The sequence below is a fragment of the Paroedura picta genome, chromosome 3 (assembly GCF_049243985.1).
Source record: "Paroedura picta isolate Pp20150507F chromosome 3, Ppicta_v3.0, whole genome shotgun sequence".
NCBI classification, from domain to species: domain Eukaryota; kingdom Metazoa; phylum Chordata; class Lepidosauria; order Squamata; family Gekkonidae; genus Paroedura; species Paroedura picta.
In genome coordinates, this window is record NC_135371.1 from 171,307,819 (window position 1) to 171,444,745 (window position 136,927).

At 51.9% G+C, this 136,927-nt stretch overlaps 6 protein-coding genes, 1 long non-coding RNA gene and 1 other non-coding gene across 25 annotated transcripts; 3 read left to right on the top strand and 5 right to left on the bottom strand.

Annotated features, from left to right (window-relative positions):
* Positions 1 to 709: 709 nt before the first annotated feature.
* On the top strand, positions 710 to 28,600 carry ALAS2 (5'-aminolevulinate synthase 2). 3 transcript variants are annotated; one of them, XM_077329532.1, is made up of 13 exons: positions 710 to 3,060; positions 3,749 to 5,278; positions 9,285 to 9,371; positions 15,912 to 16,127; positions 18,073 to 18,195; positions 18,447 to 18,545; positions 19,981 to 20,203; positions 22,419 to 22,603; positions 23,423 to 23,602; positions 24,763 to 24,927; positions 26,047 to 26,315; positions 27,294 to 27,456; positions 28,310 to 28,600. In XM_077329532.1, exons 4-13 carry the CDS (start codon positions 15,953 to 15,955, stop codon positions 28,471 to 28,473), a joined length of 1,746 nt encoding a protein of 581 aa, XP_077185647.1. In that variant the 5' UTR covers positions 710 to 3,060; positions 3,749 to 5,278; positions 9,285 to 9,371; positions 15,912 to 15,952; the 3' UTR covers positions 28,474 to 28,600. The 3 variants fall into 3 exon arrangements, with proteins under 3 accessions (XP_077185647.1, XP_077185645.1, XP_077185646.1); XM_077329530.1 differs by lacking the exons at positions 710 to 3,060; positions 3,749 to 5,278 and adding an exon at positions 7,881 to 7,979 and having other exon boundaries at positions 9,285 to 9,471; XM_077329531.1 differs by lacking the exons at positions 710 to 3,060; positions 3,749 to 5,278 and adding an exon at positions 8,715 to 8,762 and having other exon boundaries at positions 9,285 to 9,471.
* Positions 28,601 to 31,023: 2,423 nt separating this feature from the next.
* APEX2 (apurinic/apyrimidinic endodeoxyribonuclease 2) lies at positions 31,024 to 36,729 on the bottom strand. Its single transcript, XM_077329533.1, has 6 exons — positions 36,546 to 36,729; positions 35,913 to 35,996; positions 35,094 to 35,274; positions 34,329 to 34,475; positions 33,934 to 34,003; positions 31,024 to 33,243 (listed from the first exon to the last, which is right to left on the bottom strand). The coding sequence occupies exons 1-6, from the start codon at positions 36,655 to 36,657 to the stop codon at positions 32,254 to 32,256; spliced, it is 1,584 nt and encodes a 527-aa protein (XP_077185648.1). The 5' UTR covers positions 36,658 to 36,729; the 3' UTR covers positions 31,024 to 32,253.
* Positions 36,730 to 39,382: 2,653 nt separating this feature from the next.
* LOC143833573 (uncharacterized) lies at positions 39,383 to 41,845 on the bottom strand. Of its 2 annotated transcripts, none has more exons than XR_013229663.1 (2): positions 41,648 to 41,845; positions 39,383 to 41,051 (listed from the first exon to the last, which is right to left on the bottom strand). It is a non-coding gene; the product is annotated as an uncharacterized LOC143833573 (long non-coding RNA). The 2 variants fall into 2 exon arrangements; XR_013229662.1 differs by lacking the exon at positions 41,648 to 41,845 and adding an exon at positions 41,177 to 41,430.
* On the top strand, positions 40,063 to 59,150 carry PFKFB1 (6-phosphofructo-2-kinase/fructose-2,6-biphosphatase 1). Of its 8 annotated transcripts, none has more exons than XM_077329536.1 (15): positions 40,063 to 40,493; positions 42,945 to 43,070; positions 48,025 to 48,121; positions 48,329 to 48,395; positions 48,721 to 48,795; positions 49,711 to 49,767; positions 51,477 to 51,598; positions 52,806 to 53,013; positions 53,965 to 54,111; positions 55,015 to 55,119; positions 55,638 to 55,767; positions 56,287 to 56,349; positions 57,114 to 57,178; positions 57,392 to 57,529; positions 58,752 to 59,150. In XM_077329536.1, the coding sequence occupies exons 1-15, from the start codon at positions 40,466 to 40,468 to the stop codon at positions 58,809 to 58,811; spliced, it is 1,488 nt and encodes a 495-aa protein (XP_077185651.1). In that variant the 5' UTR covers positions 40,063 to 40,465; the 3' UTR covers positions 58,812 to 59,150. The 8 variants fall into 8 exon arrangements, with proteins under 8 accessions (XP_077185651.1, XP_077185657.1, XP_077185649.1 ...); XM_077329534.1 differs by lacking the exon at positions 40,063 to 40,493 and adding an exon at positions 41,590 to 41,921; XM_077329535.1 differs by lacking the exon at positions 40,063 to 40,493 and adding an exon at positions 41,592 to 41,891.
* LOC143833571 (non-structural maintenance of chromosomes element 3 homolog) lies at positions 59,145 to 68,562 on the bottom strand. Of its 2 annotated transcripts, XM_077329543.1 has the most exons (11): positions 68,241 to 68,562; positions 67,913 to 67,970; positions 67,537 to 67,644; positions 66,082 to 66,145; positions 65,301 to 65,377; positions 64,873 to 64,967; positions 63,696 to 63,775; positions 63,567 to 63,609; positions 63,368 to 63,430; positions 62,076 to 62,190; positions 59,145 to 59,643 (listed from the first exon to the last, which is right to left on the bottom strand). In XM_077329543.1, the coding sequence occupies exons 2-11, from the start codon at positions 67,952 to 67,954 to the stop codon at positions 59,563 to 59,565; spliced, it is 768 nt and encodes a 255-aa protein (XP_077185658.1). In that variant the 5' UTR covers positions 67,955 to 67,970; positions 68,241 to 68,562; the 3' UTR covers positions 59,145 to 59,562. The 2 variants fall into 2 exon arrangements, with proteins under 2 accessions (XP_077185658.1, XP_077185659.1); XM_077329544.1 differs by lacking the exons at positions 63,567 to 63,609; positions 63,696 to 63,775.
* A 7,734-nt stretch (positions 68,563 to 76,296) lies between these two features.
* On the top strand, positions 76,297 to 99,501 carry ITIH6 (inter-alpha-trypsin inhibitor heavy chain family member 6). Of its 2 annotated transcripts, XM_077329547.1 has the most exons (15): positions 76,297 to 76,471; positions 81,356 to 81,391; positions 82,472 to 82,626; positions 86,033 to 86,143; positions 86,229 to 86,476; positions 87,185 to 87,354; positions 88,991 to 89,107; positions 89,841 to 90,012; positions 90,655 to 92,418; positions 92,994 to 93,020; positions 94,011 to 94,040; positions 95,447 to 95,494; positions 95,587 to 95,700; positions 97,623 to 98,003; positions 98,738 to 99,501. In XM_077329547.1, the coding sequence occupies exons 1-15, from the start codon at positions 76,370 to 76,372 to the stop codon at positions 98,971 to 98,973; spliced, it is 3,711 nt and encodes a 1,236-aa protein (XP_077185662.1). In that variant the 5' UTR covers positions 76,297 to 76,369; the 3' UTR covers positions 98,974 to 99,501. The 2 variants fall into 2 exon arrangements, with proteins under 2 accessions (XP_077185662.1, XP_077185663.1); XM_077329548.1 differs by lacking the exon at positions 92,994 to 93,020.
* TRNAI-GAU (transfer RNA isoleucine (anticodon GAU)) lies at positions 76,727 to 76,798 on the bottom strand. The gene has a single exon. It is a non-coding gene; the product is annotated as a tRNA-Ile (tRNA).
* Positions 99,502 to 102,045: 2,544 nt separating the features above from the next.
* On the bottom strand, positions 102,046 to 133,404 carry PHF8 (PHD finger protein 8). 6 transcript variants are annotated; one of them, XM_077329553.1, is made up of 21 exons: positions 132,390 to 133,404; positions 129,041 to 129,126; positions 127,078 to 127,198; positions 126,524 to 126,684; positions 124,951 to 125,092; positions 123,390 to 123,576; positions 121,968 to 122,130; positions 120,679 to 120,766; positions 120,105 to 120,211; positions 119,924 to 120,015; positions 117,939 to 118,028; positions 115,031 to 115,240; positions 114,755 to 114,852; positions 113,480 to 113,691; positions 111,453 to 111,538; positions 110,814 to 110,953; positions 109,421 to 109,698; positions 107,774 to 107,869; positions 106,712 to 106,821; positions 105,240 to 105,594; positions 102,046 to 104,242 (listed from the first exon to the last, which is right to left on the bottom strand). In XM_077329553.1, the coding sequence occupies exons 1-21, from the start codon at positions 132,485 to 132,487 to the stop codon at positions 104,154 to 104,156; spliced, it is 3,009 nt and encodes a 1,002-aa protein (XP_077185668.1). In that variant the 5' UTR covers positions 132,488 to 133,404; the 3' UTR covers positions 102,046 to 104,153. The 6 variants fall into 6 exon arrangements, with proteins under 6 accessions (XP_077185668.1, XP_077185667.1, XP_077185665.1 ...); XM_077329552.1 differs by having other exon boundaries at positions 115,031 to 115,252; XM_077329550.1 differs by having other exon boundaries at positions 117,837 to 118,028.
* Between the last annotated feature and the right edge of the window lie 3,523 nt (positions 133,405 to 136,927).

Here is a 136,927-nt window from a genome sequence, read left to right on the forward strand (position 1 = left end):
CAACACTGTTTCGGCAGCTGCCACCCAAACCATGTCGTTTTTAACCTTCACGGCTAATCAGAAGCACCGCAGAGCAAGACCCCAAGGCCTGAGGAAGAAGTCCCTTACATATAAGCATGCCATCCTCCAGGTGGGACCTGGAGATCCCCTGAAATTAGCTCATCTCCATATTCCAGAGGTCAGTTCCCCTAGAAAACATGGCTGCTTTGCAGGGAGAACTCCCTGACACTGCGCCCCACTGAAATCCTTGTCCCTCCCCAAATCTCCAAGAATTTCCCAACCTGGATCTAACAAACCCCCCTTCCTAACACACCTACAAAATATCCAACCTACCCCATTGAAGTCCCGCCCCTCCCCAATCCCCGCCCTCCTCCGGCTCCACCCCCCATGTATGTCCAACCCTAGAGCTGGCAACCCCACTGCCCCTCAGGAGTTAACAGCAGCGCGGGTGGGGCTGAAGCACAACGCGGAACTTGTTACGCGCCGGTAGCGGGAGGAAGCCGGAAGCCTGAGAACGGTGCACCCGCGACCGGAAGTGGTTACGGCCAGGTGGGGAACACGTGGGCGCCGCGCGGAGGAGGAGAACCAAGGACGACCTGCCGAGTGGGGAAGCCAAGCGGGGCGGGGGCGCCTAATCCGGAGTGGATGCTCGAGGGGGGGCTTGGTATAATGGGGAAGGGGGGTTTACACGCCATTTTTTAGCGGGGAAGACAATTTGGCTGAGAGGGGTCCGGTTGGAGAGGCTGTGGTCGGGTGGCAGGGTGCCAGGGAGCCAAGCAAGGGTTTCTCTCACCCCCCAGGTAAAAAATTGGTGGATTGAGTCGTATCCCGCCCCTCACTCAGCGTCTGGGGCGGCTAACAGCGTGGGTAAGGCCCTAAAATAATTAAAAAGCTGCAGTAAGTAAAACTAGGATTAATAACCCCCTCTAATCACCAACTGGCCGCAGTCAAAAATCAGGGCGGTTTATCAGGGCGGTTCCTGATGTAACGGTGAAAAAGGGGAGTGTATTCTGAAGATGTGGTTTTAAGATGGATGTGCAACAAAACCAAGGTTTTGATGGTTTGATTGGTAAAGGTTGACCAAGGTTTTGATTGGTAAAGTGGGACAGCATTGACTGGGGGAGTTCTTGATTAAGAATGTGGTCTATATGGAGCAACAAAAAGTTTATAGAATGCATAGAACACAAAAAATAGTATTGTAATATATTTTAATATCAACATACGTACAGTTTGCCAAGTACCCCCAGATGTCCCTCCTAAAGTGGGACAATCTGGTCACCTTAATCAAAACCCTTTGATAAAGAACCCAGGATTATGTGTCTTGTCCTTGTTTTAAGACCGCAGCAGTATCTTGACTGTGGATCTGTCTCTTTCAGATGCAAAAGAAGAACCAGCCTGAAATATTTTCTGGCAGCAGTTGGATCATTGAGCGTGGCTCATTCTGGGGTTCACAAAAATCTCCACCTGTAACAACTGTGTAAGTGATGTTCCTTCATGCAGACAACAAGCAATCCCAGAATTTAGGCCATTGTGAGTTGGGTCTTTTTCATTGTTTTGTTTGACTCTGATCTCCTGAGAATATGGATTCATTTCTCGGTAGATCTATGCAACTTCTGAAGTTTCTGCCTTTGGGAAACCCTCTACATCAGCATGTCGACTGAGGTGGCCTTTGCCTTGCTAGCGTAAAACATCCAAGTCCGCCTACTTAATTTTGTAATGCTGGGGAATGTGTGCATGGCCTAGGCCAGAGTTTCCTTCCCTTTATGAACCTGTGTGCAACCTTGGAATTATGACATTCATAATTATCATCAATATTATTATTTAGATTTACTGGCCGTCCCTCCATGGCAACAGAATCAGGGCGGCTTACACCAATTTAAAATATGTACCAAGTAAATATAAAAAATTGAAACCACAACTTCAAAATTTGTAGACTAAAAGCTTTGCTGAGTCAGTTCTGGCGTTGATTTTATGTCCAGGTTTTAGACAGAGGGGGAGGGGGGACCTTTCTCTGATGTCGTGTTCTGCTTGTATCTGCCTTAACCATATGCCTGGTGAAAGAGCGCTGTCTTGCAGGCCCTTTGGAACTTTGTCACCGCCGATAGGGCCTGGATCTTGGCTGGTAACTCATTTCACCAGGCTGAAGCCAGTTCCAAAGAGGCCCTGTTTCTGATCAAGGCCAGTCGCACCTCTTTGGGGCAGGGGACTACCTGCAAGTTGGGAGTTCATAGAGCACATTGCTCTCCAAGGGATGTAGTCGCAGAGGCAGTCTGTCATGTTTGCAGAGGTGGTAGGTGCAACCACAAAACGGCTACCTTTGGGACGTGAAACCATAGGCATATCCAGAGGAGTTCCAAGCGTAGGGGAGAAGAGTGGTACTTCTGAAAATACACTGGGAAGGGCACAGAGAGACTAAAACAAGCATTGGAGCCAGCTACCACCAAAGGAATATTATAATCCCAGAGCAAGTCAGTTTTCGAGTGGCCTGTCTGAAGCTGTCCTGGGCAACAACCCCCCCTAGCTCCACCAACTTTCTGAAAACGTTTGCGAGGTGCTAGGAAAGGTGTCGGTGGACACGATCTTGGGGACCCCCGTTCTTGCGTGTGTAATCATTTCATATGAAATCCTAGCCCAAACTCCCTTGCGCACTCCCAAAACACACCCAGTGCCTTGCTTTGCTAGTTCCAGATGCCAGGGCTTCCTTCCCGTATCCCTGCTTGGCGTGAGTTGTCCTCGTGTGCCCAGCTGAATCGTCCCCTTAGCCCCACATCCTGACCCGATGCAAATGATGACTGCACATTTTGCTGAGCTGAGCCAAGCATGTGATTTTTCATGTCAAAGTAAACGCACTGATGCATCTGGGGCAGGTCTCGGCAGCACATCAGAGAATCTGTGGTGGGTCTGCCTGTGTTGAGTGGCAATTGGACGGGCATCTTGGATTCCGTGCCTGCTGCTGCCCTTTTCTTTCTTTCTTAGAAACTGCGTCTCGCTGGTGGACCAGCCATGACCTTCAGAATTGTTCAGGTATCAAGGCGGATGGTGACGTCCTTGACAGGAAAGGTATGAAGGGCAGACAATATTTGTCTAAGTTAGAAACGGGCTAAATCCACATCTTTGGTGGCTTGTTCTTTCTGTTGGGTGTTATGACCCTAGCTAAACCTTTTTTAAAGAATGTGGTTTTGTTTGTGTGTGTTTTTTTTTTCTCCTTTCTTTTTCCTAAACACAAAATTCTTCCTAGGAACGCTAACATTGTGCATTGAGGAATAATAAATCTCATAACTTTTCAGAAAAGAAATAAAGGAAAGGGGGAGGGGACAACTCAAAATATACCTACAGTATTGCAAGAGTCGAGCTACCTTTAACAAGATATTATGAAAAATATATTGATGAAGATTTATATATTTGTATGTTTTTGTGTGCGCATACGTGCGAAGATGAAAAGTAAGGTCTGAGTACATACCATAATCTACAGAATAAATACCACTGGCCTAGCAACAGCCATTAACTGACGATAGCACAGGTGAATTTAAAAACAGGATGAAGCACAGGTATATTTAAGAAGAGCATGAACCATGCTTTTCCCAAGGTTTTGTTAGATTTGTGCTAAATTATCACCGGATTGAGCATGCTTTCCCGGTATTCCAAATTATGTTCTTAATTTTAATAATAATCTTAATCTTAATAATAAAGCCATTCTGCATCAGACCTTCCTAAATGACATTCTCCTTGTCCTGCTCTGCTCTTCTAGATCTGTTCCCACAGACCACCATGAGGAGATGAAACATCAGCTGATCCCAAGAAAAAGGCATAAATTATGTGGCTGTGCAGCGGATGCTCAAGCTCGAAGGGGAAACAGATGAAGACTACCCAGCGTGGACATGGCTGACAGCCAGGAAACCCTAAGAATCCAGCTCAGGAGGTGGGGGAGGTCCTCACAAAGCAGCTAAGGGATATTCTTAAACCCACAAGGCAGCAAGAGAGGGGACAGAACAACCACCAACGGCCAGACTAAGCAGCATCCAGGTTCAAGGCCTCTGGGGGAAGACCAGTGGAAACAGGAGCTAAAGGGCAAAGACACCTCCAGTCAACCAAGATATCTGAATATGCCCAAAGCTGGAGAAATTTGGGTTATATTTGAGTCATCTATTTGTTGTTGTTGTTAGATGCGAAGTCGTGTCCGACCCATCGCGACCCCATGGACAATGATCCTCCAGGTCTTCCTGTCCTCTCCCATTCCCCGGAGTCCTTTTAAGTTTGCACAGACTGCTTCAGTGACTCCATCCAGCCACCTCATTCTCTGTTGTCCCCTTCTTCTTTTGCCCTCGATCGCTCCCAGCATCAGGCTCTTCTCCAGGGAATCCTTCCTTCTCATGAGGTAGCCAAAGTATTTGAGTTTCATCTTCAGGATCTGGCCTTCTAAAGAGCAGTCAGGGCTGATCTCCTCCAGGACTGACCGGTTTGTTCGCCTTGCAGTCCAAGGGACTCGCAAGAGTCTTCTTCAGCACCAGAGTTCAAAAGCCTCAATTCTTTGACGCTCGGCCTTCCTTATGGTCCAACTTTCGCAGCCATACATTGCAACTGGGAAGACCATAGCCTTGACTAGACGCACTTTCGTTGGCAGGGTGATGTCTCTGCTTTTTAGGATGCTGTCTAGATTCATCTATACCAGTAGCCAATGAGATTAAATGACCTGTAATCCCCTTCAATAGTACCCAGGAAATACGGGTAAGGTATTTTTACAGGTTTTTTTTTCCTGACTTGATTTAACCACATGCACACACCTAGAGAGAATAAAATGCTCTCTGGCAGGGGCTAGGGAAGATGGAAGGTGAGCCTTGCTGAGGGTGTTCAGGGAGAACTATTGAGTTACCTGATGCTGGGCCAGGACGATGCTTTTCCAAATGTGAGCATGGCACCTTAGCATCAAGAGCACCCTCCCAATGCCTACTCCCAGCGGAAAAAATTAGACCCTCTGGTTGTACGGGGGGAGAAGGAGGGAGGGTTTTGGAGATGTTGTGTAAGAGGTCGCCATCTAGCTATCAATCTTTTTATTATAAGGGGAGTTTTATGGGTTTTTATTGTGTTTTATTGTTTTATTTTGTGTGAACTGTCACGAGACCCCTGGAAGAGCGGTGGTTTATAAATAAGATGCCAGAGCAGAATTCCATGAGGAAGATTGTGGCAGGATAAATTAAGAAAAGGATTGATAGTCTTCCATAAATATGCATTCCTGTGAGAAGCAGATCGGATTTCTCAGGATGGACGGCTCAGAAGAAAGGTAATTTGAGTTTTATGATAATCCCTAAAAGCAGTGAGACAAAAAAATGAAACCTAATTTTCTTTTTGAAGCCGTTGCTTGATTAAGCAATGCGGGGTGTTTTGATAGATCTTTAGCATTCGTGTTCACGGTAATTGTAGAGTTAACTCTTTCATGCTTGTATCTTCGGTCATGTTCGGCAAAATAAGAATTAACTTGTTTCCTCAATAAAAGATCTGTGTTGCTACAGGCTCGCTGTCTGGTTTGCCAGTTACGTTGCAAAGAATCTAGCTCACCCCCTGACTCTTTTGTACAATCAGGGACCAAGCCCTATGAAGATAGGTTGAGGGACTTGGGAATGTTCAGCCTGGAGAAAAGGAGGTTGAGAGGGGACATGATAGCCCTCTTTAAGTATTTGAAAGGTTGTCACTTGGAGGAGGGCAGGATGCTGTTTCTGCTGGCTGCAGAGGAGAGGACACGCAGTAATGGGTTTAAACTACAAGTACAACGATATAGGCTAGATATCAGGAAAAACAATTTCACAGTCAGAGTAGTTCAGCAGTGGAATAGGCTGCCTAAGGAGGTGGTGAGCTCCCCCTCACTGGCAGTCTTCAAGCAAAGGTTGGATACACACTTTTCTTGGATGCTTTAGGATGCTTAGGGCTGATCCTGCGTTGAGCAGGGGGTTGGACTAGGTGGCCTGTGTGGCCCCTTCCAACTCTGTGATTGTGTGAGAATTCAAGTTTGATCACTGCTCTATGATCAATCCCGGAGATCTCTGCTGCCAATCAGTTCTGCTTTCCTAAGCGTTCCGTTCAGGTCCTCCAGGGACTGGATGCAGGAAAACAGGAGGAGGGGCTGGGCTTTTGAACCCCGCTTTTCACTACCCAAAGCAGCTTACCAACATTTTCCCCTTCTCCCCGCAACAGAAACCTGTCGATGGGGCTAAGAGAGTTCTAAGAGAACTCTTAAGAGAACTGTGATTAGCTCCAGGTTGCCCAGATGGCTGCACGTGGAGGAGGACTGGGGAATCAAGCCAACTTCCCCAGATCAGAACCTAACGCTGTGTAACAGCTGGCTCCCAAATCTTACACCACAGTGAATCTTATACAGAAGAGGTGCTCGGCTTCTGAGTCATCTGCATATTTCAGCATTGTTTTTCTTCTCCACCCTAAATACGATCGGCAGTACAGGTGTGTAGGAGGGTTGAGAGCTACCGGTGGAACAGAAGGAGCCACCCTGGTCTCTGGGACTCCACCCTCTTAGTCCCAGGATGAGTTCTCTACTGGCCGCACCGCTCCCTCCCTCCGCTGTCACTTGAGCACTCACTGCTTTCTCTGCTGCTCCCAAGTATCCTAGCCGCCTGCAACAGGGTGATAAAAGCTCGCTGGGTGATGCCCAGGAGGCTGGCTGGCCCGTCTTGCAACATGCTTTCATTGGACGCTTTTATCGGACGCTTTCTGCCTTGCAGAATTCCAGAGCTTACAAGGCTGGCAAAGAAATGTTCAGGAATGTTCAGCCTGGAGAAAAGGAGGTTGAGAGGGGACATGATAGCCCTCTTTAAGTATTTGAAAGGTTGTCACTTGGAGGAGGGCAGGATGCTGTTTCTGTTGGCTGCAGAGGAGAGGGCACACAATAATGGGTTTAAACTTCAAGTACAACGATATAGGTTAGATATCAGGAAAAAAAAATTCACAGTCAGAGTAGTTCAGCAGTGGAATAGGCTGCCTAAGGAGGTGGTGAGCTCCCCCTCACTGGCAGTCTTCAAGCAAAGGTTGGATACACACTTTTCTTGGATGCTTTAGGATGCTTAGGGCTGATCCTGCGTTGAGCAGGGGGTTCGACTAGATGGCCTGTATGGCCCCTTCCAACTCTATGGTTCTATGATTCTATGAAATATCTTTTTAAAATCCTTCATTGAAAAACCACAGTTTCATTCAAAGGTGAATCCCCAATCCAGAGGAAGTGATACTCTTAACAGGGAATCTCCCCGCAGAAAGGATGTCTTTCTGGCAATGGCTCATGGGAATTGTAGTCCATGGGCAGCTGGAGAACCATAGTTTGGCCAACAAGGGAGTACAGGCATTCCAAGTCAGTGCAGCAAGATGGCAAAGGGCCCAAGAAGGAGAGTTTGGTTTCATACCCCACTTTACCTTAAAGTTTCTCAAAGCGACTTACAATTACCTTCCCAAGATATTGTCCAAAGCTAGCAACTTTCCATCTGCCGTTGATCGAGGTGGATCCCTGGCAGATTAAACAATGATTCTTTTAAAATGCCTATTTAAAAACAGGAGTCAAAGCAGCCAGGATGACCAAACCCCGAGGGTGATAGTCTCTAGCTGGCTTCCAAAAAGATCTCAATTGCTTTCCTGCTGGAAGAACTCTATCTATGGTGACTTCTGGCATCACAGCCTCCGTGGCTGTCCTCAGAAGCGGGGGGGGGGGGGGGGACAGACCTGGTTCACTGGACCAACCCATCCCAATTTTGCAGGGCTCTGAAGGTCATCTCCAGCACTCTGGACCCGAAACCAGCTTGGAGCCAATGGACCTCACACAGTGGTGCAGAGTGTTGTCACGTTGCAACTGGATTAAGGTGACCCAACGGTGGTTCTCCAGAGATCCATGGACTACAATGACCATGAGCCCAGAGGCTCATGGTCATTGTAGCCCATGGACCTCTGGAGAGCCACCGTTGGGCCACCCCCACTGGAGGGATTTCAAGGTGAGAGACAAAACCTGGTTTGCCGCTACCTGCCTGCATAGCAACACAGGACTTTCTTGGTGATCGCTCAACCTGGTCCACCCCTGCATAGCTTCTGAGAGCTGAGGAGATCCTGGCTAGCAAAGCATCCATTTTCCCCAAGGGAACTCATCTCTGTAGATGCAGTATAATTCCAAGGGGGTCTCCAGGTTCCACCTGGAGGCTGGCATCCCTAGCCCGGACCTGCTACTCTTCTGGCAACACATCCAGTAAAGACACTTTTCAAGTAAGCTTCTCTGTTGGACCCTTCAGTATGGGGGGAGAAAGCTGATGCCAGGGCAAGATCTTGTGTTTGTCCCCAAGATGGCCGCCTTCCCAGATTCCCCTATCTCAGCAAGCACATTTACGGGCAGGGCGTGCCCTAGAGAGACATTTGCGTCCCGCTTTCTCTGTGTGTCGCTCGCCGGAATTGCTCCTTGCAGCTAGCTCAGTCAGAGGCATCTATCAAAGATGGACCCTGCCTTAAAAAGGTTTAAGTCAGGGGTAGTCAAACTGTGGCCCTCCAGATGTCCATGGACTACAATTCCCAGGAGCCCCTGCCAGCGAATGCTGGCAGGGGCTCCTGGGAATTGTAGTCCATGGACATCTGGAGGGCCGCAGTTTGACTACCCCTGGTTTAAGTCCTAGGGATGTGTTCAGAGTGGCAGCTTGGCTGTCTGATCATACAAGACCCATCAACGACGCCAGCCGTCAAACGGCCACCTGTTAGGTATGCCAGGGCTTGAAGCAAGCCAGAGATTGAAGGTGCGCAGTTTTATTTTGGTGTTTAGCTAAAAATGATCGTTGTGCATGATCCAAAGCTTCTTTGATTAATGTCCAGACTTCACCCAGAGGCCTCCAGCAAGGGAAAAGCCTGCCGCTCCAGCTACTTAGAGAAGAAGAAAAGTGTGTGTGTGTATTTTTTTTAATACCCTGCTTTTCACTACCCAAAGGAGTACCAAAGCGGCTTACAACCCCCTTTCCTTTCTTCTTCCCAAAGGAGAAACCCTGTGAGGGAGGTGCGGCTGAGAGAGTCAAAACTCACTTCATCAGGTGTATGTGGTGTGAAGCCATAACTTGTGTTTATACCTAGTTACAAACAACACTGTCCACATCAGATACGCTCTCCATGCACCTGATATGGTGCCGTCGGGCCTCCTGTTTTGTTGAACTTTGCCGCAGTTTCTCCACAAATGCGGATCTTACCATGGGAGATGGTTCCCATTTCTCTGGCTCCACCCCCTGCCTTGCCTCCCCACCCCTGACAAGTTTTATCTCTGCCTTCAGCTGTTGGGTGGAGATGATCTGCTCCAAGCCAGCGTCAGAGCACAGGGGAGAGCTCAGAGATTGTTCGGCCTCAGCGCAGGTCAACAGGTAAGGAGAAAGGCTGAATTTGGGAGGGTTTGGAGGCTTCAGGTTGCCTGTTTGACCATCCTGCCTCTCAAAGGATCCTCAGAACAGGCATCGTGTTGGGGTGAGCCCATCTCCTTGTACTGAACTTGTGGCGTGCTGATTTCTTTTCCCTTTGCTTATGTGCGGTTCGCTTCTTCCCTCTCCAGAACCGCCATGGAGTTGTGCTTAAAGAGCAGGGGACTCTAACCTGGAGAGCCAGGTTTGATTCCCCGCTCCTCCACATGCAGCCAGCTGGGTGGCCTTGGGCTAGTCGGCAGGTTTCTTGAAGCTGTTCTTGCAGAGCAGTTCTGCCAGGGCTCTCTCATCCCTTCCAATCCTCCCAGGGGTGTCTACGGTGGGGAGAGGAAGGGAAAGATGTTTGTAAGCTGCTTTGGGGTTCCTTTGAGTAGTGCAAAAGTGTGCTACAAAAAGCAGCTCTTCCTCTTCTCTCTCCTGTATCCGTCCATTTGTCCTGTCCCCTCAAGAGGTCAGGTCTGGAGACCCCCTGTAACAAATCAGGCTTTCCGCCTACTCCCCTTCCTCAGATTCAAGTCCAGTTAGGGCTGCCAACCTCCAGATAGGAATCAGAAAAATTCCTAAAAGGGCTGAATAGTGTACAATAAAAGTAAAGCAGTCTTTTGGTGTACTTTTTTATTGTTGTTATTGTTGTTGTTATGTGCGAAGTCGTGTCCGACCCATCGCGACCCCATGGACAATGATCCTCCAGGCCTTCCTGTCCTCTACCATTCCCCGGAGTCCATTTAAGTTTGCACCGACTGCTTCAGTGACTCCATCCAGCCACCTCATTCTCTGTCGTCCCCTTCTTCTTTTGCCCTCGATCGCTCCCAGCATTAGGCTCTTCTCCAGGGAGTCCTTCCTTCTCATGAGGTGGCCAAAATATTTGAGTTTCATCTTCAGGATCTGGCCTTCTAAAGAGCAGTCAGGGCTGATCTCCTCTAGGACTGACCGGTTTGTTCGCCTTGCAGTCCAAGGGACTCGCAAGAGTCTTCTCCAGCACCAGAGTTCAAAAGCCTCAATTCTTTGACGCTCGGCCTTCCTTATGGTCCAACTTTCGCAGCCATACATTGCAACTGGGAAGACCATAGCCTTGACTAAACGCACTTTTGTTGGCAGGGTGATGTCTCTGCTTTTTAGGATGCTGTCTAGATTTGCCATAGCTTTCCTCCCCAGGAGCAAGCGTCTTTTAATTTCTTTGCTGCAGTCCCCATCTGCAGTGATCTTGGAGCCCAGGAAAATAAAATCTGTCACTGTCTCCATTTCTTCCCCATCTATTTGCCAGGAATTGAGAGGGCCGGATGCCATGATCTTTGTTTTCTTGATGTTGAGTTTCAAGCCAACTTTTGCACTCTCCTCCTTCACCCGCATCAACAGGCTCTTTAGTTCTTCTTCACTTTCTGCCATTAGAGTGGTATCATCTGCGTATCTGAGGTTGTTGATATTTCTCCCTGCAATCTTGATCCCAATTTGTGACTCCTCTAATCCCGCATTTCTCATGATGTGCTCTGCATACAAGTTAAACAGGCAAGGCGACAGTATACAGCCTTGCCGAACTCCTTTCTCAATTTTGAACCAGTCAGTGATCCCATGTTCAGTTCTCACTGTTGCTTCTTGACCTGCATATAAATTTCTCAAGAGACAAATAAGATGCTCTGGTATTCCCATCTCTTTAAGAACTTGCCACAATTTGTTGTGCTCCACACAATCAAAGGCTTTAGCATAGTCAATGAAGCAGAAGTAGATGTTCTTCTGGTACTCCCTAGCTTTCTCCATGATCCAGCGTATGTTGGCAATTTGATCTCTAGTTCCTCTGCCTCTTCGAAATCCTGCCTGTACTTCTGGAAGTTCTCGGTCCACATATTGCTGGAGCCTAGCTTGTAGGATTTTGAGCATAACTTTGCTAGCATGAGAAATTAGTACAATGGTGCGGTAGTTTGAACATTCTTTGGCATTGCCCTTCTTTGGGATTGGAATGTAAACTGACCTTTTCCAATCCTGTGGCCATTGTTGAGTTTTCCAAATTTGCTGGCATATTGAGTGTAGCACTTTTACTGCATCGTCCTTTATGATTTTGAATAGTTCAACTGGAATGCTGTCACTACCACTAGCTTTATTGTTGCTCAGACTTCCTAAGGCCCATTTGACTTCACATTCCAGGATGTCTGGCTCCAGGTCAGTAACTACCCCATTGTGGTCATCAGGGATGTTAAGCTCGCTCTTGTATAGTTCTTCTGTATAATTTTGCCACCTTTGTTTAATCTCTTCTGCTTCTGTGAGGTCCCTACCATTTTGGTCCCTTATCATACCCATCTTTGCATGAAACGTTCTTTGCATGAAACTTTTTTATTATTAATGATAAAATCATAATACAAATAATAATGTTATTATTGTACTATACACTGAGTTATTTTTATTGTTTCTGTTTGATGTAAACCGCCCTGAGCCTTCAAGGAGGGCAGTATATAAACATAATAAATAAATAAACAAATAAATACTGCCATTTAGGCTTTTTGCCGAACTGAAAGTGGTTCTCCCTTGAGAACAGAATCGTGCACAAGTGCAGCTAATAGTTTGAGAAATTTGAGTTTACTGTTGGAAATGTACTCCAGGGCCTGTCTGAATTCTGGCCCGTTCTCTGCCACCGAGGAAAATACTTTGAAGTATTTTCCGCACAGCGCTTTGGCAAAGACTACCAATAAATTTGAGATAAGAACAAAGCGACAAAAATCATCTTCTATCGTCAGTTTGCTTGCTTTACTTTTATGGTACTCTGTTCAGCCCCTGTTCCGGATTTTGTGTGATTTCTGTATCTTTTACTGGAAAAGCTGCTTGATTGTTTCTTTGAGCTTCCAGACAGGGCCTGGACCTCTCATGGAATTACAACTGATCTCCGGACTACAGGGATCAGTTCTTGAACGGCAAAATTGAAGCGGGTGGCATTACATCCCACAGAGGTCCCTCCCCTGCTCAAATGTTGACCCCAAATATCCAGGAATTTGCCAATGGAGATGTGGCAGCCCTCTTCAGGGTTGGGTCTGCTCTAGCTTTGCATATTTCACTACGCTGTAGTAATCTGCTTGCCCCGTGCAGAGTAAGGAGAAGCATCTCCCTGAGGCCGAGGTGATTTCGGCCATTCATGTACGCCTCTTTGGTCTATTCTTTGGAGTCCTTTGAAATGGGGAAGGTCAGCAAAAGCTCTTTAATTCGATAGCGCTGATCAGCTTATTTCGTAGTGTGCTGTCCAGTTGTTTGGACTGTAGTTTTCCTCCAGTTGCTTAAGCCTGTGGTTAAGAGCAGTGGCCTCTAATCTTGGGAACTGGGGTTGATTCTGTGCTCCTCTTCCATGTGTAGCCAGTTGGGTGAACTTGGACTAGTCACAGTCCTGTTAGAGCTGTTCTCCCAGAGCAGTTGTGTCAGAGCACTCTCAGCCCCACCTATCTCACAGGGTCTCTGTAGTGGGGAGATGAAGGGAAAGGCAAAACCCCTTTGAGACACAAGAGGCCTGCTGGGTGTCCTTGGGCCAGTCGCAGTTTCTCAGAGCTCTCTCAGCCTCTTTTCCCCCATGGGGTGGCTGTTGTAGGGAGAAGAAGAGTAGGCAATTGCGCACCACTTTGAGACACATGAGTCCTGCCGGGTGACTTTGGGCCAGGTCACAGTTCTCTCAGAGCTCTCTCCGCCCCACCTACCTCACAGGGTGCCTGTTGTGGCGAGAGGAAGGGGAAGGCATTCATAAGCCTCTGTAGGATTCCTTCGGGTAGTGAGAAGTGGGATATAAAAACTAACTCTCCTCCTCCCTTTCACACAGCCAGTTCTCTTAGAGCTCTCTCAACCTCACTTACCTCCCGGGGTGTCTGTTGTACGGAGAGGAAGGGGGGGAAGGGTGTTTGTAAGCTGCTTTAGCACTCCAGGTAGTAAAAAGCGGGTTATAAAACAGCTCTTCTCTTTTGATCTCCAAGCTTTGTGGACTCTAGGGCCAATTGGCAGGGGCTCATGGGAATTGTAGTCCATGGACATCTGGAGAACCACAGTTTGGCCACCCCTGCCGTACAGCATCGTCCCTTCTTGGAGGTCCTCCCCACTGCAGACCCTGCCTTCCCACGCAGATTCCCCAGGAATTCCCCGACCTAGAGCTGTCAGCCCTATTAAACGTATTCTTGCCAAGCTCTCTGGTGTAATCGTCCAAGCTGGGACAGGGCGTGGGTTCTGCGACCTTATCGGTTCCCAGCAGATGCTCACGCCCACTGCGCTGTGCCGTGCCCGTCTCGCTGCATGAAATATCTCTACCCCCCAAATGCCCTGCCTTTTAATTTTCGACTTTTCCTTCCTGATGAAGCTAACCTCAATCAGCTGGTGCCCGTTCTGATTTGGCACTTGGGGAACCTCCTGGTAGGCAAAACAGCTGACCAGATATGGTGGTGGCAGGACCTTTTAGGGCCGTGTTCTCTCCCAGACGAACTACCCCACAGGGTTGTTGTGAAGATGAAACGGAGGCACGGAGAACGAGTGTGCCACTTGTGTCTCTTTAACAGAAAGGAAAGGCTGTTTTTAATGTACAAAATAATAAATATTTACTTTTGCAAATGTAGTAGCCCTAGCTGTTTTTGGATACCCCACTTTCTGCTACTCGAAGGAAGCCCAAAGCAGTTTACAAATACTTTTCCTTTCCTCTCCCCGAAAACAGACACTCTGTGAGGGAGATGGGGCTGAGAGAGCTCTAAGAGAACTGCTCTGTGAGAACAGCCCTAAAAGAACTGTAACTAGCCCAAGGTCACCCAGCTTGGCTGCATGTAGAGGAGTGGGGAATCAAGCCTGGTTTTCCAGATTAGAGTTCACTGCTCTTTAACCCAGGGGTAGTCAAACTGCATTCGCTGGCAGGGGCTCCTGGGAATTGTAGTCCATGGACATCTGGAGGGCCGCAGTTTGACTGCCCCTGCTTTAACCCCTGCAGTATGCTATCTGTAGCCTTCTAACATTTAGTGTTACGTTAAAAGAACGTGTTGAGAATATTTTGGAGGCTCAAAAAGACAATTCTCAATAATTGCTCTTAAGAACAGTTCTAACAGGACTGTGACTAGCCCAGTTCCCAGTTTTATGGATTCGGGATACTATGGAAGGAATCCTCTATGGGGTAATTATAGGGTGGTATTCCCAGTCTGGGAATTCATGATGTCTTCCAATGCAGAGGGTTTTATAATCTGACTCTGTGACTGTTTACAGCCAAAATCCAAATGTCAACAATGAGAAAGGAGAAATGGACAGTTCCCTTCCAGTTTTGCTTGATCAGATCTTGGGGCATTCACAATCTATCATGCGTCTAAATCAGTGGTTCTCAACCTTCCTATTGCCTTGACCCTTTAATCCAGTTCCTCCTGTTGTGCTGACCCCCAACCATAAAATTATTCAAGTGTTCTTTCACAGAAATTAAACCGAAACAGGCCAGTGGTGTGAAGATCCATTGTTCATGACTGTATATAAATTGGGTTTTTTTATCCGGGGTTTCTCAGTTCAGCTCTTGTCCCACCAGGCTGATCTCGCTCTTTTCAGCTTCTCCAGACAGACGAACGCTCTATCTCGATCTACCCCACAAGGCTGTTGTGTGGATGGCGCCCCCTCTCCAAGCTGCTTACTCTCCCGTGACCCCTGTGAGAGGGTTGTTCGACCCCCAGGTTGAGAACCACTGGCCTAAACAAATTGTGAGCCCTTACCAATATCCCCTGGAACAAATAAAGGATCCATCGTTGGTATCTATATATTATTTGAATGCCACTTTTAACATGGTCACGCACGCAAGGCTGGCTATATAGTGAGGTCAGAACAAAGTCCCAAAACTTTTTGAACTGGCCAGTGCGTTTGAGATTCTGGCACCGCAAGGTGGACACGGCCGCAGTATGGCTGCCTCAGGAGGTGGAGCCAGCCACAAAATGGTCGCCATGGCTTTACTTCAGTTATTCTCCCTCAGACTAACGTGCCACAACTATCTAACAAAAGGAGCTCTGAGTCTCAAAAGCTAACAGGTCAAAAATTGTGTCGGTCCAGTGAGCAACAGATGTAGACGTAAACGTAGCTATTTCTGCCATTTTGTCACGCTGTTACTAACCTGTGGAAAAGAATGCTGAACCTTGCTGGCAAAGTTTGAATACATAGAAAGAGACAATCACTGGCTTGCTTAAAGATTTTTTCTTTAATTCAGAAGAGAAACAACTATCTCAGAAAGAGGAGAGAGAGAGAGAGAGATAACCATCTAGCTAGCTTTGTTTGCAGTCATTCTTCTGGGTAAGAACTGTTCTGGAGGCAAGCAGGAAGGAAGTCTGTTCAAAAAGCAGGAAACCATCGAAGAACCAATCTGGACCCAGGAGGAGATAACTTGAAAATCATCAGGAAGTTTACCACCTATATATGCTAAATCTACATCGTCTACGATGCCCCCTGCAGGACACCCTTTATATTTGGCTCAGTTATTCATATTTCTACAATCCTAACATGTGGATCATGATGCTCTTCCAGATCTCTTCTTCTTTCTTGGCCTGGATAGCAAAATTGGCACAATGGCCTCCTTTCTCCAGCGCTGCCCCTTCCTGAGCCGGGACACGACCGTCTTCCTCCACAAAGTTCGTCCTCTGCTGGTGACCAGTGCACAGCGCTGTCCAGTGATGGTGGCTCGCACCCTAACCCGCTCCGTTTCGGATCTGCAGCGTGGGAAAGCGACCTGCGGGGAGAAAGGTGAGGCCAAAGGTGGATCTGAGAGAGGTCCCCCTCATCATGGTACTTCCAGCAGGACAGGCATGTTAGTCCTTTGCAGGAAAAAGACTCTAGAGCAGGGGAGGCCAAACTGTAGCTCTCCAGATGTCCATGGACTACAATTCCCATGAGTCCCTGCCAACATGCTGGCAGGGGGTCTTGGGAATTGTAGTCCATGGGCATCTGCAGAGTCACAATTTGGCCGCCCCTGCCTTAGGGTAACACGGAAGATTTATAATATTTGTTTTAAGCATGCATTCTGGTGAAAGTTGATCCTGGAGTCAATCTTCCAAAAGACTCCTGTTACTCCTTCCTGATTGGAATTCCATCATGTCTCTCCTTTCCCCACTTGGGGATTATCTATCTATCTATCTATCTATCTATCTATCTATCTATCTATCTATCTATCTATCTATCTATCTATCTATCTATCTATCTATCCATCTATCCATCTATCCATCTATCCATCTATCCATCTATCCATCTATCCATCTATCCATCTATCCATCTATCCATCTATCCATCTATCCATCTATCCATCTATCCATCTATCCATCTATCCATCCATCCATCCATCCATCCATCCATCCATCCATCCATCCATCCATCCATCCATCCATCCATCCATCCATCCATCCCTACTGCTCTGGGCAGTTTACATAAAACATTTTTGAACATTCACATAGAACACTATCAAAATCAAATATAACAGTATAACAATAACAATGCTTTTGAACTCTCCTTAAATATGGAGGCCAATGCAGATCAGTTAACTGTGGTTGTTTTTTTAAATTAGCCACAAAATGCAATGTGTAAACTCACATTTATTGCCTTTGTGGCAGGAAAGGGTTACAGTCTAGTCGCCGAAGTACTTTAAAATCCATGTCTGCAGGGTGTTTCTTTGTTTTTTTTCCTAATCTCCGACATCCAAGCTCAGATTTTAAGGTCCTTAAAATTGCAGAGGTCGGCAACCAAGATGATTAGGAGAATGGAAGAAAGTCTGAAGAGTTTGGGAATTTTCAGCTTAGCAAAAAAGATGACAAAGGGGGAGGGGAACATGATAGAGGTTTATAAAATTAGGCATGGGATGGAGAGAGCTGAGAATCTGAAATGTTTCTCCCCCTCCCCAAATACTAGAACCTGAGGGCATTCAATGAAACGGATAGATGGAGAAAAGGAAATAATTCTTTACATAGCGGAATTCTCTGCCCGATGATGTGATGGCCACCAGAATACACAGCTTTAAAAGAGAGTTAGATGGAAGATGGATACCAGCCCTGGTGATTGAGGGGAACCTGCCCCTTCACAGTCCCTTAGCCTCAGGATCCCAGTGCCATGAGGCAACATCAGAAGAGGACCTTGGCCTCTGTGGTTGAATCTCCAGAGGAACTGGTTGGCCGCTGTGTTAGATGGGATGCTGGACTAGATGGACCCTCACTGGTCTGACCCAGCAGGGCTCTTCTGATGTTCTCATTAAGGCCTTGGCCTCTCTGCCCTGTCATTGCCCCTATAGAGAACCTGGTTGGCCGCTGTGTGAGGCAGGATGGACCCCTGGTCTGTCCCAGCAGGGCTCTTCTGAGATTTCTCTGCCCTGTGGTTGTCCCTCCAGAGGAACTGGCTGGCCCCTGTGTGAGGCAGGATGATGGACTGGATGGACCCCTGGTCTGATCCAGCAGGGCTCTTCTGATGATCTCATGAAGGCCTCAGCCTCCCTGATCCGTTATGGCCCCTTCAGAGGAATTGGTTGGCTCCTGCATGAGGCAAGATGCTGGACTAGATGGACCTCTGGCCTCATCTGGCAGGGCTTTCCTGGCCTAACACCCCTTTTGTCCCCCACTAAAGGGGTCCATCATTAAGGGACAGGTGGCTTTCCAGGCTGTGTGAGAAGACCCCCTGATCCTCTCTCCCCTTCTTTCTTCCTCTCCAGGCTCTGCGCCCCTCCCCACCACCCAGTGCCCCTTCATGGAGTCCGAACGCCAGAGTGGACATCGGGCCTTTGTGCAGGAGGCCAAACCCGAGCTGCAGGAGGATATCCAGGCTGTCAAGTCAGGTACCAAGTAGGGTTGCCAACTGAGTTGGGAAATTCCAGGAGATTGGGTGGGTGGAGCCTGGGATCTAGGGCAGGGAAACCTGCCACAGAGTCCCCCCTCCCAAGGAACCATTTTCTCTGTGGGAACTGGTCTCCAGGCCCCAACTAGCAGTTGGCTTCTAGTACTAAATGCCATGCAAGGTGGGTAACAACAGGAAGGGAAACCATCTCCCAGCCTTGGCTCGTCCCAAACTCTTTTCCTTTGTGCTCAGGGATGCTGAGCTCTCTTCTCCGGGAGGTGCAAACCAGTCTCAGAAGGAATTTGCTAAGCTCCAATGAAGTGACTCACCTCATCCGGGACAACATGCCAGGTAGGCGGGCTCAGAGGGTTGCCAGCTCTGGGTTGGGGGGAAAAGTGGAGGTTTTGGGGGTGGAGCCTGCAGAGGGTGGAGTTTGGGGAGGGGAGGGGCTTCAATGGGGTCTAATAATGCCGCAGAGTCCAGATTAGAGGCTGCCCCTTGCTGAGCTGAATCTCTGTTGCTTGGAGATGAGCTGGAATTCTGGGGGATCCCCAGGGCCCACCTAGAGGCTGGCATCCCTGGAAGGTGGCCAACCATGCCCAGTGGTTGGGGAAACTCCCCATCTTCAAGACTTTCTTCCTGGGGGTGTCGAGGCACGCTTTCCCCTGAATTCAATAAAATAAAATGAAATGCACACAGGGTTCACATGTTGCTCTAAAGCTACTCTGTGTACCAGCTATGGTCATCAGGCCGCCCTTGGTTGGCTGTTGAACCAGACCAGGACTTGAATGCACCAGTCAAGTAGGTCAGAGGCCAAACTGTGGCTCGCCAGATGTCCATGGACTACAATTCCCATGAACCCCTGCCAGCATGTCATCGTACATCTCCCAGAAAGCCACCAGAATGGATACCGTTATCGGACGATCTTGCATTTGTCCCCTCAGATGTTTTGTGAAACGAAGAAAAAATGTAGGTTTCATCCCAGCGGTTCTTGAAAACTGAGATCCTTCCCTTTAGACGTTTTGAACCCATAAGGCAGCCTGGTACTGGACCAGACCCAACTAGAGTCGCAGGGCAAGGCTTTTCATGTCACCTCCTGCCAGATTTTTTTAACTGGAGATGCCAGGGATCAAACCTGGGACTCTTCCTGGCCTCACTTCATAGCTCTCCAAGGTCTCAGGTGGAGGTCTTTCCCATCCCCTCCTGCCTGGTCCTATTAACTGGAGATGCCGGGGATTGAACCTGGGACCTCCTGCCTGCCAAGCAGAGGCTCTGCCACTGAGCCAGGGTCTCAGGCCAAGGTCTTTCCCAGCCCCTCCTGCCTGGTCCTTTTAACTGGAGATGCCGGGGATTGAACCTGGGACCTTCTGCATGCCCAGTAGAGGCTCTGCCACTGAGCCAGGGTCTCAGGCCAAGGTCTTTCCCATCCCCTCCTGCCTGGTCCTTTTCACTGGAGATGCCGGGGATTGAACCTGGGACCTTCTGCATGCCCAGTAGAGGCTCTGCCACTGAGCCAGGGTCTCAGGCCAAGGTCTTTCCCATCCCCTCCTGCCTGGTCCTTTTCACTGGAGATGTCGGGGATTGAACCTGGGACCTCCTGCCTGCTAAGCAGAGGCTCTGCCACTGAGCCAGGGTCTCCGGCCAAGGTCTTTCCCATCCCCTCCTGCCTGGTCCTCTTAACTGGGGACTGAACCGGGGACCTTCTGCCTGCCTTCTGCCTGCCAGTCCATCACCCGTGGTTGGGACACCTATAGAGGTGTAAACCAGCCCTTTTGTACCCTTGCAGGGAGCTCCGTGTTTGACTACGATGAGTTCTTCGAGGCAAAGATCCTGGAGAAGAAGCAGGATCACACCTACCGGATCTTCAAAACCGTGAATCGCCAGGCTGAAGCGTATCCCTTCGCCGAGGACTATTCTTGCGTCGAAACCGAAGCCCAGAAAGTTTCCGTCTGGTGCAGCAACGACTACTTGGGCATGAGCCGCCACCCGCAGGTGCTGGAGGCCATGCGGTGAGAGGCTGCAGCCCTTTCTTCGTGGTTAGCACATTGGACTAACGCTTGGGAGGCTTGAGTTCGAATCCCCACCTGAGTCATGAATGTCCCTGGGTGGTGAGCTTGGTTGATGCACTTTCTCGGGCAAAGCTCATTGACAGAATTGTAGCGTGAGGATGAAAGGGAGGACGGGCAGAGTTTATGTTGGGAGAGTTTAAATATGCAACGGGGCTGAGCACTCGGCTGCTTAAAAGAATGAAATAGTTTTATTATGAAGACGATAACCATCTTCAAGTGCTTGAAGGGCTGTCTTAGATAAGACGCAGCAGAGTTTTTTTCGGTTGCCCCAGGGGGTCGGACCAGAAACAGCGGGTTGAAATTAATTCAAAATAATGTTTGGCTAAACATCCGGAAGAAGTTCCTGACAGTCAGAGCGGTTCCTCAGTGGAACAGGCTTCCTTGGGAGGTGGTGGGTTCTCCTTCTCTGGAAGCTTTTAAGCAGAAGCTTATTCAGAAATGCTGATTTTGTGAACTTAGGCAGATGGCGAGAGGGTGGGCAGGAAGGGATATTCCAGTGCTTGTCTCTTGTGGCCCTTCCTTGCATACCCAGGTGATTTCTGATTGCCACTGTAGGATGGTAGGTGAATTCCCTCCAGGCCAGGCTGGAGTTTTTTGGTGGAGGGGTCACTTGGGCATGAAATTGGGGTCACTGTGTGTGGGCAGGTAGTTGTGAGCTCCTGCATTCCGCAGAGAGCTGGACTAGATGACCCTGGAGGTCCCTTCTATGAAACAACTTTGTATAGAAAGAGGAGAAAGAGAGAGAGAGAGTCCTAACTGTCTAACTGTTCTACTGGCCTCTTCCCGTCCATTTATTCTGCAGACAAGCAGGGAGGAAGGAGCAGGCTGGGGCCAGAGCCAAAAAGGCCCTAGTTCTATATTTGATTTCCCTGGGGCCGAAGACCGTAAACAAATTTTGTTATCTCCACATTAACGCCCATCGGGGTGGGGGGAAAACCGGTCCCACAGACACCTACCTCGAAGGGCTGTTGTGAGGATAACCTGGGGGCACTTGAACAGCAGTGTTTTTTATTTATTTAGATTTCTATACTGCCCATTTCTTTGCAGCTCTGGGCGGTTTACACAGAACATTATAACATGAATGGTGCTGCATTCTGTGATACTTTCGTAGCTCTTGGCATGACTCAGTGAGAGGCTGCATGCATGGTGCACATTTCACTACAGCGAGGTAGAGGGGAGGGAGCAACTGGCTCCATATGCAGTAGGTTTCCTCTGGGCGGGAGACCACTTGTGAAAGAGATCGCCTTCCATCCTGGTACGTGCTCTGCTCAACTAGATTGACAGGTTTGTTGGTGCCGTGCCAAAACTCTGCAAAACCTCTTGGAGGGAACTGCAGGACGGCTGAAAGAATTAAGGGTATAGCCCCTGGGAGGTGAGCTGTTCCCCCAAACCCTCAGAGAATTTCAGCCCCTAATCCCTGGCCCTAAGAAGCCCACCTGGCCTCAACCAGGGCCAGAGCCTTCTCTGTCCTGGCCCACACCCGGTGGAATGAGCTCCCGGAGGAGATCAGGGCTCTGATGGAGCTAAAACAGTTCCGCGGGGCCTGCAAAAGGGAGCTCTTCTGCCAGGCATTTGGTGTGACCAAGCAACCAGCAACATCTACAGGCCCCCTGCTCCCTCCTGAAAAATCCATCCATGTGTTCTTCTCTAAACCTATTGCATTGTTATAGTCCGTTACCTCTTTTATAGTTTAATGTTAATGTTGTTGTTGTTATGAAAAACTAAGATCCATGTCCTGTTTTCTACGTTTTATGTAAAGCACCCTAAGCCTCAGAGGAGGGCGATATAGAATCATAGAATCAAAGAGTTGGAAGGGACCTCCTGGTTCATCTAGTCCAACCCCCTGTACTATTGCAGGACACTCATAACCCTCTCGCTCCTCCACTGTCACCTGCCACCCCCTTGAGCCTTCACAGAATCAGCCTCTCCGTCAGATGGCTCTCCAGCCTCTGTTTAAAAATCTCCAAAGATGGAGAACCCACCACCTCCCGAGGAAGCCTGTTCCCCTGAGAAACAATAAATAAATAAAATAAATAAATAATTTATTGACCACCAGATGTCATTCTCCCCCGTCCTGCTGATTTTTCTCAGTCGGTGATTCCCTCCCTGCTTCATCCCGGTGTCTTATGAGAATCCCGTTCTTTTTTCACCCCAGAGAGACCCTGGATCTTCATGGAGCCGGCGCCGGGGGCACCCGGAATATTTCGGGCACCAGCAAGTTCCACGTGGAGCTGGAGCGGGAACTGGCCACCCTGCACAAGAAAGACGCCGCCCTGCTCTTCTCCTCTTGCTTCGTGGCCAACGACTCCACTCTCTTCACCCTGGCCCGCATGATGCCCGGTAACTAAACCCACGGAAATGCTATAGGTTAGGGCCTTCTCAACCAAGGGTTCGCAAAACCCTGGGATTTCTCAACAGCCCGGGGAGGGTTTTTTGAAAGGGTGGGAGCTCATCCATGTTGAGAGGCAGTAACCTCTGAATGCCAAAGCTCACAGGCGGCATCAAGTCCAGGAGAGGAATGGGAAGGCAACTGTAAGCCGCTTTGAGCCTCCTTCGGGTAGGGAAAAGCGGCATATAAGAACCAACTCTTCTTCTTCTTCTTCTTCTTCTTCTTCTTCTTCTTCTTCTTCTCCTCCTTCTCCTTCTCCTCCTCCTCCTTCTCCTCCTCCTCCTCCTCCTCCTCAAGGGAGGGCCTCGGCCTCTCTGCCCTGTTGTTGGCCCTACAGGGGAACTGGTTGGCCACAGTGTGAGACAGGATGTTGGGCTAGATGGACCTCTGGTGTGATATTCTTCATGATATGCTCATGAAGGCCTTGGCCTGTATGTCCTGTTGCTGGCTCTTCAGAGGAACTGGCTGGCCACTCTGTGTGATGAGATGCTGGACCACATGGACCCCTGGTCTGATCCAGCAGAGGTCTTCTCCTTGGCCTCTCTGCCCTGTTGCTGGCCCTCCAGATGAACTGGTGGACTACAAGTGTGAGGCAGGATGCTGGACTAGATGGACCTTCACTGGTCTGACCCAGCAGGGCTCTTAGGGTGTCCTTATGAAGGCCTCGGCCTCTCTGCCCTGTTCTTTGACCCTCCAGAAGAACTGGTTGGCCCCTGTGTGAGACAGGGTGCTGGACTAGATGGACCCCTGGTGTTCTTTCCATCCCTCAGGGTGTGAGATCTACTCCGACGCGGGAAACCACGCCTCGATGATCCAGGGCATCCGCAACAGTGGTGCACCCAAGTACGTCTTCCGGCACAATGACCCTCAGCACCTGGAGGATCTCCTGAGCCAGGCCAAACCCAGCACCCCCAAGATTGTGGCCTTTGAGACGGTGCACTCCATGGACGGTAGCTGCCGATTCGTGCTTTGCCTGCTCTGTTCTGCTGTCAACTATAGCTCTGTCGCGTGGACGCTTGTTGGCTTGAGCCCCTGGGCTGTTGCACCTGCAGAGGGAAGGGACTGTTCCTCCTTTCCTGAGTCCAGTATTGTGACCCCACAGCAGCTTATGGGGAAAGAAGGGGAGGGTGTAAACAGCATGTCCTGGGGCTGTGCTGGCCTGCAGTGGGACAGCTAGATCCGAGTTCAGTAGGCTTTGATAAGGAAATACTTCTTTGGACAGAGAATGTTGAAAAGGTCAAATTGGCTGGCAGAGGAGGGAGGGGTGGTCCCAGGAGTAAACGGTTTTGAAAGAGGATTAGAGAGAGTCATGGGGGGAGAGGTCTGTTGGGGGCTACTAGCCATGGTGACTGAGGAGAACCTCCATACTCAGAGGCATTAACCTCTGGATCCCAGAGCCAGTTGTTGGCTGTCTAGAGGAACTGGTTGGCCCCTGTGTGAAATAGGATGCTGGACTAGGACTCCTGGTCTGATCCAGCAGGGCTCTTCTGATGTTCTCATGAAGGTCTCGGCCTTTCTGCCATTATTAGATCTTCATAGGAACTGATCGGCCCCTGTGTAAGACAGGATGCAGGACTAGATGGACCCCTGGCCTGATCCAACAGGGCTCTTCTGATGTTCTCATGAAGGTCTCAGCCCCAGGTCCTGTTTTTGGCCCTCCCGAGGACCTGGTTGGCCGCTGTGTGAGACAGGAGGATGGACCGGATGGACTCCTGGTCTGACCCAGCAGGGCTCTTCTGATGTTCTCATGAAGGCCTTGGCCTCTTTAGCCCTCCAGAGGAACTGGTTGGTTCTGCGTGAGACAGGGTGCTGGACTAGAAGGACTACTGGTCTGATCATAGAATCATAGAGTTGGAAGGGTCCATAGAGGCCATCTAGTCCAACCCCCTGCTCAACGCAGGATCAGCCCAGAGCATCCTAAAGCATCCAAGAAAAGTGTGCATCCAACCTTTGCTTGAAGACTGCCAGTGAGGGGGAGCTCACCACCTCCTTAGGCAGCCTATTCCACTGCTGAACTACTCTGACTGTGATCCAGCAGGGCTCTTCTGATGTTCTTAATACCCAGCAAGGCTCTGCGTTCCTCATGCGTTGTCCTGGTGTGTCCCCACAGGTGCCATCTGCCCCCTGGAAGAAATGTGTGACGTGGCACACCGCTATGGAGCCATCACCTTTGTGGACGAGGTCCACGCTGTGGGACTGTACGGGGGCCACGGTGCCGGCATTGGCGAGCGAGACAAAGTCATGGGCAAGATAGACATTGTCTCTGGCACCCTGGGTGAGTTTGGACAAGCCGAGGGCTATTTTCTCTAGCCAATGGTACATGTTTGGGGAAGTGGCAGCAGAAAGCATGGGCCCCATGGTGGGGATCCTGGTCTACTCAGACTACCAGGGGCTCTTCAGGGTCCCAGATAGAGATCTTTCATTTCACCTGCAGCCTGGTTCTTTAGAAACTGGAGGTGCCAAGAATCGAACCTTGGACCTTGTGCGTACCAAGCGGACGCTCTGCCACTGAGCCACAGCCCCCTCTCTACTTATTATTATGAGAGAGGTACCTATGTTGAAGAAAGGGCATACAATGTAGCACTGAAGTGCAGACTTTAACTCCCTGGGGATTTCTGCTCTTTCAAGGTGCTGTTTTCCTTGGTGTTTTTTTTTAAAGAGACATTTCTAGCCCTTGCAGCCGCCATGACACGCTTAGAAAGGCAGGGGCAACGTCTGCCGAAACCTGAGAAGGCTGAAGCAGCTAGTGAGATTTGCAGTGGTTGAAATCACGGCTCCCTCTGCCCTCTTGGCATTTTCTCCATCACTCACAAAAAGCAGAGCTCTTCCGCCAGGTCTGTGGTTGAGGCTGGGGGCGGTGAGGAAGACCGAGGCCCACCCTCTCTGGTGTTAAGCAACAATTTGAGTCATCTCAACCCTCCTTCCTCCCCCCTCTAGAGGTAGGGATGGGTGTGTTGATATTCTGCCATGTTCTCTTTTCTATTGTGATTTTATGTCTTGGGTTTTGTGTCCTTTTAATGGGGGTTTTAATGGGTTTTTATCGGATGTTTGTAACCCGCCGCAAGCCAGCTTCAGGAGTGGCGGGGAATAAATGTAATAATAATAATAATAATAATAATAATAATAATAATAATAATAATAAGAATGAATGAATGAATGAATGAATGAATGAATGAATGGACACCCACTGAGAAGACTTGCCATGCTTTTCTACAGGTTGCGGAGATTAGTTCTTTTTGACAAAGTATTAGGAATGCTTGGGTACAGATGACGATTATTAAATTTTTTGTTTGGTAAGCTAAGGGATTCACCCAGGGGTTCACCTCCGGCACGCAGAGTGGCGTAACCAGAGGCAGAGACACCCCGGAGTAACTCTTTCGTCCCCCTTGCGCAGGGAAAGCTTTCGGCTGCGTGGGGGGATACGTGGCCAGCACGGCCTCCCTGATCGACACGGTGCGCTCCTACGCTGCCGGGTTCATCTTCACCACCGCCCTGCCCCCCATGATGCTGGCGGGGGCCCTGGAGTCGGTCCGGATCCTGAGGAGCCCCGAAGGGCAGATGCTGCGCCGCTCCCACCAGCGCAACGTTAAACACATGCGCCAGCTGCTCATGGACGCAGGGCTGCCCGTCATCAGCTGTCCCAGCCACATCATCCCCATCCGGGTACGGATCGCTGGCCGTGGCCCTTGGGGGGGGGGTCCTTGGGAAAAGCTGCAGTTGACCTTCTACTCTAAGCAATGGGATGCAAGAGGAGACAGAAGCCCGGGGGTGGCCAAACTGTGGCTCTCCAGATGTTATAGAATCATAGAGTTGGAAGGGACCTCCAGGGTCATCTAGTCCAACTCCCTGCACAATGCAGGAAATCGCAGCTACGGTGGCACACTGGCAGGGGCTCATGGGAATTGTAGTCCAGGGACATTTGGTGAGCCACAGTTGGGTCACCCACCCCTTTATGATTCTGTTTGTGGCAAGAGAAAAGAACAAGAATTCAAGAGTGCCTTAAAGACTAACAAAATATCCAGGAGAACCTTAAAGAATTTTTTAAAAAAGTGACGGGCGGCACTTTTGTGAGTCATTGCTCATTTATTCAGAAACTTTCTGATGTCAAGCTTTTATATCCATTGATGATCACAAAATTAAAAAATCAGTGGGGGAACATTTTAACCATCCAGGACTTTCAGTTGCTGACCCAAGAATCGCAATTCTCTGACGAGGGGATTTCAAACAGAAAAAGAGGCTGCTGAATTGCCATTCATAATGAAGTTCAAGTCAAGGCGTCCTCCTGGACTAAATCCAGATCTAGGTTTCCTGTCTCATGACCAATGCTGATATCGTCATGCCGGCCACCCCTCGACATATCACAACTAACCCAATCACAACTGCTACCGCAATTCACCTGCTATTGTCAGTCGGCGTCTGAAATCACGCTGTTTTCCAATTATAAGAACAGATGGACTCACATTCTAGTTGCATCTGAAGAAGTGAGCGGTGACTCACAAAAGCCCATCCCTTGTCTCGGATTTTGTTAGTCCTTAAGTTGCTAAGGGTATTTTCTTGGCCTGAGACGTCAAGCAGGCGTAGCAGGGGAGAGGGGATGAATGGCTTTGTTTTCACCGCAGCATGTGTTTCTCTCCTTGTCAGGTGGCAGACGCAGCCCTGAACACCCGTCTCTGCGACTTCCTTCTCTCCAAACACAACATCTACGTCCAAGCCATCAACTACCCGACCGTACCTCGGGGGGAGGAGCTCCTTCGATTGACCCCTTCTCCTCACCACACCCCAGCCATGATGAACTACTTTGTGGGTGAGTCGGCAACACCGCCCAACCATGTCTCTCACACACACAACCTCAATGGACTACATTTCCCATGAGCTCCTGAACTATAGTCCATGGCTCACAGGGGGTTCATGGGAATTGCAGTCCATGGGCAGCTGGGGAACTACAGCTTGGCCACCCCTGGTGTAGGGGTTAAAACTGGGGTCCCCAACCTTTTGGGAACCTGCAGGCATCGTTCCCACAGAGTACTGGGCGCAATGGTAAAATGGCGGCTGCAGGGGGCGGAGTCAACCACAAAATGTCTGGAAGCAAGATTATATATGACGAACAGGAACATTTCAGGCAGATTCTGTGTTTGACAGGATGCACAGCCAATCAGAAGGACTCCTGGGCCAAAGACCAAATGGCTCCACCCACATTGCAAACAGCACATGGTGGGAACCAGGAAATGTGGGGGGTTGAGGGCTCCTGGGTTAGTGTGCCACATCTAGGATCAGATGTCCACATGGAAACTTGCTTGGGTGGCCTTGGGCCAGTCACCCACTCTCAGCCCAATCTAGTTTAGTGCCTCTGAATGTGGAGATTCCCCTCAGCCACAGTGGCTAGGAGCCATGGACAGACTTTACCCTCCATGAACCTGTCTAATCGCCTTTGAATCCCCCGTGCTATTACCAAATCCTCTGGGAGCAAATTTCACATTTCAATCACTCTGTGTAAAGTAGTATCTCCTTCAGTCTGCCCTGAACCTACTGCCCATCAGTGTCATCAGAGGCCCTCAAGTTTCAGTCTTTTGGGCGAGGGAGAAAAAAACCGCTCAGATATTGCAGCCAAGTCCTGCCTATGCCTTCCTAAGGAGTGCCTCTCTCCCATTCCTCTCCAGAAAAGCTGCTGGCTTCCTGGCGTGAGCTCGGCCTCCCCCTGCAGGACCCGGCCTCCCCCAAGTGCCGCTTCTGCCACCACCCCGTCCATTTCGCCCTCATGAGCGAGTGGGAGCAGGATTACTTCGGCAACATGGGGCCCCAGTACATCTCGCTCTCCGCCTGAGCAGCGGACCGGGACGACCTCGAGAAGGAGAAGGAGAGGGAGACGAGCCGAAATACAAGCTGGTGCCCAAAATGCAATAAAGTTCAGCCAGTCGGGGTGTGACGTCTGTGGCTGCTTGGTGTCTTGATGCAGGAGTATCTGGACAAGAAGCCCCCACCTCACAACACACACACACGCACATCCAAAGAAAAGGGCTGTTTAGGCTACTTGACGTAAACCAGGGGTAGTCAAACTGCGGCCCTCCAGATGTCCATGGACTACAATTCCCAGGAGCCCCTGCCAGCGAATGCTGGCAGGGGCTTCTGGGAATTGTAGTCCATGGACATCTGGAGGGCCACAGTTTGACTACCCCTGACGTAAACAGTCTTATCCTGAATCCCTGAGTCCATCAAGGTCAGTATTGTCTGCTCAGACTGGCAGCAGCTCTCCAGGGTCTCAAGATCTTTCCCATCACCCCCTCCCTGCTCCTTGTCACTGGGGATGCTGGGGATTTAACCTGGGACCTTCTGCCTGCCAAGCAGAGGCTCTGCCACTGAGCCAGGGTCTCAGGCCAAGGTCTTTCCCATCCCCTTCTGCCTGGTCCTTCTAACTGGGGATGCCGGGGATTGAACCTGGGACCTTCTGCCTGCCAAGCAGAGGCTCTGCCCCTGAGCCAGGGTCTCAGGCCAAGGTCTTTCCCATCCCCTCCTGCCTGGTCCTTCTAACTGGAGATGCCGGGGATTGAACCTGGGACCTTCTGCCTGCCAAGCAGAGGCTCTGCCACTGAGCCAGGGTCTCAGGCCAAGGTCTTTCCCATCCCCTCCTGCCTGGTACTTTTAACTGGAGATGCTGGGGACTGAACCTGGGACCTCCTGCCTGCCAAGCAGAGGCTCTGCCACTGAGCCAGGGTCTCAGGCCAAGGTCTTCCCCATCCCCTCCTGCCTGGTCCTTCTAACTGGAGATGCCGGGGATTGAACCTGGAACCTTCTGCCTGCCAAGCAGAGGCTCTGCCACTGAGCCAGGGTCTCAGGCCAAGGTCTGCCCCATCCCCTCCTGCCTGGTCCTTCTAACTGGAGATGCCGGGGATTGAACCTGGGACCTTCTGCCTGCCAAGCAGAGGCTCTGCCACTGAGCCAGGGTCTCAGGCCAAGGTCTTTCCCATCCCCTCCTGCCTGGTACTTTTAACTGGAGATGCTGGGGACTGAACCTGGGACCTCCTGCCTGCCAAGCAGAGGCTTTGCCACTGAGCCAGGGTCTCAGGCCAAGGTCTTCCCCATCCCCTCCTGCCTGGTCCTTCTAACTGGAGATGCCGGGGATTGAACCTGGAACCTTCTGCCTGCCAAGCAGAGGCTCTGCCACTGAGCCAGGGTCTCAGGCCAAGGTCTTTCCCATCCCCTCCTGCCTGGTACTTTTAACTGGAGATGCTGGGGACTGAACCTGGGACCTCCTGCCTGCCAAGCAGAGGCTTTGCCACTGAGCCAGGGTCTCAGGCCAAGGTCTTCCCCATCCCCTCCTGCCTGGTCCTTCTAACTGGAGATGCCGGGGATTGAACCTGGAACCTTCTGCCTGCCAAGCAGAGGCTCTGCCACTGAGCCAGAGTCTCAGGCCAAGGTCTTTCCCATCCCCTCCTGCCTGGTCCTTTTAACTGGAGATGTCGGGGATTGAACCTGGGACCTCCTGCCTGCCAAGCAGGGGCTCTGCCACTGAGCCAGGGTCTCAGGCCAAGGTCTTCCCCATCCCCTCCTGCCTGGTCCTTCTAACTGGAGATGCCGGGGATTGAACCTGGGACCTCCTGCCTGCCAAGCAGGGGCTCTGCCACTGAGCCAGGGTCTCAGGCCAAGGTCTTCCCCATCCCCTCCTGCCTGGTCCTTCTAACTGGAGATGCCGGGGATTGAACCTGGAACCTTCTGCCTGCCAAGCAGAGGCTCTGCCACTGAGCCAGGGTCTCAGGCCAAGGTCTTCCCCATCCCCTCCTGCCTGGTCCTTCTAACTGGAGATGCCGGGGATTGAACCTGGGACCTTCTGCCTGCCAAGCAGGGGCTCTGCCACTGAGCCAGGGTCTCAGGTCAAGGTCTTTCCCATCCCCTCCTGCCTGGTCCTTCTGACTGGAGGTGCTAGGGATTGAACCTGGGACCTCCTGCATGCCTAGCAGTGACTCTACAACTAAACCACACTCCTTATCTCAGTGGTGAGTGGTCCTGCTAAAGTAGGGGGAGAGCACATTGACTATTGCAACATGTGCATGTAAAAGGCCCAAGCCGTACTCAACAAGCCAACAAAACCAAAACTCCCATGTCTGGCGTTGGGCAAAGGAAGATGGAAACATTAGTTTTCTTCTAAAAATCCTAAAACACACAGGACTAGTTATACCATTGCTGACCAGCAGAGGGCAGCAATAATCCAGGTACCTCGATAAGGCAGTGCCTGCTTACTTGTAATCCTAGTAACAGTCAAAAGAGGTCGCTGTTTTCCATGCGTTATTCCCAAGACTTTAAGCAGAATCATTCCTGGACTTTGTGAACACCCTTTGATAGTCCGAGCATCAACAGTGCTACTCAATGTCCCCCCACCTCTTGCAGAAACAGCACGGCCAGTGATCAGCGCTACTGGATTGTGGCCTCAGGATTCCCAATCTTACCTTCAGCCAGACGCTTTTCTTTTCAGCACATACAAGAGAATGCCGCTTTATTCTTCCTCTGCAGGAAACAGGCAGAACCTTTTTTGTTTTTTCTCCGAATTTATTTTATCCAAAGTTCTTTAAAAAAATATTTGGCTCTCTTCTCAAAACAAAGACACCATTATTCACAGTTCCATGTACAGATAAGCTATCGCTTTGCAAAGACTCACAATTTAAAAGAAGAACTGAGTGGGCAGGTGGGTTAGGGGGAAATTAGATGAGTTCCAAGAGGCCTGAACTTCATTCCTACAAACAACCCAGGTGAGGCCAGCAGACTTATGGCTCTTCCGTATTCTCATTTTTGTCTACTGTGTGTCCCTATCGGTTCGTGTTTTCTTCTTTTCCATGCATGGCATCACCCCCTCTAGTGGTCAATTTGATACTACGTTGCTGCATGTCTGGCATAAAAAAACTGCAGCTTCGATCTGCAGGGACGTACGCCAGACATGCACAGCTGTAATACTGAATTGACCACTAGAGGGCACCAAACATGTAGAAAAGGAAAGGAACTAACAGGGACATGGGAGCAACAGAAAAAACGAAGGTGTAAAAAACCACATTCAGGACCCTTCAATGGGCACAGGAGTGGCCGCAACTGCCTGGATTTACTTGTTTACAACAAGCTAGGGTGGCCCGCATACAAATCCCAAGGTTTACACCAAACCTTGACGCTGTGACGGGAGATTCCTGAAGCTGAAATAGAACTCCTCGCCTCTATCTGCCATCAAAGCCTCCAGAGCAGGGGAGACAAAACTGGGGCTCTCCAGCTGTCCTTGGAGTACAAGGACCATGAGCCCCTGCCATGTCAGCAATGGCTCATGGTCCTTGTAGTCCAAGGACAACTGGAGAGCCCCAGTTTGGCCACCCCTGCTTCAGAGCATTCAAGGTGGGCCCAACCCCTTGAGGAACAACGGGTGACTTTCACATGGAGCCACAACACCGGTTCCAAGCTAAAGAGCTCAGCCTACTTAGCCCCAAGCCCTGACCCCACATGGCACCCTCGGGGGCCTCCGCTCCCTACAAAGATGGATCAACCCTGGTCCAAAGTGCCAGGGCGGAAGCTCTTCCTTTCCCTACCGGAAGCTGCCAAGACCATTGACCTCTTGAATTGACCGACCCCGAATTCACAGATTTCCCCGAGCGGCCCAGAGGAAGAAATCGCAGCGAGCGCGGGGATCGGAGGGCTTCCCCTGAGGCCGGGCGCAGACGTAGAAACGGCGCCCGCAGTTCGGCCCCGGCTTCTTCACCGTCCGCAAAACGCAGGGCTCCCCGTGGGCCTTGCAATGGGGAGGGCGAGCAGGACCCGGCAGCAGGGATCTCCATAGGGCGGCAGATTGGCTGGGTCCGGAGGGAGCGGTATTGTCCCCGCAGTTCTTTGTTTCCCCGCTGGTCACATCCATAACAGGCTCTTGTCTCGAGTTCGCAGTGATCTCCTGCGAAACGCCGACCCCTTTCCTCACCGCCGAACCCTCACCCGTCCGTTCATCGCCGCCCACAGGAGACTCTTTCCCAGCCTCCTCTGCTCCCTTCAGCGTTGCCCTCAAACCCGGACAGACCCCGTCCAGGTCCGTTCCCCTGGCAGGGCTCTTATGACTGCTCCGGAAGAAGCAACGCAAGTCCCCTTGTCCCTTCTTCGGTGGGCCGGTCCTTCGCTTTTTCGACAGGCTTGGTCCCGTCCGGCTCTGTTCGGGGCCCTCGTCCCGCAGGCTGGCCTGCTCCACTTTCACCAGGAACCGGCTCAGCTTCTGCTGGGTGCCGGCAAACTCGGGCAGGAAGCGGGTGCAGAGCGGCGGGCAGGCGGGGGCGGCCAGGAAGCTGGCGCTCAGCAGCGCCTGGACGGGGCAGTGGTCTGAGCCCAGGACTTCCGGGAGGAGCTGGGCGTCCTTCAATTCCGAAAAGGCCAGGGCGCGATCGGCGAGGATGTAGTCGATGCGGGTGCCGTAGTTGGTCTGGCGGGCGCCGGTGAGGTTGCACCAGCAGGTGTAGGCGTCCTCTTGCCCAGGGTGGATGAAGCGGAAGGTGTCCACAAAGGGTCTCTCGTCCTGGGAATCCTTCCCCGGCTCCCACAGGAAACTGTCCAGCCAGCGGCGCCCGGGATTCTCCCAGAAGGACTCCTGGGGAAGAGAAGAATGCTTTTGGGAGACTGATTTCCCTACCGGAACTTGAGGTCGTACGCAGCTTGGGTCGTGTGGATCCGTTCCACTGGCAGAAGTTCTCCCTCCGGCAAGAGCGATGTTCCTCAAGGTAAGAAGGCCTCTGCCAGGGGAACAGATTCTAAGGCTACTTGCAGAGGTTGACTTACTCCAGGTTCAGAATCTGATCTATTTATTTATGTTTAAGGACCGAGGAAGAGCCCTGCTAGATTGGACCAATAGTCCAGCATCCTGCCACACAGAGGGGCCAAACCGTTCCTTTGGAGGGCCAAGAATGGTTGAAAAGTTGAGGCCTTCATAAGAACATCCAAAGAGCCCTACTGGATCAGACCAGGGAGGGTCCAGCTAGTCCAGCCTCTTGCCTCACACAGTGGCCAACCAGTTCCTCTGGAGAGCCCACAAAAGGACACAGAGGCCCAGGCCTTTGTAAGAACCTCAGAAGAGCCCTGCTGGATCAGACCAGTGGCCCATCTAGTCCAGCCTCTTGCCTCACACAGGGGCCAACCAGTTCTTCTAGACAGCCGCCAATGGGCCGAGAGGCTGAGGCCTTCCTCTGCTGCTTCTTCCTGGCTCTGGGATCCAGAGACTTATTGCTGGAAGGGACCTCCAGGGTCATCTAGCCCAACCCTCTGATGGAGGTAGCTTACTCACCACATCTCCCGGGTCACAGTGGTCAATGGGCTTGTGAGCCGTGTTGATGTCTCCCAGGATAACCACGTGGCTAGAAGAGAGATCAAGGAAGAAGAGGAAGAAGAGTTGGTTCTTATATGCCGCTTTTCTCTACCCAAAGGAGTCTCAAAGCGGCTTGCAATCTCCTTCAGGTACTGGTGGCCACCATGGCACCCTTGGGTGCCACGTTGGGGACCCTTGTTGTGTTCGATCCGCAACCCTCCCTACAGCAACAGTCAAATAAGGCGAGTCAGTATCACCCCCGCTGTACTGCAGGTCAGGCTGAGGGCTGCAGCTTGCCTAAGACAAGCCACCTAGTCTGTCCAGCTCAACTGGAGATTTCTCATTTTCGCGCCCACAGGAGGAGCAAGACGTACTTGCCAGCTCTCAGGAGAGCCTCTGCCCGCGCTTGCAGGAGGCGGTAGAATCGCAGCTTGAAGTCTCCGCGTTCCGGCTTGTCCGGGTCCGCCCGGGGACAGTACACATTGATGAGTGCCAGGGTGGTCTCCCGCCCATCCGAGGTGCTGCAGTGAGGGGTCGAACACATGGGTGCCAGAAAGATTTACCAAGCCAGACTCTGCCTCTCCTTCATGCAATCTCCAGGACAGAAGAGCCCCTGGGATGACCGGAGCGCAGTGTGGAGTAATCCGGGGGTGGCTGGGCAGGGGGAGGAGGGAGACCTTTCAACTAACGATTAGGCGACCTGGAAATATTCAGTCCAAGGCTTGGACATCCCTCTCTCGCGGCTTAAGAACCTTATGAGGGTCTGTGCCTTACAGCATTTGCAAAACCACTCAGCAGCTAGTCCCTGCAGCCCCCAGCCCCAGAAGGAGACAGGGCTGCCATGGGCCAGCCTGGCATCGAACACTTATTCCGATGGAGGGAGAAACCACCATCAAAATGATTTGCAAATGGTTTGCCCTTGCCGGTCTCTGCATAGCCAGCCTCCCACCCACATACTAACCAGGACGGTCCCTGCTTAGCTTCCAAAATCTGACTCGATCAGGCTAGCCTAAAGCCGCCTATTCAGTCCGTGACCGCCGCAACATCTAAGAAGGAAGTGATGTCATAATCAAGCGACTCCCACTGCCGACCACCAATAAGAGGGGTTCTTTGCCTAGCACTTCCTGCCTCATCCTCACCGGATACGGTGCCGGGTGACCACAGCTCGGCCCTCGCTGTCCAGCGCCTGCAGCTCCTCAGCCGTGAAGTCGCCCGTGTTTCCGTAGCAGCTGACCGCCCCGCCATGCTTGGTGAACACCCCTGACAGACCTTCCTCGGCCGCCTCGGGGGTAGCCCCAGTCTTACAGAAGGTTGCAACACCTGGAGAAGAACAGGAGGACGCAGAGTCTTAGCTGGGCCACAAGCTATGGAAGACACCAGACATTCCACCTGAAGCAGACCGGAAGAGAGATGGACATCTAGCTGAACTCTTAAGGCCAGTCTGATAAGAACATGAAAGAAGCCACGTTGGCTCAGGCCAAAGGCCCGTCCAGTCCAACCCAGGGGCTAAAACCCAGGGGCCATCAGGAGATCCACCAGAAGAAAAAGAAGAGTTGGTTTTTATAGCCCTCTTTTCACTGCCTGAAGGAGTCTCAAAGCGGCTGACAGTCACCTTCCCTTCCTCTCCCCACAACAGACACCCTGTGAGGGAGGTGGGGCTGAGAGAGCCCTGAGATTACTGAAGGAGAAGAAGAGTTGGCTCTTATATGCTGTTTTTCTCTACCCGAAGGAGGCTCAAAACGGCTTACAGTCACCTTCCCTTTCCTCTCCCCACAACAGACACCCTGTGAGGGAGGTGGGGCTGAGAGATCTCTGGCGGGATCTTTTACAGCATCCAGGGCAGTGCTGACCTCCTGCCTGCTGCCCCAGAGCAAACTGCAGAGCAAGATGCAGCAAGCCAGTTCAGTTGCAACGTTGGCAGCCGTGCAGGGTCAGTTTCCTCCGCCAGGCCCTCTCACCTGAGTAGCCGCTGCGGGTGCGGCTGAAGCTGAAATAGGAGCTGTAGCCCTCGACTATAGCCAAGGGCTCCTCCAGAAGGTCCCCTGCAAAGGAAGAACAAGTCAGAACGGGCCAAGCAGAGGGCAGGAGGGAGGAACAGGCAGCCCCCAACCACTCATTCGCCCCTCCTTCTCTTTAAAACCAGCCCCTCCAGCTCCTTAACTGCTATCACACTTTCTGTGTTGTCTCTGCAAATTGTTTTGCAAATAAGACAGTTCTTGTCACCTTACAAAGTGGTCCCAGAAGGCATGCCAACTGCAGGAAAAGGATTCCCTTTATAGTAGCCTTGGCTTATCCCATCGTACTGCAAAGGCGAAGAGATCCGCTCTAGTCCTTTATCTCAGGCACGGCCAGCCAAACTGTAGCTCTCCAGATGTCCATGGACTACAATAACCATGCGCCCCTGCCAGCGTGCTGCAAAATGCTAGCAGGGGCTCATGGTTATTGTAGTCCATGGGCCGCTGGAGAGCCACAGCTTGGCCACCCGGGGCTTAAGGCAAACAAGCGGACTCTATGTTGTTGGACACCTGCCTTTCCCCAGGCTCCACCCCCGAAATCTCCAGGAATCTCCCGGCCGGGAGTTGGCAACTCACGGGTGACCTTGGTCTCCTGCAGGCAGACCACATCCGCGTCCAGCGCCGCCAGGAGCCGCTTCGGCCCCGCCCCGGCCCGCAGCCCGTTCACGTTCCAGCTCACCAGCCGCATCCCCGCCAGGAGCGAAGGCGCCGGAAGACGTCACTTCCGCCCGCCCCTTCCCGCTCTCTGCAAACAGTAGAGGCTGAGTAAGGAGCCAGCTCTGTGCACATGAGCACTTCGGGTTCCGGTCCGACATCGCTGTGAGGGGCGGAAGGAAAGAGGGGGAGCGTCACGAGTGAAAAAGGAAAGTTGCTAATGTCGTGGATAAGAGCGGCTTAATTCTCCAGTCCTCCACATGCAGCTGGACGGGCCAGTCACAGTTCTTTCAGAGCAGTTCTCTTAGAGCTCTCTCAATTTCATCTACTCACAAGGTGTCTGTAGTGGGGAGAGACAGTGTTTGTAAGCTGCTTGGGGGATTCCTTCGGGAAGTGAAAACCCAGTTTTTTCTTCTCCCCAGCTGCAACTGAGCGGATTGAAAATTTAGACAGTATTTAGGGGCCTTGCCCAATCTGTCTCCATAACCATAAAGGGAAGGTGTTTGTAAGCTGCTTTTGGAAGAGGAAAGCGAAGTATAAAACTCCAACTCTTCTTTCTTTTGTGTGTAAAATGTTATAGTGTCCTCCCTTCAAAGCATCCGTTTTCTCCGGGGAATTTTAACTGTAGTCTGTAGATGAGCAACAATTCCAGGGGCTCTTCAGATCTCACCTGGAGGTTGGCACCCCCAAAACTCAGTGGAGTGCAATCCCATGAAGTCCCCCCTCCCAAGCAGCCCTTTTCTCCAGGGGAACTGATCTCTGCAGTCTGGAGATTAGATGAACACCTGTCAGGAGCTAGTGAGTTTTGAGTCCCCAATAAGGGCTGTATGGGGGCTGGACTGGATAGCCCTTTGGTGTCTCTTCCAGCTCTGATTCTGATTCCGCCATCAGCTGGTGTGGCCTCTCTTCCAAATGCTAACCAGACCCAACCCAGTTTAGCTTCCAAGATCTGATGCAGACAGGCTGCCTCTGCAAGACGTAAAAAGACAAGCAGACACCCTGGCAGAGTTTAAAAACTTAAAACACACACATTGAGTAGAAAATAAAATCAGAAAGGGGGTTAAAAGCTTGCTGTCTATCCTGGAAAGCTGCTCTCAACTTTGGTCCCCTCCTGAAAATAACCCCTCGGATGAATGCAATACAAGGAAACCAAAAAAGAAAAAATCATGAGTAAGATTTCCTGGTGCAACCACTTTCCCTTAGCCTCTATTTTTCTTGATCCTGCATGAGGGCCATTAATGACAGCTGTGCATGAAATCATGAAGCCACCTGAGCTTGCATCAGAACTTTTGCCTCCACACAATGCTCCTTCCCACACCTTTGCTTTAAAGAGACAGGACTTATTTTCCCCCAGGTAGTTGGCAGTCCTGCTAATACAGCAAGTAGAAGAAGAAGAAGAGTTGGTTCTTATATGCCGCTTTTCCCTACCCGAAGGAGGCTCAAAGTGGCTTCCAGTCGCCTTCCCATTCCTCTCCCCACAACAGACACCCTGTGGGGTGGGTGAGGCTGAGAGAGCCCTGAGATTCCTGCTCGGTCAGAACAGCTTTATCAGTGCCGTGGTGAGCCCAAGGTCACCCAGCTGGTTGCATGTGGGGGAATGCAGAATCGAACCTGGCATGCCAGATTAGAAGTCCGCACTCCTAACCACTACACCAAACTGGCTTTGTAAGGACTACAAAGCTGGGTGTCATCTGTTGATTGATCACAACTGGCTGGCTGTGGAACTCCAAATAATTTCTGCCTGCGAGCTTCACAGCAAAATTCAGCCATGTGGTAAAGAGAACAGAGCCCTGGGAAAGAGCTGTCCACAGTCCTGGAGGGGGGAAAATCCTGTCCCTTTAAGGAGAGGCTTAATAAGATGCTGTCCAGGTGATGCCATTTAACTCCCTGACTTGAACATGTATTTAGCCTCTCTTAAAGGGGCATACTTGTTTTTTTGCAAGGTTGTGGGCAGCCCTGTTTTTCAGGGGCTGCAGTATGTGTCTGATGCACAGATTAGAGTGTTAAACAATTTCTGGGGGAGACCCGAGTTCAAATCCCTGCGCAGCTGTGAAGCTGACTGGGTGACTGTGGACCAGTCTTTTCTCTCCCTCATAAGATATGAGCTCCCTGGAGGAAAAGCGGGATAAAATTGTCTGAGATGACTTAAACTGTGTTGCACACAGTTTAATTGTAATTTGGAGAAAAAAACGGAATTATTTTTATTCAGTTTTGTAGAGGGGGATATACCTAGAGACAGGAGGTCCCCCCTTCTCTGTGCAGTAGCAGCAGCAAGACTGGTGCATACAGCTAAATGGAGAAGTTCAGAAACTGCTACCATAGAAGACTGGCTAAAGGAGATGTTGAGCTTGTGGACTCAGCTAGATTAATGGCACCACCAAAGGGCAATAACCTGGAGAAATATTATGAACAGCGGACACTTTTCTGGAACTACATGAAGAAAATCTTTTCGGACTCTGCAAAATTTTACAAAACATAAAGAAAGTGAAGCAGCAGATAACTCTAATTTTTCTTAGCACAGGAGGAGGGTTTGTTTGTCCAGGAAGGTGACCTGGGTGGGAAGTCAAATTTTAAGTTGTGATTGTGATGTTTGTGTTATTTTTGTATGTGTTTTATGTTGTTGTTGGGGTTTTTTTTTGTTCAGTGATGATGTTGTTACTTATAGATTTATTTATTTATTTTATTATATTTATATACCGCCCTCCCCGGGGGCTCAGAGCGGTTTACATAATAACATAAGAACAATACATGGAACAGTCTATAAAACATTTGAACAACCCTGCAATAATAACAAATAATTGTAAACATATAACATTATAATTGTATAACCAATAAACATGTTTATAAGCATAATAAAATGTAAAAAAAAAAAAAAAAGAACCAGAAGTTGGGTAGTGATTTCTCACTTCTCCCGCAATGGGATGGGACCTGAGTAGCAGGGAACAGTTCCCTCCCCACACCCTTTTCTCTGGACCCTTCATTTCCTAATTTGTGCCGATAGAATAGACCTACCCTCCATGAATCCATAATACAACCCCCTTTCAAAGCTATCCATTCCTGTGGCCATCACCACGTCCTCTGGCCGCAAATTCCACATTTTAATCACTCCCAGTGTAAAGTGGCATTTCCTTTCCTCCGTCCTGAACCTACTGCCCACCGGCTCGATTGGACACCCTCGAGTTGGAGTCCTTGGCAAGTGGGAGAAGAAGCTCTCTCGGTCAGCTCTCTCCACCCGGTGCAGTGCGTTCACGCCCTCGATTTCCCAAGGTCGGACTGGCGAACAAGCATTTCCATGGTTGCGAAATAGCGAAGAGAAGGAATGCTCCCTTGCACGTGCTTCTGTGGACTTCCTTGGCTCCTGCTCCAGCACTCGCTTCTGAAAATAAACAACATCTGGCCATGCTCATAACAAGCCCAGTTTGGGGAGAGTTGTCTTTTTGGAGAAGAGCAGGCCTCCCCCAGAGAGGGTCGCATATCTGTCCTGCCTGGGGAAGGCTCTCTGGTTGCTCAAATCCCCTAAATGAGCGACAACACATTTGGACCCTAGACCCTCGGCCCCACGGCACTTTTGTCAGCTGAGCAAAAGTCTTTTCCCGACTCCCCAATCCGAGGGCTGCTTCCGGCTCCTTCCTCCTGCAGGGGGTAATATGAGAGCTGACCTTTCTCTCACGCCACATGATGGCTGTTTTGGGAAAGGATCTCGGAGGCCTCCGGCTCAGCGGCCGCTGCGAATGACCCCTCAGCCTGAAATTTGACCTCCAGGGAGATCCTCCTGGTCCTGGTGACGCACGGACGGACCCCCAGTCGTATGGTTCTGGGAAGTTAGGGAAGATTGATCAGCCATGGAGGACAAACCTGCCAAAATCCCAGGTAGGGCCAGTCTCCGCAGGGGACCACATCCAGGAAGACCTCTGGGAGAGTCCGGAGGGGCCGTCCTGGGTTAAAGACGGGAGAGGGCATTCCCAAACCATTCATTTGGAAGAGCTGTAAGGTTGAGAAAAAGCTGCGTTGGTAAAAGTCTGGTCCCTTTGCCTTCTGGGATGGAAAGCAGAGGAGTTCTCATCTTGTGGTGGGAGATTGTTTTATGCGCTGATATGCAGGCTGCTTATCTGTCCTTTCCCCTCTGGCCGGTCACTGTTATCAAAGTTCCCGGTATTTGTCATTGAACTTTGTGAGGTAGATTTGCATTTCCAGGCAGGCTATGGCAGACCTTGGATCCAAAACGCTGGCTGTTGATGCGCCAAAAGTTCCCCCAGCTGTGTGGGATGAGGCACAGGTTTTCTAGGAATGCTGATGCGCCAGTGCCTAAGTTAATGCTGGCTGTTGATGCACCAAAAGTTCCCCCAGCTGTGTGGAATGAGGCGCAGGTTTTCTAGGAATGCTGATGCGCCAGTGCCTAAGTTAATGTGCTGATATGACCCTAAAGGACTGGAAGAGAAGAATGAGAATGCAATTAAAATGTAGCTAAGTTTTTTAAAAACATGCTTTAAAATACAACATAGCCCCCCACCACCACCACCACCATTGGCTTACTCAGACTGTGGAAAGCCTACCCGAGGTTCCACGCCCAGTCTCGGCCTCCAGGCGGTAGTCACTTGGGTGAGAGTCTGCCTTAGCTTTGCCAATTTCACTGTGGTCAGGTAGCCCCTTAGGGGAAATTAGTTATTTGCACTGCTTCAAACAGGGTTGCCAATTCTGAGTCTTGGAAGCACCTAGAGAGGTTCCAGGCAGCCCTCAGGGGCCACTAGCCCAGTGGGGGTCCTCCGCCTTTTTGAGCCCGCCTGCACCGTTGGAATGCTGACACACTGGTGGCTGCAAACACAAAAATGGCCGCTGCAGGAGGCGGAGCCACGCATACAGAAGAAGCCCAAGGCAGGGGAGAGGGGGGCAATTAAAAAAAAATACCCCCTGTTCCCACCCACTTTCCAAAAAGCTCTTGTTGAGCAACAGTGCTGGGCAGTGTAGTGCCCAGGACACCGTGCTGGAGTCCCCTGCAGCTCAAGACCGAGGAACTTTTGACTTACCAGCAAGCGAACCTGGCCAGCGGTTATCTTTAGTGTACACAGAAGTGGGAGTTCATCGGCCACCCCGGCTTGCCCTGAACCTATTTGCCTGGCGTACACACACACGAGCCACGCGCCTGACAGGCTCATCCTGTTCCGCGAGGGGAGGAAGACGGGATGTCCGCAGAGTTTGGGGAGCTGACTCAGACTCCCCTGCAGAAAGTATGGATCCCCCGGGCCAGCAAGCGCCTGCAGCGAAGGGGGTGTGAGTTGGAATCTCTTCTCCTCCCTGGAGGTTTGCCAGTCTCTCCCCACCCCGGGGGGGTGTCTTTCATTCCCCGCTAGGCCTCAGGGGCTGGGTCCTTGGGGGAAGAACCTCGGGAAAAGGTGGATCTGGCGCTAGGCCGGCAGTGGGGTGAGCCCTCTGGGTCTCAGCACAAACCCTTCGGTGGGGAGGGTAATGACGCCCACGGAGTTCACGAAGCTACTCTGCAGGTGCCTGGGGGCCACGGCTGTGGGCCCACGATTGCAGCCAGACCAGGAGAGGAGAGGGAACTGAGGCAGGTACCCTTGGCGGCTCTCCCATTTTGCAAGAACTCTTCCTTTTAAAAATTAATTTATTAGATTAATTAAAGAGCCCTAGACACCTGTAGGGCGCTTACGGGCCGCGAACGTTTGGCTCCTATTGCTGGATGCTGCGGATTTGATATTTCTGCTTCTGTTGGTTTTATATTTTGGATGATGCATTCTGCTGGGTTTTAATTAGGGTTCATTTCACCTTATTTTGTACACCGCCCGGAGCTGTACGGGGAAGGCGGTATATCCATTGAATAGATAATCATCGTGTTTGTTAATAATTATATTTATTAGCCGGCCTAAGCTCAGCTCAGGGCGGTTTGCAATTAAATTTGTACGGCAAATAAATGCTTTAAGTTGTAATGGGGAACAGGCATTACAAATGGATTGCCTGCTATTCTATCATGGCCCAGAGGGGTTCGTAGGGATGATCTTTGAGTGAGTCAGTGGGTTCTGGCAGGGAGGCCGAAAGATCGTAAATCTGTGGGTGTTTTCTTAGGCCTCAGCCTAGGCCCGGCAGAATAGGCTCTGTCTTACAGGCCCTGCGGAACTGCAAGAACTCCCGTCAGGCTCCGATCTTAGTTGGCTAACAGCGTTCCGCCAGCCTGGGGCCAAGGTGGAAAAGGTGCTGGATCTGGTTGAAGCCAATCTAATCTCTTTAGGACGGACGGGAGATCCTGAGCAAGCTGGCAAGGTCTTGATGCTCGTAACCCCATGTCTCCGTCCACCCCCCTCTCTGCAGCTTCTGTGCCCCAGTTCACCAATTCGCCCAGCATGGTCATCATGGTGGGGCTGCCGGCTCGAGGGAAAACCTACATCTCGAAAAAGCTGACCCGCTACCTCAACTGGATCGGGATTCCCACGAAAGGTAACAGGGAGGAAGTGGGAGGGGGACCTTCTCCGGCACACACACACACCTGGGTGGTAAGGATGCCAGCCTCCAGGTGGGAACTGGAGATCCCCTGGAATTATAGCTCACCTCCAGACTGCAGAGATCAGTTCCCCTGGAGGAAAGGGCTGCTTGGGAGGGGGACTCTGTGGCCTTGGACCCCACGGAGGGTCAGGGATGCCAGCCTCCAGGTGGGGCCTGGGGATCCCCTGGAATTCCAGCTCCTCTCCAGACTGCAGAGATCAGTTCCCCTGGAGGAAAGGGCTGCTTGGGAGGGGGGACTCTGTGGCCTTGGACCCCACTGAGGGTCAGGGATGCCAGCCTCCAGGTGGGGCCTGGGGATCCCCTGGAATTCCAGCTCCTCTCCAGACTGCAGAGATCAGTTCCCCTGGAGAAAAGGGCTGCTTGGGAGGGGGCCTCTGTGGCCTTGGACCCCACTGAGGGTCAGGGATGCCAGCCTCCAGGTGGGGCCTGGGGATCCCCTGGAATTATAGCTCCGCTCCAGACTGCAGAGATCAGTTCCCCTGGAGGAAAGGGCTGCTTGGGAGGGGGACTCTGTGGCCTTGGACCCCACTGAGGGTCAGGGATGCCAGCCTCCAGGTGGGGCCCGGGGATCCCCTGGAATTCCAGCTCCTCTCCAGACTGCAGAGATCAGTTCCCCTGGAGAAAAGGGCTGCTTGGGAGGGGGCCTCTGTGGCCTTGGACCCCACTGAGGGTCAGGGATGCCAGCCTCCAGGTGGGGCCTGGGGATCCCCTGGAATTATAGCTCCGCTCCAGACTGCAGAGATCAGTTCCCCTGGAGGAAAGGGCTGCTTGGGAGGGGGACTCTGTGGCCTTGGACCCCACTGAGGGTCAGGGATGCCAGCCTCCAGGTGGGGCCTGGGGATTCCCTGGAATTCCAGCTCCTCTCCAGACTGCAGAGATCAGTTCCCCTGCAGAAAAGGGCTGCTTGGGAGGGGGCCTCTGTGGCCTTGGACCCCACTGAGGGTCAGGGATGCCAGCCTCCAGGTGGGGCCTGGGGATCCCCTGGAATTATAGCTCCGCTCCAGACTGCAGAGATCAGTTCCCCTGGAGGATAGGGCTGCTTGGGAAGGGGACTCTGTGGCCTTGGACCCCACTGAGGGTCAGGGATGCCAGCCTCCAGGTGGGGCCTGGGGATTCCCTGGAATTCCAGCTCCTCTCCAGACTGCAGAGATCAGTTCCCCTGCAGAAAAGGGCTGCTTGGGAGGGGGCCTCTGTGGCCTTGGACCCCACTGAGGGTCAGGGATGCCAGCCTCCAGGTGGGGCCTGGGGATCCCCTGGAATTATAGCTCCGCTCCAGACTGCAGAGATCAGTTCCCCTGGAGGATAGGGCTGCTTGGGAAGGGGACTCTGTGGCCTTGGAACCCACTGAGGGTCAGGGATGCCAGCCTCCAGGTGGGGCCTGGGGATCCCCTGGAATTCCAGCTCCTCTCCAGACTGCAGAGATCAGTTCCCCTGGAGGAAAGGGCTGCTTGGGAGGGGGGACTCTGTGGCCTTGGACCCCACTGAGGGTCAGGGATGCCAGCCTCCAGGTGCGGCCTGGGGATCCCCTGGAATTCCAGCTCCTCTCCAGACTGCAGAGATCAGTTCCCCTGGAGAAAAGGGCTGCTTGGGAGGGGGCCTCTGTGGCCTTGGACCCCACTGAGGGTCAGGGATGTCAGCCTCCAGGTGGGGCCTGGGGATCCCCTGGAATTATAGCTCCGCTCCAGACTGCAGAGATCAGTTCCCCTGGAGGAAAGGGCTGCTTGGGAGGGGGACTCTGTGGCCTTGGACCCCACTGAGGGATGCCAGCCTCCAGGTGGGGCCTGGGGATCCCCTGGAATTCCAGCTCCTCTCCAGACTGCAGAGATCAGTTCCCCTGGAGAAAAGGGCTGCTTGGGAGGGGGCCTCTGTGGCCTTGGACCCCACTGAGGGTCAGGGATGCCAGCCTCCAAGTGGGGCCTGGGGATCCCCTGGAATTATAGCTCCGCTCCAGACTGCAGAGATCAGTTCCCCTGGAGGAAAGGGCTGCTTGGGAGGGGGACTCTGTGGCCTTGGACCCCACTGAGGGTCAGGGATGCCAGCCTCCAGGTGGGGCCTGGGGATCCCCTGGAATTCCAGCTCCTCTCCAGACTGCAGAGATCAGTTCCCCTGGAGGAAAGGGCTTCTTGGGAGGGGGGACTCTGTGGCCTTGGACCCCACTGAGGGTCAGGGATGCCAGCCTCCAGGTGGGACCTGGGGATCCCCTGGAATTCCAGCTCCTCTCCAGACTGCAGAGATCAGTTCCCCTGGAGGAAAGGGCTTCTTGGGAGGGGGGACTCTGTGGCCTTGGACCCCACTGAGGGTCAGGGATGCCAGCCTCCAGGTGGGGCCTGGGGATCCCCCAGAATTCCAGCTCCTCTCCAGACTGCAGAGATCAGTTCCCCTGGAGGAAAGGGCTGCTTGGGAGGGGGGACTCTGTGGCCTTGGACCCCACTGAGGGTCAGGGATGCCAGCCTCCAGGTGGGGCCTGGGGATCCCCTGGAATTCCAGCTCCTCTCCAGACTGCAGAGATCAGTTCCCCTGGAGAAAAGGGCTGCTTGGGAGGGGGCCTCTGTGGCCTTGGACCCCACTGAGGGTCAGGGATGCCAGCCTCCAGGTGGGGCCTGGGGATCCCCTGGAATTATAGCTCCGCTCCAGACTGCAGAGATCAGTTCCCCTGGAGGAAAGGGCTGCTTGGGAGGGGGACTCTGTGGCCTTGGACCCCACTGAGGGTCAGGGATGCCAGCCTCCAGGTGGGGCCCGGGGATCCCCTGGAATTCCAGCTCCTCTCCAGACTGCAGAGATCAGTTCCCCTGGAGAAAAGGGCTGCTTGGGAGGGGGCCTCTGTGGCCTTGGACCCCACTGAGGGTCAGGGATGCCAGCCTCCAGGTGGGGCCTGGGGATCCCCTGGAATTATAGCTCCGCTCCAGACTGCAGAGATCAGTTCCCCTGGAGGAAAGGGCTGCTTGGGAGGGGGACTCTGTGGCCTTGGACCCCACTGAGGGTCAGGGATGCCAGCCTCCAGGTGGGGCCTGGGGATTCCCTGGAATTCCAGCTCCTCTCCAGACTGCAGAGATCAGTTCCCCTGCAGAAAAGGGCTGCTTGGGAGGGGGCCTCTGTGGCCTTGGACCCCACTGAGGGTCAGGGATGCCAGCCTCCAGGTGGGGCCTGGGGATCCCCTGGAATTATAGCTCCGCTCCAGACTGCAGAGATCAGTTCCCCTGGAGGAAAGGGCTGCTTGGGAAGGGGACTCTGTGGCCTTGGACCCCACTGAGGGTCAGGGATGCCAGCCTCCAGGTGGGGCCTGGGGATCCCCTGGAATTCCAGCTCCTCTCCAGACTGCAGAGATCAGTTCCCCTGGAGGAAAGGGCTGCTTGGGAGGGGGGACTCTGTGGCCTTGGACCCCACTGAGGGTCAGGGATGCCAGCCTCCAGGTGGGGCCTGGGGATCCCCTGGAATTCCAGCTCCTCTCCAGACTGCAGAGATCAGTTCCCCTGGAGAAAAGGGCTGCTTGGGAGGGGGCCTCTGTGGCCTTGGACCCCACTGAGGGTCAGGGATGTCAGCCTCCAGGTGGGGCCTGGGGATCCCCTGGAATTATAGCTCCGCTCCAGACTGCAGAGATCAGTTCCCCTGGAGGAAAGGGCTGCTTGGGAGGGGGACTCTGTGGCCTTGGACCCCACTGAGGGATGCCAGCCTCCAGGTGGGGCCTGGGGATCCCCTGGAATTCCAGCTCCTCTCCAGACTGCAGAGATCAGTTCCCCTGGAGAAAAGGGCTGCTTGGGAGGGGGCCTCTGTGGCCTTGGACCCCACTGAGGGTCAGGGATGCCAGCCTCCAAGTGGGGCCTGGGGATCCCCTGGAATTATAGCTCCGCTCCAGACTGCAGAGATCAGTTCCCCTGGAGGAAAGGGCTGCTTGGGAGGGGGACTCTGTGGCCTTGGACCCCACTGAGGGTCAGGGATGCCAGCCTCCAGGTGGGGCCTGGGGATCCCCTGGAATTCCAGCTCCTCTCCAGACTGCAGAGATCAGTTCCCCTGGAGGAAAGGGCTTCTTGGGAGGGGGGACTCTGTGGCCTTGGACCCCACTGAGGGTCAGGGATGCCAGCCTCCAGGTGGGACCTGGAGATACCCTGGAATTCCAGCTCCTCTCCAGACTGCAGAGATCAGTTCCCCTGGAGGAAAGGGCTGCTTGGGAGGGGGGACTCTGTGGCCTTGGACCCCACTGAGGGTCAGGGATGCCAGCCTCCAGGTGGGGCCTGGGGATCCCCCAGAATTCCAGCTCCTCTCCAGACTGCAGAGATCAGTTCCCCTGGAGGAAAGGGCTGCTTGGGAGGGGGGACTCTGTGGCCTTGGACCCCTCTGAGGGTCAGGGATGCCAGCCTCCAGGTGGGGCCTGGGGATCCCCTGGAATTCCAGCTCCTCTCCAGACTGCAGAGATCAGTTCCCCTGGAGGAAAGGGCTGCTTGGGAGGGGGGACTCTGTGGCCTTGGACCCCACGGAGGGTCAGGGATGCCAGCCTCCAGGTGGGACCTGGAGATCCCCTGGAATTCCAGCTCCTCTCCAGACTGCAGAGATCAGTTCCCCTGGAGGAAAGGGCTGCTTGGGAGGGGGGACTCTGTGGCCTTGGACCCCACTGAGGGTCAGGGATGCCAGCCTCCAGGTGGGGCCTGGGGATCCCCTGGAATTCCAGCTCCTCTCCAGAGTATGGAGATTTCCCTAGAGGAAGTGGCTCCTTTGGGGGTGGCCTCTAGGGCCCCAGTAAGATCCCTGGCCTCCCCAAGCTCCGTCTCCAATTCTCCAAGAATGTCTCAGCCTGGATCTGGCATCCCGGGCCCCCCTCCCGTGCCAGTGGCCAGGGGGCTTTGGAGACCCTAACCAGAGTCTCCTTGAAGACCCCCGTCTCCATTTCTCCCAGTGTTCAATGTCGGGCAGTATCGCCGGGAAGCCGTGCAGACCTACAAGAACTATGAGTTTTTCCGACCGGACAATGAAGAGGCCATGCAGATCCGGAGGTAAGGCAACGACCCCAGACAAAATCCATATCAAATCCATATCTGGGATGCTTGAGGCTGATCCTGCACTGAGCAGGGGGGGGGAGACTTGGTGGCCTGTCTGGCCCTTTCCGACTCTATGGTTCTAAATATAAATAAGCTAAATATGACTATGATGATGCAAGACTTGCAGGTGCATCCCAGCCGCTCCCCTTCTTCTCCCCCCAGGCAGTGTGCTCAGGCAGCACTTCGGGACGTCCACACGTACCTGGGCTGTGAGGAAGGTCAAGTAGCGGTAAGAGGCCCACATGGACCAGGGGTCCCACCGAGGGTTGCCAAGTCCAGGGTGGAAATTTCCTGGCACTTTTGGGGGCAGGGCCTAGGAGAAGGCGGAATTCGGGGAGGGGGAGGGCCGCAGAGGTCCCTCTGCAGCGTCACACAGCCTGCCTTCCAAAGACATGGTTATTTCCGGGGGAAAGGATGGCTGTAATTTGGAAGTCGATTGTTATTCCGGGAGATCTCCAGTTTTCCCCAGGGGGTTGGCCACCCTGGCCCGCCTCTGATCGCCTCCTTGTTCGGCCACGGCCACTTCTCACCCCGTCCTCTGGCGCCTCACCCAGGTCTTCGATGCCACGAATACCACGCGGGAACGACGGGCCCTCATCCTGCAGTTTGCCAAGGAACACGGCTACAAGGTCAGCAAGGGGGCACAGAGCCCGTGAGGTCAAGGTTTGGAGCAAGACTCAGGCCAGAACGACACTGTTCAGTGGACCGGTGCTCTCTTCATGGGTTGCTGTTGGCTTCCGTGCCATAGGCTTGCTCTCTCAGCCTTGCAAATTTCTTGGCGATGCCCAGAGAGGGCAGAATTTGGAGAGAGGAGGGAGCTCCCCATAGAATCCATTCACCCTTGTGGGTTCTTTCCTCGAGGGCAGTGGGGGGGGGCAAACTCTAGAGGTCCATAGACTACAATAACCATGAGCCTCTGCCAGTATGCCAAGGGTTATCCCGCTGTCCACAACAAACTCCTCTGCTCACACTGCCCTCCCAAATGCCCCCCACCTGCCTCTGCACCCTCCCACCCTCCGTGTGCACGGCTCCCTTAGCCGTCTGCTGCAGTCACAGGTGAGAAGGAAGGCCCATGGTGAGTGAAAAGAAATCTCCCATTCTCCAGTGGTTCCCCTGTGGGGCAGTCTTGGGCCTGGGGCTTACAAAAGCAGTGCGTCTGGGTGGGCACGGGGTGAGGGGAGCCTTGACAGCTGTCCTACATCCCCATATGCTGATGCCGGTGTTGGAGGATACACTTTCTTTCGGGGGAGATGGTATGGATGCCAGCCTCCAGGTGGGGCCTGGGGAATCCCCTGGAATTAGAACTCACCTCCAGGTGATGCAAATCAGTTGCCCTGGGAGAAACAGCAGCTTTGGAGGGGGGACTCCATCGCATGACATTCCACTGAGGCCCCTCCCCGTCCCACAGCCCACCCATTCCCGGCTCCACCCCCAAAATCTCCATGATTTCCCAACTCAGGACTGGTAAACGTAGGAAATGATTGGATGTTAGCCTGTCCAGTCCCAGGCTGTGCTGCCGTGACCATGTCCCTCTTCTGCCTCAGGTTTTCTTCATTGAGTCTATCTGCGATGACCCGGACATTATCCAGGAGAATATCACGGTGAGGCGTGACTCTGCCCTTCCCTCTTGTGCCCCACATCACACACCTTGGCGGGAGGGCTGGCTCTCCCCCTACACCACCCAAACTAGTGGCACCGTGTGAAGGGGCACTGCGGGACCCCAAGGGTTCACTGCCTCCTTGTTAGCACAAGGGGACGACCAACGTCTCCACGGGTGGCCAGCTTCAAGCTTGGGTCTGGTGTGGCCTGGGAGGAGGTGGCCATCCCTGGTGTGAGGCAGCAGACTGCTCTGAATCAGACGTTGTGGGAATTGCTTAATCTCTGCAGAGGTCCTGGAAATGAGTATTCTCTCTTGAGCCAACAGGGAGCGAGCGACCCCTCATTTTAAAACCAGCCTGACCTGGAAGGCCCCTGTTCCTGTGCCCTTGCCAGATCTCAGAAGCTAAGCAGGGTCGGTCCTGGTGAGTCCTTGGAGGGGAGACCACCAAGGAATACCAGAGTTCCTAAGCAGACGGCAAACCACCTTGTTGGCCTCTGCCTTGACCTGGTCCCATTCCGCACACGTAGGATAATGCACTTTCAATGTGCTTTGGCAGCTGGATTTTCCTGTGCGGAACAGGAAACTCTACTTTGAAAGTGCATTATCTGTTGTGTGCAGAATAGGCCCTGGATGGTCCAGGCTAGCCTGATCGTGTCAGATTTTAGAACAAGCAGGATCGCCACTGGTTAGTCCTTGGAGCGGAGATCAAGAAAGCCCAAGGTCTCTATGCAGAGGCAGGGAAGGGCAAAACCACCTCTGAATGTCTCTTCCCTTGGAAACCCTACAGCGTTGTCCAAAGCTGCGGTTTGATGGAGGCTTCCCTCACCTCCCGTATTTTGATCCTAATAACGTATGCAAGCAGATGAGGGGTGGCTTCTTCCTGTAAGGATGACGTAAGGAAGGGCCATTTTCTTTCTTGATAATAATAATATTTAACTTCTCTACTGCCTCTCCCCAGATGGACCCAGGATGGTTCGCAGCAATACAACATGAAATAAAATCAGTGACAATGATAAAAGTACAATGAAGTACAATTTGAAACCCCACCGCCACCCTCACCCCCTATGCCAGCTACCTGAGACCGATGACATCCAAATAGGGGGTTCCAAGGAGGAGGAGGTGGAGGGAGGCCAATAGAATTTCAGGCTGCCCTGGCCTCAGCCGTAGGCCTGGCGGAAGAGCGCCATCTCACAGGCCCGGCGGAACTCTGGCAGCTCCGTCAGGGCCCAGATCTCAACAGGCGACTCGTTCCACCAGGTTGGAGCCAGGACCAAAAAGGGTCAGGTTGGGGCCAGGCGCACATCCTTGGGGCAAGGGATCACCTGCAGATTGTTGTTTTGCTAAGCGCAGTGCCCTCTGGGGGAACATATTGGGAGAGGCGGTCCTTCAGATACGCAGTGCCCAGACGGCATAGGGCCTTAAAGTCACCCTCCTTGGTTCACTTTGCACAATAAAAGAACGGTCACTAGAGTCCAGCTCTAGTAGAGGAGGGAATTACACTCTGCACATGCTCCATCAAATGTTTCGGGAGTGAATTCTGGCACAGGAATCCATTGCTGAGGCCCAGCCCCTGAGATTTGCCTGTAGCCCACAGGTGATATCTTGTCTGGGGAATCCCACCCACTCCTCCTTCCCTGGCTTGTCTTTGCGGGGAATCCCACACACTCTCTTTGCCCCCTTCTGACTCAGTTCTCTCATTTGCTCCCCCAGCAAGTCAAGCTGACCAGCCCCGACTATAAAGACTGCAACCGGGACGAAGTGGTCGACGACTTTCTGAAACGGATCGAGTGCTACCAGAAGACCTACCAGCCCATCGACGATGAGCTGGACAGGTAAGGAGCCAGCGCACCTGCAGAGGCGTGACACTTCTTTGCAGAGATGGGGAGAGGTGTGTGGGTTTGCCCGGAGCTTAAGCTGAATTTACACCGAAGGCCAACTTTCAGAAGGGAAAAGCAAATCTGAGTCCTTTAGGACTGCTGTTGACTGCCTAATTTCCTTAGTGGTTACCCCATCTAAGTTCTAACCAGGACCAATCCTGTTTAGCTTCCAAGATGTGATGAGATCGGACTAAGCTGGGCCTAGTCTGCACACATAGGATAATGCACTTTCAATGTGCTTTGGCAGCTGGATTTTCCTGTGCGGAACAGGAAACTCTACTTCTAAAGTGCATTGAAAGTGCATTATCCTATGTGTGCGGAATAGGCCTTGGGCTATCCAGAAGATGTTCAGAGGTGGTTCACCATTGCCTTCCTCTGCGTACTGACCCTTCTCTTCTTTGGTGTTTTCCCATCCAAGTTCTAACCAGGCTGAACCCTGCCTAGCTTCCAAGATATGATGTGATCAGGCTATGTAACATGCAGTTAGCTCTGACGTAGCCTTCATGTAGTCCATTAGGAGTAATCCAAGTGTTTCACACCCATTACCTATAGCGAGTTCACAAAATACTGACTCAATGTCATATTTCAAGAAGGACGTAGATAAAATTGAAAGGGTACAGAGGAGAGCGAAGAGGATGATCTGGGGCCAAGGGACCAAGCCCTATGAAGATAGGTTGAGGGACTTGGGAATGTTCAGCCTGGAGAAAAGGAGGTTGAGAGGGGACATGATAGCCCTCTTTAAGTATTTGAAAGGTTGTCATTTGGAGGAGGGCAGGATGCTGTTTCCGTTGGGTTTAAACTACAAGTACAACGATATAGGCTAGATATCAAGAAAAAGTTTTTCACAGTCAGAGTACTTCAGCAGTGGAATAGGCTGCCTAAGGAGGTGGTGAGCTCCCCCTCACTGGCAGTCTTCAAGCAAAGGCTGGAGACACACTTTTCTTGGATGCTTTAGGATGCTTAGGGCTGATCCTGCGTTGAGCCGGGGGTTGGACTAGATGGCCTGTATGGCCCCTTCCAACTCTATGATTCTCTGATTTCATCCCAATTATCACTTTGAGTTTTTTGGGAACAATCTCAGAGCACCCCAAACAACGGCTAGCGAGTGTGCCCCCCCCCCCCCGGCCCAAGCATATGTTCCTTCTCTCTTTCTTCCCTACAGTTCTCTGTCCTACATCAAGATCTTCAACGTCGGGAGTCGCTACCTGGTGAACCGGGTTCAGGATCACGTGCAGAGCCGCACCGTTTATTACTTGATGAACATCCACGTGACGCCTCGCTCCATCTACCTCAGCCGGCACGGGGAGAGCGAACTCAACCTGAAGGGGCGCATCGGGGGTGATTCTGGGCTCTCTGCGCGTGGGAAACAGGTAAGGGGGAAAGAAAGCAACTCGCTAACTGGCCCACTAATCCTGTTTCTCAGCAGCCATTTTAATCTTAGGCTTCCAGAGATTGCCAAAATGTTGTTCATTAAAGAATTAAAGGAATCCATGTTTAAAAATTTTTAGGCTTTCCATCCCAGTGTCTCTCTGCATCTCGTGTCAATTTCACTCTGCATCTCATGTCAATTTCACTCTGCATCTCATGAAAATTTCATTCTGCATCTCATGTCAATTTCACTCTGCATCTCATGTCAATTTCACTCTGCATCTCATGTCAATTTCACTCTGCATCTCGTGTCAATTTCATTCTGCATCTCATGTCTATTTCATTCTGCATCATCTCATGTCAATTTCATTCTGCATCTCATGTCAATTTCACTCTGCATCTCATATCAATTTCATTTAATTTTGTTAGCATGAAACACTGAAATATTCTTTTTTTTTTTGCACTTAGGGACACTGCTGCTTGCCTCCTCTCTGATCTGCCCTTCACGTCAATACCAGTAGCAAACTAAACTTCGTGCAGCTCCTTTTAAACTCCCCCTCATTGTTTTAATTTTTTAAAATCAGCTATCCAAGACTAGCGATAGTGTCATATCGATAGACTCATGGTGCTTGTAAAAAAAATTAAACATTTAAAAACAAGGGGAAAATGGAGCCCCCTGATGAAGGGGGGAGGATGGCGGGAGGTGTATAGAGGGCGGAAAAACCTCAATTAAGAGTGACCTTCAAGGGACAGCAAACGGGCGAGGGGAGTATCAAGGAAATCTATGCGCTTCTGAATTTGTTGTCATTCATTTCAACATGCAGCTGATAATGATTTTTTTTCTTCCTTTGCCTTGTTCTACAACCAACTCGGATGCACAGAAATAAAGTTAAACCATCTCGCATTAAATCTTTATCCCTCTTCTCTCTCCCTACCCTTTCTCTGTCTGCCAGTATGCCCGTGCCTTGGCCTCCTTCATCCGTTCCCAGTGCATCCATGACCTCAAAGTGTGGACGAGCCACATGAAGCGCACAATTCAGACGGCGGAAGCGTTACATGTCCCCTACGAGCAGTGGAAGGCACTGAATGAGATTGACGCGGTAAGAACTATTCTAAGCCCATCAACCCAACGACTCCCCCCATCAATGAGAGACAAACTTCAGATCCTGTTCCTTCACCCCTCCAAGCAGACCTTAAACCACTCTCTTAGCATCCTAATCTTGAGGGTGGAATTAATTTAGGTCTTTCTTAAGTATTACACTATTCATGTGTTATCTCTTAAGTTTTGTCTCTGTTTTGGCCCTATGATTGGAGAGAAGGGGAGAGTCACATTATACAGATGAAGGGACTTACAAGATAGGTCTAGCAAGGCCCCAGCTCACATTTCCCACTGGAGCCACTGACATATTTGTCCTCCACGAATGTTTCACTCCCTGCATACATTGTAGGGAGTAGGGTACTAGACTCCCCCTTTGCAAGACCCAGTTTGGTGGAGTGGTTGGGAGTGCGGACTTCTAATCTGGCATGCCGGGTTTGATTCTGCAGTCCCCACATGCAGCCAGCTGGGTGACCTTGGGCTCGCCACAGCACTGATAAAATTGTTCTGACCGAGCAGTGATATCAGGGCTCTCTCAGCCTCACCCACCTCACAGGGTGTCTGTTGTGGGGAGAGGAAAGGGAAGGTGAATGGAAGCCACTTTGAGACTCCTTTGGGTACAGAAAAGTGGCATTTAAGAACCAACTCTTCTTCAGTAATGTCAGGGCTCTCTCAGCCTCATCTCCCTCACAGGGTGTCTGTTGTGGGGAGAGAGGAAAGGGAAGGAGAATGTAAGCCACTTTGAGACTCCTTCGGGTTGAGAAAAGTGGCATATAAGAACCAACTCTTCTTCTCCTTCTAATGCGATTGAATACACCCTCTATTCAAGAAGCTGCACGCAGAATCAGGTGCCCTAACCCCTCTTGTGTATTCCTTCCCTAAATTGCCCATCTCTTCCCTATTTCAGGGTGTCTGTGAAGAAATGACCTACGAAGAAATCCAGGACAGTTTTCCAGAAGAATTCGCCCTGAGAGACCAAGACAAGTATCGGTACCGGTATCCTAAGGGGGAGGTAAGACACGAGATGTTTCATTAGAACAAACTTTATCATTCTTGACGGCCCTGGAAAGGTTTCCTGAACAGGTGGGAGTTAATTTATTGTGTACATATTTTTTTAATATGTTAAACATTTCAGGTGATGTGACCATATATGGTCATGTCGACCTGCCCCCCCCCTCCCAAAATGGCCAATTATAGTCCTGGAAGGGGAGGGGCTTTGGGTGGGCGTGAACACAACTCTGATTCCTAACCCTATTCTGCACGATCGCGCCACTTCTGGGGTTTCTCAAAGCCCGAAGAATGTTTTAGGGAGTTCTCAACAGGAAATTGAGAATTGCTGGGTTAGCGTGCCTCAAGCCAACGGGATAAAACTGTGGAACCTCCTGCCACAGGGCGAAGCAGTCACTGAACTGGTTGGGAAGAGGCAACGGGGAGGACGGTTAAAAAGGGACAGTATGCACGCTTTCAAAGGAAAGGCATTAGGACAGAAGCCGGACCCCTCTGAATCTGTTCCTCCCTCCACCCGCTCAGTCCTACGAGGATTTGGTGCAGCGCTTGGAACCCGTCATCATGGAGCTGGAACGGCAAGAGAACGTCCTGGTCATTTGCCACCAAGCGGTCATGCGCTGCCTCCTTGCCTACTTCCTAGACAAAAGTGCAGGTAACCTGTTTTCGTCCTCTGCATTCAGACTGGCAAAACTCTCTAGATGAACTATTGGTCTGACCCAGCAGGGCTCTTAGGAAGACCTCGGCCTCTCTGCCCCGTTGTTGGCCCTCCAGAGGAACTGGTTGGCCCCTGTGTGAGGCAGGAGGCTGGACTGGATGGACCCTGGTCTGACCCAGCAGGGCTCTTCTGAGGGTCTCATGAAGGCCTCGGCCTCTCTGCCCCGTTGTTGGCCCTCCAGAGGAACTGGCTGGCCCCTGTGTGAGACAGGATGCTGGACTGGATGGGCCCTGGTCTGATCCAGCAGGGCTCTCCTGAGGTCCTTAAGAAGGCCTCGGCCTCTCTGCCCTGTTGTTCACCCTTCAGAATAACTTGTTGGCCACTGTGTGAGACAGGATCTAGATGAACTATTGACCTGATCCAGCAGGACTCTCCTGAAGTTCTTAAAGAGGACCAGGGGCCTGGATCCTTAGCCTGATGCTGTCTTACCTGATTGACTCTTCTCTGTCCATCTAGAGGAACTGCCATACCTGAAGTGCCCACTACACACAGTTCTGAAGCTAACGCCTGTGGCCTACGGTAAGTAGCTACACCCGTGATTGGAACTCAGCACCCTTTCGCCAAAGGCAGGGCTCACTGTGGGTTTCAGAAAACCCAGTTGTCTGCTTCCAGCCGCTGAGTGGAAAGTCCAAAATTAAATCCTGACTCCTTTCTTCCCCATCAAGTCACAGCTGACTTATCCCTTGAGCACAGAAAGCGTTGAGGGTTTTGTTTTATCAGCATCCCGTTTTAACCCGGCCTCTAAGAGGGGAGAGAGGAAGCAAGCAGCCATCGATGGGTCAGCTTCCCACATGGTTCTGCTCACTTCAGCCATTCACCTCAGATCCAACATTACTTGTCATTTTCTGTCAGCTGCACACCAGAGCCTGGTCACCATTCCTTTCAGACCAGGAGATTCTTAGATCCACTGTGTGACTGATGGTGTGGCAGCCATTTTGTGGCTTGCTCCTCCTCATGTAAGCAACCATTCCCTGGCTGCCTCTTATTGCTCTGGCAGCCATTTTGGGGCAGGCTCTGCCTCCTGTGGCAGCCATTTTGCATTTGGCTCCTCATGTGACCTTTTGTAGCTGGCTCTGCCTCCTCTGGCAGCCATTTTCTGGCTGGCTCCTCCTCCTTTGGCGGCCATTTTGTGGCCACACTCACCACTCTGTTCTCTAATTCCAAAGGTACCCGCAAGCTCAAAAAGGTTAGGGACCCCTGTGCCGGAGCCACTTGGTGGACTTTTCTTTAGTATTCTCTTTCAAGCATATCCAGTAAGGCTGGAATTTGTCTTTCACGGACAGGCTGTGAGGTGGAATCCATTTTCCTGAACATCGAGGCTGTGAACACGCACCGGGAGCGTCCGCAGGTAAGGCGTTTCCACGGACAGCAAAAAATCTCCAGTGCAATTCTCTATGGAGAGACAACCGGAGGTCTTGAGAGATCTTGGGAGCGGTTTCGGATAACCTGGCTTGGCTATGACCTCTGAAGGGTACCTGTGAGAGCAAACGGCTGTGCGTCTCCTGAACCTGCCTCTCCCCCCTGTAATATTTTCCTCTTATCTCCCCTCCATCCCTCCCAGCATCTTTACTACAAAACTAACCAGACCCCCTTGTGCCGGCACTACCGCTCCGTGCCCATGGCCAGCCCCGAGCCAACCAAACAGCCCTCCTGGAAAGATCTGGGCCGGTCCCCTCCCCCCTGCCTGTTTGACCCTCAGGTAAAGACCCTCCTCCTCACCTGATCTAACCTGCAGATCTGAATCATCTCGTCTTGCTGTATATATTAGTTAACCTAACCTAGTTGTGTTAGCAACAGGGACCTGAGAGCCAGCTTGGTGCCATGGTTAAGATTAAAGGTCTCTAATCTGGAGAACTGGGTTGAATTCCCCACTCTTCTTCCATATGCAGCCGGCTGGTTGACCCTGGGCTGGTCACAGTTCTCTCAGGGCTCTCTCAGACCCAGCTACCTCATGGGATGTCTGTTGAGTGGAGAAGAAAGGAAAGCGATTGTAAGCCACTTTGAGACACATGAGGCCTGCTGGGTGACCCTGGGCCTGTCACAGTTCTATCAGAGCTCTCCCAGACCCACCTACCTCACAGGGTGTCTGTTGTGGGAAATAGAAGGGAAAGTGATTGTAAGCCTCTCTGAGACACATGAGGCCTTCTGGGTAATCCTGGGTCACAGTTCTCTCAGAGCTCTCTCAGCCCCACCTGCCTCTCAAGCATACCCATTGTGGGGAGAGGAAGGGTAGGCGATTGTAATCCACTTTCCTTTGGGTAGTCAAAAGCAGGGTACAAAACAGCTCTTCTTTTATATTTGAGGGAGCTGTCCAGGATTTCTCTTTCTGCTTGAGAAGGAGAGATGATTTCAGAGACATTCACAAGCCACGGCCACATGAATGGGGGCAGGAAGGAGCAGAGAGGGAAGGATCCACCAAAGGTCATGCAACAGGTCCATAGTCAAGTGAGGGACAGCGGCCAAACTTGGTGGCAGAGCTAAGGAGAGAGCCCTGGGTGTTCCAGCTGTCCTGCGAGGGCTGATAGGGTGGCTGAGTTTAATTACGTTAAAACTCAGACCTGTTGAAGAGGGGGCCGACTTGTTTACTGCAGCTTTAGAGACGAGGCCTAGGAGCAACGGGTTCAAATTATGAGAAAGGAGGTGCCACTTAAATATTAGAGAGCATTTTCTGATGGAGAGGGGACGTTCGCAGAAGGAACAGGGCGGTGGAGTCTCCTTCGTTGGACGTTTTTAGGAGGGGACTGAATGAGCACCTGGCAAGAGTGGGTGATTTTGACGTCCCCGAGAAGGTGGTGGTGGTGGGGGAGGGCTGGACTGGATGCTGGTCTCTCCCCGCTCTCTATGTGGTCCTGATTCAGCTCCACTATTTAGTGGACCCTTCGAACGAGCTGCCCTAAACCTTGTTCTCTCTCTCCCCGCAGAACGTTGACGTCACAAGAGATCCGGAGGAGGCCCTGGACACGGTGCCTGACCATTACTGATCCTGCTGGGCCTTTGAGGAATTCCAGTTTCTGCTCCGCCGTGGAATTTGCATTGCTGCTGTGGGCACAAGGCCCAACCTGGGGGAATGAGGGTGGGAGCGGGGAGGCCCCGAGCTGCCTCGCTCACATCACCTACCAACGGCCTTCTCGAGGGAAAAACCTGCGGGACAGCTCAAAGCCCCTGGGCTGCATTGCCCACCGTGAAAGGAGGAAACTGTAAAGCAATCTGTTCAAAGGGGAGGGGGGCGAGGGGAAAACCCAGGAAAAGTTACGCATTTTTTATATGAATTTCAGAGAAAGGTTTTTTTAACTCTCAATAAAGTCAGTGCACTGTTAAAAGTCTTCCTTTTTTTATTGCTTTCAATGGAGCAACCATATTCAACATATTCAATACTTATATTGCAGTGGTAAGTCAATACAGAACGGTCCCTCTTTTGAACAGCATCTCTACCCTGGGCTGAGGTTCTCCTTACCTAACCCGAACGAACGAACCGGGAAGGGAGAAGCGTAAAGACCTTTGCAGCTAGGGTCACACGGCCTTAACATTTCGGTGCCGGGTGGACGACCTCAGTCCGTTCTCCTTGGCTAGGGGGAATCTGACACACGGACCACTTCATCCCAAACCCGTCTCCGATACGACAAAAGCTGAGGGCCGTCGCTCAGCATCGTCCAAGTCAAACTGCAGGTGATGATACATCGGATTTCCCGCCGCCGTTTCGACGGCTCCTTCTGCAATCCAGCCCTTGGCCGGCTAGTGTCTCCTCGCAGGATTAGCCTCTGTTTCGGCTTCGTTATACTGACTCGTCCAAAACGTGGGGTCCTTGCCTTGTATCTGACGAGAGAAACGGGGAAAGCCAATTAGGAAAACACCAAGGCGGGAAGCTATTTTATTTATTTATTTATTTTATTTATTTAGATTTATACACTGCCCTCCCCGAAGCTAGACAAGATAACACGACTCTCTTCTATTTCTAGCTTCCGTGGTTGCAGAGAGAAAAACCAGAACGCCCTCTCTTTGAAATATTTCTCCCCCACGCTCTTAAGAAGAAATATTTTGGAGACAGCTACATAGGGCAGGTTATCCAGTACAGAACCCTGATGGGGAAGAAGAAGAGAACTGTTTTTTTATACTCTGCTATTCACTACCTGTAAGCATCCCACAGTGGCATACTGCAGCCCCTTCCCTTCCTCTCCCCACAACAGACACCCTGAGACATAGATGGGGCTGAGAGAGCTTGGAGAACTGCTCTGTGAGAACAGCTCCAAGAGAACTGACCAGCCCAAGGTCACCCAGCTGTCTGCATGTGGAGGAGTGGGGACTCAAACCCGGTTCTCCAGATTAGAGTCTGCCACTGTTAACCACTACACTATGCTAGCAGGGGCCTGTTTGGTACTTAGCGGCCTCTCCTTTTGACCCCTGTATCAACCTTGTGAGGGGAGTTAGGCTGAGAAGAAGTAATTGCACCAGGTCATCCAGTACATTTTATGGCAGCCAGTTTCCGCCGGTATTACTGGCTTTCATATTTCAGCGTCTTCCTATTTCCTAAGTTTTGACTTTTTTCCATCCTCCCACCCTGCCTGATTCTTTTTAATCTTGAAGCATCTCGACGGAAGTTTTGCGAAATGTGGAAACACATATGCCACTCACCCCAGACCCAGAAACTGAACTGCCCAATGCATAATTGGTTTTTTCTTCCCAGGGACCAGCCATACTGTACCAAATGGGATTCTGAGTACAGGCACATGGGAAAATTTCACTGCTGTCTTGTGGGATGCCACATGCCTACGGGCGTGACCATCCCCTCCCACTACCTGTGCTGTGCTTAATGTCAAACACAAATACTCCAAACCGGCTTGCAAAACAGGTAATGCAGACCTTACTTAAAACAATGGCTGAATTTATAGGACCAACTAGAAGGTATACGCTATTTTATGCTGCTGCACATCAATCATCAGAGCAATTTTTCCTGAAAGGCAGAGGACCGCATGTTGTCTTATAAGTACTTTAATGTGTCAGCCAAAAAAGGGAATGGCTCCAATTGAAATTTCAGAAATATGAATGAAGGACTTGGAGACACCTTGCTGAAGAAGTCCCAGAGGGCAAAATGAGTAATTTAAATCCAGATACTCATATTTTTCCAGCTTTCTTCTCTGTCTTAGCTTCAAGCAATTTGTGTGATTTCCAACTCTCTAGCCTTAATTATTTACAATGCAAACCATCACAACAGAGATCAGGATTTGTGACTTAATCCATTGTCAACTGATGTATGATACATGGAAATGTGTTTTTGTATGTACAATAGTACAACAAATAGCCATCTTTTAATGTGTTTGGGATTTTAAGGGTTCTGTGTTTTTACTATTTTACTGTAAACCGCTGCGAGTCTTTGAGAGCAGCAGTATATAAATCAAAGAACAAGCAAACAAACAAACAAATATTGATGCGCAGTAGTGTAGAATCATGGAGTTGGAAGGGGCCACACAGGGCATTTAGCCAAGCCCCCTGTGCAATGCAGGATCTGCCAAAAGCATCTGTAAAATTTATAGATTTCTGTTCAATTTATTCCTTAGATGTTTAGCTCACCACTCTCCGGGGACTCGTGGCAGGGTACAATATAACCCCCCCCCTCATAAAACATGATAAAACCCCATCCCATCCCAAACAACAAAAGAAAGATAAAAGAGGCTAAAACAAGATTGGCGGAATAATCCCTCCCCCCATCCCTGCAGCCGTCCACCCCCCCAGGATGGGGTATGCTGGATGTTATTGCATAACCATGTAAAATAGTGTATACCTTCTATTGGGTTCTATAAATTCAGGCTCTAAGGACGGTCTTGTGGCGCAGAGTGGTAAGGCACCAGAAATGCTGTCTGAAAGCTTTGCCCATGAGCCTGGGAGTTAGATCCCAGCAGCCGGCTCAAGGTTGACTCAGCCTTCCATCCTTCCGAGGTCGGTAAAACGAGGACCCAGCTTGCTGGGGGGTAAACGGTAACGACTGGGGAAGGCACTGGCAAACCACCCTGTATTGAGTCTGCCAAGAAAACGCTAGAGGGCGTCACCCCAAGGGTCAGACAAGACCCGGTGCTTGCACAGGGGATACCTTTACCTTTAAGGAATGTCTGCATTCTTCTACGAGACTTTTCACAGGGTGTTTATAATCAGGGGGCTTCCTACCCTACGATTCCCATTTCTTTTGGAAGCGTTTAATCTCAAGGCTCAGATCCTTCTCCCGGTTTGACCACACCCCCGATGGTTCACGGTACCTTTGCCACAAACTGAAGGATCTGCTTCTTGGAGGTCTCTTTGGCGGCCCGCGGTCCCCACCTGAATTCAAACTCCGGGGGCTCTGTGTGGGGCAGGCGATTGACCTCCAAGTACCTGGCAAACAAGGAACCGTGCAGTCAGCGTCATGAGCCGCGCCCCTGCACAGCGGCAGAAAGATTAAGGAACAATTTCCGGTGCTCCGTAAACCACCCCCAGAGCAGGAAAAACAAATCCACCAGCTTGCGGTCTGCATGTGAAGAGGCAACTTGGACTCTCCACAAGGGGGTACCCTGAGCTGAGAGAAGGCCCTGGTTATGGGTGTGCAAAAAATCAAAACCAGTATTTTTTGGGCTGAGATATATGGAACCCGGGAGATGTCAGGATTTCCCAAGATTTCCAAATCTCAATACTGGTATGGTATTTGGATTTGGTAAAACTGAAATCTCCCCACTCCATTATACATCATGGAGGAGACCCTAAAATAATTTTCCAGACTTTGAGAAGTCCCAGAAATGATGTCAGTTGGCCAAGCCCCCCACCCCGGAAGTGACATCACTCCTTGTACCCTTTGCCCTCCCTTTGCTCCCTCCCCTCCCCTGGCCTTGACTATGGCAACTCTGCTTCATGTAAACTGGAAAGAAGAGTAGGAGCTGAGTTGACACCCTGGACTCCTCCACCACGCCATTTCAGAGTATCTACGGACCTCCTTCAGAGCTCCTGTAGACCCCGAGGGGTCCATAGACTCCAGGGTGGGAATTCCTGCCCTAAGGCGACCATTAAAGTCAATGGTCTCCATAGAGTATAATGGAGAATCAATCCGGGGGTATCAATGGAGTATAATGGAGAATCAATCCGGAGCTTGAGGTTGAAAATTTGGACCAGATGTCCAATTCTATAGGCCCCCAAAGAGAGTGCCCCCATCCTCCATTATTTCTAAAGGAAGGAGGGGAGGTGTTTAAAGTCATCCAGGTTCTTTTAAATGCCTTCTCCAAGCCACAGCTTCTGCTTGGAGAGAAGTCCGAAGGCATTTAAAGGGCCTGCAGTCCCTTTAAATGCCTTGTCCAAGTTCAACGTTCACTCAGAAGGCATTTCAAGGGACTGCAATCTCTTGAAATGTCTTTGGCTATTTGGCAGCCTGAAAAATCCTGAACATTTTTGGGATTTTATGGGCTTGGCCATTTTGGATATATCTTGCTGAAAGAATATCTGAAAATTACCGATAGGGTATTTTTGGTATATTTTTTCAGATTAGCTGAATGCAGACCCCAAGCTTTGCCTGTCTGCCACTCACTTCTGCTTTACAAATTCGTCTGTCACGAGTTTCTTCACGTCGCCAAAGATCTTGTGCTTTTCCCTAAAAGGAAAAAGGGGACAGGATTCCTTTCAGGGAGCATAACCATCAGAAGGACAAGGAGCGATCCGTTCCCACCCCTCTGGTCCCCAATTCTGTTCCATCTGCCCTACTCTGTGGCTCCCAGCTTCCCTCGTACCCAGGGTCAACTCGCAGCCTCCTCAGCACCTCCCAAACCGCAGCTGGAGGGAGAGAAAGCAAAAAAGGAGGGTTGGTGACTGAGGCGAGGAGGGAAATGGAGCAAGCAGGGGAAAGGTGTGGCACCCACCCTCTTTGACCACGTTGCCCTTCATGAAGATCAGGCTGAGAATGATGGTGAGGAGACCCATCTTGGGGATGTTCTCATCCCTGCAACAGAGAAAAGACTGTTGTACGCCTTATCCAAAAGTAAGAAGAGCAGAAGAAGAAGAGGTTTTTACACTCTCCTTTTCTGTTACCCTAAGGCAGTGGTTCTCAACCTGGAGGTTAGGACCCCTTTGGGGGTCGAACGACCCTTTCACAGGGCTTACGGCAGGGTGAGCAGCTTGGTCGGGGGGGGGGGGGAATGTGCCATCCAGACAACGGCCTTGCAGGGTAGATCGAGATAGAGCATTCATCGGTCTGGAGCAGCAGAAAAGAGCGAGATCGGCAGGGTGGGACAAGAGGCAGAACTGAACTGAGAAACCCCGGGGGAAAAAACAATTTATATACAATCATGAACAAGAAGAAGAAGAAGAAGAGTTGGTTCTTATATGCCGCTTTTCCCTACCCGAAGGAGGCTCAAAGCGGCTTACAGTCGCCTTCCCATTCCTCTCCCCACAACAGACACCCTGTGAGGTGGGTGAGGCTGAGAGAGCCCTGATATCACTGCTCGGTCAGAACAGTTTTATCAGTGCCGTGGCGAGCCCAAGGTCACCCAGCTGGTTGCATGTGGGGGAGCGCAGAATCGAACCCGGCATGCCAGATTAGAAGTCCGCACTCCTAACCACTACACCAAACTGGCTCTCAATGGATCTTCACGCCATTGGTCAGTTTTGGTTTAATTTCTGTGAAAGAACACTGGCATCGTTTTATGGCTGGGGGTCACCAACACATGAGGAACTGGATTAAAGGGTCGCGGCATTAGGAAGGTTGAGAGCCACTGTGGTGGGGGAAGGGATTTGGGGAGCTACACCTCAATTCTTCATATAGATGGGACACAAGCGGGAAACTGAGGCACAGAGCTAATGCTCCTTGTAGGGCTTTTGAGGAGATGCCCCTGCACCTGCATCAATCCCCTGAAGGACACAAGTATGCTGTTGATTCAGCATATGGGAAGCAGCAAATCTGAGCACAAGGCGCCCCAGATCAGAGTGCGCCGTTTCACTCCCATGCCCAAACCTTGCAGGAAATTCTCGAATGCTGCAAAAAGCCCTGGTTAGTGTTCAGGATTGCCAAAGACGAACCACTTTCCCTCGTCTCCTTACTCTTTACAGTTCTCTCTCTCCAGCGGAGCCAACTTGTTCACGAGGATGAAGGCGTGGGACTTGGGGTCGATTTCTACCAGTTCCAGCCCAAACACCTGCCGAAATCAGGGGAGGAAAACAGAATTATTTTCAGCCAATCAAATCTCTGATGGCCCTTGCTGGGGAAAGCCACATCTGCCCCGCCCACTTGATCAAAAAACGCTTAATGGAAATCGCGGAAGGTATTGGTGGGCACGCTACCGGGAACCCCCAGCATGGGGTCAAGCAATTCTCGTGTGTGTGTGTGTGTGGAGGGGATTGTTTTGGACTCATCCCATTCTGCAGCGGCTTTCTGCACCCAGCCACACTTGGAACCATCTCTGCTCAGGAGTAGAAAGGAATGGATCGCTGATGCTACCGCCCAAGCCAATGAGGGGCTCCCTCTTTACCTGCTGAAGTGTCTGGTTGGCTCGGTTGAGGAGTTCAGGGCAGACATCTCTGTAGTCCTTGAGGTGTTTCAGAATATCTGCAAGGAGACAAGAGAGCTTTGCGTGTCACGGTTATCTTCAGGCCTCCTCATCCAAACCTGAACAGCTCTGCCCTCAGAATAAAACAGACCAAGGTCAAAATGGAGAGGGGGCAGAGACGAGGATGATTCAGGGCCTGGGGAGGAAAGGCTGAGGGACTTGGGAAGGTTCAGCCTGGAGGAGGCTGAGAGGGGACAGGATGGCTCTCTTGAAGCATTTGAAAGGCTGTCCCTTGGAGGAGGGTACGAATGGTTCCTGTTGGCATCAGAGGGCAGGACCTGCGGTACTGGGCTTAAATTATGTGTAGAACATTACTGGCTAGATATCAGGGGGGGAAATTTCCACGGTCAGAGTAATTGAGCAGTGGAATGGGCTGCTTAAGGAGGTGGTGAGCTCCCCCTCACTGATGGTGGTCTTCAAGCAGTGGCTGGACGGATCCTTATCCTGGATGCTTGAGGCTGATCCTGCATTGATCAGGGGGTGGGACTAAATGCCTTTCCAACTCTATGGTTCTATGATTCTAATCCCCACGCCTTTCTGCCCCTCCATTCTGTCCTTGACCAAAGGTCTCAAGAGCTTCCCCAAACCAAATACTGGAAGAAGAATCATGCAAACACATTTGCTTAACCCAACTCTACCAGCTGAACGTTAGTAGTTCTAAAGGAATTCTTCAAAGGGGTCAAAATGGCATCTCTGACCTCACCTGCTCTTTTGATTGGGATTTTCTTTTGGTCTTTGACAAGCAGAAACCGTACAAGTTCGTTCACCTGAAAAGAGAACACAACACAAGCAGGCTTCAGGGTTTGTGTATGTGGCTGTTCTGTAGGAGTAAGGAAAAAGCGCAGAAATGGGAGAGAAGAAGGGCAACACGTTCCCAGCCCTAGGGAAGCATGCCTGGCCTCGACCAGGGCCAGGGCCTTTTCAGTCCTGGCCCCCGCCTGGTGGAACGAGCTCCCGGGAGAGCTGCGGGCCCTGCAGGCCCTTCCATCGTTCCGCAGGGCCTGCAAGACGGAGCTCTTTCGCCAGGTTTACGGTTGAGGCCAAGGCTAACATCTATGCCCCCCCCCGGGACCTGGGGATTGGGATTAGAGACGGGTACCACCAATATCCCCTCTCCACCTGCTAGTAGGGGAAAGGGTAGTTGACTAGCTGCTCTTGCCAGGTTAGCTTGCTAACTAAAAATTGTTGGGCTGTAGATGTGTTAATTGGATTTTTAATGGATTTTATGGGGTTTTAGAATGTTGTAACCCGCCATGAGCCGCAAGGGAGTGGCGGGCAATAAATCGAATAATAATAATAATAATAATAATAATAATAATAATAATAATAATAATAATAATGGAGGTATTGTAGGTCAATGAACTGAAGTTTACAGAACGTTAAAGGTCAAAAGAAAAGTAATATAAAATGTTCTATAGATGGTACACAGTCCCAAGAGATACAGTAAAGGTCAATAAGAGCTATCATGGGAAATATTGGAAATGCTGTGAAATGAATTCATCATTTTATCGCATATGGTGGACCTGCCAGAGTGGAAAGAAATATTGGATTATAAGTGAAGATGAAATCTAAAAGTTATTGAAAATAGGATTTACAATAGACCCAAAATATTTATTATTAAATATGGAACTAAACAGTATTAAAATATATAGTGAAGTTAAATATTAAATATGTGGTAACTGCAGCCATATGCATCCAAAAGGAAAAAAAAAGAATCTTCACCAGATCTTACAGAACGGTCTAATAAAACGACGGAATATGCACCAATGGCAAAACTTACATATTTGATACAAAACAGATCAATGTCAAATATTAACAGAAAATGGAGATCAATATCAGAATACATTGAATGAAAAAGCGGAATGGGGAGAAATAATGGGTTGATGTGGGTATATTGCAAACAATTTAAATACAAACTCACCTGGAAAAAAGATGTATTTTTGAAAAATGTCAAAGGTATATTGTGGCATATCAGCTTAATATTCACAGTTCTTATGGAACCTTATCCCCAGAAGAAGACAGGGCCCGGAGCCCGATGGAATAAGCACACCATTTGCTTTTGTTTCGGGATGCAAAGGACCTCGAAGCCGGGATACAGCCAGGCAGAACAGGGCGATTCCAAGGAGGGGCTGGGGAATGTCAGTTCAGGCTCTCTTACCCTGGCCTCCATTTGACTGGGCGGGCGCCGCTGGACATTGCGCTGCAGCTGACTGGAAGACGGCGTTTGGGTCAGAGTGTACTCCTCATCCACGTCCATGGGCTCCACCTGGGAAAGGGCAGGGAGCAGAATTCAGAAGAGCTCTCCGCTCTGATCCCGGACCAGTTCTGTATTGCTGTCCGGGTTGGAGACGTTCATTTCCAAATAAGATGATCAGGCATTTCTGTACTTAAAAGTTAGGGGCGGCCGTGCTAAGGCGTTATGTTTGAGTACATTTTGAAAGAGTGAATTCAGACCTAGGTGTTCTTCCCCCTTTCCTCTTTCCCCACATAGTCCCGCCACGTCAACACGTACAAAAATAAAGAAATTCACATACTTGGGAAGGCCCAGGTCTTTTGGTCCGCTTTTTCTGGGACATCTCTCCTTTCGGAAGCCTGTAAGGAGCAGGAAAAGTAAGCTTCAGCAGAGATCCTCAAGCAGGAAGACTGATTCACATCTATGTCCTTGTACACCTCCCCACCTCCCCCCTGCCAAGAACAACATCTCCTTGCAGAGCCTAAATCAGAGGACACTTTTTCGATTACAATCCCCCAGCTTCTCTGCCTGCCACCCCTTTTTCCCATTGACAGGCTCCTTGGCTTTTTAACATCCACGGGTCAGGCAAACATCGCTTATTACAGCATGGCAATGTGGGAAAGCTGTACCTGTTGAACGTCTGTCCAGCAGTTCTGCCTGACAAATACACTAACTCCACCTATTTCCAGAATTCCTAGGGCACCCAAAAACTCAGACTGGCACCCCAACAGCAGCAGCAGCAGCAGCACCAGCAAGGGATCCTAGGCCTTTAACGAAAACAGGAAGAAGTCCAACAGGTGCTACTTCTCCCAGCATGCTGATGGGAGGAAGATGAACCCGCTGGATTTCCGCCCAAGAGCTCTGCTTAGGTTCCTCTCGCTCCCCACATGCTTCTGGGGACAGCACTGGTGGTCTTAAAGAGCGACTCACGCCCCCCCCCCAACCCCCCAAAAATACCCGCGTCTTCACTAAACTCGAATCAACCCCTTCGACCGTTCAGGATCCCCAGACAATTCTACGCATGCGCCTGTTCTTCCGCCCGGTTCGCCTGGCCTAGGCTTCCATGTACGCATGCGCCCTTTGGTGGGCGCGCCATTTTGTCCGGGGACGGTCGGCTGTTGCTCGGCAACAGCGGCCTGCCGCGTGCGCCCTCTGCAGTCTCGCGCGCTCCCCGCGGCTGCTTTGATCTCGCCGGTTTCTCTGTAGAGTCGCTGATGGGGAGTTGGAGAAGCGAAAGCCCGGGAGTGGGGAGGGGGAGCGGAGTGCCGTAAAAGACCCGTGTCTCCTGGTTCTGACGTGCCCCGTTCACGAAGCAGGTGGAGACCCTCCAAACAGCAGCATTGCAGCCCTGAGAACAAGGCGGGCGGATGGGAGGATGCGCAGGTCTCCCGTGCAGGAGGGGAAAGGAGCAGGGCTCTCCGCTTGCCGTGCACGTGCACATGGAATCTTAGCCCCAGAATGAAACTTGTAGTTCTTCAAGATGCCACCGGACTCAAACTGTGTTCTGCTGCTTCAGACCTTCAAATTTGCATCTGCAGTGTGGAAAAGTGATGTGCAGATGTCTGAACGGATGCTCTGCTGCTGTATGAAGGTTATTGCAAAACAGGGATAGAATCATAGAATCATAGAGTTGGGAGGGGCCACAGAGGCCATCTAGTCCAACCCCCTGCTCAACGCAGGATCAGCCCTAAGCATCCTAAAGCATCCGAGAAAAGTGTGTATCCAACCTTTGCTTGAAGACTGCCAGTGAGGGGGAGCTCACCACCTCCTTAGGCAGCCTATTCCACTGCTGAACTTCTCTGACTGAGAAATTTTTTTTCCTGATATCAAGCCTATATCGTTGTACTTGTAGTTTAAACCCATTACTGCGTGTCCTCTCCTCTGCAGCCAACGGAAACAGCATCCTGCCCTCCTCCAAGTGACAACCTTTCAAATACTTAAAGAGGGCTATCATGTCCCCTCTCAACCTCCTTTTCTCCAGGCTGAGAAAGCAGGGAAAGCATGCTTGATCCGGTGATAATTTAGCACAAATCTAACAAAACCTTGGGAAAAGTGTGGTTCATGCTCTTCTTAAATCTACCTGTGCTTCATCCTGTTTTTAAATTCACCCGTGAATGTTCCTGATATCTAGCCTATATCGTTGTACCTGTAGTTTAAACCTGTAGTTTAACAAACCTGGGAGCCTGCTTGGATGAATTTATATCTCACAGCTTACCCAGGTTGCTTGTGAAGAATGGTGGAATGGAAATCAGAAGAATGGTGGAAGAAGAATGGTGGAATGGAAATCGGGCCAAATTGTTGGCACTTGATTTGTGACACATACGCACATTACACTTTCTTCAATTTTGTATACCATTGCACTGTGTTTTGGTTTTGCCGTCAGCATGTTACAGTTAAATGCATGTTTTCAGCATGTTTGTGTCGTTATTGTTCTTCTGTTATGGCTGTATTGCTATTGTTAATTTATCATTTTATTTGTACTGTTTTTCCTTCCAGTTCCATGAGCCTCAGGGAAGGGCGGTATATAAACATAAAAAATAAACATAAATAAAATAGAGCAATGTTGGGAGGAAACATTAGGGAAGTCCCTTGCCCTCAATGGGACTTTGTTGGCTTGCCAGAACTGCTTGGCTGCAGGGTGAGGCAGGATGCTGGACTAGAGGGACCACTGGCCTCATCCAGCAGGGCTGATGTTCTTATGAAGGCCTCGGCCTCTCTGCCCCATTCTTGGCCCTCCAGAGGAACTGGCTGGTCCCTGTGTGAGACGGGATGCTGGACTAGATGGACCCCTGGTCTGATCCAGCAGGGCTCTTCTGTTCCTATAAAATCCTCGGTCTCTCTGCCCTGTTGCTGGCCCTCCAGAGGGACTGGCTGGCCCCTGTGTGAGACGGGATGCTGGACTAGATGGACCCCTGGTCTGATCCAGCAGGGCTCTTCTGTTCCTATAAAATCCTCGGTCTCTCTGCCCTGTTGCTGGCCCTCCAGAGGAACTGGCTGGCCCGTGTGTGAGACGGGATGCTGGACTAGATGGACCCCTGGTCTGATCCAGCAGGGCTCTTCTGTTCCTATAAAATCCTCAGTCTCTCTGCCCTGTTGCTGGCCCTCCAGAGGAACTGGCTGGCCCCTGTGTGAGACGGGATGCTGGACTAGATGGACCCCTGGTCTGATCCAGCAGGGCTCTTCTGATGTTCCTATAAAGGCCTCAGCCTCTGTGTCCTGTTGCTGGCCCTCCAGAGGAACTGGCTGGCCCCTGTGTGAGACGGGATGCTGGACTAGATGGACCCCTGGTCCGATCCAGCAGGGCTCTTCTGAGGTTCTTACTGGCACTTTTGTCTGGAATGGTTTAAGTCGGGGGTCGTTTTATTTTATCACGACTATACTGACTTTGGGTGGAATCGTTCAGGCTGCACGTTGAGCGTTTGAACTTAAAACTGGCAGCCCCGTCCGTCCCACGCTCCTTCCAGTGAGAGGTAGGCATTGACAGTTTCAGAGCAGAGAAAGACATGGCCCTTGGCAGGCAGGCTGCAAGGCGGTGGCTCCGGAATAAAGAGCCACTGTTGGACGTGTGGAAACCAAAACACTTTCGAGGGAACGGAAGGGCTGTTGAACAAACCCATCCTTAAAGAGTCCCTTGCCTCTGCATCCCAGGACACAGAGTGCAAATCCCCTGCTTGATGCTTTTTTCAGTCTTGGTCCCTCCGTTTTATAACAAATCCTGGAGGTTTCACATCACAGTCTAGGGCTCACTGCACTTCCCGGACATGATAAAGTTGTTGACAATGAAGTTACTTTCATGTGGGTTTGCTTTCAGGTCAGCCCCTTTCCACATGAAGCTAGAGCCAGTGCTACGTTTACCAGTTCTAGGGGAGTGGAGGGGGTCAGGTTGCCAGATGAAGAGGAGATGGTTTTTATACCCTGCTTTCTTTCCACTAGAGCCTCTTGTGGCACAGAGTGATAAGGCAGCAGAAATGCTGTCTGAAAGCTCTGCCCATGAGGCTGGGAGTTCGATCCCAGCAGCCGGCTCAAGGTTGACTCAGCCTTCCATCCTCCCGAGGTCGGTAAAATGAGTACCCAGCTTCCTGGGGGGTAAACGGTAATGAGTGGGGAAGGCACTGGCAAACCACCCCGTATTGAGTTTGCCATGAAAACGCTAGAGGGCGTCACCCCAAGGGTCAGACATGACCCGGTGCTTGCACAGGGGATACCTTTACCTTTACCTTTCTTTCCACTAGTCAAGAGTATCAAAGTGGCTTACAGTTGCCTACCCTTCCACTCCCTGCAACAGACATCAGGTGAGATTGGTGGGGCTGAGAGAGCTCTGAGAGAACTGCTCCATGAGAACAGCTGCTCGGTCAGCTGCAACTTGGCAGCCATTCAACGCACACGTCCTGTTTGTTCGAACCACCTGAAGGCATCTCAAGGTGGCCTACGATTGCCTTCCCTTCCTCCCTCCCTCCTCCCTGTGAGGTAGGTCCGGAAATGCGCTGTACTTCCAGGGGATCCCCAGGCCCCACATGGAAGCTGGCATCCCTTAGCAGTACAGTTCCCATAAAAGACATTGTAATTTCTGTGGGTTTTTTAAATTAGTGCTAAATAGGTTTTAATTCAGGGGAAGGGTGCGAATTTTACAATTCTTTCAAGTCTGCAGAAGCAATACCATCTCAATTACGACTTCAGGCAAGAGATGTTGAGGTTTAGGAATGTTATTTTCAACCCGGGCAATGATCAGTTGTAAACCAAAAAAACAAGAGATGCTCCTATAAATAGCCAGGACTTATGAATTTGTTTTGCAAACCTCTCTCTCTACTTTCCTAAGGTTATTTCAGGCTGGTCTTTCTTGTGGCTTTTTACTTTATTTAGAGACTCGTCCTCAAAGCTGGGGGCGGGGAGGGAAGCCCCACCTTCTGGCCTTTTGTCCTTAAAAAAGAGAGAACCATCCCAGCAAACATCAGGATGCTTTTATTTTTAAAATTGTTTTTCTTCTACTCCAGCCCTAGACCACACCGCTGCCAAGGAAACGGACAACAACATCGGGCAAGGGAGATTGTAATGTTTGGGAAATCTCCCGCCTTGGTAGACCACATGGTAAAAATCACCACGGTATTCACCCACTCCCAAATATCCCTTTACCGTGTCGTTGAGCTGCCAACCAGAAATGGAAGCGGTTTCTCGTCTTCATCTTGAGATGGCCCCTTTCCAGTTTCCGTCCTGTTCCCAGGGTGGAGGCAGAGAGCTTGCTGGAACCCAAATCACCCAGCATCTGTTTTAAGCTGCTGGAAATACCAGCTGAACTCTTTCCCCACCCTGCAGGCTGGAAGATTACTCCCTCCATCCGTTAAGCGTGAATTGCATCTTGCCCTTGAAGTAATATTAGCAATGCTATCTCATAAAAAAGCAAAAATAATAAAAATGTCCCAGACTGTGGCTCTCCAGATGTCCCCTAGGGGCTCATGGGAATTGTAGTCCATGGACATCTGGAGAGCCACAGTTTGGCTAACCCTGCATAGAACTTCTGCCCTGCAGAAACCTGAGATTTGAGCTTTGCCTGTTAACAAATCCACCACATGCTGCCATGTGCCTTAAAAACATGCCACGGAACATTTACCCACTTTTTTCGTTTATTTGGAACATCGGGCCTGATGCATAATTCTGGTGCACTCAAAAGCTTGCCCAGTTGTCTATAACACGATCGGTCCTCATAAAAACCGTATTCTTTGGACTGTGTTCTTGGCGGTTTGGAGAAGTTCTAAAATCATTTCCTCACTGGTTAAATACGACTCCTTTCATCCACAGCCTGGCGAATGTGTATTCTGCCAAGCAAATTGAGACGGCCTACTGAGGATTTGTCAAATTTAACTATATTTCTTCCCGAGTCAAAAGAGTTTTTTTGTGTATACCGCTTTTTACTACCCAAGGGAGTCTCAAAGCGGCTTACAATGGCCTACCCTTCCTCTCCCCGCAACAGACAACCTTGTGAAATATTGGGGGCGGAGAGCTCTGGAAGAACTGTCCATCAGCAGAACTATTTTGCATCAACATGTTGGAGACATCAACATATACAATACTCTATAGTAGAATTTGCTTCATAGTTTTGCCCAAAACAAGAGCATCGCCACCACCATTCTGACATCGCTTCCGCATGACATCACCATGTTGCATTCCAAGTAAAGGTAAGTTTGGGGGGACCAAGAGGCATCCAGAAGGCAGGGGACCTCCACTTCTAGCCATGGACCTTGCAACCCTAGGTCCGTATTTTCGGTGCTGCTCCACTGTTATAGGTTGTACCTCTACGTCTGGGGTCCCCAACCTTTTTAAGCCTACAGGCATTTTTGGAATTTTGACAGTGCAGGGCACAGATGCAGAACGGCTGTCCTGGGGGGTCAGAGCCAGATACAAAATGAGTGCCACTGGATGGGGGATACGCTTCTAGGTAACACTGTGTGTGAACGAGACCTTGGGGTACTTGTGGACTGTAAACTAAACATGAGCAGGCAGTGTGATGCAGCGGTAAAAAAGGCTAATGCCATTTTGGGCTGTATCAACAGGGGCATCACATCAAAATCACAAGATGTCATAGTCCCATTGTATACGGCGCTGCTCAGACCACACCTGGAGTACTGTGTGCAGTTCTGGAGGCCTCACTTCAAGAAGGACGTAGATAAAATTGAAAGGGTACAGAGGAGAGTGACAAGGATGATCTGGGGCCAAGGGACCAAGCCCTATGAAGGTTGAGGGACTTGGGAATGTTCAGCCTGGAGAAAAGGAGGTTGAGAGGGGACATGATAGCCCTCTTTAAGTATTTGAAAGGTTGTCATTTGGAGGAGGGCAGGATGCTGTTCCCATTGGCTGCAGAGGAGAGGATACGCAGTAATGGGTTTAAACTTCAAGTACAACGATATAGGCTAGATATCAGGAAAAAATTCTTCATAGTCAGAGTAGTTCAGCAGTGGAATAGGCTGCCTAAGGAGGTGGTGAGCTCCCCCTCACTGGCAGTCTTCAAGCAAAGGTTGGATGCACACTTTTCTTGGATGCTTTAGGATGCTTAGGGCTGATCCTGTGTTGAGCAGGGGGTTGGACTAGATGGCCTGTATGGCCCCAACTCTATGATTCTATGATTCTAAGACCCTTGGCTGCCAAAACAATATTTTTTTAAAAACTGGAAGCCTTGGTGGGGACACCTGAACCCACCCACTCTCTAGAATTCATTTGGTAGGCGTCAGAAAAGGTGCCGGTGGCATTACAGCACCCTTAGGTGCCACGTTAGGGACTCCCGCTTCAGGAACTAGGACAGAAATTGGCCAGCCTGCATGGGATGTGGCCAGATTTCCGAGTGTTTATAATGCAGATTTCTCCCACCCACCTCCCACAGGAGCAGCAAAAACCTACACTTTCCCCAGCGCATTTCAGTTTGTTGACGGTGGGTGGAGATGAAACCCTTGCCTGGCTGTTTCCAGGAGTTCACTCACACTGTTGCTCTTGGAAAGGAAATTCCCAAAAGGAGCTGGGGAGGGTGATGTCGATAATAAATGTGCCCGCAGCCCGGGAGATCAAAGAGCGGCTTGTTTTGGGAACCCGTGCAAACAGGAGGTCTGTTTTTATCCAGTTGTCCAAATGCAAAAACATCTGGGTTGGATAGTTTGGTAGAAAACTCTGCCACGCTGCCGTCTGTTCAAGGGCAAAGTCACCCCCTGGGTAACGCCGTTCATTTCAGCAGGGCCCACCGTGGATGGAGACTGGCTACGATGGCTTTTTTAGAATCACACCATGAGAAGTCAGGGAAGAGATCTGCTTATGTACATCCATTAGCTATGATAGCTTAAAGAAAAAAAAAACTACAGATCTTATTAAGCACTCCTATACAGCTAAATCGAACCTCTGTGTGCAGAGGAAGTCTATCTGATTCTTTGAAGGAAGGGGAAAACGCCACAAAGAAAAGTCAAATGCTGCACTAAGTTGGACTTGGCCCAATCCAGCAGGGGTATTCATGCGCCGTGAATGCATCACTCTCTCGGTTTGTGGGCACATAATGCAAAATGCTCAGTTACTGGTAAAGGATGATGCGCCAGAATAAGTGAAGGAAATAAATAGCCGGAAGAAGAAACAGAGAGGGCCTGAAAGCTTTCCCCGTCCAACGAGAACTGCAGGTAAATTCGTTTCTTTACCTCTTGGGCGGTAGAAATGGCAATATTTTTGCCGTGCCATAAGCAGAGAGGTTTGCTTTTCGTGGAGTGGAAGAGCTTGGATTAGGAGCAAAAGCAGCCGGGTAAATTCAGTCATGGTCTGAATCAGAGCGCTTGTATTTCTCTCTCTCTGTTCCTAAGTCAGCCAAGCAGGTATTTTGGCCTCTTCTGCCAAAGACCCCTGCAGGTATTCCAAGGGATTGGCACGGTGGATTGGCCCTGACCTTCTCCTGTCCCCGGCTACCTGGCCCCACCGTCTGTTTACGAAGCGTGTTTGCGGGCTGCTTATTTTTCCCCCCCCTCCAAACCCTCATCAAGTGCCGAAAACAGGACACGGACTCTTCGGATATTTTGTTTTCATTTCATCTTATGGAGTAGCGGGAGAAGCTGGCCGCTCTCCAGTTGGGGAGACACGGACAATCACGGCTTGTATCGGGATGAATGCTACATTTATAGGTTCTTAAAAAAAAAAATTAAAGACACGCAATTCGCCCCGAAAAAAGTAACCGAAGGTTTTAAAAAGTGCGAATGAACGGGATCCCAGGGAGGAGCGTTCTCATCCGCAGAGCGACGTTTTCATGCCAGCTATGGGTCGGCTCCTGAGATATTCCGCCTGCCTCTTCTTGTTCCTGGCTCCTCTAAGCGCCGTGGGGCGCCCCACACATGCACCTTCCCAGGAGGTAAGTCCCGTTGGGGAACCAGCCAGGCACCAGGTCGGGTGTTATTCTGTGCTGTTTGCTTGTCTTGGGAGCGTTTTTGTAAGGGCCGTGAAGAACTCGAATCCTAAGAACTTCTGCATTCTCCTTGGAGGTCTTCTACTGAGTCAGACCTTTGGTCTGTCAACTCAAGGCCAGAATTGTTGACTCAGACAGGCAGCTGCTCTCCAGGGTCTCAGGCAGAGGTCTTTCACACCACCGATCAACCAGCCCTTTAACTGGAGATGCCGGGAATTGAACCCGGGACCTTCTGCGTATCGGGCAGATGCTCTACCACTGAGCCAATGGCCCTGCCCTATGAATGAACACACATGAATCTGCCTTGCACTATGACAGGACAATGGTCCATCACGGTCAGTGCTGTCTACTCAGATGGGTGACAGCTCCCCGGGGGTCTCAGGACGAGGTCTTTCCCATCCCCTCTTGCCTGGGCCTTTTGGCTGGAGATGCCAGGGATGGAACCTGGGACCTTCTGTATGCCAAGCAGACGCTCTGTCACAGAGACAGGGTCAAGGTCCTTCCCATCCTGTTCCCATCCAAGACATAGGAGGAAAGGTTGGGGGACTCGGTCTGTTTAGCCTGGAAAGGGGATCTGATAAACATCAAGTATTTAAAAGGGGGCCATGTAGACGATGGAGCAGAGTTGGTCTCTCTTGCCCCAGAGGGACGGACCAGAACCAATGGGATGAAGTTAATTCAAAAGAAATTCCGTCTAAACATCCGGAAGAAGTTCCGGAGCGGTTCCTCAGTGGAACAGGCTTCCTCAGGTGGTGGTGGGTTCTTCATCTTTGGAGATTTTTAAGCAGAGGCTGTAGAGCCATCTGACAGAGAGGCTGGGGGTGAAGGCTCAGGGGTTGACAGGTGACACTGAGTGAGCGATTGGGATGTGAGTGTCCTGCATAGTGCAGCGGGTGGGACTAGATGACCCAGGAGATCCCTTCCAACTCTTTGATTCTATGTTATGTGCTGTCTGGCAAATCCTTCTGCCTCTGTGGCACCGGCTCTTCCTTGTCGCTGGCAGGAGTGATGGTTCCATTCTCTGCACGGCCCCAGTCAGTCCCCACTGGGATAATTTGGGTCAAGTCCAGTCCCAGCAGCTGCCACTTGCTCCCATCCAAACTTGGACGGTCTAGCAATGATGGCAGGTGCAATCCATGAATGGAGAGATTTGAGGCCAGACATTTTTTAATGAAAAAAAGGTCTGTGTCCTAGAGTCACCCTTACTGTATAAAGCAACGTGTAGTAAAAAACAACAGCCGTAGTACAGTATGAGTAGAAAGACAAGAAAGGCGTTGTAACCCTATCGTCTCATGTCATCTTCTTTGCGATCCGCTTTTTTCTTTTTTTGCTGGGCTAATTAATGACATCCCATGATTCATTATGCAATTTTTGTCTGCAGTTTTCCTGACAGTAGAAGAAAGCTTCAAAGTGGGATCTATATTTTTGGGTGGCAAGATCTTTATTATTTGCCCCGGATTGCTCTGCAGCCTGGAAGTCAAAATATGAGCAACATTTAAAACCGGCCAGAGCTGCAAAGAAATGGGCGATGTAGAAATATAAATAGATAGATAGATAGATAGATAGATAGATAGATAGATAGATAGATAGATAGATAGATAGATAGATAGATAGATAAAGGTAAAGGTAAAGGTAAAGGTAAAGGTAAAGGTATCCCCTGTGCAAGCACCGAGTCATGTCTGACCCTTGGGGTGACGCCCTCCAGCGTTTTCATGGCAGACTCAATACGGGGTGGTTTGCCAGTGCCTTCCCCAGTCATGACCGTTTACCCCCCAGCAAGCTGGGTCCTCATTTGACCGACCTCGGAAGGATGGAAGGCTGAGTCAACCTTGAGCCGGCTGCTGGGATCGAACTCCCAGCCTCATGGGCAAAGCTTTCAGATGGCTGCCTTACCACTCTGCGCCACAAGAGGCTCTAGATAGATAGATAGATAGATAGATAGATAGATAGATAGATAGATAGATAGATAGATAGATAGATAGATAGATAGATAGATAAATAAAAAGCTTTTGAGTTCTAAATGCATTCAAGGAAGAACTTTGTGGCTCGTTTGAATAACAGAAAAATAAGATGAGAGCCACTGTGGTGTATTGGTTAAGATGAGTATCGGACTATGCTATGGAAGTTCTCTGGGTGACCGTGAGCCAGTCAAACTTTCTCAGCCTAGCCTACCTCGTAGGGGTGTCGTAAGGATAAAAGGGAGGACAGAATGATTGAAGTTGCTTTCAGTCCTCCATGGGTGGAAAAGGGAGATATAAAAAGAAATAAAATCCACATAGATAATAGAGCAGGGGAAAAGTGGCATATTTCCCACCGAATAAAATGTCTTCTGCTGCTGAGGCTTGAATTATTTTAGAAATCTGTCTTTTTCCCCAAATGGATTCCCAGTGCTTTCGAAATGTGATTTGATTTGAACTGGAATTGAAAGCATTCATTTTAGGGGGGGTTGACGGTTAGGAAAGGGATTCTGGGTTTGTTTTTTTTTGAGGGGTATCATCTGGGTGTGGAACTGAGGTCCCTACGGGTGGGCAGGTAATTGTGAGCTCTCTGTATTCCGCAGGGGGTTGGACTAGATGACCCTGGAGGTCTCTAGGATACATATTTCTCCCCAGCAGTCGAGACATTTTTTTTGAGAGGGGGGTTGTTTTTGTTGTCCCATTGCAGAAGCTTGAGAAAGAAGAACTGTACACAGAGACAAGTCTAAAAAAAAAAACAACTGAAATTGATATTCCCGAGTCTGTTCTGATCGATATGAGATTGAACTGCTAATGATATTCCATTTATTAAAAAAATCAAAAACAAACAAACAAATAAATAAGCATTATAACCAGTTTTCTACTTTCCGTTTCCTAGCGGAGTCATTGGCTACCGTGTCTTTCTCTTCTCCCGGTGAAGGAAAAGCCCATAATTAGGGGCAGATCCTGCCCATGAAGCATTTTGGCTGGCTTAACATTTGGGGAAGGCAGATCCAGTGGAAGGTCTGGGGATTAGGGCTACCAGATCCCCCCTAGGGACCAGTAAGGGGTTGGGGAGTAGTGTTGCCAGGTCCAGTTCGGGAAACTCCTGCAGATTTGGAGATCTGGGGAGGACAGGGAGATCTTTGGAGCGCAGTGCTATCCACCCTCTTGTGTAGCGGTTAAGAGTGGTGGCCCAGTCCTCCTTCACGTGCAGCCAGCTGGGTGGCCTTGGGCTAGTCACAGTCCTGTTAGAGCCGGTCTCAAAGAGCAGTTCTATCAGAAATCTCTCAGCCCCTCCTACCTCACAGGGTGTCTGTTGTGGGCAGAAGGGAAGGTGAATGTAAGCAGCTTTGAGACTCCTTTAGGCAGTGAAATGTGAGGTATAAAAAACAACTCGTCTTCAAAACATCTACTTTCTCCCAGGAAACTGTCATTAGAAGAGCTGTAATTCCAGGGGATCACTACGTCATAACTGGAAGCTAGCATCCTTAGAGGGAATGCTTGTTGTTACTGTGTTGTAGACCTTGAAGAAGAAGAAGAAGAGTTGATTCTTATATGCCGCTTTTCCCTACCCACGGAGGCTCAAAGCGGCTTACAATCGCCTTCCCATTCCTCTCCCCACAACAGACACCCTGTGGGGTGGGTGAGGCTGAGAGAGCCCTGATATCACTGCTTGGTCAGAACAGTTTTATCAGTGCTGTGACTAGCCCAAGGTCACCCAGCTGGCTGCATGTGGGGGAGTGCAGAATCGAACCCGGCATGCCAGATTAGAAGTCCGCACTCCTAACCACTACACCAAACTGGCTTGAGCAGGATGGAAGACAAGTGAAATTTTGTTGAAGGGAGGAACGTTCTGGGATCTATTTGGGGCATCTACCCCGTGGAAATAGTTTTCTGTCACAAACCGGCACTGAGCTTCAAAGGGAAGGGCATCGGTTTATTTGGAAAGATTTGGCCCAGTGAGCAACCAAAAGCTAAGTTGACAGAGGTGGAAATCTGGAGCGGGGATGGAATGGCAGGAGCTGAAAGGAAGAGCGGGTGAGATCCCTGGCTTCTCTGAGGTAAAGCTTGCCTGACCGTCTTCAGGAGCTTAGGAAAATAACTTTTACGGCCTCTTTGAAGGCACCTGGCAAGTTGGGGGAGGGGGGGTGGCGGATATGCAGAAGGCGGGATGAAGGAAGCGGTTGATTACCCGATGAGTCAAAACACACACGCGTGGGCCACGGAGGCCGCATCCCCAACACAGAACTGAAGAATTTCGTTGAGCAAATATGGGGGGGGGGGCTGGACGTGGGTTCCCATGTCAGTGATGGGATTTCAGCAGGTGTCTAATTAGATCACAGGGTTGCCAGCTCCAGGTGGGGGAATCTTCCAGGAGATTCATGGGGTGGAGCCTAAAAAGGACACGGAAGGACTTCAATAGGGCACAATAACGTAGAGTCCATCCTCCACCTAAAGCATCTATTTTCCCTGGGGAAGCCGATACCTGTAGTCTGGCGATGTGATGTCATTCTGGAGCATCCCCAGGTCCCACCTGGAGACTGGCATCTCTAGAGGGGAGGGGGCTGTTGTTGCCCCTGGAGAGGGCCAGGAAAAAAAAATACTTACCTGTCTTCGGGCTCCAGGCGGGCCCCGAACCGGCGCCACACGGGTTCCCTCCCGCTGTCTCCAGGCCGGGCGGAACTGTGAGCTTCTGTCGCCAGGCCATGCAGCCAGGCCCGAGTTCGAGGGCTCAGCGGGAGCCTTTCAAGCGATCTCCTGCTAACTGGAATGTCCTCAGTTCCCTGTTGTTAAACTTGCTTTCCCTCTTTCCTTTATTTTTTAGAATAATTGTGATGAAGAAAATAACTCTTTTTTTTTGTTTCCTCCACAGAGGTTTAGGCGACAAGCCAAAGCCCCCAAAACAGAGGTAGGCAAGACGTTCAATTACTAATGGACATTAAATTACTGCCTGTTTATTCAGTTTCAGCAAGAAACATTCTGACCTTTGTATCGCTTCTTAATAAATAGCTTTCGCTACAATTTATTTATTCATATTTATACAATGACAAGCTTATTTCCTTGAGAAGTCGACAGAGGTTTGACAACTAGCTGCCTTAGGGTCTGGAGTTCCCCCAGAATTACAACTGATCCCATAAGAACATCCAAAGAGCCCTGCTGGGTCAGACCAGGCGCCCATCTAGTCCAGCATCCTGCCTCACACTGTGGCCAACCTGTTCCTCTGGAAGGACAACAACAAGGTAGAGAGGCCGAGGCCTTCCTAAGAATATCAGGAGAGCCCTGCTGGGTCAGACCAGGGAGGGTCCATCCAGTCCAGCCTCCCGACTCACACAGGAGCCAGCCAGTTCCTCTGGAGGGCCAACAACAAGGCAGAGAGGCCGAGGCCTTCCTAAGAGCCTCAGAAGAGCCCTGCTGGGTCAGACTGGGAGGGTCCATCCAGTCCAGCCTCCCGTCTCACACAGGGGCCAGCCAGTTCCTCTGGAGGGCCAACAACAAGGCAGAGAGGCTGAGTGAGGCCTTCATGAGAACATTGGAAGAGTCCTGCTGGATGAGACCAACCAGTTCCTCTGGAGGGCCAGCAACAAAGATTCTGAGGCCTTCCTAAGAACATCAGAAGATTCTTCTGGGTCAGACAAGTGGGAGTCCATCTAGTCCAGCATCCCGTCTCACATGGGCCAACCAGTTCCCCTGGATGGCCAACAATAGGGGAGAGAGGCCGAGACCTTCAGAAGAACATCAAAAGAGCCCCTGCTGGATCAGACCAGTGGTCCACCTAGTCCAGCATCCCGGTGGGCCATATCAGCCTGTCTGTCCCCAAACAACCAGTTATGGGCCTGGAGAGGGTGGGAGGTGGAGGGCCCTGGGTGGGCAACATACACAGCTCTGCTTCCCCATCCTTTCCAACCTCCCTAAATCTCCAGGTTTCTCACAACCCAGAGTTGGCATGCCTGTACTCTGCTTTGAATGCCTCTTTGGTTTTTCTCTCCAGCTCACCATTTCCAGCTTCTTGGTGCGCTCAGCAATCGTGTCCCATTACGCTTCCACCCGGGTGTGGACGCTCATGAGCAACCCTCACGCCGAGGCCAAGGAAGCCATCTTTGACCTGGACCTGCCGAGTTCCGCGTTCATCTCCAACTTCACCATGTGAGTCCGGGCTACCGAAGGAGAGGCAGTAGGTTCCCCTAGGCCAGGGGTGGCCGAACAGTGGCTCTCTGGCTGCCCATGGGCTACAGTTGCCACAAGCCTGGAAGCTTTCACAAATCTAGTTTGTTTTGTTCATGGCACCTTCCAACGCCTGCCAATCAAGCTGCAGCAGGCAGCCTCCAAGCTGGCCGCTTCCCAAATCCCGGGGCTGTGAGATTTAGCCAGAGATGGCACGGGAGCTTTGAGGAGTTGGGGAGGCCCAAACAGTGCCCAGAAGAGTATGGGCATGCTTTCAGCCAGCCCCCCCCCCACACACCTCCCTGTCCTCAAAGTTGTCTTCAGTTCCCCTCCCCACGCCGCCCTCTCCGATCCAGCGCCGGACTGAGCCTTTTCGCCGAACCGGCCCCCACGTTCCAGTTCGATTTGGAGGAGCAGCGGTCTTGAGTGGGCCGGATCCGTGGGGACAAGGCAAGGGATTGTCCCTGCAGCCAAAGAAAACTTGGCCTCCGAGGCTGTTGGGTTGGCCTCCTCTCGGCTCACCTGCTCCGAGGGCCGGGAAGACAGGCCTGGCTTGTTAACGCTTCTCCGGGAAGTTTATTTTCCTTCATTGCCCGAGGGTGCAAAGCGGATTGTTAATCCCCCAGAGAACAGGGGTCTTTCTGGGGGGGGGGGTGTCGTGAATGCTCCTTCGGGGCAGCCAAGGGGCAGTGTTTCCACGGCTCCTTAATGTCATCCGTCTGGGGCAGGGGTAGTCAAACTGCGGCCCTCCAGATGTCCGTGGACTACAATTCCCAGGAGCCCCTGCCAGCATTTGCTGGTAGGGGCTCATGGGAATTGTAATCCACGGACATCTGGAGGGCCACAGTTTGACTACCTTGGAGGATTCTGATGGCTGGTTTATCTCATGAACTTCCCTGCCAGGGTGGAGGGACTGACAGTCAGGAGGCAGAGAAGGAAAAGACGGGGCTGGAGGGTGGCTGGAGAATTCTCTGGCGCTCTGCAGAGGGAGCCCTGAACTGAAGGTTGCCAACTTCCAGGGAGTGGCTGGAGATCTGGAATGATGAAAGAGATCAGGAAAAAAAAATTCACAGTCAGAGTAGTTATCAGGAAAAGATTTTCACAGTCAGAGTAGTTCAGCAGTGGAATAGGCTGCCTAAGGAGGTGGTGAGCTCCCCCTCACTGGCAGTCTTCAAGCAAAGGTTGGATACACACTTTTCTTGGATGCTTTAGGATGCTTTGGGCTGATCCTGCGTTGAGCAGGGGGTTGGACTAGATGGCCTGTATGGCCCCTCCCAACTCTATGATTCTATGATTCAAACTTCCATGGCAGAGCAGGATTTGAACTCTCAAGTCCTAATCAGGCCTTCTAACCACTACCATGCAGAGGGGAAGGCAGCAAGGGATGGAGGGGAGGGGAAAGGGGAGGAAGAAAAGGAGAGGGGAGGAAGGAAGAAAAGAAAGGAGGGGAGGAAAGGAAGGAGAAGGGAAAAGGAAAGGAGGGGAGGAAAAGAGAGGAGGGGAAGGGTGGAAGGGAAAAGGAAAGGAGGGGAGGAAAAGAAGGAAAGGGAGGAAGGGAAAAGGAAAGGAGGGGAGGGGAGGAAAGGAGAGAGGAGGGGAGGGGAGGAAAGGAAAGGAAGGAGGAAAAGGAAAGGAGGGGAGGAAAGTAGAGAAGGGGAGGGGAGGAAAGGAAGGAGAAGGGAAAAGGAAAGGAGAGGGGAGAGGAGGAAAGGAAAAAGAAAAGGATGGGAAGATAAAAGGAAAGGGAGAATATAAACACTGTTCTTCTTTTATTGCTGCAGCTATGCCTTTCTGCTGCTAACCCTGCAATGAAGAGACCGGGATATTTATTCCAAAGGAAAAAACAACAACCCTGAAAGTTGGAGATTCAGTAAATCAATGGTTGATGTTGAAAATGAGCCTCTGAAAATGCCCAGTGGCATGGAGCGGGCACATAACCAGGCAAACGGGGGCCACGAGAAATGCCACGGGTCAGCTACCACAGCAGTATTTAGGAAACCTCACGAGCCCCCTCCATGACACTGTCCCGAATCAACTGCGGTTCAGTGTGAACCGCTGGAAAATATCCCATCCTAGCCAGGGCGTAAGCCTGCCAGTGGCTCAGCCAAACCTAGGTTGGGTCCCAGACATTCAAGAGGTTGATCTCAAGCAGTAGATTGGGTGGTTGGGCATTTTGCAAGCTTTTACAGGACCGAGGAGAGCTCCCAGGGCCCACACATGATGGTCGAATGGTATTAAAAAACTCAGCTGCACTCTGATGTCCCATCAAAGCCCTGTTCCTCCCATGCTGCTGCTGGGGATGCAGAGGCCTAGAGTCCTCTCTGCTGCCTACAGGGCTAGTAGTGACTGAGAGACCCATCCTCCGTATTGACAGCTGCTGTTCCTTTAACTCAGGGGTCTGCAACAAGAGACCCCTGACCGGCTTCCTGGTGCTGACCAAGTGTTTTAAGAAAGTGGGGCCTGGGGATCCCCTGGAATTCCAGCTCCTCTCCAGACTGCAGAGATCAGTTCCCCTGGAGAAAAGGGCTGCTTGGGAGGGGGGCCTCTGTGGCCTTGGACCCCACTGAGGGTCAGGGATGCCAGCCTCCAGGTGGGGCCTGGGGATCCCCCGGAATTCCAGCTCCTCTCCAGACTGCAGAGATCAGTTCCCCTGGAGGAAAGGGCTGCTTGGGAGGGGGACTCTGTGGCCTTGGACCCCACTGAGGGTCAGGGATGCCAGCCTCCAGGTGGGGCCTGGGGATCCCCCTGAATTCCAGCTCCTCTCCAGACTGCAGAGATCAGTTCCCCTGGAGGAAAGGGCAGCTTGGGAGGGGGACTCTGTGGCCTTGGACCCCACGGAGGGTCAGGGATGCCAGCCTCCAGGTGGGGCCTGGGGATCCCCTGGAATTCCAGCTCCTCTCCAGACGGCAGAGATCAGTTCCCCTGGAGGAAAGGGCTGCTTGGGAGGGGGACTCTGTGGCCTTGGACCCCAATGAGGGTCAGGAATGCCAGTCTCCAGGTGGGGCCTGGGGATCCCCTGGAATTCCAGCTCCTCTCCAGACTGCAGAGATCAGTTCCCCTGGAGGAAAGGGCTGTTTGGGAGGGGGACTCTGTGGCCTTGGACCCCACTGAGGGTCAGGGATGCCAGCCTCCAGGTGGGGCCTGGGGATCCCCTGGAATTCCAGCTCCTCTCCAGACTGCAGAGATCAGTTCCCCTGTGGAAAATAACAAAAGGCGAACTATATGGCCTTGCACCCCACTATAATCCCTCCCTTCCCCAACTCCCACCCTCTCTGGGTCCACCCCCAAAATCACCAGGATTTCCACCAACCCTGCGCTGGCAGCCCCAGCCATTCAGAGACTCCCGGCAGCTTTGGTGTGAGCAGACCTGTTTCTCCTTTTCTTCCAGAACTGTTAACGAGAAGACCTACGTGGCCGAGGTCAAGGAGAAGCACCAGGCAAAGAAGATGTACAACGAAGCCCTCCTGCAGGGCAAGACAGCGGCCCACGTCGGCACCAAGTAAGAGCCCCTCCCTGTCCCGCTTGGCCTCCCTCGGAGAGAGCCCTCCCCCCGCGACACGACTGCTAGCGCAAGGTTTTTCCAGGGACCGCGAGACCGCGAAGTTCAGGGTGTCGGCCAACGTGGAAGCCGGAGGGAAGGTGGCCTTTGAGTTGACCTACGAGGAACTTCTGCAGCGTCACCTGGGCAGGTACCAGCACGCCATCAGCATCCGGCCCCAACAGGTGGTCAGGAACCTCAGCGTGGAAATCAGCATATCCGAGCGCACCGGAATTGACTACGTGACCGTCTTGCCCCTCCGCACGAGCCGGCTGCTGACCAACACCCTCCGAGGTACGGGCTCCTTGTCTGCCCATTGGTAGACATCTTCCAGCTCCCCAGTTAATCTCTGGGACAGTACTGCGCTAGCTTTATTTTCGGCTCTGCGTGACCATCACACATGGGCCTGCATTCTACCATTCTGGTTGGCTGAGGATGAAAGGCAATTTGGTGGAGCCTGAGGGGGTGGAGTCTGGTGAGGGGAGGGACTTCAGTGGGGCATGAAGCCACAGGGACCGCCCCCTGGAGCGGCCATTTTCTCCAGGGGAACTGATCTCTGTCTCCGGGAGATTGCCTGCTCAGGGCTGGGAAATACCTGGAAATTAGGGGGGTGGAGCCTGAGGGGGCGGAGTTTGGTCAGGGGAGGGACTTCAATGGGCTGTGAAGTCTACCTTCTGAAGCGGCCATTTTCTCCAGGGAAATTGATTTCTGTTCCCAGGAGATGAGTTGTAAAAGGAGATTTCCAGCCAGGCAACTGGATACAGAAGCCACGGTTTGTGGCTGGTTCCCACGTGGCTGTCCATCCCTTATTTTTTCTCAATGATTTCCTACTGAACAAGTAGAATGGGTCTCCGTGTCTCCAGTAGAACTGAAATGTCTCCAAGGTACTGCCTGTGTTGTTCGATCCGCAATGGCCCTTTGCCACTTATCCTGTGAACTCTGCGGTCATCAGAGGTCGGCCTGCCCTCGATCCTGCCGATCAAATTTACCTTTGCTCAGCAGGGGACTCCAAGGCGCCTCCGTCCACCCGCGTGGAGAAAGGATCGCACTGCGCTTGGATAGTCTTCGCCCCGACGCCCCAGGAGCAGACCGCCTACTCCAACGCGGGAATCGTGGCAGATTTCGTAGTTCAGTATGATGTGGCCATGCCAGACGTTGCAGGTGACGTACAGGTAAAGGTGGAGTCGATGCATCCAGAGCCTGCGTTTTTGCTGCTGCGCGGAACTGGATGGGCCATCGGCCTGATTGAACATGGCTTCTCTAGGATTCTTCTAACCCAGGATATCTAGGGCATGTAGACTTCCTTCAAAATGGATGAGGAGGGAAGGAAGGGGGCCCACCTCCAGGTGGTTACACAAAATAAGGAGATACTGGAAGAAAGAGCTACAACCAGCACATTTCTTCCTATCCTCTTCAACTTTATCTACAGACATGCTGGAGCATTCCCCGGTTCATGAAATGCTTTCACATAATAATTTTCTTCAGTGACAAGCAATCCTTTTATGTTGATCATAATAGCCCCCTATTGTTTAAATTCAATTAATTGAATTAGATTGTATTCATTAACAGCCTTATAGAGGGAGCCCAGTTTTGTTGGACAGTTGGTAGTTTTTTGTCAACATGTTAGTTGCAAAGTCATGTCCGACCCATCGCGACCCCATGGACAATGATCCTCCAGGCTTTCCTATCCTCTACCATTCCCCATTTAAGCTCGCACCGACTGCTTCAGTGACTCCATCCAGCCACCTCATTCTCTGTCGTCCCCTTCTTTCTCAACATATCCATGTTTCCTCTATATATTTGTGAAACAGCCTGGGGGGTGGAATGTTTCTGGCTGTCCAAGTTGGAATAGGGCCAATCAGGGTGTCCCTGCCCCTGCAGCTCCTGCCCTCCATCCCTGGACTCTAGCCTCTTTGTTCTCAGACCTGCCTCAGTGCCTGGAGCCAGTAGCAGAGAGGGCCTTGGGCAAAGGGTCGTGGTGGAGGGCCTGCTAACGAGGCCCTCCTGGCCTGCTAATGAGGGCCTCCTGGCCTGCTAATGAAGGCCTCCTGACTGCCTGGTAAGGAGCTCTGCTAACGAGCTGGCCAGCCCCCACCTGCCCCACTTGATTCAGGTGAGAGCTGCGGCCCAAAGCCACCTTAAGCTGCCTGGCCAGGGGCCAGGGGAGGGGACCTTTTCAAGGCCCATTCTTAGGAACAGGCTTTGAAGGTAGTAATCAACATAAAAGGATTACTTGTCACCGGAGAAAATTATCACGTGAAAGTGTTTATTGAATTGGGGAACGCTCTGGCATGTCTTCCACCTGTAAATAAAGTCGAAGAAGGTAAGAAAGAAATATGTTGCTTGCAGCTCCATTATTTTCTTATGTTGTTTAACCTTTGTACAGGACAGACTCTCTTTTTGAACCTCCGGGTGATGGTTAGACATCGCCTTGGATGACAACTGCTGGTCTTCCAGGCGGCAGAGATCAAGTCCCCGGGAGAAAATGGCCACGTTGGAAGGGGGATTCCGTAGCATGAGAAACTCCGCCCACCTCAGGCTCCACCCCCAACATCTCCAGCTATTTCCCAACCTGGGACTGTCTACCCTACAGGGTCACCCTGCGTCTATTTTAGAGAGGGAAGACAATACATGAAAGGGACTGTTGATGTGGGTGATTTGGGAGACAGGTGACTCCCCGTCAAGGCAGACAGGTGGGGCCCATAGGGTCGCTTCCATTCCTTTCCTAATAAAACAACAGCAGCCCAGGACCTTCTAGCAGCTTCTTATTTTTAGCCCCCCCCCCTCCATTTCTCTCTCCCCTTTTAGATCTACAATGGCTACTTCGTGCACTACTTTGCCCCGAGGGGGCTGCCCCCCATCCAGAAGGACGTGGTGTTTGTGATCGACGTCAGCGGCTCTATGTACGGCACAAAAATGAAACAGGTGAGCTGAGCAGACATGGGAAGGGTACGTTGCTCACATTTTTTGGCCTAGGAGAGGTGGAATCCTGTGTAAGCAGAACTGAGGGTTGTAGCACAGCTAGGGAAGTCCGTGAACTACAATTCCCATAAGCCCCTGCCAGTGTGTGCTGAGCAGCCGACCACAAGGAATTAGCCTCTTGGAGTTGGTGGAACAGGCTTCCTCGGGAGGTGGTGCGTTCTCCAACTTTGGAGATCTTTAAGCAGAGGCTGGAGAGCCATCTGATGGAGAGGCTGATTCTGTGAAGGATCAAGGGGGTGGCAGGTGACAGTGGATGGGCGATAGGGTTGGGAGTGTCCTGCAAAGTGCAGGGGGTTGGACTAGATGACCCAGGAGACCCCTTCCAACTCTATGATTCTATGATCCAATTTTTAAAAACTGTATTCTTAATGCACACAGAGGTTTATAAATAAGGTGAACGCCTCGGCCCTATAGAAGTTTTAACAGCAAAACCTAGGAACAGATGAAGATAATCTGTCTCTTGAATGAAAGAGAAAGACAATATTTATGGCCTGCCTTTTGCAAACTTTTCTGGGTACCCTCTAGGAAGGAACGCCATCGTACCTGCTTCCCAGTTCCCTTCTGCCCTGCCAATTTTGCAGGACACAAGAGTCATTAACCCTTCCAACAGGCATCATTCCTTGAGTGATAATGAGTAAACCGGGTCTTTCCCCCGTCTCTTGCTGACTCTCCCCAGACCAAGAAGGCCATGCAGGTGATACTGAGCGACCTACACCAAGAAGACTATTTCAACATCATCACTTTCTCCGACGCAGTGAATGTCTGGAAGCTCGGCCAGTCCCTCCAAGCCACTGCACAGAATATCCGGAAGGCCAAGGACTACATCAACAAGATGGAAGCAGATGGCTGTAAGTAACAGCCAGGGGTAGGGGGGGCTGTGGTGAGGGTGGGGAGATCCAGAGACAGCCATTGACCCCTCTGAAGGAATTCCCCCAGTTTTGCTCTAGGTAGATGGAGGCTACGAATTCCCATCTTCTCGAACTTGAGGGCTCCCCCCTTAGAGATGTCAATGAGGAATCTGATCCTTAGCTGTACGAGTCTATCTCTTCCCGTAGAGTAGTGGTTCTCAACCTGGGGTCGAACGGCCCTTTCACAGGGGTCGCAGCAGGGCAACCGGCTTGGCCAGGGGTGGGGGTGCCATCCACACGACAGCCTTGCGGGGTAGATAGAGACAGAGCGTTCGTCTGTCTGGAGCAGCAGAAAAGAGCGAGATTGGCATGACGGGACAAGAGGCAGAACTGAACTGAGAAACCCTGGGGAAAAAAACAATTTATATACAATCATGAACCAGGGATCTTCACACCATAGGTCAGTTTCGGTTTCATTTCGGTGAAATAATTGCATCGTTTTATGGTTTGGGGTCACCCCAACATGAGGAACTGGATTAAAGGGTCGCGGCATCAGGAACGCTGAGAGCCACTGCTGTAGAGATTCTTTCCCGAGGGAAGCCCGGAATCCAACTTGACTTCCCCTGCCTTTCTGATCCCCAGGGACAGATATCAACGCGGCTCTGCTCGCGGCTGCCGCTGTCTTCAACCGGAGCGCCACCTCGACCGGGAAGGCGATTAGGGAGCAGAGAATCCCCCTGATCATTTTCCTGACAGACGGAGAGCCCACCTCCGGCGTGACGTCCGGCAGCCGCATCCTCGCCAACGCCCAGCAGGCCTTGAGGGGCACCATCTCTCTCTTCGGCCTGGCCTTCGGCGACGACGCAGACTACGGACTGATGAGGCGCCTGTCGCTGGAGAACAGAGGTGTGGCCCGGCGTATCTACGAGGATGCCGACGCCACCTTGCAGCTGAAGGGCTTCTACGACGAGATCGCCAGCCCTTTGCTGTACGACGTGGAGCTGGCCTACCTCGACGGGGTAGCGCAAGACCTCACCCGGAGCCTCTTCCCCAACTATTTCCAGGGCTCGGAGCTGGTCGTGGCCGGGCGGGTGAAATCCGGGGTGTCAGAACTGCGGGTACGCACCACAGGGAACGGCCACGAGGGCCCCCTGAACTTGGAAAACGACATTTCGGCCAACGTCACGGAAGCTGCCCCCTTTGGCTGCCTCGGGGACGCCGGTCAGATCGGCCACTTCGTGCAAAGGCTCTGGGCCTACTTCACCATCCAGGACCTTCTTCAGGCTCGTTTTCGCGCCAACGACACGGCGGCCCGGCGCCTGCTGACCGAGAAGGCCACCAACCTGTCTCTCAAGTACAACTTTGTCACGCCGGTCACCTCGCTGATCGTGGTGAGGCCGGAAGAGAAGAGAGAGAAGGGGCGACCGGCCAAAGCCACCGCCCCTCCTGGCGTGACCAGACCACCGAAAGCTGCACCAGCGTCAAGAACAACTGGATCGCCGCAGCACTCCAAAGTGGCTAAAACCCCTCTTGGCGTGACCCCTGCCATTGTCACAAAATCCGTCAAAAGCACATTGCGGCCCGGAGCCGTTCCCGTGACAGCAACGGGGATCACCAAACCAGTCCGGCCCACCTCTTTTCCAGTCGCTGCCGCCGCGACCACCACCATCCCCAGCAGCCCCACGTCCCCACTACCGACTGCCACCCGCGCCAAAACCATTAAATTCCCCCCAGTTCCAGGGGCTACGGCCCCCTCTCCAACTCCCGCTGTAATCCGGGGCTCTGCCAAGCCACCTAGAGCTAACCCTTCCATCCGGGCCACTAAGGGACCCGTCAAAAACCTCAAACCCATTCCGACCCGACCTGGTAGGCTGAGGATAACAGTTCAGCCCCACTCGGCTCAGGAGACGAGAGGAACGTCCATGACCAAAGTCCTGGGAGGAGCCAGCAGCACGATCATCGACGTACCGATGACCGTGGACCCGCTCAGCAACATGAAGGTTCTTGGGAACCATTCCAGCAGCGGAGGGCAGCACGAGGCCACGCCGCTGCCAGCCACCAAACGCCAGCCACACGCACACTGGCAGGGGGGTGACACCAGGATGGAGAACATCCCTCGGAATAAGACGATGGCCAAGGGCGGGACCGGGGCGGAAGGGGGCACCGAGAGGCCTCCGCAGAACAGAACTGATCCGTGGGGCGCAGTTCCCACGGCTACATCGCCGCCCGCCCTGGGAACAGAATTATCCAGCAGGGCTCCTAACGCGACCTCTGCCGGAAACATCAGCCTCTTCCTCTTACCTGGCGAGTCGGAACTGCTCACGAACACCGGCCTGGACGTGGAATTCGTGGAGTCGCTGAACCCCCCTGCGGTGTATAGTTTTGTGACGGCGGAGCAGCAGCCAGGTAGGGGCCTGGGCGTAGGGCGGGCTTTACCGTTTTGTGGGCTGGGGGACCTTGGACCTCCTACTTAGCGAGAGGTTGCTCCAGTTGCTTGATTTGCATTGTGCAGGGGGGTTGGGCTAGATGGTGGATCCTTCCAACTCTATGATTCTGTGATATCCGTGTTGCTAGTCTCTTATGAGCTGGAAGTATGGTGGTCCTGAGGCCTAAGATCTGATATACCACTGATAACTTCCCCGGTGCCTGCCAAATGTTCATAGCCAGTGGGTAGGGCTTTTACCCAACAAGGCTTCTGATTGGCCATTTGAGATTTGATTGGTGGGGTAGAATTTCTTTTAACGTTGGTCTTCATTGGCAAGTATGACCAGAACACAAGGAGGTTCACTGACTGACTGAAGGTAAAATGTGGCAGCCATTTTGTGACTGGCCCCGCCTCCTTTGGCAGCCATTTTGTGACTGCGCTTTCCACTCTGTGTCGGAATCCCACAGGGGACCATGGTTACAAAATGTTGGGGACCCCTCTTGCCTTACCACGCCCGAATAATTTAAGTTCTCGTCTCTGCTTGTCTCCTCCTCAGTTAGCATGGATTATGAAGACTATACAGGTAATGTATAATTAGATATTGCTAATTTTGGGGAGCTAATGAGGTCATCATATTCCCTTTTTTTTGGGAAAACAGTGCAGTGTAATGTTTAGTCGGAGTAAGATCTGGGAGAATGGAGTTCAAACCCCCACTCTGCTGTCAGGCTGATTGAGTCCCTCTTAGCCTTCACTGCCTCAAAGGGTTGTTGGGAAAGGGGGAAGAGAAAACCGCATATTGTGCCCTGAGGTGCATTGAGGGAGGGCGGAATTAAACCTTTAGGGCTTTCTCACGGTCTTCTTGGTGTGGTGGTTAAGAGCGACGGCTTCAAATCTGGTGAGCCGGGTTTGATTCTCCGCTTCCCCACACGTAGCCAGCTGGGTGACTTGGGGCTAGTCACAGTCCTGATAGTGCTGTTCTCAGAGAACAGTTCTCTTAGAGCTCCCTCAGCCCCACCTACCTCACAGGGTGCCTCCTGTTGGGAGAGGAAGGATAGGCGACAGTAAGCCGCTTTGAGACTCCGTCGGGTAGAGAAAAGCAGGGTATGAAAACCAACTCTTTTTCTTCTTTGCTCTCTGGCTTAAGGAACCAGGGATGAAAAAGGTCACTGAAGCAACCTGAAAAAAAAAAAAACCTACCATTTAGAAGTGCTTGGGTTTTAACTCACTCCCTTATCCAGGTGCCCTGTCAGCTTTGACACTCTGATGAATACACAGGAGGGCCAAGCTGTGGCTCTCTAAATGGCCATAGACTACAATTACCATGAGCCCCTGCCAGCTCTGAAAATGGGTTATTGACCCTAGGAGGAAATACGCTTTGTTGTCCTTTGAACTAGTGTGCTAGAAGGATAGAACTTGGCCCACAATCCGATGGCTAGAGAGGGGCAGCATTTTTAACATCGCTCCTGCGTCTCTGTCGCCTGGAGTTGGCAACCCTGCTGTGCTGACCACGGAAGCTGAGGGCTAGAGAGGTTTGGCTTCCAAACTATGCTAACTGCTGAAATTTTTTTTGCAGATTTCTTAGAAGAGCGGGAGGGCGATTCAGGTACGTCCTCGCATGCTGGAGGCCCCCAGAGCTGACACCAGCTCTGGTTTTACTGGTTGGAACAGGAAAACAGTGTCCCCGTGGCCCCGAGGAGCCAGCAGACATGGACTTTGCCCAGGGACCTTACAGCTTCGACTCAGAATGGGCGGGGGGACACCCCACACTGGCATCTCACCCAACCCAAGAGGAGCTGGCATGTTTTGAACCACGAGGCCCATGAAGAGTTTTCAGGAAGGGGTGCTTTTATTTAGCAAGGCCTTTGATTACCCACTGATTGAAGGGATGCCAGCCTCCAGGTGGGGCCTGGGGATCCCCCAGAATTATGGCTCATCTCCAGGCGACAGAGACCAGTTCCCCTGGAGAAAAGGGCTGGTTTGGAGTGTGCAAAACCAAAAAAAGGAAACCGAAACCCCACCCTGAACAGAAAGGAACCCCAAGGCTGAGCTGTAACAACAATATCAAAAAATCTTTACAAATATTTATTAAGCAAAGGGCACTGATTCAGTGTTTTTAAAACGTAGTAAAAGCAACACGTGTCTAACGGCACATGACAGAATAGACCGAATGTGTTGGAACCCAGGGGGGTCTTCCTCGGGGATCGAATTATTGCGTGGAATGCTCTTTTGTACAAGATCAACATCTAAAGGCTTGCTGGGCAGCCAAGAAAAATCTGTTCTGTGTTGCTCCAAGTAGTCTTTCAAAAGTATCTGGTTATAAAATATGTCTTATCTGCGGCCACCACTCACAGCTTTTGCCTAGCTGTCCGTCAAGAGTGCATTCCCGTGTGTGCCGGAAAAAAGTCGAGTTAGAGCAACAGAATAGGCTGCCCAAGGAGGTGGGGAGCTCCCCCTCACTGGCAGTCTTCAAGCAAAGGTTGGATACACACTTTTCTTGGATGCTTTAGGATGCTTAGGGCTGATCATGCGTAGAGCAGGGGGTTGGACTAGATGGCCTGTCTGGCCCCTTCCAACTCTAGGATTCTAGGATTCTAATACCTAATAGATTGGTTGGGGCCAGTGATTCTATAACCTCCCCCCAAACAAACACGTCTCCAAATAGAAATTATGCTGGAAACGATATTTCTATTGATGCTGCTGCCGGCTATGGAACGTGGCTTGAAACTTAAAAAAAAAATGTTATTAATTTTTAACTTACATTATTCTTATTGTTGTACACTGCCCTCAGCCAGTTTCCTGGAGGGCGGTTTACAAATCAAATCAAATCCATAAAAATATAGAATTTTCATTCTATATTTTCACCTTGTTGTAACCTGCCCTGAGATGCCAGGGAGAGGGCGGATCATAAATACAATGCAATGATAACAATGACAATTATTATTATAATAAAAAGATTAGAAGGGTTCATTTGCACTTGGCACCACTAACATGGCCTCCCCCTTTCCGCAGACCAACTGATTGATGCCTCTGGTGGCCCCTTCATGTTCTCCTCTTGGGGTAAGTCCCTCCCCTTTCAGCCCACCAAGGACTCCTCCGGGATCGCGGCCATCCACCCGGCCTGAACCCTCTGCTTTCTGATTGGTTTGCAGTGGATGGAGACCCCCACTTTGTGATACGGTTACCGCGGTCACTTGGGAACCTGTGCTTTACCCTGGACGGGAACCCAGGAGATGTGTTGAACTTGGTGAGCGACCCGCAGGCAGGTAAGGAGAGGAGAATCCTGGCACCAGGATGGCCACTGGGGGGTTGGGGGGGGAGGTGGGGTTGCAACATACAGAATGAGAAACTCCTGGAGATTTGGGGGTGGAGCCTGGGGAGGACACGGGCCTCAGTGGGGTCCAAGGCAAGAGTGTCCCCCCAGGCCCCACCTGGAGGCTGGCATCCCTGACCTTCAGTGGGGTCCAAGGCCACAGAGTCCCCCCTCCCAAGCAGCCCTTTCCTCCAGGGGAACTGATCTCTGCAGTCTGGAGAGGAGCTGGAATTCCAGGGGATCCCCAGGCCCCACCTGGAGGCTGGCATCCCTGACCCTCAGAGGGGTCCAAGGCCACAGAGTCCCCCCTCCCAAGCAGCCCTTTCCTCCAGGGGAACTGATCTCTGCAGTCTGGAGAGGAGCTGGAATTCCAGGGGATCCCCAGGCCCCACCTGGAGGCTGGCATCCCTGACCCTCCGTGGGGTCCAAGGCCACAGAGTCCCCCCTCCCAAGCAGCCCTTTTCTCCAGGGAAACTGATCTCTGCAGTCTGGAGAGGAGCTGGAATTCCAGGGGATCCCCAGGCCCCACCTGGAGGCTGGCATCCCTGACCCTCCATGGGGTCCAAGGCCACAGAGTCCCCCCTCCCAAGCAGCCCTTTTCTCCAGGGAAACTGATCTCTGCAGTCTGGAGAGGAGCTGGAATTCCAGGGGATCCCCAGTCCCCACCTGGAGGCTGGCATCCCTGACGCTCAGTGGGGTCCAAGGCCACAGTCCCCCCTCCCAAGCAGCCCTTCTCTCCAGGGGAACTGATCTCTGCAGTCTGGAGAGGAGCTGGAATTCCAGGGGATCCCCAGGCCCAACCGGGAGGCTGGCATCCCTGACCGTCAGTGGGGTCCAAGGCCACAGAGTCCCCCCTCCCAAGCAGCCCTTTTCTCCAGGGAAACTGATCTCTGCAGTCTGGAGATGAGCTGGAATTCCAGGGGATCCCCAGGCCCCACCTGGAGGCTGGCATCCCTGACCCTCAGTGGGGTCCAAGGCCACAGTCCCCCCTCCCAAGCAGCCCTTTCCTCAAGGGGAGTGACCTCTGCAGTCTGGAGAGGAGCTGTAATTTAGGGGGATCCTCAGGCCTTACCCCAATTCCATGCCCAAATCCCCCCCCCCCCCGAAAATAAAAATCCAGGATCCCTGGCCAGTCTGGTCCGGAAGAAATTCGCTTCGTGATCCCTGAGCATGCAAGAAAGGGCCCCAAGAGCCAATCTGCCTGTTTACTCACAATCTTCTACTACTTCTACTTTTGGGGACAAATGGTGAAATAAAAAATAACACGCTAGACAGCTCAATGAATTTCTGCCGGGGGCTTGAAGCGTAAAATGGGAGACGCCGCTCTCTTACCTTAGATCCAGCCAGACTGTTCTAGGGAAAGAGGGATTTCTCCTGCTGGAGCCCAACTTTGAGAGCCAAGAGCAGCGGCCTGTAATACGGAGAACCAGGTTTGATTCCCACTCTTCCACATGAAGCTGGATGATTGACCTTGGGCTAATTACAGTTCTCTCCAAGCTCTCTCAGCACCACCTACCGCACAGGATGTCTGTTGCGGGGAGAGGAAGGGAAAGGTGATCGTAAGCCGGTTTGGGCCTCCTTCAGTGAGTGAAAAGCACGGTACAAGAAGCAACTGAAACAAATTGATGTACAGGCAGGGGAGAACAAGAAACAAACGCCACTCAGTTCCCCTTCTACTCCAGCAGCTAGACAAGAAAATTATATTCTGGGCCTTCGGCAAGTATGCCCCGATCATCTGGTGCAGGAAGCTATAGCCGAGCAGGTGTGATTGAGCCAGTGTGGCTTCTACACCTGTCCTCCAGGTGAGAAGCATAGGAAGAATGAGAATGGCTTTCCCACAGCAAGCTGATGCCCTCTTGATATTCTCCCTTCCAGGGCTGGAGGTCAAAGGCCACTTAATGGGAGCCCCCCTCAGGCCGGGCCACGAAGAACGTCCCCGCACCTACCTCGATGCCATTAGCATGGGGGTAGACCATCCCCGGGCCGCCTACGTGGTCAAGGTGACGCGGAAGGGGGTGACGCTACACGGGGAAGATACGCTGGTGGTGCCTTTCACCCAGCGGGCTGTCATCCGGAGGTCAACGCTGGTGATTTCCGTCTGGCCCGAGGCCAACGTCACCGTCTGGATCGGGCAGGGGGTGGAGTTCGTCATCTTGCTCCATCGCTACAGCCACCCCACGGCCCTGCAGCTGGACCACCTGGGCTTCTACGTGATCAATGGGACAGGGCTCTCTGCTTCAGCGCATGGCCTGCTAGGTGAGCAGCTCCTTCTCCAAACATGGGGCACAGGAGGGGGAATTGTGTGTGTGTGTGGGGGGGGGGGAGGCAGGTTATCCAGCTCCGTTCTTGCTGTGTGTGGCTTAATCCAGTCTGGCCTCTTCTGTGGCAGGAGTCTGGAGGGCTAAGTCAGGGTCTCTGTATTTTAGGACAGGGGATTCTTTAAGAGAGCCAGTTTGGTGTCGTGGTTAGGAGTGCAGACTTCTAATCTGGCATGCCGGGTTCGATTCTGCGCTCCCCCACATGCAGCCAGCTGGGTGACCTTGGGCTCACCACAGCACTGATAAAACTGTTCTGACCGGGCAGTGATATCGGGGCTCTCTCAGCCTCACCCACCCCACAGGATGTCTGTTGTGGGGAGAGGAAAGGGAAGGCGACTGTAAGCCGCTTTGAGCCTCCTTCGGGTAGGGAAAAGCGGCATATAAGAACCAACTCTTCTTCTTCTTCTTCTTCTTCTTCTTCTTCTTCTTCTTCTTCTTCTTCTTCTTCTTCTTCTTCTTCTTCTTCTTCTTCTTCTTCTTCTTCTTCTTCTTCTTCTTCTTCTTCTTCTTCTTCTTCTTCTTCTTCTTCTTCTTCTTCTTCTTCTTCTTCTTCTTCTTCTTCATCATCATCATCATCATCATCATCATCATCATCTGGAGGGCCACGGTTGGGCCTCTCCGACTGTATATTATGTGCAGCGCTTACCCCAAGGTCTATCTGTTGTTCCGCAGGCCAGTTCCAGAACGGAGACTTCCGGTTTTCCCCAGATCCTGCTCAGGGAGCCAAAGACGCCTGGTTCCGGTGGGCCGCCCGCAAGGTGCCGGTGGCGGAAGTCACCAAGGTGCTCAAGGATTCTTCTCAAAGGGCTCACGAGACCCCCTGCTGGCTGGTGAAGCGGAAGGACGTGGAGGGGCTTTTGGGGGCCCCTTACAGCTCCTTCCTGGCCACCCACATGCCGGAAATGTGAGCCGGTCACCCTTCCCGTGGGTGATGACCTCCAGCCTGCAGCCGTTGCACCAGGGAGCCACAGAATTCTAGCGCTATTCCGCCTCCGTGGTCTTCTCCCCACGCCCGGTACGTTTGCTATGGGGAGACGGAAGAGGGGGTGTCCGTCCTCTCCCTTTGGGGTGGAGTCCAGGAAGCAGAGGAAGAGATGGAGCTCCGACTGAAGACAAGATCTGACAGCTCTTCCCATTGCACTTAGAACAAACCATCTCCCCTTCCTGAAATTTGGCTGACTTAACATAGAACAGGGTATCAGGGTATGACATTTAACAGCACTGAGGGGCACTTAATGGCTTTTAAACGGCACACACAGCTGCCTTTCTTCTGATTTTGGGGAGCCATCGTCCTCCTTCAGCTGTGGCATTAAAGCTACGGGGTTTGTGTACTTTTCCTTAGAGCTTCTGCAGACAAATGAAAGCCCCGATGAGGCAACAGACTGACAGATCTGCTTAATTTTTGAATTAAATTGGGAGATGAGACTTTGCTCTAATAGCTGAGAATATTTACTATCTTTTTTTTTCTTGGATGTTGAGTCGCAGCCAGATTATCAGATATCAGGAAAAAAATTCTTCACAGTCAGAGTAGTTCAGCAGTGGAATAGGCTGCCTAAGGAGGTGGTGAGCTCCCCCTCACTGGCAGTCTTCAAGCAAAGATTGGATACACACTTTTCTTGGGTGCTTTAGGATGCTTAGGGCTGATCCTGCGTTGAGCAGGGGGTTGGACTAGATGGCCTCTATGGCCCCTTCCAACTCTATGATTCTATGCTTTAGGATGCTTTGGGCTGATCCTGCGTTGAGCAGGGGGTTGGACTAGATGGACTGTGTGGCCCCTTCCAACTCTATGATTCTGTGGTGAGCCCATGCAGGTTTCAAGGCAAGAGACGAACGGAAGAGCTTTGCCGTTCTGCCTCTGAATAGCACCCTAAATTCCTTCCATGTACTCATCTGCTTGGCTCCTAACATCAGGTTGGCCTGGGCTGTCCAGGCCGAGGCATTTCCTTCTATAGAGGATAAGAATTCTGCAGAGGACTCCAAGTTATGCTTTTGCAGGGGGTCACTTTTTCGGAGCCAGCACAGTGATTCATTCAGGTACACAACAGCCAGCCTCCTCTGAAAAAAACAGTAAATTCTGGTTGCGTGACTGGCCGGTTCAGTCACACCCAATGCAGACCCTGTAGTCTTCCCTCAAATTGTCCGTTGCCTGTTCAAGTTTCATCAGCAACCCTGAAGAGGGACTAAATGCATATGGGAAAAGGGGTGGGCAGCACCCTTGCTGGGGATACGGATTCAAAGTACGTTGTTGTTGTTGTTAGGTGCGAAGTCGTGTCCGACCCATCGCAACCCCATGGACAACGGTCCTCTAGAGCAGGGGTAGTCAACCTGTGGTCCTTCAGATGTCCATGGACTACAATTCCCATGAGCCCCTGCCAGCATTTGCTGGCAGGGGCTCATGGGAATTGTAGTCCATGGACATCTGGAGGACCACAGGTTGACAATCCCTGCTCTAGACCTTCCTGTCCTCTACCATTCCCCAGAGTCCATTTAAGCTCACACCGACTGCTTCAGGGACTCCATCCATCCACCTCATTCTCTGTTGTCCCCTTCTTCTTTTGCCCTCAATTGCCCCCAGCATTAGGCTTTTCGCCAGGGAGTCCTTCCTGCTCATGAGGTGGCCAAAGTAGGTTAGTCCCCTTAAACTCACGTCACTGACTGACCCACACTGAATCTCCAGCCATTTCTGTTGCCTGCCGGCTGAGTTGGGTTTGCCATAGCGCAACCTTCACAACGACCAGTGATCCCAGCTTCCTCCAGTTTTTTTGCACTAAAACAGGGGTCTCCAACATGGCGCCCGGGGGCACCTGCTGGTAATTTTTCCAGTGGCTTTTAGAAAGTGAGCAGGGCCAGGTGGGGCTCCTGACTGTGTGGCTTTTTAAAAACATAGCTTTGGCAGCAGCTGCCACCACTGCATGGGGCTCTGCACCGTGCCACTCAAGTTATGCCGCGGCAAAGATTTTGGGGCCGGCTCCGCCTCCTGCAGCAGCCATTGGTTACTGGGCCCACCGCGCCACGGCGGAAGTCCAAACACGGCTGGCAGTCTCGAACAATATCAGGGACCCCTGCGCTAAACGGACCCAGCGAGGAGGATCCTGCTGGAGTGAGCCAGAAATTTGGTGCTGGGGGTTCCAGGAATGTGAAGTACACCCGCACACAAGATCTGCTAGCCTCCCCCCCCCGCAAAGAACTCACAAATTTTGGGATGGTCCACAGCAGGACTCTGACAGTTCATCTGAGGCCAGGCAAAACTCCTTCCAGGGCCTGGGGCATCTCTCTCTCCAGCTGCAGGCCTGGTGCCTCTTCGCCATGTTGGCTGCACGGCAGCTTTATTTATTGTGGTTTTCTGCAGTAATGTTGACCCCCCCCCCCGTTTTTGCAGGAGAATTGTGAATTCCTGGTTGTGGCGAAGAACGGCTCCCTCCTCTTTGTGTCTTTACAGCTCTTACAATAAAAAATGAAGCGCTGTTGAGGTTGACACCTTGAGTTGCCGCTTAAACAGAGCGAGCGTCCAGCCTAGTCACAGTTCTCTCAGAGCTCTCTCAGCCTCACTTACCTCACAGGGTGTCTGTTGTGGGGAGAGGAAGTCAACTGAGAGGCCCTCAGGCAGTAGGAAATGGGGGATAAAAACCAACTTGTCTTCCTTTTCATAACTGCCATATGGGAGAAATCCTGCTATGGTTTTGAAGGACCAAACTATTTCCCCAAATCAAAGACATTCACTTTGAATCCCTTGTTACAGCCCCATAGCTCAGGGGTAGTCAACCTGTGGTCCTCCAGATGTTCATGGACTACAGTTCCTATGAGCCCCTGCCAGCGTTTGCTGGCAGGGGCTCATGGGAATTGTAGTCCATGGACATCTGGAAGGCCGCAGGTTGACTACCCCTGCATTAACCGCTGCATGCAAAGCACCCCCCCCCCAATATTATAGAAGTCGACCCTTCCATTCATTCCAGGAAGAAGAGACTCAGAAAAGCCACCTGTACTAAACCAACAAAGGTTTTTTTTTTATTCTAATCCTGAATATATAAAAAAAGTCTCAGCCTCGTTTTTGTATCTTTTTTTTTTTTTTTAAACACACGTTTCTAGAGAGATGCCTAAAAAATAGAATTCAAACATTTACACAAAGCCTGCTGGAGCCCGGCATAAAAATATGGGATACAGCCAGAGGAACTGAGCCGTGCGGCTGGGTAAAAAGGCCATGAAATCTTTTCGGGGGGTGGGGTGGGTGGGATGGGGGGGCAGTGTCTTTCTGTGCCGCATACAGTCCCCTTCTGCTACGGGGAAGGGATGAGGGGGGGGGGGGGAGCGAAGAGAAGACAGAGAAGATGGCCTGATGGCAAAACTGTTTTAAAAAAGAAACAGGTTTGGAGAGGAAAATATTCACAGGAGACCTTTGCAACAGGAGCCGCTGTTGAAGCCCCACAGGCGCCTGGCACGTCCTAGTGGGAAGCCGGCTGGATCCACCCCAGGGGCGGCAGCCGGAGCCTGCTCTGAGCAGCCCCAGGACGGAAGGCGTCAGAGGACGGACTGCTCCTCCGATGTAAGACGAGACACAGGTGAGCCGTGGAGGGGATCCTGACCTCGCCGCCTCCCCGAGACGCTGGCTCCGAATGTTCAAGGGGGCTGCCTGTGCCAGCAGACATTTGACCATTCCGCCCTCCTCCGGCCACGCACTCTGAAGTAGTACAGTCCAGTATAACAGTGGGAATTCAACATCCCCCCCCCCCCCGCATTCTGAAATGGTCCTGGCCAGGGCCAGATCCATCTGGTAAAACTGTGCGTAGAGTCGACTTGATCCTGCCCATTCCGACAGACCGAAGGTCTAAAAAGTCAAGGCAGGGCTGCTCCCCACCCCTCTGGCTCAGTCCTTCCCCTCGCCTGCCCTCTCCACGTTAGAGTGCTACACAAACAGGACAAAGTAAACACCGTTGCATTTTCTAGTGGGGGGAGCCGATTTCGGCTTCCTTGGAGTCTGCCCAGCAAGCGGGTGAGGTTGCAGGTTGCACAGAACTAGAGGCCCCGCCAAAGAAGAAGGTGCCTCAAGGGGAGAGGGAGGAAAGGAGAGTGGAAATGGTGAGAAGGAAGGAAGGAAGGAAGAAGTGGAATGAGGGGAGGGAGGGAGGGAGGGAGGGAGGAAGGAAGGAAGGAGGGAAGGAAGAAGTGGAATGAGAGGAGGGAAGGAGGGAGGGAGGGAGGGAGGAAGGATGGAGGAATGGATAGAAGGAAGGAGGGATGGATAAAAGGAAGGAAGGAAGGAAGGAAGGAAGGAAGGAAGGAAGGAAGGAAGGAAGGAAGGAAGGAAGGAAAGAAAAGCTCAAGGAGTTGGGAAGGAAGAAGGGAGGGAGGGAGGGAGGGAGGGAGGAAGGAAGGAAGGGAGGGAGGAAGGGAGGGAGGAAGGAAGGAAGAAAGGAAGGAAGGAAGGAGGGATGGATAAAAGGAAGGGAGGGAGGAAGGGAGGGAGGGAGGCAAGGCAGGAAGGCAGGCCAGGTTACCTGTTTCAGTGAAGGCATTGAGAAATTGCTTCCCGGAGGGGGGGAGGGGACCCGTTAAAGAAACAAACAAACGAATCAACAAACAAAAAAGCCACGCTGAGATGCCAGGATGTCGTGTGCAACAGCCAAAATCCAAAAGGTGATGAAGCAGTCTTTTTTTTGGGGGGGGGGGGGGACGAGGGGACGACCGATGCCTCCTCGCGCCATTTGGCAGGGGGGTGGGGTGGGGAGAGGAGAATCCTCCCGAGGTATCAGCCCCAGAATGAAAGGAAGTGCGGTGGGTCGAGGTCGGGCCCGAGAGTCCGTGGGTCTGGGGGAGCCCTTGGCCGGCCACTCAGCCGGCCTCTCCGGGAAAGCGGGGGGCGGTTCAGCCCGATGTCGGAGCCGTCGCTGGTCTTGCCCGGCGCTCCCTGCGGCGGGGGGGGGGGGGGCAGCTCCATGCTGGCTCCAATCCGTGTGGGGAGAAGGAGGCCGCGTGGGCCGGGTCCGTACCCCAGCGTCCTGGCAGTGGGCCTCCGAAGACATCTGCAACCCCCCGCCCCTCCTCGAGCGTCCCGGGGGGGTGAGGTCCGGAGCTGACCGGGGGGGGGCAGCGTTCAGAGCAGGAGTTTGCCGTTGCGGTGGATCTTCAGGATGCGGCCGAGCCGTTGCTTCGCCGTCGCTAATCCCTTCTTGGGGCGCTTCCCTGGGAGGAGGGGAGAAGGGGAGTGAGGCTGGCAGAGGGAACAGCCCCTGCATGCAAGGCGTCCCACGACGACGGAACACCCCAAAGGAGAGAGAATTGGAACAGGACAGCGTGCTGCACAGCGATCAGTGCCTGCGTGCTTGGATGCAGTTCCTGAGTGTGGGTTTCACATTCTGGGGGGGGATCGTGCCTACGAGGGCTTCGATCTCCCTCGCTTCCCCTCCGCCCCGCCCCTCGGCCGTCAACGTGGCCCCAGAGCAGCCATGCAGGGATGGCTGCCTCTTCTGGAATCACCACCGCGTCTCCCTTGCAAGCATCTCACTGAAAACCTACACGGACGATGTTCCGGGATACTGTTAGGGCCTGCGTTCCGGGAGGAGGGAGGGAGGGAGGGATGGACGAGCCAGGGGCCGACTTTCTTAGGGACTCGTAAACTCAGACATATGCTTGGATACATGCTCCCCGCCCTCCCCCCTCCCAATCAAGTCACAGTCGACTTCCGGTGACTGTGCAGGGCAGGGGTGGTCACATGGTAGCTCTCCAGATGTCCACGGACTACCGTGACCATAAGCCCCTGCCATAGGTCCAGCATGAACAAATTAGCGATCCCTGACCCCCAGGTTGAGAACCACTGCTCTATACAGACACACCCCCTCCCCCAGAAAACCGAGATGCTCTTAAATGTTTTGCCTACACAGCTGGAATGATTGTCTTAAGGTGACGTTCTTAAAGGCTATAACGCTGCATGCGTTTTTCCGTATTATATATGTTTTTATGTAATAATGTTGGAAGGGTCCCTGAGCTGGCATGCCAGGGGGGGCGGGGCACACAGAGGAATAAATAAAATAAGCAAATAAACAAGCCTAGCCTTTCCGCCTCCCGCCAGGCAGAACGGTTTCACGAATGCCCCTGTGACTTTTGGAACCATTCTGGGGCCCCCTCCCCCCTTGCTCCTGCGGCCCCGCCCGGTTCCGAAAGGCCAGGCATGCAGGCTTACCCTGTGCGGATTGGGGACCCGGCGAGCCGGCCGAAGGGCGCCGCTGGGACAGGAAGACGCCCGGCGCCATGGGCGTGGAGCCGCGGTTCAGCTGGGCCATCCCGAAGACGCTGGGCCGGGCCGTGTACTCGTGATCCACGAGGCTGCCTGCGAAGGGCTCCTGCTTGGGCTCGGGCGTGGGAGGGGTGGGCACCAGCGTCACCGCGGGGTCCGGTTCCTGCTGGGGCGGCAGGTCGAGTTCCACTTCCTCCTCCACGGGTTCCGGCTCCGGCTCCGGCTCCGGGCTGGGCGCCTTCGGAGAGGGCGGAGGCTTCCTTTTCGCCACGAGCCTCCTCCGCTGCAGCTTCTGGTGCTCCTGAGGACCGAGGGGGGCACATAGAATCATAGAGTTGGAAGGGGCCATACGGGCCATCTAGTCCCACCCCCTGCTCAATGCAGGATCATAGAATCATAGAGTTGGAAGGGGCCATACGGGCCATCTAGTCCCACCCCCTGCTCAACACAGAATCATAGAATCATAGAGTTGGAAGGGGCCATACAGGCCATTTAGTCCAACCCCCTGCTCAACACAGGATCAGCCCTAAGCATCCTAAAGCATCGTTAAGGACATGAAGGGGTCCCTGATCTGGCACCGAGGGGTCCATCCCCATAGGCCTTCCATGAGGTTGGGGGGACTTTACTGACCTAAGGCCTCAACCCCCCTCTTGCTTAGAGCAAGCATGGCACCTGCAGCTTAGTAGGAAAAGCGACACATCTCTGGAGACTCTTGGAGAGAAAATGCACATCTTGAACTCCTGAAGAGTCAGAACCTGGGTCTGCTAAAGTTGGTGTTGTCTTTCCAATCCCCTCCTGCCCGGTCCTTTTGACTGGAGGTGCTGGGGATTTGAACTCTGTGTGACACAGAGTGTTGGTCTGGATGGGCCATGGTCCTGGTTGTTTTTATGCTCTGTATTTTTTGGTGCTTGGGGGAAACCGAGGGAGGGCTTGTTGAGTTCTGGACCTTCTCATGGACTTCCTTGATGGACAGAGTGACGGACAGGATGGGCCAGCAGGCCTTCTTTTCTATTCTGATGTGGGCCCACCAATTTGCTGCAGAGCCCCAGTCCTACCCACTGAACTACCGCACTGCTTGCCCCACAAAGAAGGCCGATCCAACTCAAAGAGGGAGGCCGTTCTCCTGGAGGCCCAGCCCGTATCTGGCACCCCTCCTGGCCAGCTAGCCCTGTTCTTACCTAGGGTTGTGCGATTCGGCCGCCGAAGCGGCCGTTCCGTCCGGGCGCAGCCAGTGCCGCGCCGCGGGGGGGGGAGGGCGGTGCCGGCAGCGGCGTGACAGCGGGCGCAACCACGCAGGCGCGGAACTCCCGCTGTCACGCCGCTGCCGGCACCGCCTTCCCCCCCCCCGCGGCGCGGCACTGGCTGCGCCCGGACGGAACGGCTGCTTCGGCGGCCGAATCGCACAACCCTATTCTTACCTGTTGAGCCAGCTTGGCCGCCGCAGCTGCTAGACCCGTCTCGACGGAAGCGACGCGGGTGCCCTCACGCACGGGGCGGTCCTGCTTGGGCAGCGATGGGGTGACTCGGGCTGCAAAGAGAAGGAGAGAGTGACAGAGGCCCACCCTCTTGCCTCTTCATCACGGTCCCCTGGCTGCAAAGGAAGGAAAGAGGTCCTTCCCTGGTTCCTTCCATGCCCAGAGATACGTTCCTTCAGAGCAGGCTTTCTCAAGCACGGTTTCGAGAGTTAAATTATTATTATTTATATATTTTAAAATAGTTAAAACATTTATTGGGTGATATGACCATATATAAGAGCCTCTTGTGGCGCAGGGTGGCAAGGCAGCAGACATGCAGTCTGAAGCTCTGCCCATGAGGCTGGGAGTTCGATCCCAGCCGCCGGCTCAAGGTTGACTCAGCCTTCCATCCTTCCGAGGTCGGTAAAATGAGGACCCAGCTTGCTGGGGGGTAAACGGTAATGACTGGGGAAGGCACTGGCAAACCACCCCGTATTGAGTCTGCCATGAAAACGCTGGAGGGCGTCACCCCAAGGGTCAGACATGACCCGGTGCTTGCACAGGGGATAAAGGTATCCCCTGTGCAAGCACCGAGTCATGTCTGACCCTTGGGGTGACGCCCTCCAGCGTTTTCATGGCAGACTCAATACGGGGTGGTTTGCCAGTGCCTTCCCCAGTCATGACCGTTTACCCCCCAGCAAGCTGGGTACTCATTTTACCGACCTCGGAAGGATGGAAGGCTGAGTCAACCTTGAGCTGGCTGCTGGGATTGAACTCCCAGCCTTATGGGCAAAGCTTTCAGACGGCTGCCTTACCACTCTGCGCCACAAGAGGCTCTTGCACAGGGGATACCTTTACCTTTATGACCATATATGCCCGTGTTGACCCGCCCACCCCTCCCCAAATGGCCTGGAGGGGGTAGGAAGGGCCTGGAGGGGGTAGAAAGGAGAGGGGTCCTGGATGGGCATTGAGCGTGGTAGATTCGCATGGAACTGCGTCCCATGCAAAAATCCTGAGGACAATTACCCTTGGGGCTCCATGGAGCATCATCTGTGCATTTCTTTTTCTTTGGTAGCGACTTCAATGCTGGGTCGTCTTCATCGGATTCCAAGGAAGGGTAAACTAGAGGCAGAGAGAGAGGGGCAGAGAGATTGAGAGAGAGAGAGAGAGAGAGAGAGAGAGAGATAGAGAGAGAGAGAGGAGGGCCTGGATATTGTACAGATGGTTTCATCCCATATTTTCATAGAAGAATCTGGCCTTCACTTTAATGGTTAAGTGGAAAAAACACAAGCCTCTAGAAAGGCCAGGTGTCCTGGGGTGGCATTCTCAGCGCCTGTGTCCTGCTCAGCGACAGGCAGGACATCAAAGAAACATAAACTAGAAAGGGCAGCCCAGCCCAATCTCATTCCCGCGATGGGGCAAATTATCTATTAGTCTTTGCCCCGCACCAACCCACAAAAGTGCCGTGGTAGGCTGGTGGCTCAAGTAAATGAGTCAAGCTGCATGCACAAGAGAAAGCAGCTGCTACCCAGGCTCATCTAACAAACTGGCTTAAGAGGAAGGAATCCACTTCCTGACTGCGAAGCTGGCCATTTCTAAAATTATTATTCCCAGCCCCAGGGAAGAGCGCCTAGCCTCAACCATGGCCAGGGCCTTTTCGGTCCTGGCCCCAACCTGGTGGAATGAGCTCCTAGAGGAGCTGCGGGCCCTGCGGGAGATTTCAGCGTTCCACAGGGCCTGCAAAAGAGAGTTCTTCCGCCAGGTCTGTGGTTGAGGCTGGTGGGGCAAGGAAGATCTGCATATGAAGAAGAAGAAGAAGTTGGTTCTTATGTGCCGCTTTTCCTTAACCGAAGGAGTCTCAAAGCAGCTTACAGTCACTTTCCCTTTCCTCTCCCCACAACAGACACCCTGTGGGGTGGGTGAGGCTGAGAGAGCCCTGATATTCCTGCTCGGTCAGACCATCTTTATCACTGCTGTGGCGAGCCCAAGGTCACCCAGCTGGCTGCATGTGTGGGAAGCGGGAAATCGAACCCGGCATGCCAGATTAGAAGTCCGCACTCCTAACCACTACACCGAACTGGCTCTCTACACCAAATATGGCCCTCCTTTCCAGGAGAGCAGCATGAGTAGCAGTTTGCGAGTTCCACCTGCACCCCTCTTCCCACCCACCCCAGTAGGAGATGTTTATTGGGGGGATTGAGATCAGTGAGTGAGATTTTCCGCCATATCTCTTCCTTTGGATTAATGAAATGTGTTGTTTTTATATCTGGAGATTTAATGGTGGTTTCATGGGGATTTCATCTGGATACATGTAACCCACCATGAGCCGTCTGGGAGTGACAGGTAATAAATCAAATTATTATTAATACTAATAATTATTAATAATTAACAATAATTATTATTAATAATTAACAATAACATTAATAATTATAATTAATATTATTAGTAATTATTAAATAAAATATTATTATTATTAATAATTAATAATAATAATTAATAATAATAATAAAATTCCAACACAGTGTGGCAAGCGTAGCCACAAGACAGCAGCAGCTGGTGGGGCCACAAATGCTCTGTCCCTGGTCATGGTCAGATGCACATCTTTGGGGCCGGGGGAGGTACATGTCTGAATCCCCCCCCCTCCCCGACCCCTACGAGAGGGACGAGGCTTACTGTACTCGGCGTCCTTGAAGCAGGTGCCCAGGCTCTCCTGCTCGTCCATGCTGGCCTCCTCTTCCTCGCTCTCGGTGCTGTGGTGGGCGGGGCGCTTGACGGCCCTCTTCCCTGAGCGCTGTGCCCCGGAGGCTCCTGCCGACCCTCGCTCGTGCCCGCCGGCCGCCAGCCAGGCCTGCAGCGCCGAGGCGCCTGGCGAGGACGACGAGGACTGGAGGTTGGCCATGCACAGCATGCCCTGGATGGCTTCCTGAGTGCTGGGGGAGGTGGGGGCATCGCTGCAGGCGGGGAGACAAACACTAGATCAGACGGGGCGCTTGGGGGGAAGACCTGCCAGGGACAGCCGCCACCCTGCGGTGTGGGTGCCCCTCCCCCCCCCCGACAAAAATAGGCCTATCACTAACAGAAAAGCTGTTAGATCAGTGGTTCTCAACCTGCCTAAAGCCTTTAATACAGGTCCTCATGTGGTGACCCCCAACCTTAAAACTATGCAAGTGTTCTTTCACTGAAATTGAACCGAAACTGACCCATGGCGTGAAGATCCATGGTTCAGGATTGGATATAAATTGGGTTTTTCCCGGGTTTTCTCAGTTCAGTTCTGCCTCTTCTTCCACCATGCCGATCTCGCTCTTCTCCGCATGCAGGAGAAATGGCAACAGTGGCCGCGCCCCCCTGGCCAACCTGCCGTGACCCCTGTGAAAGGGTCATTTGAACCTCCAAAGGGGTCCCGAACCCCAGGTTGAGAACCACCGAGTTAAATGAAAAGAACGCCAACCTCTGAAGGAGGTCGGTCGAGGTGGATGGGCGCTTTAGTCTGTCTGTAGCTGCCGAAAAAAGCGGGAGCGGCAGGGGAGGAGTTTTGTGCATCACGGCTCCCTTCTTCAGATATATCAAGCCCATCTGTCCTTCTACCTTGGAGAGGGGAGTGATTTCAGGCGCCAAATGACAACAGTGCGTGGATTCACTGCCTTTGTCACTCGCCTACTGTTGGAAATCACTCCGCTCTCCGGGACAGAAAGACGGATGGAGCCACATTCTGGACTCGCATATCAGGTGAGCCTTCCTTCTGAAATTTAAGGCGCTCCTGGACTCCCAGCTCTTTTCTGGGCAGCATTTTCCTCCATGAAGTTGCACAAAGGGCCCTTCGGAGGCTTCAAACTGTACTTAGCATCAGGCCTGTGACTCCTTTCAACAGAGAAAACATGCATCGTATTTCTCTGATCGGAAGGAATGAGCATCCTCCACTAGCAAAGACGGAGTCCGGTATGCCCTCCCAAAATCCGAGGTCTCGCCTACACAAGGCCCGAGCCAGGCATGAAATAGCATCATAGCTGCAGGGCAACAAAAGCTCTCTGAGGACGGCCGGGAGACCTGCCGGGCAGCTGCTTCTCACCTGAGCTCATCGTAGTCTGCGCCGCCCACCTGCCGACTGGCCTTCAGCAGGTCCAGGATCCCGCCGGCGCTGCTGCTGCCCTCCAGCTGCTCGTCGCCAGACGCCTCCTCTTCCTCCTCCTCTTCTGTGGTGTAGTCCTCCTGGAATGGACATACGAGAAGCCCTGTCGGATCAGCCCGATGGCCCGTCCAGTCCAATGCTCTGGGTCACTCAGTGGCCAAAACGCAGGGTCCTTCGGGAGGTCCCCCAGCAGGTCCAGAACTCCAGAAGCCCTCCCACTGCGGTCCCCCAAGTGCCAAGAAGACAGGGCATAATCACCCCAGACAAAACAGTGCAAAAGGAGAAAAAGAGTTGGTTTTTGTAACCTGCTTTTCACTACCCAAGAGTCTCAAAGCGGCTTACAATCACCGTTCTCTCAGAGCTCTCTCGGCACCACCAACCTCACAGGGTGTCCATTGTGGGAAGAGGAAGGGAAAGGGGTTTATCAGCCGCTTTGAGGCTCTTTTGGGGTGTGAAAAGCGGGATATAAAAAAACCAGCTGCTTCTTCTCTCAGGCATTCCTGCACAAAACCCAGACGGACCTGGACTCCGATCGAAGCCCTCCTCTCAGCTGAGCTCCCTGCCGCCCCCACAACTGACCTCAATGTCGAAGTCCACTTCTCCAGGCTCTCGCACTCGGTTTGGGTCGGAACAGGGCTTGGCTCGGGGCAGCTTCCGGGGAAATTCTGGAATCAAAAATTTTACAGAGAGAGAGAACGTAACTGACTGGTGGCTAGGCGCTTAGGAGGAAGCAGGTCATGAGCTCAGGGCACCCGCCCATATCTTCTTGCACTAAAAAGCCATACAAAGTCTGGGCAGGAATTCTGAATGGGCTGCTTAAGGCCTGCGTCCCCATGGATCTTCTTCCCGGTGTCAGGATCAGTCCCTGCTCTTTGCCATGATTACTGTTCAGTGAACCTGTCTGACTCCATCTTGTGTGCTGTGTCTTTGCTAAAACTTTCCCATGTAACCGAAACCCATGCCTGTAGTTATCCTTTGATTCCCCCTTCTTTGATCCTTGCATTTTCACACCGCATATTCTCCCCGCTGTGAAACAATGTTGCCTAGTTCCTGTAAACATCTTATCTGCTAGCCTGAGGCGCCGGCCTGACCAGGGCCGCACTAACTTCAACACCTTGGCAGGACGCCTGGGATGGCACCTGGGTGAGGGGCTTCCCCCCTCCCTTGGGAACCTTCAAGTTTTGGGTGGGAGAAAAGTATTGATAAGTGCTTACTGTTCTTGTATCGAATAGGCTTGACTTCGAATGTTATAGTGAACTGAACTGCTGCCAATTAAAGCTTTCTTCTTATAGAAGTTTTGGTTGTGAGTTTTGTCAGCGCTTGACACCCAGGGCTTAGCAGGCATGAGGACCAGGCTCCCAAAATTAGCGAGGTGAGCCACCTGGGCAGGGATTGACTTCGGATGGGAACGACTGAAGACTGGTCTCCTCTGGAGCAAAGCGCTTTGTAGCAGCAGCTGAAGGTTTATTTTTGGGAGGGTGGGGGAATCATCTCACCAACTAAATCCATCTCACACTGATGACCTCCTCGGTGAGATTTCAAATCAGAAGAGGCGGCTCACATTCAATTAATTTGAAAACTTAAATGTCATTGAATGAATGCGTTGTACATGTAATATATTTTTGTACTTATTGTCTTAAACCGGACGTTGAGCTGACCAGGGAAGGGCAGGATTTACAAACAAAATTATTGCGATTATTGCGATTATTATGTTATAATAAAACATACAGCGTCTCTCAAGAGGCGCACGGGGGAAGTAAGTGAAAAAGCTGGACGGAACTTGGGAAGCCGGGCCTGAGGCAAGATAAAGAAAAAGACAGTTCGCATTTTCTGGGAGGAATGAAAAAGAAACGGTGGGGCGTTTCATTCGACTTATGTTGTGAATCGCCACAAAATCCCTGCTTTTGCAGAGAGCAGCGGCATATAAATGTAACTATAAATAAAAAAAAATTAAAAATTCCCAAATATTTTTAGGAAAACAACCAAGTTCCGAGAGGCTGCAAAATTGAATAATAATAATAATAAATCGAATAATAATAATAATAATATGCATGAAGGCAAGCAGGCGCCTGGAGAAATTAAAAAAACCAGAGGGATATCCGATTTTGTGCGGAGATGTCCGATTCTACTGCTCTCAGGAGCTCCTTCCCGCCTCCTAGCAGAAGCAGGACCTCAAATAAGAGAAATCTCCAGTTTTAACAACTTGTGCAATGTACGGAGGGTGCGAGAGATGACCGACTGCGGACTTGCAGCTCTGACTTTAGCGAACAGAGAAAGGCTTTGCCAAAAAGTCAAGTTCTAAAGAAGGAGCGGAGTTGACCCGATAGTTAACAAACAGGGAGACCGAAGAGGAAGAGAGGAGCAGAAACATGGCATGCATTTGCCCAACCTGGGAAAGCTGCACACTCAGGAGATGGGTCTAGACCAGGGGTAGTCAAACTGGGGCCCTCCAGATGTGCATGGAATACAATTCCCATGAGCCCCTGCCAGCAAATGCTGGCAGGGGCTCATGGGAATTGTAGTCCATGCACATCTGGAGGGCCCCGGTTTGACTACCCCTGGTCTAGACTGAGGACACGGGGGGAGGGGGGGAGACCGACACGTACTGGGCAGTCTCTTGCGTAGCACCAGGCTCCGCCTTTCCCGACGCGGCGTCTCGTCAATCTGCAGGTCTTCTTCGGAGTCGACGTCCAGGGCCTCGGCGTCGGACGGGCTGGGCGGTGTTTCCGTTCCTTTGCGGCTCCGGGCCCGATCGGAAGCCTTGATTTTCCTGCCGAGAGAAGATCTGGCTAGCTCGAGATGCGGATCGGGCGCCGTCCTATGAAGGGTGAGGTCCGTGGAAAAGGGTTCTATGCAGATACCCACTTGTGTAAATGAAGGCCACCCCCCTGTGTGTTTGCAAATGGCACATGTCACAGAGGCAGGCATACGAGGAACCTAGGAGAGGGCTTGGCTCTCGGGAGAAGTGAACGTGGAGGCCTTGCGTGTACGACTGCAGCAGCCTGTGCGCAACAGCCCTGCAGGCGGATTTTATGTTGCAGCAGGAACATTGTACAGGAGCTCACTGAATGCTTACATTAGAAGAGCCTTGCTGGATGTGACCAATGGAACATCTAGTCCAGCATCCCATCTCACACAGGGGCCAGCCAGTTCCTCTGGAGGGCCAGCAACAGGGCAGAGAGGCCCAGGCCTTCCTAAGAACATCAGAAGAGCCCTGTTGGATCAGACCAGGGGTCCCTCTAGTCCAGCCTCCTGTCTCACACAGAGGCCGGCCAGTTCCTCTGGAGGGCCAACAACAGGGTAGAGATGCTAAGGCCTTCATAAGAACTTCAAAAGATCCCTGGTGGATCAGACCAGTGGTCCATGTAGTTCAGCATCTCATCTCACAAAGAGGCCAGCCAGTTCCTCTGGAGGGCAAGCAACAGGGCAGAGAGGACGAGGCCTTCCCCTGCTGTTGCCTCCTGGTGCTGGGATTCCAAGGCTCAGTGCCTCTGAATGTGGAGGTTCCCCTCAGCCACCATGGCCGGCAGTGATTGACAGACCTGTCTTCCATGAATCTATTTACTCTCCTTGCCAAACTATGCATCCCTGTGCCCATCACTACCTCCTCTGGCAGGGAACCTCGCCTTCTAATCACCCTCTGCGTAGAGTGGTATTTCCTTGTCTGGCCTGACCCTACTGCCCTTCAGCTCCACGGGAGACTAATCTGGAAACAAAAGTGGACCATGTGTGAAGGGGAGGCTGACAATCTGAGGACCGGGAATGCCAGCTGGTTTCTGCACCTCTGGAAAGCCAGAGGTGCCAGTGCATTGCAGCATGGCTCTGTGGAACTGGCCTACCCTCTTTCCTCCCAACGCAACCGGCGTGCCCCTGCAGCTTACCGGGTGCCCCGGACATTGGCCACCACCAAGGACAGCTCCTCCTCCGTCAGGTCAGGCTCTCCGTCTGAGTCTTCCATGCTGGAACTTGGCAAATCAAACTGCCACGGGAAAAGAGGGAGGCGTTATACCGGGGAACCGGGAAAGAGCTGCCCAAAGAGGCCGGCAGGAGCCAGGCAATGGAAGAAGGCTGCAGAGGCGCCCCCTCCTGAAGGACCCGGTCCCCAGCCCAGATCCCCTACCCTGCCCAAGAGAGCCCCGTTTGTGTCGCTGCCTCACCTCCTCTTGGCAGGGGCTCTCCATGCCCTTCAGGGCCTGCCGCGTGTATTTGTTCAGCAGCTCCAGCTCCAGGGTTTTGACCACGGCCGCGTCTCGCCGGCTGCCTTTCCTGCCCGACTCCTTGGGACTCTGGTCTCCCTTCTTGGCGGCGGTGCCAGACTGCGTGCCCCTCTGCAGGCCGAACGGGCTGCCCGTCTTCCCGATGTTCTGCTGGAATATGTCCTGGGAGAGCGTGAGCGGCAGGGCCACCAAAGGAGGCGGCGCTCACCCCTTAACGTTCTGCCGTAAACAGCATTCCCTCCCCTGCACCCCGTGACTTGGCTGTTCCATCCACCCTCCCCAGACAAAGTCCCAATTCCTGTCCTGGTCCTCAAAGTGAACGGCAGGCAGGCCTCCCTGGAGCAGCACGCTTTGGCTCGCGTCCTGCTTTATGATCGGCCGAAAACCACTTGGGGAACGCGAAAACCGTACAGCAAAGCAAAAAAAAAAAAAACCGGTGAATCGACCGGACAAGGCATGAATCTATGTCCTTAGGAGCACGATGAAGAAAGGGTGAAGAAAACGTCTCTTTATGATATTAAGAAATCTTCATCCTAAAAAAAAAAGCATCCCAGAGGAAATAATCCATAGACAAGCATGTCTCCTTTAAGCCAGGGTAGTCAACCTGTGGTCCTCCAGATGTGCATGGACTACAATTCCCATGAGCCCCTGCCAGCAAATGCTGGCAGGGGCTCATGGGAATTGTAGTCCATGGACATCTGGAAGACCACAGGTTGACTCCCCCTGCTTTAAGTGATGCAGAAAGCTGAACAAGGTTCTGGTAAACCTTAGTTTCAAAGAGCTTTCTTCAGCAGGCCTAGAATGTCTCAGAGATGGAGCCGAGCTCAAAAGGGGCGTTTTAATTTTTCTCGCTAGACCGATCTGTTTGCGGATCTCCTGCCTCCTGTGAGCGCCTTTGCCCTCTGAGCTGTTTTCTAGGCCTCACAGGCTTTGCAGCTGAGGAAAACTCCCTGAAACAAGGATCTACCCAAACCTGGTTCAGCTTTCAGCATCGCTTAAAGGAGACACGCTGGGGCGGGAATTCCTTCCTCCCGGTTAATTGGGTTTGGGATGAAGATCTGTTCACATGAGGAGGACGCTTTTTCCTTACTCCTTTCTTCCATCGTGGTTACGACCTTCTGTGGCGGCCTACTCCCGAGTCACACTGCCGGCCCTTCTAGTTCAGAGCCCTGACCGCCAAAGGTCTTCCCAGGTTCCCTCTGAGATCCTTTGATAGAAGGATTCAGGGACCAGATTTTGCAGTGCTGCCATCACCCAAAGCGACGAGGAAAAATAAAAAATTCCCCTCGGAACGCTACATGCAAAAGCTGTCTGGCGTCCCGGAGACAGAGGAGACGGAGCCTGCGGGCCCTCTGATTCTCTGTGGGGTGCCAGGGGTTTTGTTCTGCGGTGTGGTATAAACAGCCAGGCAACGGTCTCTACCTTGGCTGCTCTGTGCACACCGCTCAATTCTGACACCTCTGGAACTATTCGGCAAGGGACAAATGCAACAAACTGTCATTACCCCCAAGTCTGGCCAGCTGAAGGCCCGTCCCCTTTATAGATCAGGCAAAATCTGAAATGTCCGGATCCCTCTTGTGGCTGTTACGCCGTGCTGGCCACCCACATGTTCATTCCACCCATAAGGAAGGAAGGATCCTGGCTTCCCTCTTGAGATGAAGCGGACGGCACGCAAACCTGTTGACTAGTTCAAGGGGCTGGCTGGGGCCCTGATTTAGGAGCAAATCTGTGTTGGGATGGGCTTTGTTTGCAGCAGCCCAGGCCTTCTCTTTCAAACAGGGGAAAAAAACACACAGAGGGCAGCTTGAATGGAGGATTCCCTGACTTGTAAGTGGCGATTTTGACCTCGCAAAGTTCATCTAGGTTAGGGGTGGCTAAATCCTGACCCAGCCAGGGGTTCATGGGAATTGTAGTCCATGGACATCTGGAGAGCCACAGTGGGCTCATGGGAATTGTAGTCCATGGACATCTGGAGAGCCACAGTGGGCTCATGGGGATTGTAGACCATGGACATCTGGAGAGCCACAGTGGGCTCATGGGAATTGTAGTCCATGGACATCTGGAGAGCCACAGTGGGCTCATGGGGATTGTAGACCATGGACATCTGGAGAGCCACAGTGGGCTCATGGGAATTGTAGTCCACGGACATCTGGAGAGCCACAGTGGGCTCATGGGAATTGTAGTCCATGGACATCTGGTGAGCCACAGTGGGCTCATGGGAACTGTAGACCATGGACATCTGGAGAGACATAGTTTGGGCACCCCTCACCTAGATGTGGCTGACAAACAATGCCAGGAATTTGTGACATGTTAAAGAGGCATCTGGGATCTGCAGGAAACCTACTTGGGGTTAGAAGAAGAAGAGGAAGAAGAGGAAGAAGGAGGAGGAGGAGGAGGAAGAGGAGGAGGAGTTGGTTCTTATATGTCGCTTTTCTCTAACCGAAGGAGGCTCAAAGCGGCTTGCAATCGTCTTCCCTTTCCTCTCCCCACAACAGACCCCCTGTGAGGGCGGTGAGGCTGAGAGAGCGCTGATATCACTACTCGGTCAGAACAGCTTTATCAGTGCTTTATCAGTCACCCAGCTGGCTGCATGTGGGGGAGCAGGGAGTCAAACCCGGCTCGCCAGATTAGAAGTCCGCACTGCTCACCACTACACCAAAGTGGCTGGACTTGGAAAGGGCCAGGCGATTCTTATCTCGACCCGGGGAAGGCTGACCGACCACGCTGGGAGAAGCGCCTGACCTACCCATCCGTTCCTCTCTCCGGAAGCTGCCCCCTTTAGCACTGCCGCCCTTGACACTTTGGCAGCCACGCTGGCAGGATTGAGCCCCGCGCTCTGCGCACTCACTTCCACCAGCCGGATCTCCTTGGCCAGGTCTTTGATGAGCTGAGCGGGACGCACGGTGCCGGGGATTTCCTCCTCGTGCTCAGCCAGGGCCTGGGAAAACAGAATTGGGTTGCTGCAGGATTTCCCCCTCCATGCAGGATCGAAATGCCAGAAGGAGGGGAGGAGAGATGGGAAGACCCCCTTTGCCCCCAAATATCAGGAGTCCGGGCCTCATTCCCAATGAAGCAGTACACCTGTGCAATAATTATTCAAGGTGTTTGCCTGGTTGAGCCAGGAAAATAACTCCTAAAATACTGGCCTCCCTACCTGAGAATCTATCCCTCCCATCCAACCCTCTAAACCAGGGGTAGTCAACCTGTGGTCCTCTAGATGTCCATAGACTACCATTCCCATGAGCCCCTGCCATCAAACACTGGCAGGGGCTCATGGGAATTGTAGTCCATGAACATCTGGAGGACCACAGGTTGACTACCCTTGCTCTAAACCCCTAACGTTGGGTAGCCCTCTTCTGTAAACACTGGAAACAGAAGAGGCGTCTTGTAAATTGTTCTTCTTTAACTGCTGAACTGAGATTTTATCATATGCATATTAATGGATTGTTTTAACATTTGTCGTGGGCCACCTTGAGCGGGATGGGGAGGGGCAGCATGCAAGAATAAAAATAATTATTATTTATTGTTATTTCATACGGGGGCTCAGCACGGTTGGGGTTTCCCATTTCAGTGAGAGCAAGGCATCTGAAATCCCCTTTTCTGCATCCCATGATCCATCCTAGAGATATCTGAAGAATTGTCTTCTTCCGTACATTCCTGCCCGGGAACTGTAATCATAGAGAAAAGCCCCCTTGGCTGTCCTATTGAGAAGCCTGTCTGGTGAGTGCACAAGACAGAGCCTTTTTAGTGGCAGCCCCACAACTACACAACGACCTCAGCAAGGAGGTGCTTCCGGCTCCCTCACTTTCAGTCTTCAAAAGGCAGCCAAAGAGAATTTTATTCATGATGGCGTTGGATTCGTTCTTCTGCAGTTTTCAGCGACTTTAACTCGTGTTTTCAACATATTTTGTTATTATTTATGTCGTAAGTTGCCTTGGGGTCCTGTAAATAAATCAAACCCACTTCCATTCTTTTTAGGATAAGCTTTCAAAAGGAGCTATGATCCCTAATACAAATTATTCTGTCCTGTACCACACTAGACATTCATTTGATGTTAAATGCAATGCATTCAAGCACACGAAGAAGTTACATACCTTGACAAAAATGGCAAGAGTTTCGATGGAAGTTAAACAAGAACAAGAATTTGAAGGTAAAGGTAAAGGTATCCCCTGTGCAAGCACCGAGTCATGTCTGACCCTTGGGGTGATGCCCTCCAGCGTTTTCATGGCAGACTCAATACGGGGTGGTTTGCCAGTGCCTTCCCCAGTCATTACTGTTTACCTCCCAGCAAGCTGGGTCCTCATTTTACCGACCTCGGAAGGATGGAAGGCTGAGTCAACCTTGAGCCGGCTGCTGGGATCGAACTCCCAGCCTCATGGGCAGAGCTTTCAGACTGCATGTCTGCTGCCTTACCACTCTGCGCCACAAGAGGCTCATGAACAAGAATTTAAGGAGGTTTAATTTATTTACTTGTTACCGCACGTAATACTAGGATAAGAGACCTTTGTTTGTTAATGAAGCTCACTATTTTTCATTCAGGCTTGTCACTGAAGCAATTTATGTCAGAAACCATTTAAGAACCGGGGATTCCTCTGGCAAGTCTCCTACCTGATTACCAGCATTAAAAAAACCTGAAGAAATTCTACTGGTGCGGCTTTACGTTCCGGTTTTCTTTCCTTATTAATTTCCATCCTGGACACTCTTTGTGTATCTTCACTGGTGTCCAGTAAAGGCAGAAAGGTGGCCGAGAAACATTTTTAATCAACCAGACAAAATAGATCAAAATATCTGGCTGGCGACTCAACCCAGAGGCCTCTTTCTCCGCGCGGTTACCTCTTTCTTGGTCCAGGAGCGGAAGGCCGTGTTCAAGGCTTTGGCCCCATGCACCAAGTACGCGGCGGGATGCCGGCGGTTCTCCCGAAGACCTGTCGGGGAAAAGAGCAGGGGGTCAGACGGTCTCAGCGGGGATCGCTCTCCTACCCAAGAACCAAGGACGAGCAGACAAAGGACCCACCTCGGAAGATGTCCAGAAGGTGTTTGCCAACGTACCAGCAGATGGTTTCAAAGTTGGGGAACTTGAAGAGGTCAGCTGTGCTCAGCCGTTTTTCAATCTCATAGGCTCTGGGGGTGGGGAGGGGAGGGTTAGGGGAGGGGAGAAGCAAATGCTGGCAGGGGCTCGTGGGAATTGTAGCCCATGGACATCTGGAGGACCACAGGTTGAGGATCCCTGCTCTAAGGGACTAGCCCAAGGTCACCCAGCTGGCTGCATGTGGAGGAGCGGGGAATCAAGCCCAGTTCTCCATGCCAGAGGCTGTCGCTCTTAACCACAACACTGAGCTGTCTTGGGATTTTGTGCTGCGGTGGGCTGCCGAAGCAACATTTAAAAAAAATTATCTGCACAGCCAATCAAATCCACAGTGGCCACCCTGAAGGGCAAAAGTCTCACTAGGCCCCGCCCACTTTCTGAAAACACTTGGTGGGCGCCAGAAAAACGGTGGGTGGCACCCTGGTGCCCACGGGCAACCTGTTGGGGAACCCTGAGAGATGCTCCCCACTGCGGACCGTGATGTTCTCTCGGTCAAACTCACTTGAGCTGCATCTCGATGTTGAGGCTGTGGAGGAAGTTGCCCCCGAAGGCGAGGCAGTCCACGGGGGTCAGCACGGCATGGATCCAACCTGAGGGAGGAAGCAGTGGTGGTTTTGGTCCATTCGGCTGAGAGGGTATGGCTGGGAAACATCTCCTGGGGCAGAGTCAGGATTCAAACCCACGTCTCCCAGATCCCAGCATGACACTCTAACCCAGCCTTTCTTAACTGTCTGATTGCAGAGGAGCCTCTGGAATAATTTTTCAGACATTTAGGAGACCTAGGAAGTGATGTCAGCTGGCTATGCCCCTGGAAGTGACATTACTACCTTAGTCCTCATTTTTGCTCCCTCCGCCTGGCTTCACTACTATGGAAGCTCTGCCTTACGTAGGCTGGAAAGAAGATGAGAAGACAGCCCAGAACCCCCACCCCCCAATACCACGCAACGTCAAAGCTCCAGAAGGCATCTGGAACATTCATAGCTATGAACCACGAGGTCCGTTCGTGGCTATGAGCCACTTGTGTATAGATAGAACAACGTTTGGGGCGGTGGGGTTCTGTGCTCTTGGTACTTGTGGGGCAACAGTGGGAGGGCTTCTGGAATTCTGGCCCCACTGGGGGACCTCCTACTGGCCCCTGGGCTTTGACCCCTGTGTGGCACAAGGTAGGTCACTAACCCAATCAAACATGGTTTCTCTTGCATTCTTATGACTAGGGCAGAGATGGTCTGTCTTCTTGGTGCTTGGGGCCAAAAGTGGGAGGGCTTCTGCAGTTCTGGCTCTGCCAGAGGGCCTCCTGATGGCCCCTGAGTTTTGGCCCCTGTGTGACACAGAGGACTGGCCTGAAAGGGCCATTGGTCTGATCCAGAACGTCTTCCATTATGTTCTCAACAGGGTGAAGTGGAAGAACAAATGCTTCCTCCCAGCTGTGCGGAGGGCGGGGGGAGCTGCTAAAGAGGTTCAGTGGTAGACAGGATGGGCCACTGGCCTGATCCAACATGGCTTCTCTTACGTTCTTATGTCTGGGGCAGTGGTGCTCTGTCTCTTTGGTGCTTGAGGGGGCAACAGCGGGAGAACTTCTGGCCCTGCTGGTGGACTTTCTGATGGCTCCTGGGTTTTGGCCACTGCATGACACAGGGTTGGACTGGAGGGGCTACTGGTTTGATCCAAGATGGCTTCTCCTACATTCTTAACAGGGCGAAGCTGAAGAACAAAGGCTTCCTCCCCATTGTGAGGGGGGTGGGGGGAGGAGCTCATGTGATCCAGCTCCGTGCTCATGGTAAGCTCCTGTACCTGTGGGAATGAAGAGCGTCTGGCCTTGACGTACAGGGCAGCGATAGCACTTGTCCACCTGGTCCCCGAAGAACATCTCGTTCTGGTTGGTCGAGCTGCTCCAGGCCTCGAAGAGCGTCAAGTTGGCAGCTGTGGGACGCACCAGGTAGAAGATCTTTTCTCCCTGCAGAGAGGCACGGCGGGTGAGAACGAGATGTGCAAACACCATTCGGCACACCCTTCTCTTCTGCCAAGCCAGCGTGCGCACATGGCAGCCACACGAGGCAGAGCTACTCACACAGACAGAGCCCAACACCGGGGAGAAGAGGCTGTACTTTAATTTATTTGATTTGATTTTTAGTGGAGGGGGCTTTTAGAGTTGTGTTTCTGCTGATGGACCTCCAGATGGACCCTGAGATGTGGCCACTGTGTGACACAGAATATTGTAGTGGATAGGCCATTGGCCTGATCCAACATGGCTTCTCTTACGTTCTTATGTCTGGGGCAGGGCTGGTCTGTATTTCTCTTGCTTGGGGGGCCATGGTGGGAGGGCTCCTTGAGTTCTGGCCCTGCTGCTGGGCCACCTGATGGCCCCTGGGTTTTGGTCACTGTGTGGCACAGAGTGTTGGCCTGGATGAGACACTGGTCTGATCCAATATGGTTTCTCTTATGTTCCTATGTACGAACTCTGAGCAGCAGCTCCAGGAGCAGGGGAGGGCCCAGAGTGTGTGGCTCGCACCCAAAGCAGGAGCTGTCCCCTTCTGGGCAGATTCCTTCTTGTCCTGGCAGGAACCAGGGAGAGCCACCTGTCAGTATGTTTGTGCCACTTAGCTGACCAAATAGACCCGTTTCTTCCGAAACTGGAAAGGGGAATGGGCTCGCCCACAGTCTAAACGCACTCAAAGCTTTCTTTCAAAGATGCTAATATTGTGCATGCAAGAAATTTAAAAAACAGTAGGGAGCATTCAAGCACTGACCCCCTCCCCCAGGAATCTAAAGAGCTACAGTCCAGTATCAGACCGATCAGAGGTCTGATACAGAGGTCCCCAACATGGTGCCTGTGGCCACCAATACCTACACCTTTCCAACATCCAAGGGTTTTTAGAAGCGGGTAGGGAAACGTGGGTTTCTGATTGGCCACTACAGATCTCTTTGGATGGGCAGATTAAAATATTGTTTCTGTAGCTGCAGCTGCAACCAGTATAGATTTTATTATTTCCCACTCTTCTTTTCTAGCGTATTTCTTAAAAGTACCGCCTCTTCTCCCTGGCATTTCCTCTGCGTGGGAAGCTCCGCCTTGGCAGCCATTTTGTATTTCTGCCTGCTGGCCTGAGACAGAATTCCAAAGGTGCCTGCAGGCTCAAAAAGGCCGGGGACCGCTGAGACGGATGATGCTAGACACCTGTCACCCATTGCCTCCTCCCTTCGGGGTCACGCCCTTACCCGCAACACGTGGTACCAGACGGAGGTGCCCCCGAAGTCAATGTGGAAATCCGTGTAGCTGTCCCGGACTCCCATCAAGCAGTATTTCTGGACGTTGGGGCGCTCAAACACCGACTCTCCCGGCCACAGGTTCTCTACCCAAGAGAGCTTGCGGACAATCTTGGGGGTCTCCACCAAGTTGGACAACCTGGAGGGAAGAGACATTGACTTGCCCACTTTCCACAGGTGGGGTGTCTCACGGTCAGGGACAGCCAACCTGGGCTAAAGCACAGACCTGGACTTCCACAAAATGAGAAGGGGAGGGGAGAAAACGCCAACCCGGGACAAATCAGGAAACCAAAAAGGTCAAAGGAAGAAAAAAAAAAGGTGCATTCAGAGCTACTGCCATCGATTACAAAAATGCCATAAAATTATAATCCGAAATCTTTAGTCCAATTAAAAACATTAAGATCCATGCCTTACAAAACAACCACCTTTGGCTCCATGTAGATGTATCTTTGCCCTAGTCACTAAGTACGTAGAATCTTTTCAGCAAAACAGCAGTTGTATGGCAGAGGATGTCACATGCTGTTAATTTGGCTAATCTGGTCTATCCAGGTCAGGGCAAAAGATATACTGAGGAGGTTTGCCACTGCCTGCCTCTGCCTCTGTCTCTGCGTAACCATCCGGGATTTCGAGAGCTAACCAGATCCGACTAGCCCAGGCTGCCCAGGTCACAAAGATTAGCTATTAGGGCTATACAGCCACCGACAGACCTGAGTTTCAATGATGCAGTAAGAGCGTATTTTTTCTCTCTCCCCCTCTCTCTATCCAGTCATTTCATGCTGTGCCTAACTGAAAGCTGCTTCCTTGTTTTTTGCCTCAAATCAGAAGCCCCAGCAGATTCCAAAAGAAGGAGCCTGCAAGGGATCATGATGTCAGGATTGTAGAATCTCTGTCATAAATTAGCCTGAGTTCCTCCATGTCAGTTATATTACTTTATTGGACCTGGCGCCTGCTTGCTCCAGGCCTTGTAGTTTCTCTAGCCATAAAAGTGAGTAGTGATGTTATGTTAACCTTATCTTGTTGTGGGCTCACGGGGTTGTTGTCACCTCTTCAAGGTTGTGAGAGTGAAATCCTGTTTATGTTACACATATGTCTTTTCTCTCTTTCTCTCTCCTGCCCCCTCCCTTGGGAACTGTCAAGTTTTGGGCGGGAGAAATGTATTGATAAGCTGGGGCAAATCTGGCCTCGGGTCAGATTTGACTTCTCAGTCTCTTGCGTATAGTACTATCCAATAAAACTCTTTATTAAGAAGTTTGTTGTGAGTTTCCTGTACGTCTGACACATATGGGTGAAGGGAAAGGACCAGGGAAGAGAACCGGAGCTGCTCAGTTCCTCCAGAACAAAACAAACACTTCTCCCTCCAGCTGAAAACAGCCCCCTCGTGTGGCCAAGGGAAGAAGCAACGCCTAGACAGCCTGCTGTACCACTTAACCCTAACCCTATCCTTAACCCTTAACCCCCCAGGCGAATGAATCTGCACCTCTATGGAAAGATGGGGACTCTCCCTGCTCCTTGCCTGGTCTCGGAGAACTCCAGACTGATGACGTTCAGGACTTTCTCCCGGCGGCTGCTGCAGTAGTAGTTCACAAAGTCCTCCAGGTGCATTTTGAGGTCCGCCTGCCGGGTCACGTCAATGACGTCGATCTCTTTGTCTGGCCCTGGGGGAAAGGAAAGGAACCCGTCTGGCTTCCGAGTGGGGAGGGGTTGCTGTGTCATGCAAGGGCCGGAGCCCTGATTCTGGCCACCGGTGCCTAGCAGCGATCCCCAACCCGGTGCCCATTAGCACTGCGGTACCTACAGCTTTAAGAGCCTCTTGTGGAGCAGAGTGGTAAGGCAGCAGACATGCAGTCTGAAAGCTCTGCCCATGAGGCTGGGAGTTCGATCCCAGCAGCCGGCTCAAGGTCGACTCAGCCTTCCATCCTTCCGAGGTCGGTAAAACGAGGACCCAGCTTGCTGCTGGGGGGTAAACGGTCATGACTGGGGAAGGCCCTGGCAAACCACCCCGTATTGAGTCTGCCATGAAAACGCTAGAGGGCGTCACCCCAAGGGTCAGACATGACTCGGTGCTTGCACAGGGGATACCTTTACCTTTACCTACAGCATGTGTTATTCCTCTGTAAAGCAAGGGCAAATTTTGGCTTACAACTGAGTGGGAGTTGCTCCAGAAGGCATCATCCTCAAGGCTGGGTGGAGCAGAAGCAACTGTCCCAAATGGCCTCCCATGGTTTTGTGCTAGGGCCCCGCTTCCTGTGGTGGTGAATTTGTGGCAGGGCCCACTACCCTCTCTCCAACTTCCAGAAGGGCCCCTAGGCTCCACAAGTTTGGGGACCCCCTGAGGTAGACTCTAAGTACATGATCCTTCCGTCCCTGGGTTCAGGCCTGACAGGGGAAGGGAGACCTTTCACAATCCCCCTGTCCACCGTCCAGGTGGTATAGTCCAAAACAGCCTTGCATCATGTGATTCTACTGCAAGCTGGCTGCCACAGACAACGGCCATTCGGTGGAGATAGAGGATGATGGCAAAGATGCAGGCGTTGTTTTCTTTTCAGCACGTGCTTGGCTCCCTCCAGTGGTCGCTTCGATATGACACCCGCTATTATCTTCAAGTGAAAAGAAATATGACAGATACGCTAGAGCAGGGGTGGCCAAACTGTGGCTCTCCAGATGTCCATGGACTTCAGTTGCAGGTGCTCATGGTAACTATAGTCCATGGACATCTGGAGAGCCACAGTTTGGCCGCCTCTGCATTGGAGGGAGCTATACACATGTGGAAAAGGACCCCCCCCAATAAAAGCACTAGTGCAGAGGTGGCCAAACTGTAGCTCTCCAGATGTCCATAGGCTACAGGGGCTCATGGTAATTGTAGTCCATGGACATCTGGATAGCCGCAGTTTGGCCACTCGTGCACTAGGGGCGCATGAAAGTGCAGAGGAGCCCACAGAAACGGAAGGAGATGAAATCTGGATAGCGTTTCTCTCAGCATAACCTGATTCTCAGGTAACCTCATCAGTCCCACAAGCGTAAGTCGGTGTTACCTCCAATGCCCTCTTCCTGGGTTCTCTGGCTCCCCCCGTGCCCTGGGAACTCACCCACGTAGTGCTCCACGTCCCGCACGGTGAAGGAAGGCGGCGGGAGCGTCATGCCCAGCCCATCCTTCTTCAGGACCAGGATGGGCACGCTGAAGCTGTTCTCCTCCAGGAACTCCACCGTCAACTGGGCTCCGCTCGGCTTCAAGATCACCTCGTCCGCGCTAGAGAAGAGTAAGAGAACCAGGGTCGGGGCAGAAGCTTGCAAAACATACATGCCTCTGCGGCCCGTCCCCCACAGATCTCGCTAGGGATTCGTATGTTCTGGACGGACTGTTCTGGCCATAGCTTTGTGGTACACGGGTCCCCAACATGGTGCCTGTGGGCACCACAGCACCCAAGGAAGACGCATTTACTCCAGGCAAATAGCTACGGGGAACACAGTGTCAAGTCCCATGGCCCATTCACAGTCCCCCAAGCTCTGGTTCCCGCCTCCTGGCTGAGCAGGGGAATCAGGGGCAGCAACATCTCCCAAAGGCATGTGGCTTCATACAACGTGGAGGCCACCAGCCACCTTGCAACACCCTCGTCCGGAAGAGCATCGGCCACCGTCTCACCTGGGAAACGTCCTGCTGCGCAGCTCCTTAACGAACTGGCTGCTGCCAGTCTTCACCGTCTTGCCCGCTTCTTTGCCGCTGGCCACGTCGACCTGCTTCGGGTTCCCCCGGCGCCGTTTCACTGGCAAGAGAGAGGGAGGGGATCAGAAGACACCCAAGCGTGGCCCCGGGGCGAGGAACCAGCCGGAGAAGTAAGTCTCAGCAACTGACCAAGGGAAGTCCATTGCCCCGTGGCGGTTCATGGCAACAAGGGCATGACCGATGGGACCGCTTGAAGAACTCGGGGTCAGAGTTCAGTGGGGAAAAGCACACCAGGTCCATTCCCACTAGCTCCAGCTAAGGAAGTGGTTCTCAACTTTCCTAATGCCGCGACCCTTTAATCCAGTTCCTCACATTGTGGTGATCCCCAACCATTAAATTATACAAGGGTTCTTTCACAGAAATTAAACCAAAACTGACCCATGGCGTGAAGATCCATTGTTCATGATTGTATAGAAATTGGGATTTTCCCCGGGGTTTCTCAGTTCAGTTCTGCCTCTTGTCCCACCATGCCCATTTCGCTCTTTTCCGCTGCTCCAGACAGATGAACGCTTTATCTCGATCTACCCCGCAAGGCTGTTGCATGGATGGCGCCTCCTCCAGCCAAGCTGCTTGCCTGTGAAAGGGTCGTTCGATCCCCAAAGGGGTCCTGACCCCCAGGTTGAGAACCACTGAGCTAAGGGCAATCAGGAAAAGAAATCCCGGAGGCCAGTAAGGAAGGCGGGTCAGCACCATAGGATCCATCACATGAACCAGCCTTCCTGAATCAGGCCCTTGGTCCATCAAGGTCGGTTTTGACGATTCAGACTAGCAGCGTTCCTCCAGGGTCGCAGACAGGGGTCTATTCTTAGACTTGGGTCCTTTTAACTGGAGACGCTGAGGACTGAACCTGGGACCTTCTGCAATGCAAGCAGAGTCACGGCCGTTCTCCCAGAAGGGAGAATCCCACCATTCAGGGTCCTATAACTTCTGTACATGCACAGGTGACAGAACATCAGCGGGAGTCACATTTTAATGTGAAGCGTTCACTGCCAAATTCTCCCATCTCCCCGAAAAAATTAAAGCTGAGTTGATAATAAACATAGTAAGCATCCCGACATTTTAAAGCAAAAGCTGGGCTGGTAATTAAGCATTAAATGCCAGTATTAAATATTTGACCGCTGCTGGGCTAAGAGGCGTACTAGCAGACATCTGTAGAAAAGAGATTTGAAGAAGAGTTGGTTCTTATATGCTGCTTTTCCCTACCCGAAGGAGGCTCAAAGCGGCTTACAGTCGCCTTCCCATTCCTCTCCCCACAACAGACACCCTGTGAGGTGGGTGAGGCTGAGAGAGCCCTGATATCACTGCCCGGTCAGAACAGTTTTATCAGTGCTGTGTTGAGCCCAAGGTCACCCAGCTGGCTGCATGTGGGGGAGTGCAGATTCAAACCCGGCTCACCAGATTAGAAGTCCGCACTCCTAACCACTACACCAAACTGGGTTTGGGGACAAACCCCCACCCCTGTGCCCCTGGATGTGCAAAAGGGTGCAGAGTTGAGTTCATGGGAGATCATTTACAGGCCCTTCAACTGCTCCTGCAATACCTGTGGGAATTGCAGAAACCTGAGAGATTACAGGGGAAGATTCCCAGGCGCAGGGGGCACAGCGTCCTTCCCTTCTCCCCAAAAAGAGTGAAAATGAAAAAAGCAAAACACAAGGTCTCCTTGCTCTCCCAGCCACAGGTAGATAGAAGGTGCTTTCGCCCGACAAAGTGTCAGCCGTCGGCCGAGAGGGTTAGGAACACAATTAAATGCCCTCTTGGGTGTCACAGGAACAACCTGCCTGGGTTTCACGCTTGGTGACGAGAGAGCAGCCAGGCTCATCCACCTGCATCCCACCTGGAAAGAAATTTTAAAAGTAAAACCACAGCAAAGCCACAAACTTACTGACGGACGGCCCGTGAAGGAGCTGGCAGTTAGGGCAGTGGTACAAGTCGATGTCGGCCGCGGCATCTTCTTCTACGCCGACACAGCTTGGAGAGAGAGAGAAAAAGAAAGGCAGTTTGAGACACACACAAGTCTCCTAAACACAGTTGACTGTCGGGAAATGGAGCACGCCCCCAAGAGACTTGCCCTTCCCTCTCCAAGTCTGAGCAGAGACTCCATGGGAATCACAGGTTACACCAGAACATCCCTTTGCAACGTATAACGCAGGGGTAGTCAAACTGTGGCCCTCCAGATGTCCATGGACTACAATTCCCAGGAGCCCCCTGCCAGCATTCAGTATGGACATCTGGAGGGCCGCAGTTTGACTACCCCTGGTATAACGCATCCAGTTTAAGTTGCACAATCTCCATCTTTCGGCCCTGGCGGAATGAGCTCCTAAGTAAGATCAGGGCCCTGTCGGAACTCCAGCAGTTCCACAGGGCCTGTAAAACAGAGCTCTTCCACCAGACGTATGGAGGCCAGTGCAGACGTAAGTAAGCAACTACAGGGCTCTCCCTACATACACACTCCCTTTTTTCACTGTTCATCAGGAACCGTCCCGGCAGGTACTGGGATGATCTATTATTATGTGTGTGTGTGTAAAATGAGTGACTAATCCTAGTTTTGTTGATGGTGTATTCTTACTATTTATGGTTCTGAAGCGGTATTAAGGTAGAGCAGGATGTTGAGGGAGAACAGGACTGCTGTTTTTAAGTATCTGAAAGACTGTCGGAGAAGGGCAGCAGAGGACGGGACCTGCAGTCATGGGTTTAAACTAGGCGTAGAACTATACCGGTTGGAAATCAGGGGAAGGCATTCACAGAGGAGTTTAGCAGTGGAATTGGCTGCCTCAGGAGGGGGTGAGCTCCCCCTCACTGGCAGCCTTCAAGCAGCAGCCGGATGCATTATGCCAATCCTGCCTTGAGCAGGGGGTGGGACTAGATGGCTTGGATGGCCCCTTCGCACTCCAATTCTACATACGTTTGATTTTATCTTATGTTGTTAACACTCCAAGATGCTGGAGGGGTGGGATATAAGTCAATTTAATAATAATTTTAAAAACCCAGGGCTGCGAAAGGCATCGGTCAGGGCCATTTTGCTGCTTCTGCCTTACACTGCTCCTTAGATACTTAAAGGGCCAGCCTCTGCGACGACCAACATCACCCCGTCCTGTAGCAGCCTTCAGACTTGTCACCTGAGGAGCTCCATGAAGCTCCTTTCTCCCCACTGCTCCAGGGTTCATGTGGGCTGCATCTCACAGTGGAACAGGGCAGCTTCGTATTTCTGCATGCAGCCTTATTGGGAAAGGGGCACAGCTCAGTGGGAGAGGACCTACTCTGACGTCAACAGCCATCGCTGCCAGTCAGGGTACTTAATAGTACATAACACTAGCTACATGCACAGATGTACCATGAAGGGTATGTGGTCCGGGTCCTGCGTACCTTAAGGACTGTCTGCTTACCTATACCTCCCAAGAGCAACACGCTCCATTCATTCCAACAGGCTGGTGACCCCCTGGCCCCAAAGACGTTTGCGTGGCCTCATCCAGAGCCAGGGCCTTTTCAGCCATGGCCCCAAACTGGTGGAACAAGCTCCCCAACAAAACCAAGGCCCTATCGGAGCTCAAGCAGTCCCGTAGGGCTTGCAAAATGGCAATCTTCCGCCAGGCTTCTGGTTGAGGCCAGCACCCTACAACCTGGCTTCGTTGCTACTCGTTGCTGTTCCCTGCATTCCGAAATTTTGCTGTTTTGGTTGTTATGAATTATTGTTACAAGTGCTTTCACTGTACTTTTCCGTTCTACGCACACCGCCCCGAAACATCACAGTGAGGGTGGGGTATAAATTAATTAAATAAATAAAAGCTATTTGAAGTTCCTGGCTCCAGTAACCACCAATGCATTTGAGGCAGGGAAATCCACATGTGGATTTTCTTCTGCAACATTAAGAACTTGACTCTGCTGGGTCAGTCCAGCCGTCCACCTAGCCCTGCATCTCATCTCCCACAGTGGCAGACCAATACCTCTGGAAGGCAAACAACAGGGGGAAGAGGCCAGGACCTTCCCCTAACGTTGCCTCCTGGCTCTGAGATTCAGAGGCTTAGTGCCTCTGAACGTGGAGGTTCCCCTCAGTCACCATCGACAGACCTATCTTCCAGGCATCTTATCTAACCCCCTTCTAAAGCTGTTTATTCCTGTTTCCATCACGACCTCCTCCGGCAGTGAAGTCCACATTTTAATCAGTGTGTAAAGTCGGCTTTGCTTCTGTCAGTTCCTACAGGCTCAAAAAGGAAGCGTGCTTTATAAAAATATATACAACAGCAAGAGGATGGTGGATTCGCTTGCACTTTTCCTGTGCTTCTGCGACTACGGAGCTGACTCATCCCCGAACAGCCAGTACAATTAGTTTGAAGCGTGGAGTTGAGTTGACAGCCCAGATCAGAGCGAACGCACGTAGGATAAGCACACACTTCATTCTTCCTTATGCGTGCACCAAGCAATTCTTGGGTTATGTTCAATGCATGCACAATGCAATAAGCAATTGCAACGTCACATACACCCAGCTACTGGCCTCCCCTCCCTCCCCAGTTTCATTGGTAAAATGAGTGCATTTTGGCTTTTTCTTGCAGATATACACACATACATGCAGAATCTGCGTGTGCGTACTGTACTGCACATGCATTTAGTGAGACACGTGAGACAGGGTTTACTTCCTTGCAGGATTGATTTCAGCCTCCCCTCCCTTTCTCATAATGTCATATCTGATGGTCTTATTCAATGCAGCTATTGTTTGCCAGATATGCACACTATGCTCGTTGCTGAATAGCTCTCTTTGGCTCAGCTGTTTGCAAAATCCATTCTTGGCAACCCCCCACAAGCCTCCATGTACAGAGGCAATATATCTTAGGACTCCACAGACTGACAATAAGCAATAGGGGACACCCTTCCCTCCCATGGCCTAACTGTGAGCCAAAGGGACATCTGCCAAGCCAAAGTTTAACTCCAGCGGCACTTTTCAAGATCAACAAAGTTTTGTATACCCTGAATGAAACTTTGCTGGTCTTAAAGGTGCCCCAGACTCAAAGCGTATTCTGTTGCTTCAGACCAAGACGGCAGACCCAACGGAATCTATCTACCAGATTTCGGAAGTTCGATCCTGACAGTCTGTGGGGATCTCCGTCGAGGTTTCTGCGACAGGCCACAACCGTCCCATGAAGCCCCCACAGAAAACAAAGCTGCCCGCTCCCCTCTTGTGAGGGTCAGACCGCCAATCCCATCGGATGCCCACTTCCCCAGCCACCCTGGCTTCTCACCTGCCGTGAAACCAGTCCTGGCAGACGTCACACTCGATCATGAAGCGGGTGACATCGTAGGGCAGGCGGCAGAGGCAGTAGACGGGGACGGAGGCCATGGTGGGCGAGGGTGGCGAGGGTGGCACGGCGCCGGGCCCGAGCAGGCAGGCTCCACGATCCCCGCTCAGGATCCAGAGGACATCTAGCTGCCCAGGGAGCAGGCCATGCTGAGGACAGCTGCAGGGAGAGCCCAAAGTCTAGCTGCCAGCCGAGGGGGGCTCTTGGAGGCAGGGTGGGGGTGCAGGATTTGAGGTTCCCCCCCAGCAGTCCGTAGACCCCCTCCTCAAAAGTCCAAGGTGGTGAGGGGGGCCTGGCGAGGTCTCTCCTGGCCCCCAAACAACACAGGCACGTGGATATGTGAGAGAGACGGGTGGGGGTCGTCTCCAAGAGTCAGGAGTCAAAACATGGTCTGTCCCCCGCAGGACGTTTGCAGCCTTTCAATAAGGGGCGCCCCTCAGCCCCCTCCCCAAAAGAGCCTCCCTGCCAGAAGCGCCCCCGGCCCACCCCCTCCAAGGGCAGCCTCGGATCGGGCCCTCCCCACACGGAGGCAGGCAGGGAGGGAGGAAGCGGGGAGTCCTTCGCTGCTGCTGCTGCTGCTGCCGTCGTCGTCGCTTCCTTCCCTGCCCGGGCGGCTGTTCCCGGGGCTGCCCGAGGCTCCCCTCTCGCTCGCCCGGCCGCGGACCCCGGCGCTCGCCGCCCCCCGCCTCGAGGCCCTCCTCCCCGGCGGCGGCGTCTACTCCAGCTCGGGGATGGAGGCCTTGCCGGGCCAGAGCGGCTCCCGGAGGCTGCGCCGCGGCTGAGCAGGCCTCGTCCAGGCCCAGGATCCTGTTCCTGCCCCGGCGCCTCAATAAAGTTTATTCAAAACACAAGCGGCGGGGAGGGGGAGCCGAGGCGGAGCCGGCGGCCATCTTAGGCGAGGAGGGAGGGCAAGGACGCCCGCGGAGCCATCTTGAGGGAGGGGAGAGGGGAGGGAGAGAAGATGGCGCCGTCACGGAGGAGGCTGCGGAGAGGGGCGGGGCCGGCGGCCATCTTAGAAGGGGGAGAAGGCCGGGGAGCCATTTTGAGTGCGGCGGGAGGGAAGAAGGGGGTGTCATATCGGGAACTGAGAAGAGGGGCGAGGCCGGCGGCCATCTTAGGAGAGGCGGGACGCTCGGGGAGCCATCTTGAAAGTGGCGGGAGACGTGGGAGAAAAGATGGCGCCGTCATGAGGAACTCTGGCAAGAGAGGCGGGGCTGACGGCCCTTTTGGGGGGGGCATGGAATAGGGACTCCCGGGTGAGCCATCTTGAGCGTGGCAAGAGGGGGAGGGGAAATGACGCCATCAAGAGGGAGGCTGACGGCCATCTTAGGAGAGGCAACGGCGCGGGTCGCCGGGGGAGCCTCCTTGAGCATGGCAGGAAGGGAGGAAAGTGACGTAATGGAGGAGCGGCGGGAGGCCATCTTAAGAGCGGCAGGGACACCATCTTGAGTGTGACAAGAAGCCAAAGGGAAGATGACGCCATCTTGGGAAGGTATAAAGCTTCACTTTAAGAAATGCGTGGGAGGAAAGTGTATATTATTTTGCTCCTATTTCTATTATATTCCCATCATATATATATGGAGATAAAATGGAGAGGGTGCAGAGGAGAGCAACAAGGAGGACTTAAAAAAAGATCACAAGACAGACCAGGGCAAGTCCCATGAGGAAAGGCTGAGAGATTTGAAGAAGTGTTGGTTCTTATATGCCGCTTTTCCCTACCCGAAGGAGGCTCAAAGCGGCTTACAGACTCCATCCCATTCCTCTCCCCACAACAGACACCCTGTGAGGGTGGTGAGGCTGAGAGAGCTCTGATATCACTGCCTGGTCAGAACAGTTTTATCAGTGCTGTGGCGAGCCCAAGGTCACCCAGCTGGCTGCATGTGGGGAGCGCAGAATCGAACCCGGCATGCCAGATTAGAAGTCCGCACTCCTAACCACTACACCAAGCAGGCTTGGGAAAAAGAGGCCGAGAGGGGACAGGATGGCTTTCTTGAAGCACTTGAAAGGTGGTCACTTGGAGAAGGGCAGGGAGCAATTCCTGTGGGCAGCAGATGATAGGGTTGACAGTAATGGATTTAAACAATGTGTGGAAGTCTACTGGCTAAATATCAGGAAAAGGCTTTGACAGTAGTTCAGCAGTGTAATCGGCTGCCTAAGGAGGTGGTGAGCTCCCCTTCACTTGTGGTCTTCAAGCAGTGGCTGGACAGATACTTATCATGAATGCTTTAGGCCGGGGAGAAGGCGGAGCCATGGCACTTGGATAGCTCGAATACTTCGAGCTCCTGTTCCACTGAGGGTCAATCGCTGCTGTGATTGACAGAATCGGGTTTTGGGTACGATAACCCACCCTTAAATCTTCTCAGGAATTCCTTGTGAATCTCTGGGGCCTCTCTGTTCCGCAGGGAAATTAATCTCCCACTGGAACGTAAGCTCAGTGTGCACAGGGTCCAGCAAGCGCCGTCCGCCATCTTAAAATCTTTTTTCCTTTTCTTCCTTTTTCAACTCTGCAATCTACAAAGCTTATTTTAATCTACAAAGCTAATTGGATACCTCCCAGCAAGACCTTCGACTCACCACAACTCCGGAGTGAAAACATCTGGCAGACATCAGATCGAGCCTGCAAACAGTGAGTGGGGTTTCCCTCGGCACCTTCTTCCCTGGAATGAACTCTCGGCGTGGAGAGTTGTTCTCGCTAATCCAAACAAGCCAGACTGACAGGACTGTTTGATAATACTGAGGGGGTGAAGCTGCCAGATTCCAAGATACTGAGTCATTAATCAACGCAGAGATGCAAGTGCTCTTCCGCTTTTCCGTCTTTACTTTTCCCCCGTTTCTGGCTCTGCTTGATGCCACCTCATTTTGAGGCAGGCTAATTTTCTTTTCTAATCAGAAGAAGGACTTAAATCAACTCAATCTAATAAGTAACAGCTCTTATTTTATATCTGTTTTTTGTCTTTGAAGATAAGAGAGATTAGAGCCGTGGAATCTCGCGAGAACTAAGCCTTAGAGACATTCCTTCAATTAAAAACAGACTGTTGCTTTCGTTAGGACTCTGTAGGACCTCTACTGGCTATTTGCAAAATTGCAAATATTAAGTCTAACAAAATTCCAAACCTGGAACATGTTTTCGTTTAAAAAATTTGCATATCTTCTAGACAAACAAACACAAGACTTGAAAGAATCTTTAAATGGTTCACTTAAAAATATGCTCATGGAGTTTAAAGGCATTAAGGAAGAAGTCTCTAACAGGAATGATGAACCAATAGTAGTGGCTGATGATAGCTCTAAACAAGATGGAAAATTACCAGCAGAAGAGGAATCTGAAATTATGGAGATAGAAAAGGGGATGTCAGAGTCTTGCAGCTCAGATAAGGACACCCTGCCTGAGAAGATATACAGCCACTCCAAAGCAACAATACTCAAGAAAGACATTTGGATCTGCGGTGAAAGCAATCGACTGAAAGGAGCATTATGGAAAAACATCTGTACTGATATTGGAGTCCAGGAGGTACAACTGCTTCAAGATTTATCGATGTATACTCCGAGGGAAAGACTACAACTATACTTTCCCAGCCAAAGACCAATAGGACAGAACATCAGTCAACGGGAGTCACAAGACGTAATAAGCCTCGAAATGAGACCTCCCTAAGAAGCTTGGGGAATGGAAATGCAACACAGTGGTCGAAATTTCTTTCCTCCTTTACCTCCTTTATGTAGCCATATAGGCAATATAACTAGTTAAGATGTTAATCTGGGGTCCAAGATCTTTTAAGTAAGCTGAATTTGTATTATTAAACCTAATTTCGCAGCGGCTACCAGCCCAAAATCAAAGCATAACTAAAAGGAGACACCTAATGGAATGGGCTTACATTATAGCGTGGGGTTTTAGATTTCTTATGATAGCTGAATTTGAATTATCTAGCATATCTATGTAGTGACTTTCAGCCTAAATTTAAAGCATAACTAAAAGAAGGTTTCTAGCTGAGGAGGTGTATATATAACTAACGAAAAATCTTTTCTATTAATTAATGAAGACTCCATTTTATTATTTCTGGTATCAACAATGTATACTTATATATATTTGTTTCCCTTCTTTTCGTACAACTAAGTATTTTTTTTTCTCTTTTTTCCCTTTTTCTAGTGAAAATGTGGAGGGCTCTAGGACTATGTTAAGTACAAACTGTTTATGATTGTTAAAACTATCAGAAACTATGCAAACAAATGTTGAAATGATGATAACAAAGTAGACTTCTCTTTTTAAAAGTGGTGCAAACGTGAAAAAGTCTATAAAAAGTCTATAAGCTTTGGGTAAAAGTCCATAATATTGTAGCCAGTCTATAATCTTAAATGGAGAGAAGAGGGTTTGTAAGATTGAAACAGGGAACCAGAATGTTTTTCCACAGCGCTTCCTAACCCACATACAGAGCTTCTTCTACTATGCGACGACGGCAACAAAACTAGAATTGGCCAAGAAATGGAAA

Excerpts from the sequence above, each read along its gene's own strand:
- PFKFB1 (XM_077329534.1), top strand. The coding sequence starts at position 41,804 with ATGTCCGCAGAGTTTGGGGAGCTGACTCAGACTCCCCTGCAGAAAGTA. Across the intron at positions 48,122-48,328 it reads GAGGCCATGCAGATCCGGAG|GCAGTGTGCTCAGGCAGCAC; the intron begins GTAAGGCAACGA and ends TTCTCCCCCCAG. Across the intron at positions 53,014-53,964 it reads TCTCTGCGCGTGGGAAACAG|TATGCCCGTGCCTTGGCCTC; the intron begins GTAAGGGGGAAA and ends TCTGTCTGCCAG.
- LOC143833571 (XM_077329543.1), bottom strand. The coding sequence starts at position 67,954 with ATGTCCCAGAAAAAGCGGACCAAAAGACCTGGGCCTTCCCAA. Across the intron at positions 62,191-63,367 it reads GACGAATTTGTAAAGCAGAA|GTACTTGGAGGTCAATCGCC; the intron begins GTGAGTGGCAGA and ends CTTGTTTGCCAG. Across the intron at positions 59,644-62,075 it reads TCCTTCAGTTTGTGGCAAAG|ATACAAGGCAAGGACCCCAC; the intron begins GTACCGTGAACC and ends TTCTCTCGTCAG.
- PHF8 (XM_077329549.1), bottom strand. The coding sequence starts at position 132,487 with ATGGCCTCCGTCCCCGTCTACTGCCTCTGCCGCCTGCCCTACGATGTC. Across the intron at positions 109,699-110,813 it reads GCAGACTACGATGAGCTCAG|CGATGCCCCCACCTCCCCCA; the intron begins GTGAGAAGCAGC and ends CCCCGCCTGCAG. Across the intron at positions 105,595-106,711 it reads CGGCCAAGCTGGCTCAACAG|GAGCACCAGAAGCTGCAGCG; the intron begins GTAAGAATAGGG and ends CTCGGTCCTCAG.
- ITIH6 (XM_077329547.1), top strand. The coding sequence starts at position 76,370 with ATGCCAGCTATGGGTCGGCTCCTGAGATATTCCGCCTGCCTCTTCTTG. Across the intron at positions 86,144-86,228 it reads GCGGCCCACGTCGGCACCAA|GGACCGCGAGACCGCGAAGT; the intron begins GTAAGAGCCCCT and ends AGGTTTTTCCAG. Across the intron at positions 95,701-97,622 it reads GGTGAGCGACCCGCAGGCAG|GGCTGGAGGTCAAAGGCCAC; the intron begins GTAAGGAGAGGA and ends TCTCCCTTCCAG.
- ALAS2 (XM_077329530.1), top strand. The coding sequence starts at position 7,890 with ATGACCATGAGCCCAGAGGCTCATGGTCATTGTAGCCCATGGACCTCT. Across the intron at positions 18,546-19,980 it reads CATCCGGGACAACATGCCAG|GGAGCTCCGTGTTTGACTAC; the intron begins GTAGGCGGGCTC and ends GTACCCTTGCAG. Across the intron at positions 27,457-28,309 it reads CATGATGAACTACTTTGTGG|AAAAGCTGCTGGCTTCCTGG; the intron begins GTGAGTCGGCAA and ends ATTCCTCTCCAG.
- APEX2 (XM_077329533.1), bottom strand. The coding sequence starts at position 36,657 with ATGCGGCTGGTGAGCTGGAACGTGAACGGGCTGCGGGCCGGGGCGGGG. Across the intron at positions 35,275-35,912 it reads CACCCGCAGCGGCTACTCAG|GTGTTGCAACCTTCTGTAAG; the intron begins GTGAGAGGGCCT and ends GTTCTTCTCCAG. Across the intron at positions 34,476-35,093 it reads GTCACCCGGCACCGTATCCG|CACCTCGGATGGGCGGGAGA; the intron begins GTGAGGATGAGG and ends CCCTCACTGCAG.